The 144,179-nt window shown below is 36.5% G+C and overlaps 1 protein-coding gene across 1 annotated transcript; it reads left to right on the top strand.

The window, feature by feature from the left end:
• Positions 1 to 2,022: 2,022 nt before the first annotated feature.
• On the top strand, positions 2,023 to 48,242 carry LOC149557264 (chloroplastic import inner membrane translocase subunit TIM22-2-like). The gene is made up of 5 exons (XM_089831968.1): positions 2,023 to 2,267; positions 47,051 to 47,115; positions 47,345 to 47,417; positions 47,692 to 47,745; positions 47,850 to 48,242. Exons 1-5 carry the CDS (start codon positions 2,093 to 2,095, stop codon positions 48,095 to 48,097), a joined length of 615 nt encoding a protein of 204 aa, XP_089688094.1. The 5' UTR covers positions 2,023 to 2,092; the 3' UTR covers positions 48,098 to 48,242.
• Positions 48,243 to 144,179: the final 95,937 nt, after the last annotated feature.

The raw sequence follows: 144,179 nt of genomic DNA on the forward strand, positions 1-144,179 counted from the left end.
AGGGGTACATAGACTTGTATCTCTTCGTATGAGTTTTGCTATGCAACTTAAGTGGTGCATGCGAAAGGAATGCCAACTTTTTACTATCACCATTAGTGATAGAGAGGAAGATACAAAGAGAGAGCCATCCCTTGATGATTTTCCTATCTTGTAGGAGTTTGCAGATGTATTTCTCTCAGAGCTTCCTAGTATGCCAACACCTAGAGTAGTTGATTTTCACATAGACTTTGTGAGGAGTTGAACCAATATCTAGAGCACTATATAGGATGAGTACTCATGAGCTTAGTGAGCTCAATATTCAGTTGGAGGAACTCTTGGAGAAATGCCATATTTGATCTAATGTGTCACCTTGAGGTGCATTGGTGATCTTTGTGAAGAAGAAGGACAGATCACTTAGGTTGTGTATTGATTATCAATAGTTGAATAAAGTAACCATTAAGAACCGATACCCACTTCCTAGGATCAATGATCTCTTTGATCAGTTACAGGGTGCCCGAGTATTCTTGAAGATAGATATGAAGTTAGGTTATTATCAGTTGAGGATTGTGGAGAGTGATATCCACAAAATTACATTTCATGTGAGGTATGATCACTCTAGGCATGACACAAACAACCTTTGAAATGTCAACTTGGAGTGACAAACCAACCTTATGGATTTTTGTTGTTGTATATTTGAGAAGGAAGTGTCAATATTAAATAGGTTACAAGTTTGAAGAAAAACTTTCCCAGCCTTATCCTTTTGAATAAGCTTTGATATAGATAGGGCAACCAAAGGAGAGTCAAAGATGATGCCTTCTCTAATTATCAAGCATGAGAAGTAAAGTAGAAGAGTTTTAAATAACCCATTTCGAAAAAATTCCCCCAATATTAGCATTTTTAAATCAACCTTAGATTCTACAAGAGCTTTGTTTGACAATTAAAGAGTGCAAATAGATGGCTGTAGACACTTCTAAGCTAGGAAGTGCACTAATCCTCTATCATTTGTAATATCCATGACATTAGATAGAAAAGAGGCCATGCCAAATAACAATAAAAAATTAAAATGGATTACCAACAAGTTCTTTCCTACTTGTCAAACAACTTCTTCTATTAACACAATGAAATGAATATGGTGTTTAGTTTATATTTGTCAACATAGTGAGAATATTTTCCCAATAGTGTTTAGATAAAAAAAAACTCTGATGCTCAAATCCATTTCCGTAAGATGAGAGAAGAAAACCCAATATCGAAGGCGATCAAGAACAACCTTTCCCAAGACCTTTATATTGAGGATAATCATTGTACATCCTCCATTGTATCCAATTGAGAAGGATATGTAACATGTTCACACATGAGAAGATACTATAAATTTAATATGTTGTCATCACAATGGTTGTGGAAATACTAACCGAATCTATGCTAAAATCTCAAAGAGAAATGACCATTCAAATGGGATGTTAATTACAAATTGTCATATCATAAGAGTTATCCTTCATTTTAAAGAGCAAAAATGATCTCACCTCAATCCTTCAAATACTAAAATGAAAGTTACATTATTCCACATTGTAACATTAAATTTTTTAAAGTAATCAAGACCCCTTTCAATAGCCAATTGACTTACCCATCCACCTTAAGAATTTAACATTTAAAGTTGTCAGTCTGACCTAATATATTCTATGCCAATTGCATCATATTTGAATTAGATCACCTTCAACAATAATGCTCATTATTATTATTATTAGCTTCTCCTAAAACAATTATTCTCACCATGTGAAAGACCTTTCTTTCTTTAAGATAGAAAATAAAAATAGGTGTACCACAAAATTCACAACTATTTTGATGTTGGGATTTAGTTTTATAAATAGTTAATAGTTGGATTTTTAAGGTCCCTTTGGTGTGATAATATCATGCTCCTCCGAGAACCGCCCTTTCCTAATTAAGATTTAGGAAAGAAGAAAAGATCAGATAAAAGCTAAAAGGTTTTTAACGTCCACAAGGGCATAGATCACATTCTTATGCCTCCTACGCCCTTTTATCTTTTCTAAGCAACGGCAGAGAACATATTTCTGGCGATATAAAATTAAAAATCTGCATTGTGAAAGCCTCGGCGAAGATGGCTATGGTGGCTTCAGACCCTGAGACTAAACCCACCGAAACCCCGGAAGAACCCTCACAGCAAGGAGGCGGAGGAGGAGGAGGAGAAGAGGTGGGAGGATACAATATGTGTTTTCAGAAGCTTGCAGTGGATGCAGCTGGCGGTGCTGTTTTGGGCTCCATTTTTGGCATTGGTCAGTTTTCTTTTCCGTTCTATTAATATCTGTTTGTAATCTCATCTCTTCCTTTCATCCCCTTCTATTAATAAGTTCTGTGAAGCCATAGTTATTTACATCCAATGAATTCTTATTTGATAACTTTCTTTTCTTCTGAAACTCTTGACTTTCTAGCCATGCCTCCCGACAAATTTACCATAACTTTTATATTATCTCGTCGTTGGTTGCTTGAGTTGAATCCAATGCTCTGCGTAATTTCAGTACCTTGTCATGTCTTCTTAGTAAGGAAAATTTTGAAGAATGAATTGTTCTAGGAATATTGAATGGGTCGATCTGTTAGCTCAAAGTAATAGAATATGTCCTAGGGAAAATATAAAATTTAATATTTATTTTGAATCCAGGACTCTGGTCTCTGATATGAAAAGTGTGGATTCTTCTGTTATTTTAAGCTAGGACTGTTTAAAGGGAAAGGCTCCGTGCAGCTGCTTAGTTTGTTTTGGCTAGCAATTGCGGTTTTATTGTTTTTGAGTAACTTGTGGAGCTGGTGGCCTATGAAGCTGTTAATTTTGCAGCTTATTCTTATTTTTAATTTTTTAAAAAAGCGGTCAAAGTTTATTCAATGAAAGCAGAGATACAAAGCACACGCTGGAGGCCAAACAAAAGGAATAAAAAGTCACACCCTACCAGCCAATTACACAAATCTATCTTCTAGCAGAAGCCTATTTAAGACTTCAAGGTTTAGGAGGTAGTCCATCCCTTCCTTCAATAGCCCAAACTCCCCCATATTAGAGGCCCACTTCACCAAGCAGTCAGCAACATTATTCCGTTCTCTGGGAATATGACAGAATGAGACAAATTCCAGGGAACTACACTGATGATGAATCTTCCTCACCACAGAAGCTAACATCTCCCAAGTTTTTAATTTTCAACATATCCCCTACAATTTGAGAATCAAATTAACAGACGATTCTTCTCCATCCTAGGGAATAACCCCACTCAGTAGCAACCTTAATAGCAAGAGCCTCCATCAGATTGTTGGAGTGTTGACCCCTATAGATAGAGAAGAAAAATAAGAGCACAACCGTCATTTCCTCTACCTATACCACCAATGCCTACATGTCCAGGATTCCCACAAGAAGAACCATCAGTGTTAATTTTTAACAACCCCAAAGGAGGCATCCACCTACCAGCTCTGTTAATCTGATACTTAGCTTGTCGGGGTCTACTATGAACACTACTCCCAACTTTATTATTCTCTAGCTGCAAATTCCAAACCAAAACATGTTCACCAGGAACAACATTGTAAGACATCACATTTTGCAAAGATAGTTTCCTGGAGTCTACTAACTATCTTCCACCACAACTGAAGGCTTCCAAGTTGAGAATTGTAAAAGACCCTGTGATTCCTTTCCAGCCATAGGTTCCAGACAATAAGGAAGGCCCAATATTCCAAGCCATCTGGAGAATTCTTCACTGGAGGTCTACCCAAGCTCTCCCAGAATTCAATTAAGGAAGTAGCATGAATACAAGTTTCTCGCCAAGCCTCCCACCACCTGTGCCAGAGCTCCCTAGAGAAAGGTCAAAGAAAGAATAGGTGAGAGCAACATTCCTCACTATACAGACAACAAAAGCAGGTAGAGTGTCCTTGGAAACCTCTCTTGCGAAGATTCTCCCAGGTGAGGCACGCCTCTGTACCACTGACAACAAGAAAAAGTTACACTTAAGCCAGGAGGAGCTATTCCATACATTTTGATTTAGCTGCTGCTTATTTTTAAGCAGTCATTTTAATATTATTTTTGACATAAAATTTGGAGGGAAAATTTAGGGATAAATGAAAGAGAAAATTCAGTGGCAAATGAAAGAGGAAAATAAATTTATGAAGATGCTTGGCATAATTTTCAATAGGTAGCTGCTGCTGATTTTAAGCCTCCCTTTTTCACAGCTTAGAGTGTGGTTGCATTAGGGGGCTTCTAGATCTATTTTAATGGAGTGGAAGGTCCCATCAACTAAATGAAATATTGCTACAAGATTAAATTGATCTTTTTGTCAAAAGTAGCAGCTTCTACTTTTTAGAGCTGCATATTTGAGTGGGTTGAAAAGGTGGGGTGGGTCTAAAATTTGCCCCACCAGCTTAGGCTTTTGCTTAGTACTTCTTAATCATATGATAATTATAAATTCTTGGAATTAGATTTAAAAAAAAATTGTTTAGTTACATGAATAGAATATGCTAAATAAAAAATTGATGAGATCACCGACTTCCATAAATTGTGGAGCTTAAATATTTAAGCATGAACTCCACTAGAAAATTCATGGGACCTCCTAGTGTAAAATGATCCTAAAAAATCTCAGCAACATCCACTAATATTTTTTAGGAAGCTCTCTTCCATGGGACGATACCCTTATTTCCATTTCCCAAACAATAGCTGCTTTGCAAAAATAGGAAAAGATTCTACATATCCGTTATTTTTAATTTGATTTTTTCATGTGAAAACTGGATCTGCTTAAGTATAAGTAGAAAATATGCTTAAGCTACCACACAAAAATATGATGTAAGTAACATTTGAATTGAGGGGATAAGGCAATAGGTGGGTATGTTTAAAAATAGAATGAAATTGAATCTTTTTGGCATAGTAGCCCTTTGTGATAATAACTTATGTATTATAGGTTTTGGGCATCAGACAAGTAAATGTTTACTTTTTGCATAAGAATTTCATGGAAAGAACTAGAGACTTAGGGACTTTTAGATTATAAACATCAACAGGTAACAATTGAAGGCTAGAGAAGGTATTCTTGATGCATTGCACACCACCGGTAATCTTAGTACAATAGAAAAAGATATCTGTAAACACATTAGTCAGAAGTCTTGTACCTTGTAGCTTGCATTACCATAACACCATTGGCTCTCTAAGCATTGGAAACATCTCTACCACTTAGAAGAGTTTTGTGAAGCAAAAACACATTTGGGAAGCTTGTCTAGCAGAGTTAGAGTTCAAATTTTTAAAATAGTAAGAGATGCCTTGCTCACTAGGGTAGGATATATATTAGCCATACAAAGCACCTAGGAGTCAGGGTGACTTGCAAGAGTGGTCCACTGGTCGTAGGAGATGTCTCATGATGCTTCAATTCATTTTTTTTTCTTGAAAGCATATTTGGGAAACTTGGTCTCTGTTGTGACCTTTTCACACCATCACCTCATGCAAATGGGGATCCCCTCTTTTGCTTGTATTTGTTAGGTTAGGTAGATTTTTGCATTTCATTTGGCGATTTAGAGCTTAAATTGGCTAAGGGGTAGCAGAGAAATTATGGAGCCAAATTAGTTATAATATTCTACTTTGATTTAGATTTCAATTTTAATTAATTTCATTTAGACATAACATGAATTTCCCTTCATATTTTGATCAAAATCCGGACTTACCATGAATTTACCTTCATATTTTGATCAAAATCCAGACTCACTATGATTTTCCCTCCATATTTTGATAAAAATTTAGACTTACCATGAATCTCCCCACTTTAATTCACCTTTCTCTAAAAATTCCTAAGTACTGAGAACGAAATCCAAGCATACTATATGAATTTCCACCACTTTAGATGATATTTGCTTGAAATTTTTTGAAGTTTTTGAAAAATCCAGACTAGGGTCAATTGTCCCCTAAGGGTTAGTATGAAAATTAAGTTTGGAAGTTGTCCAGATAGGGATTGTTTTTCCCTTTAGACTGAGCTTAGAACTTGAAATTTTTTCTAAGACTGCATTTTGTCTAGACTAGGGTCATTTTTTCCCAAGCAGGCAAGTATGGACTCAAATTATTTTCTAAATACCAAATTTGTCTAGCTAGGGTCAATTTTCCCCTTGAACTGAGTCTGTAATGTTGAAAGTTTTTCCAAGTCTGGAAGTTTTCCAGACCAAGGTCCCTTTTCCCTTGGAGGAAGTTGGGAACTTGAAATATTTTCCCAAGTTTGGATTTTGTCTAGGCTAGGGTCATTTTGCCCTAGGAAGGCAAGTATGGATTACAGTCTAAGGTTGATTTTCCCTTGGAGTCAATTATGGAATGCAAAATTTTTCTAGAATTTTTTTCTAAGACTGCATTTTGTCTATACTAGGGTCATTTTTTCCCAAGCAGGCAAGTACGGACTCGAATTTTTTTCTAAATACCAAATTTGTCTACACTAGGGTCAATTTTCCCCTTGAACTGAGTCTGTAATGCTGAAATTTTTTCCAAGTCTGGAAGTTTTCCAGACCAAGGTCCCTTTTCCCTTGGAGGAAATTGGGAACTTGAAATATTTTCCCAAGTTTGGATTTTGTCTAGGCTAGGGTCATTTTGCCCTAGGAAGGCAAGTATGGATTACAGTCTAGGGTTGATTTTCCCCTGGAGTCAATTATGGAATGCGAAATTTTTCTAAGTGTTGGAGATTTTTATGCTAAGGTTTTTTTTTCCTTGAGGATAATAAGGAATGATATAATTGTCTTTTAAATGTAAAAAATGTCCGCAAATGGCATGTTTTTCCCTCAACAAGAGTATTGAAAGTATAAGAACTATAGTAACTAGGGTTGAATTTCCCCTTTGGAGCTAAATCACAAAATTCTTTCTAAGGATGTCTTTGCTAGGGACGACTCCTCCCCTTGTGATGGCAAAGCAAGGTCAAATTTTTTCTAAGGTGAATGCTTTCCAAGCCTAGATTGATTTTCCCCACCTTGCATGGATAGATTTGGAGTTTGGACAAGAATTTAAGTTTATACAAGTTATTGACGTAGTCAAATTTAAGAGTCCTAACGTGGATTGAATTCTCCATTATGACAATATTTTATCAATTAATTAAAATTAATGTGGGAAATTAATAAAGTCAAATTAAAACCTTCCAGAAGTTGGTAATTATTTTATCCCACATTGCTTATGGGAAGCAAATAAGAGGCAAAAACACATTTAAAAGGGGATTGCTGTTGTAGCAAGCCATGAATATCTTTGAAGAACAAATAATAGGATTGCCAAAATTGAAGCAAGGGGTAAAGTTTAAGCACGATCCAACCTTGGTTATTGGAGTCTAGGTGAAGAAGGAAGATATCTGCCATTAAAGAAGGATTGAAGGTGACTCAAAAAGTCATTAAAGAGCTGTAAACAAGGTATTTTCAGACTTAAATCTGAACCCCTTCTATGGTGCAACTTGTTTTTGAGAAATTATAGAAAAACATTTGTATGAAACTTTATTCATGAGTCATGGCAGGTTGTTTTTGAAGACATTTTTCTCAGAATTTTGGAAGACATTGACCATAGAGAAGGGAATATCAGTCAAAATCGGCAGACTTCCTAGGTCTGGCAATTTTGTTTGAAATGTCATAGAAATTAATTGAATGTCCAAATTGCCAAGTATTTGTTCCTAACCAGTCCTCCATCCTTGGGCATCAAATTGGAAGCCATTAAAGGGCCAAATTGAGGTATATGCAGGCCCAGATCAGAAAATTACTCAGATTGGGCGATTCTCTTTGGAACTTCTTTGAAAATTATTGAAGTACCAAATCCTCCCAAATTTACTGCTCAAGTAATTGGTAAATTATTTGATGTATTGACAATGAGCAAAGACGCTCAATAAGTAAGTTACAACTTAAAATATTTACAAAATAAGCAAGTTTCTAAAAAGAAACTGTAGATAAGATCAGAGACCATCTTATCACCTAAAATTACAATAAAGTACATTACCAAGCATTAAATAAATAATAAAATATTATTTTAATACCCTCCCTTAATGCTCAATCTATTAACAACACCAATAGAGCCCCTGAATTTTACAAACTTATCTGACTGAGGAACTTGGTGAGGATATCTGCTGTCTGATCTGTTGTTGGAACATACAGCAACTAAATGGATCTGTCTTCCACAAGCTGCCGAATGAAATGACTTTGAGTTTCCACATGCTTAGTTCTTTCATGGAAGACTGGATTCTTGGCCAGTTTGAGAACTCCTTGATTATCACCAAACAAAGGAGTCAGACCTGCTTGAGATATCTGCATATCTGCAAGCATCCATCAAAGTTAAACTACCTCACATCCTGCTTTAACAGCTCCACGGTGCTATGCTTCTGTCAAGGAGAGAGCTACAACCTGCTGCTTCTTACTAGTCCATGTGATTGCACCAGAGCCCAAACTGAACTCATACCCAGATGATAATTTTCTATCATCAACTGAACCTGTCCAATCTGAATCGAGAAGTCTAGTATCTTGACTCTGAGTGTACAAGAGTCCAAAATTAGAAGTGCCTTTCACATAACGTAGCACACGCTTCACAGCTACCCCATGATCAACTTTGGGGGCTTTCACGAAGTGTGAAATGTAGCTCATTGGAAAATTGAGGTCTCGTCTAGTGGCAGTGATATAGATGAGACTACCCACTAATTGCCTGAGCAATAATTCATCTACTACAGGTGAATTGGACTTAGCTAGCAACTTAAGCCCTTTTTCCATGGGTATGGAGACAGGTTTGTAAACCTACATTTGGGACTTATGCATAAGACTTTGAGCATACTTGGATTGGGAGATGAAGCTACCACCCTTTGTCTGCCAAACCTCAACACCTAAATTAATGGAGAAGTCCCAAATTTGTCATGTCAAATAAGCTGCACAAACTCTGTTTGAGCTCACCAATCAGTTGTTTTGAGCTGCCAGTAATGATTAGATCATCAACATAGACAACAACTAACAAAATCTCATTACCAACTTGTTTGACATACATATTAGGATTAGCTGGACATCTTTAATAGCCACGATTTGTGAGGTACTTATCAATCTCAATGTACCAAGCCCGAGGAGCCTATTTTAGGCCATAGAGTGCTTTTACCACTCTACATGCCTTGTGATCTTGACCGACAACTTTGAACCCTAGAGGCTGAGTCATATAGACTTCTTCCTTAAAGTCATTGTTGAGAAAAGCACTCTTAACATCCATTTGATGAACTTTCCAATGAAACTGGGCTGTTAAGGCAAAGAGAAGCCGAATGGTACCCATCTTGGTTGTAGGGGCAAAAGTCTCCTCATAGTCAATGCCTTCCTTCAATGAGAACTCCCTAGTAACTAGACGGGCCTTGTACTTGTCAAGGGTTCTGTCAGCTTTATATTTGACCTTATACACCCATTTACATCTAATGGGCTTCTTCCCTAAAGGAAGATCAGAAAGGACCCAAGTGTAATTCTTTTGAAGACTGTGATATTCGACTTCCATAGCCTTTTCCTGCTTGGGAATCTCTTTAGCCTCTGAATATGTTTGAGGCTTATGAACACTCTGAATGTTGGCCATGTGAGCAAAATTAACTGTATGTTGCTGTTTGCTCTTGTTTTTGGATGATTTACCCTCAATGAGCTCATCATGATGTGGATTACCAATAGTCTTAGCCTAACATTTAGAGGAAACTTAGGTTATGCATCGTCAAACTCAGGATCTGCATCATCCCTCTGATTCCCTCCCATCAGGTAGACCTAGAAGAAGATGGACACCCAAACCAGAAGCCTTCAAAGATTGATCCTTAGACTTCTGCATAGATGAGGATGGGTGGAAAGGTCCACATGCTTCATCAAAGACAACATTCCTATCGAAGACAAGATGATTAGTGTCTACATCTATCAATCGACAAGCCTTATGGTTGTCATTGTGCCTTGTGAACATAAGCATTTGACTCTTGGAATCCAATTTGGAGCACTTGGCATCTGGAATTTGTACATAGGCTAAAGAGCCAAAGATTTTGAGATGACTAATCCTAGGTTTGCGACCAATCCAAACTTCTTCAGGAGTCTTTCCCTTAACAACTTGTGTAGGGGATAAACCGTAGTGAAAATTGCTTTTGCCCAAAACTTATTAGGAACACTCCCCTGTTGTAACATGGAACGAGCCATATCAACAATAATACGATTCAGCCGGTCTACAACACTGTTTTGCCAAGGAGTGTGGGGTGTGGTTAATTGATGTTTTACACCATGTGTATCACAAAAGTTGGAGAATGCAGTAGAACAACCCCCCCGGTTTTCTGGCATAAGAGTGATTATACAATAACCAAGGCCTTAAACTTCTGAAACACAATAGAAGCATCCTATTTCTATCTATAAGAAAGTACACCTACATTTTATGACTGAAATCACCAACAAAAAGAAAGAAACACCTGCAACTAGTAAGAAAAGGTGTATTCATTGGCACACAAAGATCAACATGAACCAACTAAAGTACCTTAGAGGCTTGCCATGAGTCACCATCTGTGAACAGTGTTCTGTGTTGCTTCCCAGCCTGAGTTTGGATCGTAGAGAGATAGTGCACATTTAAGTTCCTCCTGAGCCAATTGAGAGAGATAGTGCACATTTAAGTGCCCAATCCGCGAATACCAAAGGCTGGTGATGGAAGAACTTCTGGTTGCCATGGCTATCTTCAGAGAATCACCAATATCCACAAGTTGGAAAAGACCATGATCCTCAATGCCAACAAATACAATACGACGATTCTCTCGATCAATAATTGAGCACTTCTGTGAGTTGAATACAATGTTTAACTGAGGAGAATGGTGCACGATCTGACTCACTGCGAGAAGATTTAGTTCCATGCCAAGAACATAGTATACATTGAGGAATATGAGATCCCTCCTACCAAAATATACTTAAACAGAGTGCCTTTATCGACAAATGTGTATTCTTCTTCTCCTCCAAAAATAACCGAGTTAGTGAATGGAGAGAAGTTTGTGAACCAATCACGCCGATTAGTAAAGTGATGCGAATCACTTGAGTCAATGTACCAGGTAGAAGACTTTACATGATCTGCAGGTCTTTTAGCCACGAAAGCATTAAAGGCAGATTCCTTCTGCTTATTGTGCTCGAGAACATGCACTTTCTACTGAGACTCTCTCTGCTTCTTCTATTTATAAGCTAATCGTTGACAACAATCCTTCTTCATGTGACCGTATTTATGATAGTAATTATGCTGGATGTTCTTTTTTTTAGAACTTTCCTGAGGTTGACATGAGCCTTTCTACTATGAAGGCTGACCTTTCACTTTGTTTTTCGGCTGAAAGTGTGCTGCAAAAGCTTGCTTTGTAGAAGATGATGAAGAACCAGTACTAAACAATCAAATGTTTCCAACAATCTTGTTGCAGAAGCTTGGTACATATGTTTGGAAACTTTAATTCAACATTTGTAGAGGTAATGTTGAGAGTTTCAATAAAATGTTAATAAGACCTCGAAAGACTTTTCAAGGTGATAACCACCATGTCTTCTTCCTCCATCTTTCGACCAATTGTCTCCAACTGATCATGGATGTCCTTAATCTTCTTCAGATGCTTCCATAAGGACGTTCTCTCACCCATCATGATGGAGAAAAGCTGATTCTTTAAAAAGAATGCACAACTTTTATTGGAGGTTTCATGCAAGGCTTTTAGGTGCTCTCAAATCTCAGCAGCTGATTTTCCAAGGGAAACTTGTGGAAACTGATCATCTATAACATAAAGTTTAATGAGCATGACAACTTCATGATTGTGCTCGTTAAACTTTGCCTGATCTGGATACGTTGTAGCTGGACATTGAAGGGTACCCAAGATGATCTTGTTAAGGCAAAGATATTAAAAAATGGTCAGCATCCGCTGCTTCCCAGTGTTGTAGTTTTTGCCATTGAAGTGTTTCGCCTTCCAACATCATGTTGGTCAATGAAGCCATCTTCACGTTTTTCAAGACACAAAAACAAGGTACTATAAAGATGCCGATTGCTCAAAATTCTATGCACCAATTGAATGCATTGAGACAAGTGCAGATTTCAGTATTGTTGGCACAAAAATCAAGCACAGATTTTGAGACAAAATTGTCTGAAGCCTAGAAAAATCCCATGAAGACCTAGAAAAGATCTCAAAAATCCCAAAAAGGATCTAGGATTAGAATGAAAATTTATCAACATAGAAATAGAGGCACAGAAAATGAGCTTTCCAAAATTATGAGGTCAACCCAGTTGAGCTCTTGGAACACATATTAAGAGACTGCAATTAGTTTTTCAAATTGACAAAGCACCTGAGAGTTTCAAAAGAAATCCTAGCTGTTTTTGAAAAAATAAAAAAATTGCAAACGTGAACTGTAAAAAAGGCAGATCTTGGTGCAGTTCAAATATAAAAGGGTTTTAGAAACCCTAGATGGTGCTGAAAAACAATAGGAAGCTTTAGACAATGGTTTGAAAATGCCCAAAAATACCAGCCACAATTTGTAGAAAAAAGGAGGCTAAACTAGATGTATCAAATGCAGGAAATGTCGACTCAAGACTAGTTGTTTTTGCAGAGAAACAGATGCGAGGGCAGCAGGAAAAGACAATCAAAAGAGCCATGAAAATGACACCAAAAAATGATGTGCGCATAGGACGTTGTCTGCAGAGAAAAATCTGCTGAAATACCAAAAAACGACTAAAACTGTGATTTGCAGAGATAAAAATGCTGCTAATAAACCCTACTCGGGTTTTAAAAAACCACTGCCCAAAGACATTTTACAGAAAAAAATGTTTTTTTCAAAAGACAAGAATTATTTCATTTGAAAATTTTCAAAAAAATGGCTTTCAGAAGGCTTTGATACCATATTACACAAGTGATTGGTAAATCATTCGATGTATTAACAATGAGCAAAGATGCTCAATAAATAAGGTTACAATATTTACAAAATAAGCAAGTTTGTGAAAAGAAATTGCAGATAAGATCCGAGATGATATTATCACCTAAAATTACAATAAAGTACATTATTGAGCATTAAATAAATAATGAAACATTATTTTAATAAATTTCACTTGCAGATTAATCCCCATTAACATACAAACATTTGGCAACCAATCCAAGTCGGTGGGGTGTTGAGGTGAGGGTGCCATGAGCAAAAATCTGAGACTCATAAATCTAATAAATATTCTTTCAGTTCTGGGTTTGATCTGACAATGGCAATCTGATTCAAGGTAATTACAGACCTAGTAGCAGCACCTAGATGCCCATTCCAAGCCAAACTAAGGACTGAAACTTGCTAAATTACCATAAGGACTGTTGCTGGGTGTTTGGGGATCATTCATCCTTGTGGAAAGAAAACCAGGTCTGAATACCAATATCATCCAAAGAAGGTGAGTTTCAGATGTCTGATTTTCATCATAGGCAAGTTTGTTGTCATGATGGGTTTGCAGTATGATTCCTCGTTCATTGTAATGTCCCCTTTTCTAGCCATTTACCTCTAATGCATCATTAGCCTTTTCCATCATGGTCTTGTGGGCTAACCAGGTCTTTGTCGAGGGTTATTGTGAGTTTCGATATAGGCATCTTCAGGCAGATCAGAGTTGAGATAGCAAGGGTTCCTGATATTTGCTCTTTATAGTAAGTCAGCCAAGGTCTGTATTTCCGGTTTTGCACTAGTGGACTTCTAGTGTCTTGCCGAGAGGTTTCCAGCAAGAGCTATTATATATGGCTTTCTAAGTTCAGCAAGATATTTATTTTAATGTCTGAAGGCTAAATTGTTTTAATAAAGTGACTTATAAATTAAAAAGGGGAGTTAATAAGTCACTTTATCTTATAAAGTTGTATTATTCTCATAGGTGGGCAAAAAGACAATTAAAAGGGGAAAGAGAATAAAAAATGAAGAGACAAGCAAGGGAATAGGAAGAGTCAACTTGTTGTGCTTAAAAGGGAAGAGGGATCTCATTTTCGGCATGCTTGGTTATTAGTTTTGGATCTCCTCTCTTGGATAGCTTTTGGAAAGCTACAACTTTTAGCAGGTGAGAGGACAGAAACCCTCAAGCTTGGATGGTGGACAGAAACCCATTGTAGGTTGGAGACATTGCGCAGGTGTTTCACATTGTATTCCGGGTTCTTATTTTCTATATCCAAGCTTGTTATTGCTACAGTATCTACAATCAGATTTGATTCTGATTTTGCTGAAGATAATAGTGTAATATTCATTGTGGAAGACTATATTTTCTGCTGTCAATTTGTATTACTGTTGGTTAATTGAAAGAGAATTGGATGCAAATTTGTGTTTCAATTTTGGTGTTTAATTTAAGATAAATTGGGGAAATTATCCGATCTGGGATATTATAGTGGTATCAAAGCAGTGTATGTTGCTAGCCTGTAGGGTTAAGATTTGAAGACAATATATATTTACTGGTTTCAACAACAACGCGATTCTGGAATATCTCTCTACAGTGGGCTGTTACTAGTTTCAACATTTTGAAGTCTCAAAATCTAACATTGCCAGGTGGAGATAAATTGTCTCCATTCCAAACAGATAATATTCTATTTGAATATTTTTTCATGTGCAAAGTTGGGGAGAATAATTATTTTGGTAGGCTACCAATGTTTAAGGTTTGGAGGGTTAAGGTTTAATCTGCCAATTTTATTGAAAATATTACAGGCTGCTTTGATGGGATTCTTACAGTGCTCAATAAGATTATTAAGGAATATAAGAGTTGGGCATTCTTCACATTGCTGGTGGTGTTAATTCTTGGGTGATTAGTTCTTGTTGAAGCTTTGGGGTTGGGCCATAGATTAATTTATATTGCCTTTGTTATTTACAGTGATTTGAAGCATTGTCATGAGTCGAGATTACTAAAAATAATGCGTGGAAAATTATTATTTGTGGCATACATTAATGAACATCTGATTCTAAATCAAAGACTGGAAAATATTGTTGTGCTGTGAATTTATTGAAGGCGATATTTTTTTTAGACTATTAGAAGGGGCAAAATATTATTGAAGTGATAAACATTATCGGGCTTTTCACATATATCAAATATCTGGAGCCACGAGACATGAGAAGCAATTTTGGGTACCGAAATTTTATATATATATATATGTTCTTCAGTTAATATACTTAGTGGCTGTAAGGAGCTCAAAATAATTCGAAGGAAAATTCTCATTGTCGTGTCTTCCTCTATTCCAAATCTTGAAGGAGACGTTATCCTGCATTGTTTTTTCTTGAACGTTGGCAAAAAAGAATAGTCATTGTTGTCTTGAAATTTTCAGCTTCATGTTTAAATTGCTACCTTTGAATACATTGGTTGAAGTTGAAATTTCTACTCTACCTTGGGACTTTCTGTGTTTGCTCTCATCAGTGACAAGCTAACTCTCTCCAATAAGTGGGGCATTGAAGGTCTGGAGACGGCTCATGGTTTTTTCCCCCCACGTAATATTAGAAGGCTGTATATTGATGGGAAGGAATAAATTAACCTACGAGATTATGTTCATGAGTACACTGCAAACTGGAATGTTGTGCATTTAATAAATAGTGCCGTGGAATTTAATATTACCATTTGCCAATATTTGATTATATGCAAAAGTTTTTAGAGTTCAACTATTAAGTGGGGCTTGATTTATTTTGATGGAAATAAATTCTCTATAGTTTTTGGGAGAGACAATTATAGCCCAATTTTAATATTATCAGGTTATTAAAGATGAAGCTGGGCACATATAAGTAACGGAATCCACTATGCTGCGTTAAACTTACTGGAGTGTCAGGTAGGAGTTATCAGGTGGTGACTTTTTTTTATTGTTCCTAATGTATGTGGAAATTGAAGATGCTTGAATGATCGAGGGACACAGAATGGCTAAGTCAGCAAGGTCATGCAAATTGGGGCTGTGTGGAATTCTCGAGGATTCAGAGATGTAGTACAAATCTAAGGGAAGTAATTGGGTTCATTTCAGCAGTAACATTTCATGTTTTTGACTTTAGAAGTTTCTTGTAGATGATAATTGTCACAGGGCATGGGGAATAAGACAGGCTAATGCAGTACCAGATTGAGGTATTAAGCCAAACTGTTGTTCAAATGGCTGGGCATTGGATTGGGGTATCTGGTTGATTTACTATTTATTGGCAGTAACCCTCCTCCACGAACTCAAGGTTAAGAAGTCATTATTGCATCTGTTGGAAAGGGAATTTGAGTTCTGCAATGTTACTACAGGGTTGATACCATAAGCGTATGAGGTTGATGGAAAAAAGAGTCATACAATTGCAAAGCAATACAAGATTGAAAGCATTCTGTGTAGCAAGCCAAGCACATTCTAGGCCAGTGAGACCTTGTGGTTGTTTAAGTTCCAGTCTTCTGCAGTTAATGTAGCAGGTCAGAAAAAAAAAAAAAATACAATATCCCTGTTGTTCATCATTATTTTGAGCATATTAAGGATAACTTGTACATGTACCTTCAACAGTAAGAGGCTAAATAATTGCTTCTTGTTCATGAATTCTATGTTGACATGACAATGCAAATTCATACCTGCTGCTCATTCAAACTTTCCAGTAGAATAATATTGTGATCATGTTTTGTATTGTTGAATGAAGAAGGAATCAATGTTGCCGTATATTATTTGTATCTTGAAAACTGTTGAACGAAGCAAAACAAACCAAAACTTAAAACTCATATAGGGGTGCATTCCAGCAGCTCGAAAAATTTCTTTAGAAAGATTAAAAATTCAAAACAGGGGTATTCAGTGAGGGAGAAATTGGCAAACAGTATTTCAGAAGATTGAACAAACATGTCCAGGTAGCTACCGAAATTGATTGCCAAAGACAAGGAACATGTCCTTGAAGGAAAACTCTACAACATAGAAAAGAAAATTGCAGATTTGTTTCAATCAAAACATAGATTACTTTGTGATTTGGATGCAACTGAGAACTGTTTACATACGATATAACAACTAGTTTCCAAAAGTAAGCACGAGAACATCCTTTTTGCTGTGATCCCCTTAGTTAAGCCATATTGTTGAGACATGCTGATAGAGAGGTGAGACTTGCAATTACTCATTGTATTGTTCATGTTATGAGGATAATAGCACCACATGATCCTTACAACAAGGAAGCTATGAAGGAGGTATTTCAATTGATCATAGAAAGTTTTCAAGGATTGAGTAATAATCCATCCTTTGATAAGAAAAAGAGTTTTGTAAACAGTTGCAAAACTTAGAGCTGGTGTGATTATGATAGATCTTGGTTGTGAAGGTTTAATATTTGATATGTTCCATGAGTTTTTGATTGCCATTAAAAGGGACCACAAGTGAAATGTTTTGTCTTTTATACAATCTATTTTGTCTTTGATCATTGAGGAGAGTGATGATGATTCACAACACTTCTTATGTATCATATTGGCTGATTTGAAACAAATACATTACTTCTTCTGATGCTTGTAGTTTGGTTAACAATGTGAGCGAAAATTGAAGCCCTTCTTAACAAGGGGCAAGATTGAGGGAGGAAGGGAAGAAAATTTGTTGCAGCCTATAAGGAGGGATTAAAAGAAAGACAAAACTCAGTCATATGGCAGCTTAGCAGGGATGAAGCTGACGGCATTACTAGGGACCACAAGATTGGAAAAGACACCATTATATAGCTACCTGAGAATTTGAAGGAGTCTTGTTGTGTTTTGGCATTAGGTCTGTTGGTTGATGACTTCAGGATTGATAACACCTGTTGGGGCAGCTAATTGTGTGCAACAACTGAGAGTAGACATGAGGATATTCATCTTTATGACAGTAATACTTTTGAGTCATCATAATGTTGATTGGATGAAGCATAGTAACTTACTTTTTGAGATGGATGCTGATTGGATATTTGAAAATTCACTATTTGAGTTGGATGATAGAACATCTCTTGAAATTGATCAAGACTCCCATATTGATATTGATTGCAGCTAGGAGGTGATTGCCTTGTTACATTTATAACAGAGATACATAATGTTGATTACAATTCAGCCATGGATGGAGACTTAGCTAACAGCATGGCCAATGGGCATAGAAGGAGAAAGGACAGTGCAGATGAGTATTTATTGATTAGCCCTTCTCCTCATACAGTGAGGACTCAACCGCATTGATCCAATGCCTTTGTTTACTCTACCACCACAAATGTTGAGCATGATGATAGCACTTGGGTTGAGTCTACTCAGTATGGGATGGTTGAGTTTGGTATACTTGATGGTGTGATTTTTTCACACAAGGAGGTGCATTGTAATGATTCCTTGTATAGGGAGACCACATGTTGGTTCGGGATTCGCAGAGGAGTTGGTTAGTGCATCACATTATAATCACATCGTATGGGATGCATATGGTTCTCCATTCAGCCCACTTGCAGAGGATATTCTTTTCTGATTATTGCATAGGTGTGGGATGGGTGGTAGTTTTGTTACACTTCCCTTCACAAAGGAGGAAGCCATGTCTAGTTTGCTTCTTCAGTATAGTTACTATTTCGAGATACATGTTAGAGGGTAGTGTTGTTCTAGACAGTTGGCAAGGTAGATTATCTTTTTGTTTAAGGGACATAGGAGGAATCAGTCACACGGTTGGTATTGTTTCAGGGAGCTAGTTGGCATAATGTTGAGCTCCCACTGACAGTTGACTCTAGTGGTGCTTGTGATCTTTGTTGGGGTGAGGTTCTGAGCTGGATTGAGAATATTTCTGTTGTCGGTAGAAACTGTGTTAGTTGACGGAGTGATTGTCATCGGTGTTTTTGTAGCTGACGGGGTGATTGTTGTCGGTGTTTCTGTATTCTGTAGCCGACGGGTAAATAGTTTGTAGCGGACATAATGTTTGTGGCCGACGGACTCCTTCGGGAAGGTTCAGCAGATAGTATTTATATCCCGTCTGAGATCATTGTAAATCATCTTCTATCATCTATCATTCATCTTATCAAGCATAATGTAATGTTCTGGCATATGCGAATAATAATCTAAAGAGTTCTGCTGTTCCTGTTTTCATTATCTATATGCATTGATTTATTTTACCCATACGGTAAACATTTGGCGCCATTGCCTTATGAATTTGGAAGGTGGGAGGAATGAAGATTAATGCCAAATTAGCTTAACAAGGATCGAAATAAGGTCAAGGGAAAAGATGGAATCCGTACTGCGCAAGAAAATTTAATTCTGGCACAGCAGGCAGAGTGTCGACGGAGATTCCAGAAGATTGTCGATGGAAACAGGAGCGCGGAGGAATTGTTGGAGGAGACTCGATGACGGGTAGAGTTGGTGGAAGAAGCATTGGAGGAGTTCTTGAATTAGTGTTTGCCGAGGGAAGAAAATTTAGACGGAAGAGCATCAACTCGCACGGCTCGCAGTGTCGAGGGAGCACGAGAGTGGAGTGACCTCTTCGTCCGGGATAGACTTCCCCAGGAAACAACTTCAGAAGATCCTTCTTCTTCACCAAGGTTCGCAGCTGTCGAGATCGACGGTGTCAAAGAGCAGATCGCCGGAGTCGCAGAGTAGACCGCCGGTGTGGGAGTGCAGACCTTCGGTGTGGGAGTTCAGACTGTCGGTGTGGGAGTGCAAACCGTCGGTGTAGGAGTGCAGACCTCCGATGTGGGAGTTCAGACTGTTGGTGTGGGAGTGCAGACCGTTGGTGTGGCAGTGCAAACCTCCGGTGTGGGAGTTCAAACCGCCGGTGTTGGAGTAAATAATGCCAGTGTTGCAGATGCCTGTTTAACAAATTCAGTTGTGATGGCGGGACCCAAAGAAAAGCTGCCGAAGTTTGAGGGCGATGGTATAGATGACCCCATCCGACATTGTAAGACATGTGAGACGATCTGGAGGGCAAATGGAATCACAGATACCAATGAATGGGTGAGGCAATTTCCGGCAACCCTACGAGGGGTAGCGATTGATTGGTTTACGGATGTGGATCCACAAAAGCTAAATAGCTGGGATAAAATTAAAAAGGAGTTCCTGGCATAATTTAAACTGTTGTGGGATGATAATGAAATCGTAGTAGAGATTTTCAATACCAAAGGGAAGAATGAGACTGTCCGCGTCTATGCCAGGAGATTAAAAGACTTAATAAACAAAATGGAAAGCAAGCCGGCAGACGGACTTTAGAAAAGATGGTTCGTGGAAGGCCTTCGCTCGAAGTTGCGGAGGAAAATGAAAATTGTGCCACCGTCGTCATACGCGGATGCTTATAACAGAGCACTGGACCTCGAAAGTGAGCAGAAGACAAAGAAGAAGAAGACTGGCTCCTCTGATTCTGATGACGACGAGCCTGCCAGAGATGATAACAGTTACGATGAAGGCAACAGCAAGAAGGTTCGTGCCCTACAAAAGGATATGATCCGCATGATGAAGGAGTTTAAAAACATGCAAAAGGAGCCAAAAGGTAGTGAGCTATGGTGCACGGAGTGTAAGACTGACGATCATACTAAAGGATTGTGTCCAAAGAACCAATTTTGTGACATTTGTTAGATCATGGGCCATTCGACAAAAGAGTGCCCCTTTAACATGAAGACAAGAGGATCTTCGCAGGTGTTTCTTACACAGGAGGCTTCCTCGTTGGGCAGTAGCGGAAGTACAAATAGCGCAGGTGCCACATCCGGAGGATACAAGAATAATAGCAGAGGGCAAAATAACAACAATGCAAACAATAACAATAATGGGAGCCGAGGTCGAACACAATATGATGCAAACAGACGGCCAATCGTTCAATGCTGAGCATGTAATTTGTGGGGTCATTTTGCGCGGGATTGTACAGCGGCAAACACATCGAAATTATTGTGTAGATGGTGCGGACCCGGCGATCACGCAGATTTCAAGTGTCCAAAGTTTGGAGTAAACTTGATCACTGTCGGCACGGATGAAGAGGAGGTTCTGGCAATTACGCGGAGGCAAGAAAAACTCCTGGCGGAGGAAAAGAGAAAATTGGGGGAAGCGCAGGCGAAAATTGGAAAGACATCTCAGTTGAAGGACATCACTGGCACCTTGGCAAGGAACTTCGTAGAACAAAACATTGTACGACAGATCTTACAAATGGAGATACCGGTCAAGATAAGTGACCTGCTCACAATGCCCCAGTTACGGATGACCATTCTGAATCATACACCATTCCTGAAAGCAACGGAGGACATAGGAAGCGACAGTAGTCCAACGACGACAATAGACCCAATGCTACTGGCACTCACATCCAGATGACATCCGGCCGTTGTCGAGATGGGGATTTTAGGAAATGTTTTGACAGACACAATTGTTGACGGAGAATGTTGCCGGAGGATATTTGGAAGTTGGGAAAGTCAACGTTGTGGCCACCTGCATTCCAATTGCTCACAGCAGACCAACATGGAATCAAACCGTTGGGAATCTTGAAGGCACAGCCTGTAACAATTGGCACTTAGCCATTCTTGTTAAATTTCGTAGTCATTCCATTAAAAAGAAAAGGATATGATGCTATTCTGGGATGGGATTGGTTGGTGCAAGCAAAAGTAAAACATGATTGGAAACGAAATACCCTATCAATGGAGCATGGAGGCAAACGATTCACAATAGACCTACGCACACAAATGGTCAGCGAGGAGGTAGCATCGTTAGATTCAAAAAGTGACGACGAAAGTGATGATGAAGGAAAGAGGAGAATGGAACCAGACGAAGGAGGAGTATTGAGACTTGACGGAGGATTGAATGACGACGACCTGGACAAGGTGAATGGCCTTTTCCACTGGCAGCTAGAAGACTACGAACTGTTTTTGAGTTGCAATATGTTAAGGGTCGACTAAGGTGAGAAAATAGAGGAAAAAGAATGTCCGAAGGAATATAGAGAAGTGGAAGAAGGAAAGGCCGTTACAGCTGAAGCTGAGGGGACAAACATCCAATCAAAGCCCAGAAAAAAGCAAGATCCCATTGTCGAGTACACGGCAAACGGACCGCGCGGAAAGAAAAGGTTACACCGCAACACAAAATTAGTTGAAGGGCGCCGACAGCAAGGAAATAATCTAGATGCGCCATGACCGCAGGCACAGTGGGCGACGGAGGTGACACAGAACAAACGTAAGGTGTGGCATGACAAACCTCTCAGACTCAACAGGTTTCCGCCGGGGCAGTTGGTACTCAAGTACGACGGACAAAATAAAGTCAAACCACAAAGGTTTAAGGCCAGATGGGTTGGACTATATTAGATCCGGGAGGTCGGCGATAATGGAGCGATCAAATTGTCAACCTCGCACGGCGAAGAGATACCTCACGTAGTGAATGGATCCAAATTGAAAATATATGGTGCTAGGAAGACTTCGTCGTTGTGTAGAAGGGCCAGCTGACTCCCTTGTTGTTGCAGAATGGCGACGGCCGGAGGCAAAATTGAGGTGCTCTGTATTTTAAAAAAGAAGAAGAAAAAAATAGAAAAAAAGAATTAAAGAAAAAAAAGAAAAAAAGAAAAAGTCCCGTGGGCAGAGTTTGTTCGCGGGCAAGTAAAGTCTCGCGGGTAGAGTCTGTCCGCGGGCATAAAAGTAAAGTCCCGCGGGCAGAGTCTGTCCGCGAGCAAGTAAAGTATCGCGGGCAAAGTCTGGCCGCGGGCATAAAAGTGAAGTTTTGCGGGCAGAAAAGAAATCCCGCGGACACGGTCTGTCCGCGGAAGCAACCTCGGGGATGTTTAAAAACATTTTAGAATTTGCTTTTGTGCGGATTGAAACGACAGAGAGCTCTGGCTGCGTTCTGAGGAAGGATTTGGCGGGGTGCAATCTCGGGTAAAGAAGAAAGAGGACACGGATTTTTAACAGAACACATCGGAAATCGGCGGATCAGTTGATAGAACAGCCCCCGTGGATGTCAAACAGTCTTCCCGCGGAGCCCTTTAAATAACCGCACATAAGTGATCTCTATTGTTTGAAGAAGGATGAAAAAAAAGAAAAAAAAATGATGACAGATTCAAATTGTTCAGAATGAGTAATGGATAAGGCCAAAGAGAAGACGAGGTCTCAGTGATTGCCAAAAAGAGTCTGGAATCGGTAGAAAATGGCAAAAACAGTGTGTTCCGTGCATTTTTGTGTGGGTTCCGGAGTGCTGATTTGGTCTTGGCGGCCCCGTTGGGGGCGTTGCCCCCTGGACCCCCAGTCGATGCGAATATTAGTCATGAAGTGTGACCATTTGAGAAGACTTGAAGCTGCTGCAGGCATTGACTGTCTGTGTACCAGAGGCATTGGGAGTAGGTGTTGGCCGAGAGGCTGTCTTGGTGGATGCATAGAGAGCTCGGGAGGAGTGGGTCATGCAGAAGGCAATACAGTGACACTTAGCTCAGTGGACCCAGTGTTGGAAGCAGAGAAAGCAGCACGAGTGGCTAGCAAGGTCAGCTTGAGGAGACAGTATTGTGTTAGCAGAGGCTACAGATGTAACGGGATGAATGTGGAAGTGATGTGACAGAAGCAGATTTTTTGTTGTAGTCACTCTGTTACTGTATTTTGGTTGTTAATTCATCTCAGATATTTTGTAATTGTCGTCTGGAGACGACTTTTTCTTTTGGGGGAATGATGTCGTCGGTAGAAACTGTGTTAGCCGACCGAGTGATTTTCGTCGGTGTTTCTGTAGCCGATGGGATGATTGTCGTCTATGTTTTTGTAGCTGACGGGGTGATTGTCGTCGGTGTTTCTGTATTTTGTAGCCGACGGGTAAATAGTTTGTAGTGGACATAATGTTTGTGGCCGACGGACTTCTTCGGGAAGGTTCAGTGGATAGTATTTATATCCCGTCTGGGATCATTGTAAATCATCTTCTATCATCTATCATTCATCTTCTATTTCATTTGATGAAGCATAATGTAATGTTCTGGCATATGCGAAGAATAATCGAAAGAGTTCTGCTATTCATGTTCTATGGTCTGTATGCGTTCATTTATTTTACCCGTACGGTAAACAATTTCCTCATATGATAACAACACATGGTAGGTTGATTCGATAGATTATGCACATGGAGTGATCCAGGATCCTGGTATTAGTATGATTGGTGCATTGTTGTTGTAGGGAACTGATGTGCAACTTCACAATTCTAGACATGTTATTTGTATCGGAATAGTGCAACAACTTGGTGGAGTAATTTCCTTGAAATTGATATGGGATCCAAGCATTCTGGTTGCAACATACATATACCAATTGCTTGAGGGCAAGCGATCTTTGGGAAGGGAGGACTGTAATGTCCCCTTTTCTAGCCATTAACCTCTGATGCATTGTTAGCCTTTTCCCATCATGGTCTTGTGGGCTAACTAGGTCTCTACTAAGGGCCAGTGTGAGTTTCAACATGTGCATCTTCACTTTCAGGCAAGTTGGAGTCAAGATAGCAAGGGTTCTTGTTACTTGCTCTTTATAATAAGTCAATTGGGGTCCGTATTTCTGATTTTGCAGTAGCACACTTCAAGCATCTTGCTGAGAGTTTTTTGGCAAGCAATTAGACATGGCTTTCTAAGATTGGCAGGGTATTTATTTTAATGTCTGAAGACTAAATTTTTTAAATAGTGACTTTAAAAGTTAAAAAGGGAATCAATAAGTCATTTTATCTTATAAAGTTATATTATTCTCTTAAGTGGACAAAAAGACAATTAAAAAGGGAAAAGAGAATAAAAAATGAAGAGATAGGAAAAGGAATAGGAAGAGTCATCTTGTTGTGCTTAGAAGGGGAAGAGGGAGCTCATTTTCGGCATGCTTGGTTATTGATTTTGGATCCCTTTTCTCTCTTGGAGAGCTTTTGGAAAGCTACAACTTTCAGCAGGTGAGGACAGAAACGCTCAAGATTGGATAGTTGGTGGAAACCCATTCTAGGTTGGAGACATCACGCAATTTTTTCACATTGTATTCCAGGTTCTTCGTTTCAGTATTTAATCTTGTTGTAGTTAGCGTATCTACAATTGGATTTGATTCTGATTTTGCTGAAGATTATAGTGTAATATTCATTGTGGAAGACTATATTTTCTGCTGTTAATATGTATTACTGTTGGTTAATTGAAAGAGAATTATATATGTGTTTCAATTTTGGTGTTCCATTTTGAGATATATTGGGGAAAATATCCGATCCAGGATATTACATTCATATGGGGGGATCTTAATCATGATCTGGAGTAAATTTGATAAGATGTTAGGACTGTTTTGACATGTCTTCAGACTTACTGTACCCTGTCCTCAGAAGAATTTCAGAATAATGATGACAAGCTTGCTGTTATGTTTGACCTCCAACTTGATTCTTTCTCCATAGTGAGACTTTTTGAGTCATGATCTAAGAGTTATTAGGTCTGATTTGGTCTGTTTTCAGACGTATCCACTCATAGTTTTCAGAAAACAGAATATGACAGAGGTCTGATTTTGTGATTTTGGGTGACGAGATGTGACTTCGATGCATGGTTGTATCATGAATTTTGATTCCAAGCCCACACACCAGTCCTTGAAAGCAAAGAGCTTACGAGTTATTTGATTTATCACAGGACATTTTCAGGCTTCATTTTTAGAATGCACTAACTTCTAGGGTCTGATTTCTTGGACATGTTTATGGCATTTAGAGGGTTCCTATGATCTTATCAAGTCCATATTCTATTTGCAACCTGAATCCACGGCTTGAATCGCAGTGTAATGAGATGCTAGGACCGATTTGATTTGTCTTCAGACTCAGTCATGCATCGTCTTCAGAAAAGCAGAACGTTGCCAAGCTCTGATTCTATTATTCTAATCAATGGATCGTTGTTCTAACACAAGGATTAGTGCAAACTAAGGTTCCAAACCTTCATTACAATTATTATGCATGGATTTTGAACATGGTTTGGATCAATTACAACTCATTTTCAGACTTGTCCTCAGAATGTTTTTGGTTAGTTTTGATCATGAACTTGATATTAATGCATGATCGTTTGGTTCATTGCTCACCATTGAATCTATGGACATAGAATTTTCTTAATTTGGAAAGCTGGAATCATCTTAAGAGGAATTAAAATGAAATGGCAGATTTTCCTTCAGAATTTTAAGCTTTGCAAGTAACTAGTTCACTGCCATGATTGGATTGTTGTTTGTTTCCAGGGTCTTTTGGGAGTCCTAGGTCATGATTTGGAGTTAATTTGACAAGTAAATGGGACTGATTTGAGGATGTTATCATGACTAGTTTGAAAATCAGAATTTATAAGCTTGTTTAAGTATTAAGGATCTTTGGTGTCTTGATATTCTTGCATGCATTTTGATTGTTTCTTTTCTTGGATTAGTTTATTAAAATAAAGTATAAATTTTATTAGCTAATTCAAGGATACATGCAAGTACTGTCATGATCTAAACCTTATTATTTTCTTAAGTCTTTATTCTATACCGACTTCAAGCTTTGTATCAGGAATCATGTCCAAATCAAATGCAAGGATTGTTGCAAGGAATTAAATAAAGGAAGGTGGAAGAAAAGTTCAAGCTCAAAACCCAAGATAGCAATGAAAGAGGACTAGCCTAAGAATGATTGAGTTCAAGGGACAACACTTCTGGATAATGCGCTTCAAAGTTGGGATGACGGAATGAGGGGACAAGTTTCCAGTACGAGGGGATAGATGGGCCTTAATTTGGGGACGGTGGCGGGCGAGGTGGGGGCGTTGTATATACTATACATATGGTACTTAAAATGCTAGTCATGAAAACATGTATTGCAATATAAGATATAAAGATGTAAAAGAGTAAATACTTGAACAATTGCATTGAATTGGAACATCGAACATAAATAGTTGAATCGACAAATAGTCAACATCGAGGTGTCCTCCCATCCTCAATGGAGGTGGGGGAATTTGATGACACCGTTGGGGATAGGGGTACAAAGTCCCCAAGTCCCCAGTGCATCCCTGTCTCCAAGGTAGGGGGCAAAAAGGGGGGACAGGTCTCTGTGTTACTATGTTTGTAATGGATTAATTTGGGCCATTGATTTCAAATCAATCTTGGTAGTTCTTTGTAATTGGGGCTCCTATATAAACCCCACCCCCTCTCATTTGTAATGGAGGTTTTTAAAGAATTTTTGCTAATATAATGCCAAATTTTCTCTGCTTTTCGTTATTGTCTTGCATGGTGAATTGATGTGATCAAGTTTGCATTATTGCATGGTTATCTACATCCTTCATTTAGAATAGATTTTCATTCCAAGTTGCTAGATTAGATTTCACTTCAAGGTGTTAGAATATATTTTTCTTTAAGTAATTTAGTTTCTGTAATAAAAGGAATCATGGATGTTCGCTTGTTAGACTCAAACAAATCGGGACTGCTAGCTTCTTACGAATTGTAAGAATTATCTTATGCGGTAAGTCGATGATTGAAACACATAACTTTAATTGATATTGAATCTTTAGTTTGCATTTATTTGATGAGATTAAAGGTGAGATATTGATTTGAAAACCTTTAATATCTACGATGGAAGCTTGCACTAGGTGGGTGGAGTTGCTCGTGAGATTACACCTAGTAGAGGCCAAGTACATCAATACTTCCTTGCATTCATAAGTAGGTAGGTAGAGATAGGAGTCACAAGAGTTAGAAGTTAAAGTCCAAAGTTGAAAACCAAAATCATATTTTCATCGCACATTATGGAGCCAAATCATTAGACTCAAGTTGACAAGTCTTGAATGAACTAGCATAAGCCCCCTTGGTCATCCAACAAATCACATCATTTCCACTGAGTGAGTATCCAAAGTAAAAGAACTTTGAGGTCACCTTGTGATCTTACTTTGTAGGCTTAGCATAAGAAGTGATCTTGTATCAAGAGAGAGTTGAATATTTGGTGTTTCACTTTGAAACATTGAGTGTTTGATTCTCCATGTTTTAGTGAATTAAAACTCACATCAACAGGCCCCCACTTTTTTTGATAGGTAATAATTTAAGTACTTTATTAGTATAAAGTGGAAAATACATGAAAAATTACCTAATTTGCAGATTTTCTGCTGAATCAAATAGATCTAATTCTAACTACCCTTTCCAAAAGTGCCACTTGGGCTTACAGTTTGTAGAAAAACCAATAAAGAAACTACCCCTTGCCTGATTGAAACTGAACCAATATTATTCATAGCTATAATATTATTTAACTTTTGGGACCACTTAATTAATTAATTTAATTAAGTTGCTGTACTAAAATTTTGGGAACATTACAAATCCTTGCCGCCCAAAGATTACTTGCCCTAAAGCAATTTATTATCAAACAACTTGCCCCCTGCGATGCTCCAGTGTCCCAAACCAAGCACAAACATCCATTGAAATCTCCGAGCTGCAACATGACCACGTGTATGCATGCACCTGGAAGCAAGGAAGTAGAGTAAATCTCCATCAAGCTTCTGCTGCTCCACTTTGATATAAACGCTGCCATGCCCGGAGTTCGCAAGAGCCCAGTGAAGCCAATCATCAAACACAATGATGCCCAGATTCCAAGCTGTTATGTCATCATGCTAATCAATCACTGCCAAAAAATGCTGGTCTGGAGTCTCAAAACTCATCTACAACCCGTTCTTCCCATATAGATGTTACTTTTTTTGAAAAATGATGATCATGTCTACCACATGTTCAACAAAAGGAAGAATTCCATACTCAACAAACTATAGACCTTGCCTATGAAAATGGTCACTAGTAGTGTCTGCATCTCCATGTGATCAATGTTGGCTTGGCAGGCTCCATGAAAGTACTCTCTTCAACATTATTGTTTTTATGTATGCTTAGGCTTTCTCCACTTGTATGTGTAGTAGTAGATCCTTTCATATCCTCGTGGTTCTTCATCTTCCTCATCACTCTTATTGTTGTCACCAACTTCATTAGTCTCGTGCAATTAAGACTTCAGTTTTTCTTCACAATGCTTGAATAAATTATTGACCAATGTACATGCCGCAATAAGAAGGGATGCATTCTTATGATAGGTTTGAACTTTGAATATTACATCCATCACCTCAATATGTGAAATCATAATACTCTCCATGGCAGTGAAATCATAATACTTGAATATCACAGTATTGTAAATCTCCTATCAAATGGATCACTACTAATGTCATCAAGGTTCTGAAAGTTGTCAATTATCAAGTGTAATATCTTTGTCATGGTGTCATCATCATACAATACTCAAGGAGTTGAGATTCAGAAAATCTTGCTTAGATATGTTTTAGTTGTTAGCTTGATTGCCTTGTCATGGTTTCTCAACAAACAGGGTTGTCTTAAGGGGATCTCAATCAGAGCAATGATCCTTTGTATAAATCTTGAAGGTGACTGGTTCACCTTACTCAAGCATGCTTCAAATACATGTAATGGAATATCAACACCATTACTAAGTTCTTTGCCAACCTTTTGCAGTGCATTCAACCACCACTGCCCATCATTGGCTGCCATACTAAGATCCAAACCCCCAAACTCCCAATCTGGGTTAGACATGTTGACAAGATCACTAGTTTTATTACCATTGTAGTGTTCCATTTCCGATTTAGTGCTTTACAAGCATGACTTCCATTGTACAACACCTTCACCCTGTAAAAATTTCAGCCTACAACCTTTCACTTCCACTGCATGATACATCACCTATACGACTAGTACTGATGCATTGCTCCTGCATCAAGTACAATAACTCCACTGTACAAAACTACAACCACATGGTCTATAACCACATGGTCAACTTCTACTCATACGATGCCACTCCATATGTATGACTCACACCATATGCCACTTGGCACTTGGGAGTCAACACTTGACGCTTGGCATTTGAAAGTTGACAATTGGCACCTTTTGACACACTTGAATGTGATAGACTTCGCTATGTGGCCATTTGATCTTCGTCAAAGTAGTAACACAAAATAGTATAGTGACTAATATTATGTGGAGCAATGGATTAACTCAGGAAGAAATGAGTCGTTGCCACCTAACTAATTCTATTCAAATAAAATCTTTGATTTCATCAAGCTGACAATGAAGTACAAAGTGAAATATCAGAAGTGATATCTTCAACAACAGACTAAAGTGGTTGCTAACCACCGAAACTGCGATTACAGAATAGGGAGGATCTTGCACCTCCGAAACTGCAACAGTACAGAACTCCAACCGAATTAGCAGATACAAAGAAAACATCAAATTCACCATGACTCCCTATAATGCCAAACATAGATTTATAAAGAGCTCAAGGAAGTTTCTTGAATGGCTGCAAAATAGCCAAGATGCTTTCTTTATTATTTTATTACTTGGACTACCCTTTATTAATTAATTAAAGATCCTTCATAATATTATATAAATTTTGGGACCAGTTAATTTAATTAAGTTGCTTCACCAAAAATTTGGGAACATGAGGATTCAATCTCATGATTGCTCTAGATTCTATAGGAAGGGAATGAGAGTTACAAAATTAAAGAGGAAAAAATAATAAAACAATTTAATATTAGGCTTGCTGAAGCATTAATTAAAAAAATGCCCTGCAGCGGTAAAGGAGCGAACTGCAGAGATGGATAAAGATTTGAAATCTTATTTCCAGATTATTGTAGATCTGAATTACTTGCAGTAAATGACTTTAGCGGAGAGATTTAAGCAAGGGCCGGATTATCTTTTCTTTAACCAGAGATTTTAAGCAGTGAATTACTTTTACTGAATTTTGAAGGAATAGTCAAAACATTAGTGCGACATCCAAATCATCAAATAATTCGAAAGAGTAGCGACTTCCTTCGAAAGGCAGATCCACCAACTTCATCTCTGACTCTAACAGCAATTGGAGTAATTAGGCATCGATTTTTGGGAGCCTAGAAGAGAAAATTATCACTGATTTTCTCTATAAACAAAATCAGAGATAAAGTGCAGAAAAGGTTTAAAGAAAACACATATTGAATTGCAGAAAAACGAATGTTTAAAGCTGCTCTGAGAAAAATTGTTCCTATACAAAGTGGCAATAATCAAGCGAATAGTAAGATCTTATTAGCCGGCATATATTTCATTGCAGAATGGTGTGAATCAACCGTGAGCAAAGTGCTCAAATATAATTCTTTGACAAGAGGAGTGGAAAAAAATCCGAAGGCGCCAAAAAGTTGAGCCAGAAACCGTCCTTTCCTCTAATGTGCGAGAATAAATTAGTGGTTTAGAGTTAGGATATTTTGTGGGCTGCATAAATTGTTAACTCTGATCCTACTTATTGTTGCTCATGCACTTCTCCAGGTTTACCTGCTTGACAATGTAGAAATCTTCAAGATTTCAAACTCGTTCAGATTATTATTTTTACTTATTTATTCATTGTGTAGTTTACATTCCATCTTCATTAGAGGCCTTAAAAAATACCCTTATTTTTGTGGTTATTGAAATCACTACACCCCTTCTTGTCAGTAATCATGATAATCAATATCTATTGGGAGTGATTTTTCTGCATCAGGGCAACAATTTCTCCTCAATTGGACAGCGATTTGTGTTCAAGAGTGCTGGATTGAATTAAAGTTTGCTAGATCAACTTTTGGAAGCGGCACTTAGCTGGCGAATTTGATAGCGAACCTAATTGAAATGAGCAGTGAATCTGACAGCGAACTTTGTATTATCTGACAATGAATTTTCTTACTCATTTAGCGATCGGATTTTGTCACAGCCTATAGTGAGTCTTTATGTTGAGGGATTTTCTTTGAATCTCCTTGCATGTGCGCACTGAAACAATCTCCCCATAGCAGCAGCAGATCGAATTAAGGATATTCGTTGGGATTGCTTTGTTAGACTTCCAAACGTCAGTAGTTGGGTGATATAAACTCAACTCTTCTTCTCAGTGTAGATTATTTTCATTTTCTTGAAATCAAATATCTGCTAAGCGCTCTATTTTGGGAAGCAAAAAGGAATGCTACAAACTCTGTGTTTTGCTCAATCTATGAGAACTAGGTGGCCAGGACAAAATTTGTCATACAATGTATTATCTTTTGGCGCACAAAATATGCCCTCCCCTTTTACTACAAATTGATTACAGACTCGGTTCTCTGAAATCTCTCTGATCCAGCAAAGAATGAATCTAAGGATGAAGGTTAGATTATTGTAAAATCTAAATAATCCAGGCCACAAGAAGCAACATTTAATTTTCAAAAAACTTGAATTCCTTCCCACCCTTATCCTCAGAGCTCACATAGGTCAAAGCTGCCCTCTACAAGAAGATCGGGATCGACTTTGTGCAGACATCGTTTGGATTCTAATCCTTTTACTCCTTTGAGAGATCCAGTTCTGAGATCGACCTTGCCTAAATTCAAATCAGATCCCATAACCGAACCGGTTGGAAGCCACAACAAGTCAATAGTAATTGATCATACCTAGTCAAGTGGTGACTGACAAGGAGGAAATCCTCACTCTCAATCTTAAAGGCTATGAAGTGCAATACACCTAGCAACAATGCTAGAAGTACAAACTCTATGCGAGACGGACAGGAGCAGGTACAAAGGTAGAATCTATTGTGAGATGGTTGAAAGAATCTTATGGTAAGAAATTAGAAGTAACTTTCTTAGAAAATTATTTTCTTTATATTGATTTCTGTAAATCCAGTTAAAAAAAAAAAGAATTTTTATTGAAAAATGCCCTAGTTTTCAAAGGTAAATCTTTTAGAGTCCTTCATTGGCAGCCTTTCTTTAACCCAAACAACCTACGCTCCATAATAGATCTTGATGTTAGTTTGCCTAATCTCCCTATTGAACTACTAACAAAAGAGATTCTTAAATTGATAGGCAACAAGTTAGAGAAATATGTAGGTTTTGTAGAAACTGAATTAAGGTTCTCGAACCCAATTATCATAGTTAGTATGGATGCCAACATTTGTAAACCTAAACCTTTAAAGATATGAAATAAGGGAAGGTCACTCATAATAGAACTGAGATTTGCTAAAGAATCTTTCATAGAAGACCTTGCATTAGCTTTTCCAATCCTGAATCAGAGCCCTTGTTTTCCTTATTGTCTTTCAAACACACAGATTATCCTTAATAAGGAAAACGGAGGCTTTGACATTGTGGAATCCCCTATATGGGATGATTTGTAAGAGGGGGAAATAATAGAAGTTGTGCCTCACTCCCCTCGGTTATATTGGGAACTATTATCTCTGCAGATCAGGGAGGAGAGGCTTCAAAATTCATCATGAATGCCCTCGTTTCAGCCCAGCTGTAGTTAGAGATAGCTGTAGACAAAACAAGGGGTGAAGAAAGTTACAAGCAAGATCTTAGCAAAAACATAGGGGCAATGGGTAGGTACTCCAAAAGGGATAACCTTTGGAAAGACAACAATAATTCTTAATGAGGAAGAAGTAGGCTTAATAAGTGAAACAAGTCAAAGGAGAGAGGAAATGGATTACGGAGGAGGGGATTGCCTAGATAATGACATAGATATCCAAGAGGAAACATTATGTGCATCAAGCGCTTCAAATGAGCAACCTGATAGCCAAGCTAAAGTGGAGCAAGAGGTTATGATCATTTTTGAGCATTTATGCAAAGTTTGTAGTTAATGAACTAATGAATAAATTTGTGGATGAAATTTGTGACGAAGAAGAACTATTGAGACAAAAGGAATTGCTGATCAAGAAAATTCTGAAAGGTGATGATCTGATGGAGAAAGTGGAAGTGGAACATCTGCTAGCAAAACTAGAAGATTGAGAACTAAACAATCAGGAACATATGAGGATAGCCATGACTTAGCCAAGTAAGAATAACCTTGATTGTGCTAAAATAAATAAAAAGAGGGGAAGAAAATCCCTATAGGAACTGAGAATGAGGGATGGATGTGCTCATGGTCAATCCAAATTAATCGATATCTTTGAAGCAAGGAAGGGAAAGATCCTTCCCAAGTAGCCATGAATGTCTTAACTTGGAATGTTTAAGGGTTGAAACGCTCTTAACAAGCAGAAGGTCTTAAAACAATGCATATAAAAACAAAAGCATAACTCATTTATTACAAGAAACGAAGCTAGATAGGAATGATCTAGAGGGTTGGGTTTAAAAAAGAAGCTAGGATTTAGGGAGTCTTAGGAGGTTTGGCTTTCATATGGAACTCGAGGTTTCTGACTATAACATCTTTAAAAGATCATGGAAATTGGAGTTGTGGCTTAGAAAGAAGCTTCAAGATTTTTGATGTGTATGAGAAGATTAGAGTTTGGAAAGAGTTTAAAGTCTTAGACTTTACCAAGTGGTTAAAAAACTAAAAATTATTAAGCGAAGGCTTAGGGTATGGAATTTTGAACACTTTGGGAATATCTTTAAAAACATGGAAGAGTTGGAGAATCTAAACAAGGAAGTTATAGAGAAAGGGATGAACTTAGCCTTATAAGAAAGAGAGAAGTGCCTAATGAAGGATTATGAAGACATCTTAACCAAAGGAACTGTTTTGGAGACAAAATCAAGAGAAACATGGCTAGATGCAGGGGATAGAAGCACAAAATTCTTTCACAACAGTACAAAACAACGTAGAATAGCTAATAGAATAACTTCCATTCAAAATAAGGAGGGCAAAATCTGGAGGACCAAGATGATATTGCAAAAGAGGCAGTAAAGTACTTTGAAGATACCTTAAATAATAATGGTAACCAGAACCTAGGGGCACGAGAAAGCATCACTAAGAATATCCCAAAGCTTATATCCAAAGAGCAAAGTAAAGCACTGTTGGAAAAATCTACTTTTGAGGAAGTAAGTGCAGCTCTCTAGTAAATGAATCTAGATAAATCTCCATGACAGGATAGGTTTCCGACATGTTTTTTCCAAATATGTTGGGACTTCATAGGGATGGAGGTAATTGAGGCTTTTGTAGGAGTACGAAATTCGAGAAAACTCCTCAGAGAGGTGATTAACACCTTTATTGCCCTTATTTTGAAAAAGAAGAAATCATAAACCTTTAATGATTGTAGTTCCATAGCTCTTTGCAATACTCTCAATAATTTATTTTCAAAGACTATGGTAATGAGAACCAGAAACTTCTCCCAAACTTGATTAGTGAGGAACAAACAAGGTTTGTATAGAGCAAATCTATCTTCAATGGAGTATTTATTACCCAAGAGGCCATACATATTGTTCAAAACAACAAAGAACCTAGCATGTTAATTAAGCAAGATATTAAAAAGGCATATGATAGAGTGGATTGGAGCTTTTTGAGGAAATGCCTCAAAGCCTTTGGGTTTGCAAGACAGTGGGAGATTTTGATCTTTGAATGCATATCCTCCCCTATGTTATGAGCATTGGTAAATGGATCTCCCAAAGGCATTTTTGGAATTAGTAGGGGACTTAGATAGGGGGATCCGATATCCCCTTTTCTTTTCATAAACAATGTCAGGTATGAGCAGACTATTAAAGGAATAAGGATAACTAGTGACTAGGATTTGACAACCCACCAACAGTTTGTTGATGACATTGTGCTTTATGGACAAAGTACCATAGAGGAGGTAAAAACAAACAAAACAATATTGAGTCAATACACCAACACATTAGGTCAAGAGATTAACATGAGAAGTCAGAATCTTCTTCTTTAATACCCATCCTAATTTGGAGCAACAAATTTGCCAATTTTTGAATTTTAAAAGAGGAAGTTTATCTTGTAAATACATGGGTCTCCCTTTGGACAAAGGGGCATGTTCGACAAAATTATGGGATCAAATAACAAAAAATATCATAAAGAAAATGGATTCCTGGAAAGGAAAATGTCTCTCTTTTGCGAGTAGAGCAATGATGATACAATTTGTCATTTCAGCACAACCTATTTATCAATTATCTTTTATTGATCTCCCCATAAAAATTAGGGGTGAAATCAATAAACTCCTTAGGACTTTCATTTGGTAGGGAATAGGGTAAATGAAAAAAGTTTCCCTTATAGCTTGGCAAAAGGTGTGCAGACCAAAAGACGAGGGAGGTGTAGGGACCTTAGACATCAATATCCAAGGTTAACCTTTAGGAGTTACACTAGTATGTAGAATGTACATGAATCCACACCTCAAGTGGGCATAAAGAAATATCTGAGCAATACTGATCTGATCAGCATATTCAGGAAGAAATCCTTGCCTAGAAGATCAAGAATTTGGAATTTAATTATGGATTGTAGATCCTCCATCTAGGATAGACTAACATGGAACCTAGGGATGTGGGAAGAAGCTCTCTTCTGGCAAGACTTTTTGGGAGGATATGGTACTTTGGATTGACATTTGAAGTTAGATGGGGAAAAAGAGTTATAGATTATGTGACCTTTGAGGGTGGAGGAGAATGTTAGAAATGGAATGATTTTAAAGATATGAACCTCCCACCTAAGGAAGCAGAATATCTAAAAAGAACCTTATCAAAGAAGAAAATAACTCTCAATTTTGGCAAGGACAAATTGATGTGGGATGGAAGAAAAAGTGGGGAATACAACTCGAAGGAGGGGTATAAATTCCTCAGGTCTTTGTAGACGAGCACAAAAAACTCCCTCCCTACAACATTACGTTGGAATAAAGCTTGTTTGCCTAAGGCAAGATTTTTCACCTGGTTAGTTTTAAATAGGAAGGTCCTTACGTCAGAAAGATCTAAGAAAATGGGATGCCAAAGCCCAAGTAGATGTCCTTTATGTGAAAATGAGGAAGAATCCATTGACCAGCCTTTTTTACACTATCCTTATTCGAGTCAATGCTGGAAATAGTTGTGTTCACAATTGGGGTGGGTATCAACATTTCCAAGAACTATAACGGATATGCTACATGGTTTGGCCCCTCCTTAAAAGGATAGTATTTATAGCTCTTTATGGATATCTACACCTTCAATAGTCCTATGGGAATAATGGAGGTACACAACCAAAGAATTTTTTAGGATAAGAAGATGAATGTAGAACTTATTAAAGTTGAGACTTCTGTCATTAAACTAACCAATAGTTGGGTTTTGAATAAACAAAATGAGGCATTAATGTCTCACTGGGATGAGAAAATGAGAGGCAAGTGGATAGGTCTAAAATTACCCCCCTTTATAGGAGCCGGGGGGGGGGGGGGGGGACTTCAGAAGTAAACGAGAGATGTGCCAATGACAACCACCCAAAGAGGGATATTTTAAACTCAATTTTGACAGAGCTTCTAGAGGGAATCTAGGCATAGCAGTGATTGGTTGTAGTCTCTATAACTCATAAAGCATGGAGATAACAAAGTTAGCAATATATATAGGAATAGAAACTAATAATTGAGTGGAATTAGCGGCTTTAGTTGAAGGGCTAGAACTGTGTAAAACTCTTGGTTGCAAGAATGTAGAGATTGAAGGAGATTTTGTAATTATAATAAATGCTGTAAGGAAAGGATCCCTCATTAATTGGACACTGTACAAAATTTTATCTAGAGCCCTCTCACTATATCAGACCTTTATCAATCATATATATCGAGAGGGCAATCAATGAGCAAACAAATTAGCTAATATAGGTATGGAAGAAGGTCAGACATAAGAAGTCAAAATTTCAGTTTAGGGACTCCATTTGAATTAGAGATGGTTTAGACTTTTCAGAATTTCAACCATAGTGTTCATCTCTTTATCTTGGGGAAGATTTAGGGGTCTTCCTTTAGCTTTTACCCACTACCTTCATCTCGCATCCCAAGACAATATGATTGCATAGGCAAATTCGTTGTGGAAGATGGTGTTGTAGCCTAGGAAAAAATGAGTTTGAGGTGAATTTTTGGAGGTTCTAGAATCATCCAGTTTGGACTCAATGGACATTTAGAATGACGGGGAGCCCCTTTCCCCCCCATTTTATGCCAGTAGAGTAACAATAGAGTAACATGGGTATTTATTAGGTAACTAAGACGAGAGAACACTTTTCGGTGTAACAAACTGATAATCACGTTGCTTAACATATGTTATCTCAGCAGAGGAATGACTACTTCACTCTATTAGATGTATTTTTTGATGATTTAGATTTATATTTTATTTTTGTTTAAGAGACTGCTTTTATCACATTGCATTTCGTTTCTATGCCCTTTCTGTGTTCATGTTTCGCGACTTTTTTAGAGCTTATCCAGAACATAAGTGCAAAATGTAGTGCTCAGATTATATACAGATTCTGATCAAAAGCAAAAGAAGAAGAGGGAAGGATGAGGAATGACCATTTGGTTCCCAAAACCACAGATGGAAATCCGAGAGCTTTGACAATTCTTTAAGGATCACTCAATTAGTTTTGGCCAATGAACGAGAATAATATCTTGATTCACTTCCTCTGTACTTTAGACTTTGCTAAACATAGGCGGGTAAATCTTCACCTTAAACCTTTATCATTTGGTTCAAAGCTTTTTATAACGAATTTAAACTTTGTGAGTTCTTAAGTTGGCAAAATTCTAAATCTCGATCAAAATGAAGCTAATGCTTTGATATGTTTACTTGCGAAATGAATATTATTTAATTGAAAGCAATAGTGTTTGTGAGTTATGGATATGACAAAATATTGAACTTCAAGACCTTAAACATCAATCCACTTTCACAAAATAAATTCCAGACCAGTCCCTTATCCAACCTTGGGTAAATAGAATCAAACTTTCTCCAGATTCTTATATACAACCCTAAGAGACAATGCTATACCATCCACTACGTAATAGATTGAAGCTTTAATTGGCAAAAAAAATCCTAGTCTAATTGAGTCTAATTTCTTTGGGGAAACCAATAAGACAAAAATATACACAGACAACATCTCATATGCAAATTGTCATAATCCAAGATTTGTATTGAAATCAACTTCTTCATTGTTAGTAGCAATTGATTTTAAAATCAATAATTACAGGGGATAAATCTGAACAAAATATGCGAACTTCAACTTTCAAGATGAACAAGGAATAACATGGCTCTTGCATTAACTTTGAAAATGAGTACAGTAGGTCATTGCCTCAGTGACAGTGTCCTATCTACCCAAAACTGCAAAAAACATTTATTCCCCTTCGTTGTTTCTTCTCAAATTTTTATTATCTATTTGCCTTTTCCACTGCTAACATTGTTTTAAATATTCTAATCCCTTCACACACATATTTCAAAAATGAGATGCGACTTCAAGAATGAACATGTCTTTATATTAATACCTAAGGTATTAAGCACATCCTTTACATTTTAGTTAATCAAATTCTTTAGTCTTATCGCAAGACAATATTACCCTCATTTAACCCTAGATTCTCTTTTCTTTCCATATAAAGAGTTAGAGCTTTAATCTTTAGGGACTTTTTGGTTTAGGTCATCCTAAGATAAGCTATATTATGTGGAAGGGTATTGTTTGTCATATAAAGCCTTTAGAAGTTTAGAGCTTTAATTTTTTGGGATAAGACTGTGTTTAAGTCATTTTCATGAGCAATCATTAGCATCAAGTATATTTTTTCTCAATATATTTTTGTGGCAATTACAATGCAAAGGGACACAGTTATCATACATATGCTTTTTATTTGCTAGATCAAGAACAAGAAATGTAATTCACCTTTTTAAATCCTTTTCCACTCTTTAGCAGTGGATTATATTTAATTTGTCTACTTTCGTTCTTAGTTGTTGATTCATGTTCGGGTTCAAGAATTCGATTCATGAATTTTTCTCCCCATTATGATTCATAAGGTTTGTGAGTGGGTGTATATATATATATATATATGCATATGCATTATAAATAAAAATAAAAATAAAAATCTATGTGCATTATATATATGGATTTGTGTGTACTTATTCCAAATTTGGCCTGTGGGTCCTTGGGGATTTGTGATGGATTTGTGCCGTACTCTCCTGGGCCCGCGTGGATTTGTGATGGGTTTGGATTTGACCCTGTGGATTCATCTAGATTTGTGGTCCATGAATATGGACAATTCCATGGGGTCAAATCTAGACCTTGGACAATTTAGGATCCGATACATACTTGGATCCGACTCGGGGCCTAGATGCGCAAACTTGAAACTTAGCTTTCATTTACAAATGCTTAGAGGTGCTTTGTACTAAATGGGTTCTTGTGCCTTGTAATTACTATCCACATAAATAAGGTGTTATTTCTTTAAAGGTCATTACACATTTATACCAAAAACTAATAATAGAATTTCTGACTAAAAATTCCTGTGAAAGGCATCCGTATTCGAGATAACTGTCATAATCCATATATGTTGCATTTTACATCATGTTTTTACCTAGAGAGACTTGATTGCTAAGTTTCCCATCCCTGTTAGAGCTTTTTTATACATATACACACTAAGAAGGATTTGTGTTGCTTTGTTGCCAGAGTTGTATGTGACCAACTTGTGCCCATTACTGAATGTATGATGAATGATTAGCCTTTATATAGACATTTCCTCCAAATAAAGGCCAGGAAAATGCAGTTTTTTCAAGTTTATAAATTAATTAGTCCCATCAAATCGATGTAAAAGAAAGATTTTGGAGAGAGAAAAGGTCTTTGACTGAAAATGGAGAGAAGGCCTGGAATGGATCAAGGTAGTCGGTAATGTTTGATGAGGATGCTGATCTTAAATTGACAAATTATAGGTTGAAAGGGTTTTACATAAGTTTATTAAAATAGAGAAATTTTACAGTTGAAAACATATAAAAAAGAAAACAGAGAAGGAAGAAACCTGCAGCTTGATTTTATTGAACAGTAGAAGCTAATGTATACAATAGATTGACCCATCAACATTCCTGAATGACTGGAAAATAGATTGACTACAAACTACTTCATGATTGACAACACACATGAAAATAGATAAGTGGACTACTCGTGACAGCTAATTGGATCTAAGAGCCAGTTCTATAGTTAGTCATTTGTTCTAACTGGAACTCTATGACACCACTACAGTCAAACTGAACTCTTGCTGCCAACAACTCAAACTTGAGTTGCCACATGTGCAGCATTGTTATTTATTCCTCTAACTCTCCCTCTTAATGAATAGCCAAATTTTGTTTGACCCCTAACATCTCTCTAAATATTCCAAACTTTATTTTTCCCAATGACTTGGGAATATATCAGCTATATTGTCATTGGTATTACAATAGTTCAACTCTATCTCTTGAGACTGAATTTTCTCTTTTACAAAATGATGTTGAGTTTCTATACGCTTTGATCTTGCATGAAAAATAGGATTCTTTGCAAGTTTGATTATACTTTGATCATCACACTTGATTCTTGCTTTTGTCCCATATCTTCAAGAATTTTCCTTAGCCAAATCGCTTCATAGGTAGCACTGCATAATGCTTTATACTCAGGTCTAGTAGAAAGAGAAACAGTTGGTTGCTTCTTGCTGCTCTAAGAAACAACACCTGATCCTATGTTATATGCATAACCAATTGTTGATTTACGATCATCTGGTCTCCTGCCCGATCAAAATCAGAGTATCGTGTCAACTCAACATTCAAATGGTTAGTATATTCAATGCCAAAAGATATGGTGCCTTGTAGGTATCGAAGAACTCTTTTCGCTGCATTCCAATGGACGTCGAGAGAATTAGCCATGAATTGGCTAAGTATGTTGACAGAATATGAAATATCAGGTCTTGTAGTGGTCAAGTAGTTTAAACTTCCCACCATCTACCTATACAATGTCCCATTGACTTCTGAAGTGTCACTTGTTGAGAAATTTAGCCTCGTAGTAAATTGAAGCAAATTATATATATAATATATGCTAATATATATGTGTTGATGAAAATCTAATATATGAAAGTCTGATCTAATATGTACATATATATATATATATATATATATATATGTATATGTAGATATATAGATATGTGTATATATATAGATATGTATATGTATACACACACACACACATATCATCAACTTATATATTTACATATATTATATACCAAAATATATTTTTGAAAACATAATAAGTATCGGTTGTTATCAAAGACCGAATGTCGAGCAAGTATCGACTATCACTCATAATCAAAATGCATTGAATCAGCAATGATATGAAACGTGACCAGGTAGGGTCATACCCTTACACGAGCATGTTACAATATTTATTAATATGCCTGTTGAGACTGTAGAAGATCATCAATAACAATGGTAATGTGAATCTTAGTCATAAACAAATTCAGTCTACTATACATCTCAAGTTCGGTCTGCTATATACTTTCAGTACAATCTGAAATAGATCTGCATTTATTAAAGTCATAGTTATTGTTCATCAGCATAGTTGATCTGTAAAAGAAAATCAATCAAACATATATTAGAATTCATAAAGGTAATTGAATAATGCTTTGATCATTACATTATTTCTGCAAATACAATTTAGTTCAGTCTTCACCAACATCGATCTATATATTTAACATGGTATTAGAGCCTAATTGGTAGAGAGATTGCTTAATTGCTTAAAACAAATTTTCAAAATCCCAAAATAAAAGTGACATAATGGCAAGCAATGTTAGAGTCGAGGACAGGCTTGAAGGAGCAACAAATTTCTTCTCATGGAAAATTCGAATTACAACAGTCCTCAAAGAACTGGAATTAGAATCATTTATTGAAGAAGACACTTCAATACTTGAAAACGGGGTAGAAAAATCCACTTGGAAAAGGCGAAATAATAAAGTTAGAAAAATCATTGTTGATTTAGTAAAAGATCACATCCTTCCTTCCATATCAAATCTCAAGAAAGCATTTGAAGTATTTAAACTATTAAGGATACATATGAGATCAATAACTCAAGTCGATTGCTCACATTAAAAAATCAACTTATAAATATAAAAGTGAATAAAGGAGAGTCAATCTCATCTTACTTTGGAAGAATTTCTGAAATAAAGAATCAACTATCTTCTATTGGAAATAATGTTGAAGATCAAGAATTATCCATAATAGCCCTTAGAGGGCTACCTATATCTTGGGAAGCATTTATCCAAGTTGTCAGCAGCCAGCTTTTGATCAACTTAAACATGATTGCACCTCAGAAGAATGAAGACTAATTTCTAGAGGGATTGTAAAACCAAGAGGGAGAAAATCAAGCCCTTTTCTCAATCTCTAATAACAAAGGGAATAAGAGGAAATTTAAACATAGAAAAATGACCAAAGAAAACGAAACAATAATCACAATAGGAAAGACTTCTCCAAAGTTCAATGTTACAAGTGTGAGAAATTTGGACATACTTACAATTTCTATCCAAAAAGAGAAAAAATTCTAGCCACCATAGCCGAAGCTAAAAAGGAAGAGAATCTATTATTCTACTTAGCTCTATCTAGTGAGATGAATTCAAACGAAAATGTGTGGATAATCGACAATGGTACATCTCATCACATAATAGGATTTAGAGATAAGTTTATAACTTTTGAAAATTATCTCACTGAAGGAGTCACCATTGGAGACGACAACACCTATCTAGTTAAAGGAATTGGGACTTGTTCTATACAACTAAGAATTGTGATCACTCTAAAATTGAAAGACGTTCTCTTTGTACTTGGCATAAAAAGGAATCTAGTATCCATCTCAGGACTTGCAGATGAAGGGTATCATGTTACCTTTAATGAAGACAAAGTATTGCACTAGACTAAAAATTCTAACTTTAAGAATGCCATCATAGGGTCTAGAGATGGAACGAAACTCTATATAAACTATGTAACATTCAAAAGAAAGCCCTAAATCATGAAGTATCAAACCCTAATGAATTATGGCATAGAAGGCTTGGACATCTTGGGTTCAGTGCCTTGTAGATCTTCTTACTGCTTCATTATTGGATGGAGTGGCCTCACCTTGACTTTTCTCATGCCTACTTTGATCACGAGTTTGTTGATCTACAATATTTGGACTTTCATTGTCTTCTTCAAATAGTTTTAATGAAATAGTTTTGTCCACCTTTTCTTCATCTTGAACATCATCTGCAAGTTCATGAAATATAACATCTCTACTAGCAAATACCTTATGAGTAGTAGGAGTATACATCTTGTAGGCCTTGTGATCAATACAATAACCAACAAATATACATTTGAATGACTTTGCATCAAGTTTCCATCTATTCTCTTTTGGAATATGACAATATGCCTTACTTTCAAAAATAATCAAATTACTAACAATTGACTTAATTCCAAGAAGAGCTTCATAAGGAGTTTTGTTTGCAAGATATTTAGTAGGTCTTCTATTTAACAAATAGACAGCTGTATTAACTGCTTCAGCCCACACATTATTAGAGAGTTTTTTTTTTTCAGCATACTCCTAGCACATTCAACAATTGTTCTATTTTTTCTTTCAGCTACACCATTTTGTTCAGGACTATGGGCAACGCAACTGCATATTGCTTAACAATGCCATTATCTTTGCAATATTTCACAAAATATATTCCCCCTTGATCTGATCTAAGAATCTTAACATTACGAGTTTGTTTTTCTACCATTGTATTCTTTGAAACATTCAAAAACTTCACTCTTATTCCTTAATAAATACACCCAAGTGTATCTAGTGCAATTATCAACAAATATAAGAAAGTAAGATGCTCCCCAAGTGATTGAGTTTGCATAGGACCCCACACATTTGAATGCACTAATTCAAGAATAGTTCTTTCCTTTACATTAGTTTTTATCATAAATTCATTTTTATGTTGTTTGCCTAATGCACATCCATCACAACTGATCTGTTCATCTTTGAATATTGGAAGACCTTGCACCATCTCTTTTCTTTGTTGAGAAATCAAATCTTTTAAATTTAAATGACCATACCTCTTATGCCATAGTAGCCCTTCAGTAGATACACATGTAGCAGTCATTGCATGATGACTTTATTTTGACATCAAGTTCATACAAACCTCTCATCCCGATTCCTTCAGCAATCACATTATTGTGATTTTTGTCTTCAAGAATTCAACTTTTAGACCTTGATCAGCAATTGCTGAATCTGAAATCAAATTCTTCTCAATCCTTGGGACATACATATCATTAGAAAGTTTCTTTACATGACCATTAAGTAGTTGTACACTTATATCACCACATCCTTTTATATCATGCAACCTATTATCTCCTAAATAGATCTTTCTACCATCATCATTCTCTTGAAAATTTTTGAACCAATTTTTATGATGTGACATGTGGATTGATGCCCCTGAAACTATAAACCAATCATTACAATCATTTGATTCAGCTGAAAGAGCATAGTTAGAAACAAACAACTTTAAATCATGAAGGTTATCACTTATTGTATCCTCATCATTCTCAAAATTATCCTCATATTTGTTGTTTTTGGACTACTTATTTTTCTTTTTGTAACGTTCATATGCATAATGACCAAGTTTGCCGCAATAATTACAATTTCTATGTTTCTGAACATTTGATTTTGATGCTGCCAGGTTATGACATTTTTTCTTCTTTGTTCCTTTGGTTGTCAAATTTACCCCATCCTTGATTCTTTGACCTTTGCTTTCCTTTATATGGCATCTTGTTTTTCACCATAAAAACTAACTACACACATTGAGATCTGTTATCCACATGCTTCTTTCTCTTATCTTACCTGCCAAATTGTCAAAAGGTGTATTTTCACTTGCAGCCAAATCAGTAATGAAAACTTGATAATCACTAACCATACCATTCAAACTAACTGTTGCTAGATCATTATTAGATACTTGTTCACCAACATCAGCCAACATATCCCTCAATTCCTTAACTCTTGATAGAAATTCACTAACACTTCCATTTTGATAGACAATAATTTGTTCTTTAAAAACAAAATTTTATTTGAGTTTGTAATCTCATACAAACCTTTCAAAGCTGACCATGTACCACTAGAAGTAGTAATGTCTCTTATGTGAGGGATAACTGAATCTTTTACCGACGTGCGCAAGAGAATCTTAGCTTTTAATTCTCTTTACTCCCAATCTTGGACAGCAGTGGTGGTGTTGTAGGTGATGTAGGCTTGGCCTTTTTGCCATTTACAATGGCCCAAACATTATGCCCCTCCATTAGAGTCCGGTTCTTGAACTTCCAATTAACATAATTGGTACCATCTAACTTATTTGATTCAGTTAGATAAGAATCTATAAGATTGGCCATCACAAAACAAGAGAAAACTAACAAGAATTTTTTATCAAAAATGTTACCAAAAAATTTCTTACACTTTAGAGTGCTGTCACAATGACTACTCTTCCGAATAACACCAATTAGATCAGCACGCTAGCTGATATTACTGGCAGCAGCTCCTTCTTTTGCAAACATATTGCATCTTCAGCACTCCAAAGAATTTTGAAAAAACACCACTAAATGAATCTGACCTGGCTCTGATACCAAATAGAGAAATTATACAGCTGAAAACATATTAAAAAGAAAACAGAGAAGGAAGAACATAGAGAAAGAAGAAACTTGCAGCTTAATTTTATTGGACAAGTAGAAGCCTATTTATACAATAGATTGACCCATCAACATTCCTAAAATAGATTGATAACAAACTACTTCATGATTGACAACGCACACATGAAAATGGATAAGTGGGCTACTCTTGACAGCTAACTGAATCTAACAGCCAGATCTACAGTTAGTCATTTGTTCTAACTGGATTTCTATGACACCACTACAATCAAACTAAACGCTTGTTGCCAACAACTCAAACTTGAGTTGCCATATGTGCAAAACATTGTTATTTATTACTCCAACACTCCACCTTACTGAATAACCAAATTTTGTTTGACTCCTAACATCTCTCTAAATGTTCCAAAATTTATTTTTCCCAATTACTTGGCAAATATATCAGCTATATTGTCATTGGTATTACAATAGTTCAACTCCATCTCTTGAGACTGAATTTTCTCTTGTACAAAATGATGTTGAGTTTCTATATGCTTTGATCTTGCATGAAAAATAGGATTGTTTGCAAGCTTGAGTTGCCAGATGTGCAGCATTGTTATTCAGTATTCTAATGATGTTAACAATGAATGCACCTAAAGACCTAGTTGTTGCTCTGGTTTGCAGCACCTAGTCGTTTAGCTGGTTTCCAAACCCTTTGTTCCATTTTTGTTTGAATAGTCATGCTCTTGCACTTGGCTTTTTGTTCTGGGTATTTATGACATGATATTTTAGAGTTAATACTATGAGACATTTGAACATGAACACATTATTTTCTCTGTTTTATGTATTATTTATGATGTTACCCCCAGTTGTATTGAGTATATTGCTCGTAGTAATATTCTTTTGAGGAGAAATTTGGTTGTACTTCATAGTTGATATACGCTATCTGTCTCTATGTTAGACAAATTAAATATAATCTTATTTTCAACCTTCCGTTAATCCAGGTTCAGGGCTTGTAAAAAGGAAAGGTTTTAAAGAATCGCTTGTAGAGGGAGGATCATCTGCAAAGGTGAGATCTTAGGTTAGATTAATTTTCATTCTTGTTCTTTAAACTTCTGTTATCGTGGACTGGTTACACTTGTTGCTGTCTCTACATATTTGCTATCAAGAATTTAAGTTGATAAATAGCTTCATGTATAATGAGCTCTGTAGATCTTTCGTAAATTTGCACATTTTTTATTATTCATTTTCTTATGTATTTCTTAATGAAATGGAACTATCTTGTCTTACGAGTGTAGAGCTTTGCCATTCTATCTGGAGTTCATAGTTTTGTTTTGTGCTTGCTGAGGAAATTACGCGGCAAAAATGATGGTATGGTTATCATTTTATTCTCTCATTTCACCTTTGTACTCTGCTTTTTCTTTGACGTGAAATATTTGACATCACTATGGGAAAGCACAGCACTAGGCATTCACTTCTGATCAAAATTGTTTTAAGTGCCCCCTCCAATTTTTTTCTACTGATCAGTGGTATCATTGCATCATCTCTTTAATTTTTCTCTATCATGAATCCCGTCACTTGCTCCCTTCAAAGTTTCTTTGGTGCAGGTTTGTCTTCTAAACTAAGAGATTCGTTCGGTTTGTAGCCATAAATGCAGGTATTGCAGGTTGTGTCACAGGCCTTGCCATCAGTGTACCAGGTTTGTCTACGAAATCTGTTGGTTTTAATGAAATATCAGATAATTTACTGTGTCATATAAGTCTATGGGCCACTTGTCATGAAATGGGTTTTGTTATGCTGCAGGGACACCACAAACCCTTCTGCAGGGTTGTGTAGGTTTTGGTGCATTTTCTTATATCCTTGAAGAATTTAACAAACGGCAGGTTGCTGTTGCCCTTCCACTTTCAACTTCTCTGGAACAAGCACAGAACAGTTTTCCACAGATTCCATTTCCTGTTCTTCCTCCTTTCACTTTACCTCCATTTTTCAAAGGCATTTCAGCCTTATCTCTATCAGAGCTACACACTTCAAGTAGGAACCGTAAGTTATAATCATTTCAATTGTATATATTTTTGGTTTACATTCAGTAAACACTTGAGCAATTGAGTGCGGGTTATGCAAAGGGCGATATGTTGTATTTCATTTGATATTTTGTAATGTTACTTGATCTTTAATTGAACATTACAGGTTTGCAAATTAATTGTATTCATTTTAAGGATTTTGGTTTTATGTTTTGTAGATTGTGTAATTGTGTTAGCATGTAGCAAACTTCATCTGAGAATGAAAACGTTGAATGGTCATAATTGTAATATATTTTTCCCCCTAATGGAAGAATTGTCTTTTTGGTTCACTATAATGTTTCATTCTCATTTGTAACCTAAGCCTTACTAAATATGAGATTACCATAAATATATATTAGATTCGCCTCAAATATGTTTAATGTAACCGTGGGATTTTCATGAATTGATAGGGATTTACAATCCCTTATAAATGCCAAACATATATTGGCAAGCTTAGCCCCTGTGTGCAATGACTAGAGGGAATTTTGAAACCACATTCTAATAAAGAGATTATGATTTGGTTCTATCATTTTTTTTTCTTTTATGATTGTTTTAATACAAGTTCATATTATGTCATAGAATATCAGATGTGATGCACGTGACTGTATCTTTTTAATTCATTGAACGATGCATTAGACTTTGCACCCTTAATCTTGTTAATTCATTGAATGATGGATTAGACTTTGCACCCTTAAATCTTTTTGATTAAAGCAATAATGTGCAACCTTGAGCAAAGATATTTGTGCCCACTTCTGTAAAGTCGGAAGATAGAACAAAAGTACTTGGATGTTGAGAAGGTGAGGGTGAGGGTGAGGGTGGGGTAACTATGCATGTACCATTTTTTTTTAATCAATTACAAATTAGTTTTTAAATTAAAAGCAGCCAAAAACTAGGGGGCTGGCCCATTAAACAGTCAAATTGGTGAGCCACCAGCAGATAACCACCATCCAATATTGCGCCCTACCACTTAAAACACAAAAACATAGTTCGAGAACATAACTAAAAGAGTTTCCACATGCATATCATAACTGCTGCCTGTACTAGAACTAAAAAAGCTAAGGAAACATAAAAACAAAGGCACTAATGCCTTAAACTCAGTCAAGTTCAACAACCAACAGAAAAACATCATAAAAAACCATAAGGAGAGAGCCCTAAAGCTTCTTAGCCTCCTTCCTACCTAGGAGGATATTAGCGCAGTCTTCTGCAAGGAAGTCAAACAACATCTTGGAGTCCTCCTTTGGTAAGCCCCTCTTTTGGTCTTTAAGCAGGTGTAGCGCGGTTGTAGCTGCATGTGTCACCTTGACAATAAATTTTGTTAAGAGACACATTCTTTCCTCCAGAGCATGGATTCTTTCCCACATATCATTGCCAGCTGTCTTCATGATCTCCATGGTGACCTCTTGCTTGTTGCAAAGGTAGTTGTCCACCTGCTCCTTAGTGACATCTTGCACAATCGGGGGGTTAGCATTATCTTTGGAAGACGTGAGAGGATATCGTTATAGGGGAGGGCACTCTATCCATAGTTATAGGGAATTGGTCCCGAGTTAAGTCCACACACCCCAACCCAATGGTGGCTGTAACATGCATCATATCCTTCTCCTTAATCCCACCTCTTGAGCCAAACCGCGAGGAATTAGAAACCTCCACTTCCTCCTCCATGTTCCCCTCACCAAAATTCGAAGCCTTCTCTTTCATCCTTTGTTTAGGCCGACACATGTCTTTTGAATCTAATTCCTCCTGTGAGGCCCTAGATCTCAGTTTCCTTTTAGCATTGGACTTTGCAATCCTCCTTGACCTCCTCCTACCGCCTCTCCCCTCGTCCTCTGACTCCTCCAGTTCCTTCTCTTTCCCTTTATCCAACTTCTTTTTTTACTCAGGGGGGTGGGCTTCAACTCAATAGGGGACCCACTAAGCGAAGGCTACGGGTTAGGGGCTTTGGGACTCATGATCCTAAGGGGGACCTGTTGGGGCCGGGGGTTGGGGTGAGTAAGAATATCAATCTCAATGATCCTAGAGGGGACCAAAGCAAGGTGAAATTGATACAACCAAAACATCAACCCTTGATGTAGAATGGATTAACACCCTCATTTTTTCTTTAACATCAGTAACCGTATCCACTAAATCATGCAACATATAGCTTAGAATGGAAATAAAGTCATGGTGGCGAAAATGGTTTAGGAGGGGGAAGTGATAGTAATAATGGACACTATACCTTCCTTTTAGAGTTAGGTACTTCATCAACATTAGACAGACTTCATTCCATGGCTCGAGGAGCTTCTCCAACAAAAATCCTCCTCTGTGTCGAATAGGTTCCTCCCCTTCCAAGAAGCGCTGTAGACTCGCTTCGTCAGCCACCCTTGTCACATTTTTCCATTTCCTTCCCCTCATAGCAAGACCCATCGCCAGAGAGATGACTTCTTCAGAGATATAAAACAAGATGACATTAATCGTGACTCTTTGGTCCTCCTAGGAATTGACAAACTGCAGGGAATAATTTTCATCGTACCCATTCAATGCCTCCATAAACATGGTGAAACCACCTTCCTTTAGCATGTACCACACCAACAGCTTCCTGGCACTCTCCTCTATTATGGAAGGCTCAATTTGCAAAAGATCTCCCATCTCCGCAATTTTCTTTAAAACTCTTTTCTCCCAAACCCAGAGGCAATTACTAAGAATGAAGTCACGCTTGGGCATAAAAATAATGGCCCTTAAACAGACATAAAGGCCTTTATTGTTACTAATAGCAGCGTCCCTTCTATACATATATGTCTCGCGTCGATTGCCTCTATCTCTTCTCCAATCTTTTCCATCATTCCCAATACTCTCAAACCATTTAAAGTTTGAACTTTTACTTATCCCAGTGTACGAGGACACACAAAAAAATCATTAAAAAACCTTTCATCTCAAACTTCAAAATTCTTTCTTTTTTGGGCCATGCGAATTTATTATCACAAGTACCTTTTCCACCACTCCTTGCCATTTGTCCATCATGACTCTGTCCTCTCCGCCTACTTAGCAACAGGTCACTAAAATTTAAAATGATCCTCCAACTAGATTTCATCATGCGTAATCTCTTTATTCACTAAATGTCTTACCAAATTTGACAAGGCATTAAATTCCCTCCGACATCTTAGTCCCTTCACATTTAGGCCTAAAGCCGCCATTCCATCAGCCACCCCATTTCCCTCTTGAAAAATATGATTCAATTCAAATTTGTTTAAAATAACTAATAAGTGTTTGATGTCTTCTACAACACGTTTAATAGTCCACCCTTCCTTCATAATGCCTTTAACAGTCTCTATAATGATTTTTGAGTCACCTTCAATCACCACGCTTCCCCATCCCACACTAATCACCAAATTTAGACCCCAATAAAGAGCCATTGCTTACGCTATATTGTTGGACACTTTCCCCAACTGTCTAGTATAAGCCAAAAGCATCCTGCCCTCGCTATCTCTAACTATACCTCCTCTCGCTGAACCCTTCTTTCTGGTTGCACCATCAAATTTGAGCTTAACCCAATTCTCTGGGGAGGGTTTCCATCGTGTCCTTTTCCTTGCCAAGAGATTGGAATTATCAGTCTCCATTATCCCCTCCTCCAAACTCAAGCCCTTAGCAATTCTAACATCTAGTTGATTAGGGGGGAACACTAACTTTCTCCACCTGCTGCATTTCATATTCTTGACCAAAAGTTTGCAAACCTTGTCCACAACAACCTCCTCACTTCTTTCTTCATTCGTGAATGCCCTATTATTTCTTTCCTTCCAAATACCCCAATAGACAGGGGGGTTGGGGGGGGGATAACCTTCCACATACTAACAAGGAGGGGGTGGGCAAAAGGACCTTGCCAACTCTCCACAAATTGCTCGAATCTCTTATTAAACTCCTAGGTCACCTCTAGCTTTTGTAATATCCCCCCCCCCCCCAAACATTAGAAGCATAACTACAATGAAGGAACAAATGGGTAATATTCTCCTCTACTTTCTTACACAAATAGCATTTATTAGAGAATTGAAAATCGTTTTTCATAAGGTTATCAATAGTGAGTATTTTCCCATGAATGGTACTCCATTAGAAAATATTAATCTTTAGGATTAAATTTTTAAACCATATATTCCCCCTAGTAATTAGGCTCCAAGGTTTTATCAAACATTAATAAGTAGGCAGATTTAACAGAGAACTCCCCGTCGAAGTGGCCTTCCAAATGAACGTATCATTTTGGTTCGCTCCTGTGCTTTTGTACCCTTAAAGCAAACCATTTAGCTCTTCAATCAGCTCCCCACCATCTAATGCATTCGGTTGGAACTCAACCTTTTTCCACTTCCTCCCTGGGCCAATAAAATCAGCAACCTTATTCCCCATCTGCTCCTGGAGGTGATCCCGAAGGGACCCATACTTTGTTCTTGTTAAAGGTTTATCAGTAAGCCACAGATCCTCCTTGAAATTAATCTGATTACCATTACCTACCTTCCACCTTACACCTCCTTTCAAGAGAGTTCTGTTTTTTAACAATATTTCCCCAAATCTTAGAGCCCATAGGAAGATCATTTCTCTAAGTGTAGTGAGAGAATTTCAAATTTCCCAGGTACTTGGCTTTCAAAATTTTACACCAATTGGCCGCCTCCTTCATCAGGTTCCACCACACCTTAGTGAGAAGCACATTATTCAAATAAGATATCCTTCTAACTCCCAAGCCTCCTTTATTCTTGTCACTTCCTCCCGACCAAAGGAAGTTACGTTGTATTTTCTCCAATTTATCCACCATACACTGAGTAATTTTGAACAACGATAGGAAATACATAGGTAATCCTTGAAGGGATGAAATCAGAAGTTGAAGCTTACCCGCACTACTCAAAGTTTTACCTTTCCATCCAATCAACTTCTTTTCCATTTTTTCTAGGATGGTATTCCAAAAGTTGTTACTTACATCTTTCACTGTCAAAGGGAGGCCTAGATACGTGTCAGGTAACACAATTGTATTACACCCCAAAATATTTACGATCCTCAACTGGATATTAGGAGGAGTGTTGAAGAACACTTTACTTTTATCCAAATTATTTTTTTGTCTTGCATAGACCGCATAAACGTCCAAGACAAACCTCCATGCTCTAGCTTCGCCCACAGAAGATTCCACACTTAGGAAGGTGTCATCAACAAACTGCTGAATCACCTCTAGCGGAAATGTGGATGTAGCCTTAATTCCTTTAATCACCCGCCCTTCCATCTTTCTCAGGAATACCCTTCCCAACACTTCAGCTACCATGATAAACAAGTAGGGAGAGATAGGGTCACCCTATCTTAGTTCACTCTCCCCAGCAAAGTTCCCCCAAGGCAAACCATTCACTATCACTGAGTAATTACAAATTAGTTATCTAATCATAACTAACAGAATTTGGATGAGAAGTTGAAAGTGTCATTAATATTGGAACATTGAGATTTTTCTATGGAAAATCTAATGGGGTAAAACTACAGAGTGTGAGAAAGCTCACAATATTAAAACAAATGTTTCAATTTTTGTTTTAATGCTTGTTGCATAAGGAACTCATTCGTGGGAAGGACATGTTTAGTCAACAATAGTAGGATATATAAAAGAAAGGTGTAGTATTACATAGGCCAGTCTTAAATTATCAATACCATGACAAATAGAATATAAATTATGGTGGATTAGAATGGCTAATGCTTTAATTATTTCAATTGCAAATTTGAAGTTAAATTATAACAAAATAAAGTCCTTGGAAGAAAAGCATTCATTACATTATTCAATTGGAAATGAGAAGATTTTTTATGTGAAAAATCTATCGAGGTAAATCCATAACCAGAGTTAATGAACTATTTGAAATAAATGTTACATTTTTTTAAAGACTCACTCCGTAAGGAAGCTCATTGCTTTTGGGAAGGACCATTTGAGTAAGATAAATGATATAAAAACTTGTTAAGGAGTTTCAAAATGTATAAGATATATATTTTTCACAACACTCGGAAATACAAATTAGGTTACAAAAGAATGTAATATCATATAGGTTGGTTTGAAATTAGTTGAAACATGACAAATGCAAGACAAGCAACCATGTAAGGATTTTACTTGTCTCAAAATATTCTCATTATGTGAGCAAACTTGATATAAAATCTAAGAAGTCATTTGCAACACCTTAACAAACCTAATTTGATTGGTCTAATCATACATTAGTGGGCTCTAATGCAAGCATCAAGAAATATGTGAGTATTAGTATATCCAATTCTCATCCTCCAAAACAAATGAGATAAGTTAGGTTTTGCTGGAAATTAAGGGATTTGTACTCAACTTGATTTTTAGTTTCATAGAAAAATTGTTACGCCATCAAAGAGAAATTGAAAATGTTATGTAGACTAGGATGAAAGCAATGTGAACTATCAACATCATCCTTGTAATTGTTTCTTGAAGTGTAAGATCATGAATTGCTAGCACAAGAGGAGAAACCTAATGAATTGATAAAAACATAACAATCCACATAGACTGTGACTATTTAGAACTAGTAAATTGCTGTTGGTTACTTCAAAACATTTGGGATTGTAATGGAAGATTCCTTTATCACTCCCATAATGTTCCCAAATCCACACAAGAATATTTGTAGATGGAGAGAAATGTATATCAATATAGCAAGTCATTTGATACATATTGCATTGTTAGGTTGTATTTTAGAGGGTAGACAGAAGTATATATTTTTTTTTTGGCGAAAGTGTGTATGATTTATTATCTAAAAAGTAGGGATGTTATTGTGAGGTTACTGTAGAATCGTGCAACCAAAGCACATAACGCGGTAAAATGAGAAACAAAATGCCAACTCACACACTAATGAAAATACATTGCGATAACACAAACATATTTCCTTAATCAACAAAAGTATGAGACCAATCTTTAATGCCAATCGATTCCAACATATATCCATTAGATGTATTTCCTTAGCAAAAGCATGAGACCAATATTGCCAACCATCTGACTCTTGGAGCATATATCCATTGACTTGAGTAATTGAATCTATTAACCAAAGAATAAAGTATATGTAACAATGTGCTATCTTAGGCTTACCAATCATCCAATATCATGAGAGTATCTGCTCTCATGTAGAGTACCATGCATTTCTTCAATGCTGTTGCCAAAGTACATATAGTGGAGCCATTGTGCAATGAGCTCATTGTATGATAGGTGTGTACAGTGTGTCCATCATACATTAAGATACTGTTACCATTTTCCACGCCCTCGCCAAATTTCAAATTTTGAATTTTTGCCCGCCAATGGCTAGCGTGCAGAGTTAATATTATTTTAACGCTTGATCAAACTTCTGAAATGTTTTCACTGGCTTGCATGTTCCTCATCGTCGGATCAATATAGATCTACAACCCTCACTGCATCGCCAAGAAAAGCTGCTTGTTGTTTATGTATGGCGACTTAGCGATCATTCGCCACGTGTCTCGGCGGGCCCAATCAGGCAGTCTGTTTTATTCCTCCGGCGCCAAGTTTGAATATCATCATCAGCCTCGCTACCTCGCTACTGGAAAACTCAGGAATCTTGCCATTGGCGAGGTAGCGAGTCGCCGTAAAATAAGTGCTGGTGGGACCTTTGCGACGTGGAAAGGGTAAGGTGCTCAGGATAGATTCTGACCATTGGATCAAATGAGATCGACGGTCCTCGCTGACTCGCCAAGGGAAATTGCATGTTGTTTAGTCTATGCAAGTTAGCGAGAACGGGCCCACCAATCTTCAGGATGCAGGATGCAACTTCCCCACCCTTGGATGGATCTGAGATCAACGATCCTCGCTGACTCGCTATGGAAGTTGCAAGTCATTTACCTCATAGCGAGTTAGTGAGTGTGGTCCCACTAGATGTTCAAAATGTCGAATGCAGTTCTCTACCATTGGATCAAAATAGATCTGTGGCTCTCGTTGACTCGCTATGAGAAGATGCTTGAGAGGTATGTATGGCGAGTTGGCAATTCGCCGCCACGTGTCCTTGTGGGGCTAGGTCTGTTCCATGAGCCATATGGTGGACCCCAAGCCGATGATGCGTCAGGAACGGATGTACAAATGAGCGACACGCTAGCAGTTGGTGAATTTTTCATTGGCTAGGCGATGATAGTGCAAGGTGGGCCAGTTTCTTCAGTGCGTCCTTCAGGATTGTCATATCAATGCAAATCGAACGGTCGTCGTTAACTCGCCAAGGGAAGATGCACGCTATTTAGCTATAGCGAGTTAACGAGAAGGTGACGCGTGTCCTGGTGGGTCCTGCTTTTTGAGCCACAAAACACAAGATTAGTGACAGATTTTATGGACTGTCGGATGATGGTGGATCTACGGTTCTCGTTTGCTCGCTATGGAAAGGAGCTCAATGGTTAAGTATGGTGAGTTGGCAATTCAGCGACACGTGTCCAGGAAGATAGCGCAGTTAGCATTGACAGTTTGCGGCCGACAGTTATTGTGACCGTCGCGGTCAGGGTTTGCAAGGATGACACAGTTAGTAAAGGAAAGACATGGTCAACTCGGGGAGACTTCAGCAAGGTGGCAAAATAAAAGGAGGTTATTGGTCGACGTGGCTCGTTCTAGATGCAGAATTAGGTTGACTTGCTGATTCTGCTATTTCATGCACCAAAAATGATAACAGATCAGGTTTTGCCGCACGATTTGATCTCTGCAATCGTCTCCAACCACCATAAATGAATGTTAAACGCAGGAAAGCACCCCACCGCCTCCCAGTTGATCCATCTACTTGATCAAAGTAGTAATGGCGCCGTTTCTGTCTTCTCGAGGCATTATTTGATACAAAGGATCAGATTTCATGGTACCTAAAGACAGGCAAAGATCGGATTTTCCTCAGATTTGTTCCATGATTGTTCTCTATAGGACTTGATGGCGGTGGTTGTAGGACATTTTGGAGGGAAAATATCTCATTTATGCCTGCACTATAAAGGAAATTTTTGTGCATTTTGTTAAGGTCGATCCATCTCTGACTTTTCTCTGTTGCTTGCTCTGCAACTCTAGTGTAAAATTCCCCTGCCTCTAAACCATATGACATTCTGCTGTTTCTCCTTCAGCCATTGGTGTGAAAGTGCAAAGCTCTCTGCCTCTTACTGGTGTTTTGTGGAAATCTGTAATCTACATGATTGTATCTTTTTTAGGCCTTTGAATGATATATAAGTGAATCTTCTTCCTTGTGTCATTCATACAACTTTTCTGATCTGCATGTGGTTATTTGATTGAAATAAGTTTGAATGTGTAATATCCTTAGTTTCATTCTGGTTCAATAGTGCATATATGGGCAGAGTTTTGGTCTGAACACTCTATTTTTGTGCATCACCTCTTTAGATTAGACTAGGTAGATTTTCTTTCATGCTCCCCTTCTCCCTTTTCCTCTCCAAGAGTAGTTAGGTGCATCCTGATAGTAAGAGGAAGCCGGCCTTCTTCGGAGACTCAACCTCACAGTTCAAGTCCCACAGCTTGGAGGTTGTTTCCATGTTTCACTAGGTTGTCTTCATGCATAGGCTCTGGACAAGGGTGCAAACCTAAGTGACAACAGTTTTTGGCATGCCCGATGGGACTACAATCAAAGCAGAAAACTCCAAGCCTACTGGTGTCAAAAGAGAAGATTTCAAGATCAATACTGAAGAGATAGTACTGGCTTCAGTGTTCAAGCCTTTAAGAGGCTCATTCTTCAAGTACTTGGCGACTCTGAGCTTCAAATACGTATCTGGTTTCAGACCAAAGTTGCAGTGATTTATGCCCAGAGCTGAAACAAAGGCATCTTCTAGAGGTAAGTTTCATTATCAAGAACTCTCACTTTCAAATCCTAGAAGAAGGAAGACTAGAATATCTTTATCACCAGTTAGGAGTGCAGTAGTAACAAATACCCCTACAAGATCTATCTCTACTTCTCCTGCTGTTAGATCTCAGCCTAGATTGCCATCAATACATATCAATAGATCACTTGTCTATATGGCGTTGCCTAGAGCTCATACCTTTTCCACCTTTAATGGTGGGAGGCCTCTCTTATTAGCCCAAAGGCATGATATACCAGTAGCTGCTCTCAAAAGTATACCTGAGTTTACTGGCAAAACTTCTATCTCTCCCTTAGAACATATTCAAGAGGTTGCAAATATCTGCTATATTCATGGTGTTACAGAGGATGATGTTGCAGTTAGACTCTTAGCCTCATCCTTGAAAGGAAAAGCACTACAATGGTATAGAGGTTTAGCTCATGGTTCTATAACAGATTGGGATGGATTAGGAGCAGGATTGTGCAAATATTTTGAGGATAAAATTGACTACTTGTCGCTTTTAGAGCAGTTGACTACCATAAAAAGAGTCCCCCATGAATGTATGATTGATTTTAATTATAGATTTTAAAAGACAAGGGATAGAATACCTACTTTAGTGAAGCCTACCCCTGGTAATGCCTTCTTGCATTATCTTAGAGCTTTTAACAGTGATATTGCCACCACAATCCAAATTATGGGAGGAGATACCTTACCTAATGCTTATGAAATAGCAATAAAATCAGAGAACATCCTAATACAAGGAGGTAAGTTAGCTCCAAGGCCTCCTATGCCCTTCTTTCCTAATGTTCCAAATCATCAACCAGCAGTGGCTTCCCTTCCCACAACTTCTACATCTCAATCCCTTGTCCCAATCCCTCAAGCTTCCACATCCTCAAATGGGATAGATGAAATTAAAGAGATGATGCAATCTCTAATGCAGAACATGGATAGAAAAGAAAAGAACCTAGAGAAAAAATTGCAAGATCATGGGAAGGAGTTAAAAGATCAGGGAAAGAGGCTAGAGGATAATTTCTCTATGGTGCAAAAAATGAGCAACATGGTGGTAACTTTAGAAAGGCAAGGTGGCCATGCTTCAACCTCAAATGCAAACCAAAGTAGGGCCATGGTCCCCCAAAACAGTATGACTCAAGATTAGGATTTTTGTGCATCTTGCAACTACTCCTATGCCTATTGCATGTGTTAGAAGGCTGAATCTTTTATGGCCTTGACAGTCCAAGAACCTGCAGCAAGACAATAATTCAAGGAGGATCAATGTAAGAATTCCTCAACTTTGCAAAGACAAGGTGATTGCTCTTTTATGAATCATCAGATGGAGGAGCATTGTAATGTAAACCAAGATTCCATTGCTCATAACACTAGAAGCAAAAGAAGAGCTATGGAAGAGATTGTCCTTCCTCCTCCTAATCAGGCCTCAACTTCAAGTGTAATACCTCATGAGCAAGCAACAAATAACCAATCAAGTACCTTTCAATAGCAAAGGAAAAATCAGGGCAAAAAAGATACAAGTGATCCTCAGGTTATTCCATCTCAACCTCATATAATTGTAGCTCCTAAAGCTTCTACCAAGGCACCTGCTATGCCATTCAGTGTGGTAGAGCAGATGAAGAAGACAAATGTGAATATCTTTATGTGGGATGCTGTTGCTACAATACCCAAGCAAAAGAGGTTGCTGCAGCAAGAGTTGGAAAGGATTGAACCAAAGGATCAGACACCTAGTATGGAAAATGCCACAAGCCTAGTACAACCATCAAAGGGGGTAGAAACAAGTAAAAAGGTTAGACCTTCTCCATTCTATGTTTCTCTAATTATAGGAGGAAAACTAGTCCATAATTGCATGATTGATTTGGGGGCTAGCAATTCAGTAATGCCTAGGTGTGTTGCTGATGCTTTAGGAATGAAATATGAACCCATTGTTAGGGATGTATTACAGTTGGATGGTAGTACTGTCAAGACTCTAGGGATCCTTAGGAATGTGGAGATGGCCTTACATGTATGCCCTGGTTGTACTGTAACCCAAGATATCTCTGTTGCTGAGGTCAAGCCATATTTTGCCATCTGTCTGTCAAGAGATTTTACTGCCCAAATAGGTGGTTTCATATCTTCTGATTGGTCCTATATGTATTTTAAGACGAGATATGGAACAAATGCTTCAATTAGAGCAGAGCCTCAAGCCCTCCATCATACTGAATCTTACACCCCCAACCCCATCAATATGAATTGCCCTATCCTAGAGATGGATGAGAGTGATATAGTGAATGAGCCCGCTACTTCCCTAACAAAGATACCTGATTTTTTCTTGGATGAGTGGGCTAATGCATATCAATTTGATCCTATGTCAGAAACCCTTGAGATAGGCCTCAGTACATATTGTATAGTGGAAAAAGATGCTCTAGTTCCCAATCTTGTGGAGACTAAAGAAGATGTGAGTGGGATATGGAGTATGTACTTTTATGGATCAAGAAATAAGAATGGATTAGGAGCCGATGCGATGTTGATTTCTCCTGCACAAATAAGGTACTACTTCTCCTTTAGACTCCAATTCAGTTGCACTAATAATGTGGTTGAGTATGAATCCTTGATTCAAGGTCTCCTACTTGCTCAAAAAAGAGGAATCCAAACCTTAAGGGTGTATGGATACAGTGAATTGGTGGTCAACCAAGTGAGATATTAAAATATCACCAAGAATGGTTTGCTCAAGTCTTATAAAAATAGAGTGTGGGATTTGCTTGAAGGTTTCAATGCATTTAATATTCAAAGCATCCCTAGAAAATAAAATAGACATGCTGATAGACTTGCAGCAATAGGTGCATCTTATGATGTGCCAGGGAATCTTGAGGAGGAGAAGAAGCAACAAATCAGAGTGGTAGTAAGGCCTGCCATCCCTGATAATAACACCCATTGGCAAGTGTTTGAATCTGATGAGCAAATTGTGAGCTTCTTGCAGAATGAGACAGAATTTTCAGGCAGAAATCAGTCAAGGCTGCAAGATCAGTATGGTGATCAGATCATTCATCTCAGCTCTAACAAGTTGCCTAAGGGTCTCATTACCTTAGAAAGTGTTTTCAATCCTGATGATCAAGCAAGAAACAGAAGCATGAACCTAGTTGCTGATGAGGATGATCATACTCCAGTCATGGTTGCTGATGGAAAGTCCTTAAACATGGGTAAGGTATGCTCTGAAGTTGAACAAGAAAATTTTGTTCATCTATGTCAAGAATTTAATGATGTATTTTCTTGGACATACGATGACTTAAAGGGTTTTGACCCAAGGTTATTTCAGCATACCATAGATCTAGTTGATAATCTAAAACCAGTAGGACAAAAGCAGAGGCCAGTGAATCCTAAAATTGAACCCTTAATGAGAAAGGAGCTATCCAAATTGATTGAGGCCAATATAATTTTCCCTATCAAACACTCATCATGGGTAGCAAACCTTGTCCCTGTTAGGAAGAAGAACAAAGAAATTAGATTGTGTGTGGACTTTAGGGACCTTAACCAAGCTTCCCTCAAAGATCACCTTCCTCTCCCTTCTATGGAGCAAATTTTGTCCAAGGTGAGTGGTTCAAAGAGGTTTTCTTTTCTTGATGGATTCTCTGGTCTCAATCAAGTGCTGGTTAAGGAGTCTGATAGATACAAGACTGCATTTACCACTAAATGGGGGTACCTATGCTTATTGTAAGATGCCATTTGGGCTAACCAATGTAGGTGCTACATTTCAGAAAGCAATGGAGATGGCCTTCAAGAATTTAATTGACAAGTTTGTCCTGGTTTACCTTGGTGATATCACTGTATATTCAAAGAATGTAGAAGATCATTTTGATCATCTAAGATAGGTATTCCTAATATGTAGAGAGTTTGGGGTGTCTCTTAACCCAAGTAAGTGTGTCTTTGCTACTAGCCAAGGAAAATTATTAGGACACATTGTATCTAAGGATGGCTTAACCATTGATCCAAAGAGAACAAAAGCAATACTTCCCCTCCCTCTTCCTAAACATAAGAAAGGGCTGTAAAGTTTCTTGGGTAGGATAAATTTTGTGAGAAGATTTATCCCTAATCTTGCTACCATGGTGAAACCTCTTATAGCTATGCTCATGAAAGGTATGGTCTTTGCATGGACCTAGGAAGGGAAGGAAAGTTTTGAGGAGATCAAGGCAGCCATAGCCTCAACCCCTACTTTGATAAATCCAAATTTTGAGAAGGATTTCATCCTTTATACTCTAGGTGGTGAGTCAAGCATCTCTGCTATCCTGACTCAAACAAATGATAAAGATGAAGAGTAGCCATAGCCTTCTTTAGTGAAGGGCTTAAGGAATATGAAGATAAGTACAACTATGTAGAGAAGCAAGCCCTTGCAGTCGTCAGAGCTTTGAAGAAATTCAGACACCTCCTATTCCATAACAAGATTCATTTGTTAGTACCCCATGCCAGTGTGAAGGATTTCCTTTTGAACAAAGATATTAGTGAGAAAAGAGCTGGCTGGATTACTAAGGTAATGGAATATGATGTGACATTCAGATTACCAAGCTAGTAAGAGGGAGGGGGTTGTGTAAATAGATGCTATCATCTCAGGAACCTGATGAGGAGGTTGCCATGATATTAACAAAGCAACAAGAGGTAAGAAATGTTGACCCAAAGAGTTGGATGGATGACATGAAGAATTTCTTATTAGAGAATGGATACCCTCAGGGATTAGATAGAACTAAAAGGAGATAGTATAGATTACAATCAATTCCTTATGTCATATTTGATGGTATCTTGTTCAAAAGAGATTACAATGGAGCCCTATTAAGATGCCTTGATACAAACCAGGTTGAAAGAATGATCAAAGAACTTCACGATGGTCCTGATGGTGGTCATTTCTTAGCTAGAACAACTGCAATGAAGATCATGAGGGCTGGTTACTTTTGGCCATCCTTGCTCCATGACTATCATAAGTATGTGAGGAAGTGTGAAAAATGTGCCTTCTTCTCTGGCAAACAAAGACTTGCAGCTCTTCCCCTTCATCCTATCCAGATGAATCAACCTTTTGCTCAGTGGGGATTGGATTTCATAGGTCCTATCAATCCTCCTTCCAGTTCTGGCCACAAATGGATTTTGGCTGCTACAGATTACTTCACCAGATGGACAGAGGTAGTTGCATTGAAAGATGCCACTGAATCTTCAATTGTTGAGTTCCTTGATGGAATTGTGACCAGGTTTGGTGCCCCTTCAACCATCATTTCAGATAATGCAAAATCTTTTGTTGGAGCTCATATTTGTGCATGGGCAGTGGATCATAATATCTATTTGAGCACATCCTCAAATTACTATCCTAAAGGTAATGGTTTGGCCGAATCATCTAACAAGAACCTAATCAGAATTATTAAAAGGACAATAGAGGATAACCAGAGGTGTTGGCATAAAAAAATAAGGACAGCTTTGTGGGCTGACAGAATAATGCCTAAAAGATCAATAGGGAATTCTCCATTCATGTTGGTATATGGTAGAGAAGCAAGGCTTCCAATTTCATTGGAGTTCCCAGCCCTAGAGTTAGCTCATCAGTTGGAATTGATTGAAGATGATGCCATGACAGTGAGAATGGCAGAACTGATGGAGCTGGAAGAGAAAAGAAATCAGGCCATGCAGACCCTAGAGACACATAAGCAACAGATGAAGAGGAGCTTTGACAAAAAGGCTAAGGTCAGAATTTTCAGGGAGGGAGATTTGGTTCTAAAATGCGATGTAGATAGGGCAAAACCAGGAAGACATTCAAAATTTGATACACTGTGGAGTGGCCCCTACCTGATTGAAAGTTGTAAACAGGCCAATGCTTTCCAGTTAAGCAGGCCTGCTGGTGAAATCCTGCCCATCCCAATCAATGGGATTTATCTTAAGCCATGTTTTTGACAGGGTTTGAGATTTCATGTACATAATTATTTTAGTTTAGTTTTCTTTGTTGTTTCCTATTTTTCCAAGAAGTGCACGAGCACAGTTGTCTCCGTAAGACAACAGGTTTTGAAAATTTGAAGGTTACAGATGGAGTTTTGGTCTCTGGTTCCAGTTGCAGAGACAAGGGTTTCAAGATTTTTCCTCTCAGACAGAGGGTTAGGGTTTTTTTACAGTGCTCAGAATCTGCTCATTTTACGACTCTGTAGTCCAATGGATGCTTTAGGCCAATGATCTTATGCGTAGCAGGCTCGCATCCCCTATGAATCGCCATAAATGTTACCATTTTCCATGCCCCCGCCAAATTTCAAATTTCAAATTTCTGCCCGCCAATGGCTAGTGTGCAGAGTTAATATTATTTTAACGCCTAATCAAACTTATGAAATGTTTTCGCCGGCTTGCATGTTCCTCATCGTCAGATCAATATAGATCTACGACCCTCGCTGTGTCACCAAGAAAAGCTTCTTGTTGTTTATGTATGACGACTTAGCGATCATTCGCCACGTGTCTCGACGAGCCTAGTCAGGCGATCTGTTTTATTCCTCCAGCGTCAAGTTTGAATATCATCACTGGCCTCGCTACCTCGCTACCGAAAAACTTAGGAATCCCGCCGTTGGTGAGGTAGCGAGTCACCATAAAATAAGTGCTGGTGGGACCTCTAGGATGTGGAAAGGGTAAGGTGCTGAGGATAGATTCTGACCGTTGGATCAAACGAGATCGACGGTCCTCACTGACTTGCCAAGGGAAATTGCATGTTGTTTAGTCTATGCAAGTTAGCGAGAACGGGCCCACTAATCTTCAGGATGCAAGATGCAGCTTCCCCACCCTTGGATGGATCTCAGATCAACGATCCTCGCTGACTTGCTATGGAAGTTGCAAGTCATTTACCTCATAGCGAGTTAGCTAGTGTGGTCCCACCAGATGTTCAGAATGTTGAATGTAGTTCTCTACCATCAGATCAAAATAGATCTATGGCTCTTGTTGACTCGCTATGAGAAGATGCTCGAGAGATATGTATGGCAAGTTGGTGATTCGTTGCCATGTGTCCTTGTGGGGCCAGGTCTGTTCCATGAGCCATATGGTGGACCCCGAGCCAATGACGCATCAGGAACGAATGTATAGATGAGTGACATGCTGACAGTTGGTGAATTTTTCACTGGCTAGGCGATGACAGTGCAAGGTGGGCCAGTTTCTTCAGTGCATCCTTTAGGATCGTCAGATCAATGCAAATCGAACGGCCATCGTTAACTCACCAAGGGAAGATGCATGCTTTTTAGCTATAGCGCGTTAACAAGAAGGTGATGCGTGTCCTGGTGGGTCCTGCTTTCTGAGCCACAAAACGTAGGACTGCTGACAGATTTTATGGATTGTCGGATGATGGCGGATCTACGGTTCTCGTTTGCTCACTATGGAAAGGAGCTCGATGGTTAAGTATGGCGAGTTGGTGATTTAGCGACACGTGTCCAGGAAGATAGCGCGGTTAGCATTGACAGTTTGCGGTTGGCAGTTATTGTGATCGTTGTGGTCAGGGTTTGCAAGGATGGCGCAGTTAGTAAAGGAAAGACATGGCAACTCGGGGAGACTTCAACAAGGTGGAAAAATAAAAGGAGGTTATTGGTCCATGTGGCCCATTCTAGATGTAGAATTCGGTTGACTTGCTGATTTTGCTTTTTCATGCGCCAAAAATGATAAGAGATTAGGTTTTATCGCACGATTTGATCTCTGCAATCGTCTCCAACCACCATAAATGAATGTTAAACGCTGGAAAGCACCCCACTGCCTCCCAGTTGATCCATCTACCTGATCAAAGCAGTAATGGCACCGTTTCTATCTTCTCGAGGCATTATTTGATACAAAGGATCAGATTTCATGGTACCTAAAGACAGACAAAGATCAGATTTTCCTTAGATTTGTTCCATGATTGTTCTTTGTAGGACTTGATGGCGGTGGTTGTAGGACATTTTGGAGGGAAAATATCTTAGTTATGCCTGCACTATAAAGGCAATTTTTATGCATTTTGTTAAGGTCGATCCTTCTCTGAATTTTCTCTGTTGCTCTGCAACTCTAGTGTAAAATTCCCCTGCCTCTGAACCATATGACATTCTGCTGTTTCTCCTTTAGCCATTGGTGTGAAAGTGAAGAGCTCTCTACCTCTTACTAGTGTTTTGTGGAAATCTATAATCTACATGACTGTATCTTGTTTAGCCCTTTGAATGATATATAAGTGAATCTTCTTCCTTGTGTCATTCATACAGTTTTCTGATCTGCATGTGGTTATTTGATTGAAATAAGTCTGAATGTGTAATATCCTTAGTTTCATTCTGGTTCAATAGTGCATATATGGGTAGAGTTTTGGTCTGAACACTCTATTTTTGTGCATCACCTCTTTAGATTAGACTAGGTAGATTTTCTTTCATGCTCTCCTTCTCCCTTTTCCTCTCCAAGAGTAGTTAGGTGCATCTTGATAGTAAGAGGAAGCCGACCTTCTGCGAAGACTCAACCTCACAGTTCAAGTCCCACAGCTTGGAGGTTGTTTCCATGTTTCACTAGGTTGTCCTCACGCATAGGCTCTGGACAAGGGTGCAAACCTAAGTGACAACAGATACCATATGAATGCCTTAGGCAAGGTGATGTACAAATGCCTTAGGTGAGGTGTGGTATGATGGTCCCTTGTGTATAGTAAAAGTATGGTGTACACTATAGTGAAGGAGGTATGCAAAGTGCCAAGACGTTAAAATGGTATGGAAAGGATGGTATAGTGCGAGTGCCAAGTATGTTGCCATGTAGATGGCAATTTCTAGTAAGTGTGCCAGTTCAGGTACGTTCCAGTACAATGGGAGTTCTAGTACAATGTCAAGCATGTGCCTTCAGTATGATGCCAATTTAACATGATGACGCATGTTGATGCCCGTGGAGTAATTTTTGTGGTGGCACACAGTTTTGTTGTGATCGACAGTTGGTTCAATGGAAGTCGGTAGACCATTTTGTAAAGGGATAGTTGATGTATCAAATTCTATAACAAATTTTAGAGTGTATAAATGCCTACAAGATTCATCAGGAATGTAAGGGCAAAGTGTCAAAAGTGGTGTAAAGTCAGGTTGATTGTAATGTAATCAAAGCTTATGCAAAAACACATTATTATTTGTATATAATATTGGTTAGTGTAATGCAAAGAAGACACTTAGGCTTTTCGATGGTGGGTTTTTCCCCAAAGGGTTTCCCACGTAATATGGTTTCCTATATTTATTTTGTGTGCTTTTTATTTTTTTATGTTCTTGTTTCTTCTGCTTATCTCAATATGTTGATGTATATTCAAACTCGTTATTGTTTCCCTTGTAAATTTGCATTCGAAAGGTGTTTTCGTATTTAACTTTCCTTACAAGTGGTATTGGAGCTAGTCCAATTTTTTGTTATCCTTGTTGGGTAGGGTTGATCGTTTGTATCAATTTGGTTCTAGTGGAGTTTTACAAAGTGTTCACTTGAAAATTGAGATGACGAGAATATCAAGGAGAATAGAAATTGAAAGTTCAATGACACAAACTTTGAGTTGTGGAAAGTTTAAGATATGCTAGTTGATTGAGATCTATGGATCACTATGTCTGGTAACAAGTCTTTAGGCATGAAACTGGAAGATTGGGATTTGACTGATCTATAGGCCAAAGGTCGATTGATAAGGTTGACCCTTGAAAATTCTATTATGTTTAATGTCCATGAAGAGAAACTGCATGTTCTTTGTGGAAGAAGTTGGGAGTTATTTATTAGAGAAAATCCTTGGTAAACAAGCTCTTCCTGAGAAAGAATACTCTCTAAAAATGGATGGATGAACGATTGTGGCAGATCATCTAAACATATTCAATAAGGTGATTGCACACTTAGCATTTGTTGGTGTGTCTATTAGCGAAGAAGAGCATTGCTTGATTGATGGGATCACCTTGTGATGGCCATCATAAGTAATACCACCCACTTAGATGCAGAGGAAATCTTCTGAGATGGCTTAAGAGGATATTATCGTTTGAGATAGAGTAAAGGACAAAAAAAATGGACATGAAATTTGAATATTCTGGAAAGAAGTCCGAAGTGAAGTGTTGGAATTGTGGGCAGACAGTCATATTTGAAAGGATTGCAAAGAGAAGAAGAAGAAGAAAATGAAAAGTTCTAGTGATTCACACTCTTCTCAAAGTGACAATGAAGATGCTAGTAGTGTTGCTTCAACTAATTTGTCATTTGATGATGATTGGTTAGATTAATTCAATCTTCATGCGGAAGATGTTTGTCACGATGCCATGTGTGCCTTGAAATCACACTAAAGTGGGAGTTGTTGGCAGTGATGTAGATGCCATGTGTGACTCGACACCACAGTTTAGTTGGAGTTGTTGAGAATGATGTAGATTCATTTATTAGAAAATGATTTTCATTAGTATTACAGATGTTGGAAGGTGTCTTAAATCCTGATAAAGATCTTTTTACATTTGTTGAATTTACTGTTTGGAGATGTTTATCTTTGCGTGACTGAAGATGTTGACATCTTGAGGGCCCAACTAGGTCTTTGATAAAGGTATGGATTATGTGTTTATTTGACATGTTTTGGTATGTTCATATAGAGCATGCCATCTCTTTGGTTGAGATGACCTAGATCACGTTGTCATGTTTATGTTCTTGAGGCTATGGTTGGAACTTCAACATTGATCTTGTAATGGCTTGTTTGTATTGAGTATATTGATCACCTTCTAGATGCTTCGAGATATTGCTATGTTGCAATTGTAGTTGGCATGGATTGATGAATTATAGGTGCTCATGGATACTTAGAGATGGTGGTGATGTTTTTTCCTCTTGTGATTAGAGATGTGTTTGTTGAAATGGTTGTCTTATTGACATTGTTGGCATTTATCAGGTGTACATAGGACATAACACATGGTTGATTTGAAGTGTTCATCTCTTTGGCCCTTGATTAGTTTTGGGTGTTCAATTTTACCTACATTGGTATGGGATTGGCTATAATTTTGTGATCATGCACATCATGTGGAGATGGCATGATGATTTCTTTATCTCATTCCTCTATTGGTAGTCTAGAACATGGGAGAATTGTAGAGACTTGATGGAGAATACTCGTGCTTGCAAGCCATAGATGTATGGTTGATTTTCTTGATGCTAGAACTTTGTTGTTGTACTTCCTATGTGATGCTTTTGAATGGATTCATATCAGACATGCATTACCTATTATGTGGGAGCTTGAATGTATTCATATCAGACAAACATTAGCTATGCAGTGGGAGATTCTTAGTGTGTGTGGCAGATATTGCTTTGAGGTGTGAGACTGTATGTTACAGGTTGTATATGTGGTAGTATACCTTTGAGGTATACAAAATGAACATGGATAATTTCAAATGGCAAACATGGTCATGTTAACTCTATGGATGTGAGTATGTACTTTGTCGAGAGGAAGATTGTTGGAGCATGCCAAAATATGTACGATGGAGCTCCTGTATGGTGAACACACTATACCGTGTGTATGTATGATGTGTTCACCGTACACTAAGGTACCATACAAATGCCTTAAGTGAGGTGTGGTACAATGGTCTCTTCTGTGAGGTAAAAGTGTGGTGTACAATACAATGAAGGAGGTGTGCCAAGTGTCAGTATGTTAAAATGCTATGACAAGGAAGGTACTGTGCTAGTGCCAAGTACATGGCAATATCCAGTATGGGTGCCAATTTAGGTGCGCTCAAGTACAATAGGAGTTCTAGTATGATGTCAAGCACATGCCTTTAGTACAGTGCCAATGCTAACATGATGACGAATGATGATGCCTATGGACTCTTGTTTGTAGTGGCATACAATCCTATTGTGACTGACAGTTTGCCTAATGGAATTTGGTAGATCATTCTATAAAGTGACAGTTGATATCAAATTCCATAATGAATTGTAGAGTATAAATGTCTGCAAGATTCACCATGAATATAAGGGCAAAGTGTCAAAGTGGTGTAAAGTTAGGTTGATTGTAATGTAATTAGAGCTTATGCTAAACACATTGTTGTTTGTATGTAACATTGGTTATTGTAATATTGGTCTGCTGGCTATTCTAGAATTTGAAGAAATCAAGGAGGTTGTTTTCACTCTACTAGTTGAAAAAGCTTCAGGCCCAAATGGTTTCCCTACTTTTTTCTTCTATATGTATTGGGAAGTTATAAAAGATGACCTTCTTAAAGCGGTTAAGGAATTTTGTGGAGCTAGAAGCTTGCTTAAAGAGATCAATGATACTTTTTTGGTTTTGATTCCTAAAGTCATTGGTGCAAATTCTTTTGAAAATTTCAGGCCTATTAGTCTTTGCAACTCTTTTTATAAGATTTTTTCAAAGGTTTTAAGTAATATAATTATCAAAATACTACTAGAGATTGTTGCACCTCAGCAATCGAGATTTGTCCCTGGAAGACAAATACTTGATTCTATCATTGCCGTGCATGAGGTGATCCATTCCTTAGATGAAGGTAAAAAGGAAGGCTTTCTGCTCAAACTTGGTCTATTTAAGGCTAATGGCAGGGTGGACTGGATGTTCCTAGATAAAGTTCTGGAAGCTTTTGGTTTCAATGATAAAACTAGAAAGATTATATCTCAACTAATCTCCAACCCCACTTTTGCGGTGATGGTTAATGGTACTCCCTCTGATTTCTTTAAATCTTCTAGTGGTCTTAGGCAAGGAGACCCTCTTTCATCCATCCTCTTCATCATTTTGGCAGAATGCCTGGGAAGACTTATTCATAACAAAAGGAGAAGAGGAGAATTTGCTAGGTTAAAACCTTCTTCTGGATCCCTGATCTTCTCTCATCAACAATTTGTGGATGACACAATTTTAGTGGGTGAGGCTTTAGTGAAAGAAGCTAGAAATGTGAAGAAAATTCTCAATACCTATTCCAATGCCACTGGTCAATTCATTAACTGGAAAAAAAGTTTGCTCTTCTTTATTAACACCCCTGCGGGCAGACAGAGGAGAATCGCCAACATTTTGGGTTGTGATATTGGCTCTCTCCCTTCTATGTATTTGGGGCTTCCTCTGGGGACCAAACCTCCTAACCTCTTTTGGAACAATCTCATTGATAGATTCAATAGAAAGCTGGTGGGCTAGAAAGACATTACCCTGAGTCAAGCTGGTAAAGTGCTTTTGATCAAATCTACTTTGCAGAATTTGATAACTTATGCATTAAACCTTTTCTTTATACCTACTAAAGTGGGTGATACTTTTGAGTCCATTCAGAGGAATTTTCTATGGGCTAGTGTTGAAGGAAATAAGAAGTACTTGCTAGTGGCTTGGGAGATTATTTGTAGAACCAAAAAGCAGGGGGGCTGGGGATTGGGAATCTGAAGCAGTTCAATAGGGCTTTGCAAGCTAAACAAATATGGAGGAATTTCAAATTCACAAGGGAATGGAGTGATATTTTGAAGGACAAATATGTTGCTAATATTAATTTCAAATAGTTCATCAATAGGGACTATGACCCAAGGGGATCCTACATTTGGAATGCATTCTGAGGACTAAGGGCATAGTCAGTGATAAAGTAAAATGAAAACTTGGTAATGGTGAAGATATAAATTTTTGGCATGATGACTGGCTAAGACAAGGGCACTTATGGAACAATGAGCCATATAATAGATGGGCAAACTTATGCATGGAAATAATTTGCTATAGAGTGAGCGACTACATGGTCAATAATGAATGGGTGATTCTGATTGAGTTGTCCCATGAGCTACAACTGCTGATGGATATGATTATGCATATCCCTCTGTTGCTCAACAAGGATGCCATTATTTGGGGGGAGACGAATGATGACAACTACACTGTTGCCTCGGGCTATGAAACCATGCAAAACATCGAAACAATCCCTATTTGGGCCAAAGCCTAGTATCTTGGCCTTATCCCTAAAATTAACATTTCTTCTTCTTCTGGATTATGCTCCAAAATTGTATCTTGAAGGTGGACAACCTTACCAAGAGGGGGCATCTGATATCTAATAGATGCATTCTATGCAAAAACCATAGTGAGAGTGTGGACCATATCATTTTTCATTGCCACTTCACTAGAGACATATGGTCTTATTTCCTATCTTTCTTCAAGGTGATCTAGTGTTTTCCCAATAACACTACAAATCTCTTTGAACAATGATACAATGGTGGTTGTATTGAGGATGCGAATAAGGGCTTGTGCGAATGGAATTTGCCTTGCATCTATTGGGGAGTGTGGAAGGAGTGAAATACCATAATTTTTAGGGAGAAAGAAACTAATGCCAAAGTTGTCTTCCACAAAAGCCTTAATGCTTTGTTAGAAAACTATACTATTTATAAAAGATTATAACCCTCTGCTCAACATAAAGGAAATTGATAGAAATAGGAGGGAGGACTCCAGATGGACTCTCTCGCCTGAGGGTTGGTGTAAAGAAAACTTTGATGGGGTTGCTAAAGGCAACCCTGGTAAGGCTGGGTTGGGGGGAATCATCAGAAATTCCCATGGCAAAGGAATTGTGACTATTTCTGCACCTTTGGGGTTGCAAACTAATCACTATGTGGAGGCGATTGTGGGACATCAAACCATCAAACTTGCTCTGGACATGGGAATCAGAAATCTATGGTTGGAAGGAGATTCTAATAATAGAATAGACTATCTTAATGAGAAGAATGAGCCTACGTGGATGATTGTGAATATCATTGAAGAGTGCATTTAGATCCTTAAGTCCTTTTATAATATATATGTGGCTTATGAGTATAGGGAAGCTAATCAAGTGGTTGATAGGCTGGCCAACTAGGCAGTTAAGAATGATGAAATGAAAAGATGAATGAATGGACAAAATATTCCATTGGAAATCTTAGATTTGATAGAAAGGGAGAGGATCCTGGACAGATTGGGAAACATTAACAATCAATTATGAAAGGGTATGTGCTATGGGAAATGTGCCAAAAAATGATGTGTAAGTATGATAGCCAAAGTATGAAACACATTATTAATATTCATCAACACACTTTGAGGCCTGATTTTGGGTATAATTTACATGAGGCTAAAAGAATTTTCACAAAAAAAATAGATAGCAATTGGAATCAGGCTTTAAAAGATATCACTACCAGAAGAAAAGATTGCAAAGAGGACGAAAGTATGGTGGGGGAAAGTCATAATAGAGAACCTGAGGATGTAGCAGATAAGTGGCATCGATGCTCTAAGGTGTGGAACATTTTGAAAAAAGGTGAAGTTACCACGTTCATCAAACAACTTTATGGGTGGAAAGCCTCTGTTACACGTATCATGGTTAAGAGTTGGAATGAGGGGATTGTCAAAATTGATGGCATGGATTTGACAGTGACAGAGGAGGTTATCTCTGTGGTGACAGGCATACCCATTATTGGGAAGAAATTCTATAGAGATAGACAAATTTTTGGGTAGGTTGTGATCGAATTTACCAAGGATGTGGAGGAAAAGAAGGCTTTAGTGAAGAAAAGTACCTGCTACCTGCTGAGCTCTATCAAGCCACTGTGGAGGTTTGTGTTGAGGGCTATTATCAAGTACATCTCCCTCAACACGAGATTCGATCGCCTTTGCACTCACCACTTCGTGCTACTTAACCATTTCAGGTATGGGGTGAAGATTTCAATCCCTTTTTTTCTATATTTGTTAATTAATGAGAACATCAATGACTATAGGGAGAAGTCCATTGCTAATCCCACTTTCCATGAGGGGATTTTTCTATTACTTTATGAATTTTTCAAGGCTAGGACAATGGGGAAAGAAATTAAGAATAGGAAGGTAGGAAAGGAGGGTAAAGACGAGTCCAATGAGTTAGGAGAAGGCTATATCCCATCCAAGACTGAGGATAGTTAAGAGATGGATTTAGATACAGATGAGGATGCTACCTCACAATGCAAAAAGGGGAAAAAGAAAATCAAAATAGAGAGAAAGGAGACTCTCGACCCTAAATAGAGCATTGAGATCTCTTATGACAAAGACTAAAATGTGAGGGTAGAGGGCATGGATAGTGAGGGTGATAGTGCTGATGGGGAGGAAGATACAAATTTTAGAGAAGAGGAAAATAATGAGAGGATGGGAGGAAAGAGAAACATTACTATTAAGATGCTTGCCAACAGAGAGGAGTCTACTGGCAAGCCTTTTAGGAAGCTGAAAAGAGGGAAAGATATCGAAAAAGAATCCAAGGAAAAAATGAAGGAGGAGGGGAAGGATAGGGATGAGGAAGAGGAAAATTAGGGGAGTGGGAAAGAGAATGAATAGGTTTTTGAGGAATGTGGGTTTGACCGTTACACTTGCAAGATTTCAAGCAAATACAGGGGTTGGTTTGGAGGAATTTTGATAATGTTTCTGCAAGGATGGGGCTTAATAGAGAGATGATGAAAAATTTGGTTAAGAAGAATACAGAGGAAAAAATTCAAGTGGAGGAGCTTATTGATCCAACACTTTTTATTTTGATTGACATCACAAAGGGGAACCCTCAGATAGATGTGCTTAATAATGAAAGAACAACACAATTGACAACTATAGAACCAAAAAATGGATTTACCATGAAATTGAGGAGATTATATATAGAGTGAGAATATTGGAGAGGGGCAATTGCAACAATAAGAACAGGAAAACCGATGAGGAAAAGGATATGGAAATCATAGTGGAGGAAGTGAAGAGGATAGTTCAGAGCATGGAGGGCATCTTGCAAAAAATCGCTGAACAAAGCTATAACATTCTTAAAGCTTCTAATGACAACATAAAGGTGTTGATAAAAAGGAGGAAGACCATTCTCCCAACAGTGGTAAGGATAAGTCTCTTGAGGATGGATTGAGGAAGAGGATAAGATCCAACATAAAGGAAAAGGACACCCAAGAACTTGATAAAGATCTTTTGACCTTAAGGAGGTGGTTTTAAGAGTGTTTGAGCTGGAGATTCGTGCTACAAAAATTCTTAGAGAGATTGCCTAAGTTGTTCTCCTGGCTTTGGGCCTTTCCTTTTTTTTTTTTTTTTTCTGCTTCCTTGTCTTCTTTTTTTGGTTTTATCTGGCTATCTTGAGGGAGGCTGTTGTTTTTAGCCTATGGCTATAATGTTGTTGATACTTTATGCGCTTTATTATGTTAAAATTTTAATTATATAGGGTTTCAAGGCCCCATCAAAACCTATTTTCCTTAATAAAAAACATTGGTTATTGTAACGCAAAGAAGACACTTAGGCTTTTTAGTGGTGAGTTTTTCCCCAGAGAGTTTCCTACGTAAATCTGGTATCTTGTCTTTATTTTGTGTGCTTGTGATTTTCTATGTTTTTGTTTCTTATATTTATCTCAATATGTTGAAGTAGATTCAAACTCTTTATTATTCCCTAGTAAATTGGCATTAGGAAGACATTTCCACATGTAGCTTTTGTTACAATCTCATAAGATTCGATAACTCCTCAAGTATTATGGATCAAACTATCTCTTTCCACTATGCTAGCTAAACACATTGTTTCTCAACGTCTTCAACTATATTGATTTATTGGTTGTTATGTGGTCGTTAAAATGTACTTACGATAATATTAATGACTGATCAACAACAACACCATACTGCAAATATTATTCCAACAAATTTGTCACATTTTGGTTACCAAGATACAATAAGCTAAGGGGTGACATTTGTTGGTGTAAATAAATATTTACTATTTACACTTTACTTAAGTTTACTTAGGTTAATGCATTTTCATATTAGTTGTCATGTAGACACCTAGGAGTTTGCATATGCATATGAGTTGTCATGTAGACAACACAATAGTTTGCACTCCAATTGAGCACATGTTGTCTACTAGATCTCTTTATGAGATACACTTTTACATTCTTATCCTCTCATTATTGCATATACATTCATGCACAATGGAGGATAATCCACTGTTGGTGGACATGTGCTTAGTTGGTATGCTTATCTCTTTGTTGACTCCTAGTTATATCAGTTGCCTTTATATACAAGGCACTTCTATGATTTATCCATCCAATTATCTGATAAATCCATTCTCATTTGATCATATCTTGTCTCTCTTGTGCTATCTCTTAAGCTTCTAGATCTTGACATTTCATTCTTGCCTTGGGAAAATTCTTTCATGGTATCATAGCTATACCAAATTCTTACATGGTATCAGAGCCATAGGAGTTTCATTGCATAGTCATTGGAGAGATTTTTTTTGCAAGTCAGGATTGGAGCTTTCTTGTGTAAATTAGATGTTGGCATCACATTCAGAAGGTCAAAAAACCCCTAAATTGACTTTTGTTTCATCAAAATTGGACATCTGAGGTGAAATCTAGACTCATTTGATTTTTGGAGGTGCGACAATGATGATTTAGGGAAAATAATTACAAAGGTGATTTTCAAACAATGATATCTCCCTTACACGAACTCCCTTTTCCGAGCAATTTTTTTTGTTTTGTTTTGGGGTAAATTTTTGTGATCTACACATGTTGCAGGTTGTTTGGAATCTATGTTCCTACATTTTTCTGAAAATCACAAATCCCAATTTTTGCAACTTCAAAGGCTTAGTTCGGGCTCATTTGGACACATATTCAGGTGCTTTTTTTTTGAAAGTGCATAATTTTTTGTCTACTTTCCAGCTCTAGTATTAGTTCAGAGTAATTATGAGTAGACATAGTGTTGGATACAATTATTCAATTGTGTGTTGTCTTTGATGTTACACAAATGTCATATCAGTAATCAGTCAGAGTCTACCGAGCTCAGATGTTTAGCAAAGAAAATTACAAAGTCTACCGAGTGTTTATGGATGTTACACTATGAAGTCAGTCTCTATCGAGCTCATTTAGGTACTGAAGGCTTTTGTGGCAAAAATTAATTTCTACCAAGCTCACAAAGTTAGCAAAGGAAAATCAGTTCTCACCGAGTTCACTCGGTCTCCAAAGGATTTTGTAGAGTTCGCAGTGTTTACCAAGATTCACTTGGTTAACACTGGAAATCATTTTTGGAGCAGTGTTTACCAAGCTGGGTCGACCAATGAAGGATTTGACTATTTTAGGAAATAAAGTTTGTTTGTTTAATGGAGTGTTTGTAGCTGATTGATGTATGGTTTATTGGTAAATGTAACTTGTAATTGAGCCGACTTGACAATCTATAATGTATAAATAAAAGGTCAAGTTGTGTTTTCAAATGTATGAATGGATGTATGAATGAGCAAGTATGCAAGTGAGTTGATTGTATGAATGAATTTTGAAGAAGGATCAGATGTCCTTGAGGAGCAGCAGAGTTGTATTCGATCAATCAGGATCTATTGAAGCAGAGAAGAAATATGTATCAACGAAGTTCAGTTGCATCTCATTCAGGTCACTTATTGTTACTTTCTCACCTTTGTAGCAGTAATTCCTAAATCTCTTAACATAGTTGGTCTAACAACCATTTTGTAAATCCTCTAACAAGGTGGACAATTTGGCTAAGTTTTTCTAAATTCCTCTAGCAAGGCCACTCCTAATAGGGTGATTAAATCCTCTAACTAGGTTACACCTAATAGTGTGTTTTGTAAACTTTAGCAGGGTTGGCTCCTAACAGGGCTCACTTTAGAAGAGTGAAAATTGGTAGCTAGTTACTTGGTGGTTTTTCCCATATTGGGTTTCCAAGTTAAATCTAGTGTCTTTTGTCTTCATGTTATTTTCTTTTGCATGCATGTTAATAATTGTGAATGCTTAAAGATCAATAACCAGTTAATCTACCGAGTTACAACATTTTTCTGTGTGGCTATTGAGTCATAACAGTAATTAAGTTTTAAGACATCTACGAGATTTATGAATTATTTTGTGGTAACTGATTCACCCCCCTCTCAATTACTCCATCTATAATTCCAACACATAGTACTTTCATCATTTGGTAATTTTTGGCCTATTTTGGCACTTGTAATTAATTAGATCCTTAAGAAGTCTTGTGTCTTATCTTGTTAAGTCTGATATAGATTCATATTTTTTGTTGTAACCATCAAAATTAGAAGTCCACTTTGGTTCATTTTGACAAGTGACAATTGTATATGCACTAAGTATAAAGTGTCAAAATCATCTATTCTGGGGGGTTCTTTGATTGAGTGATTTGGGAGGAGGGTGTCTTCAGTGTTTGCACTTCTCTTTCTCTTGTGTTATTTTATTTTGCATGATGGGTTTTCCTAGGTTTCCACTTTTAACTCCACATAATTATGCTACATGGAAAATTAGAGCATGGAGTAAAATAATGGAAAAAGGTTTAATTGATTATATTGATGGAACCATGGTTGCACCATCTGATCCTGATAAACTTAATGAATGGAATCATAACAATAAGGTTGCTATTGGTACTTTGAGGAAGCATGTACATGAAGATCTTATCTTCCATATTGATAATTGTAAAATAGTAAAGGCAACATGAGATAAGTTTGCTAGCTTGTATAGAAAAGTAGAGAAAGCTAGGGGTTTTGAACTTGATGAAAATCTCATGTCATTAGATCTGAAGGAGTTTGACATAATTCAAGACTATACCACTAAGGCACATGAGCTAAGGTCAATGGTTAAGGATTGTGGAATTACCATAGAGGATGAAAAATTAATCTATAATTTGATAAGAAAACTTCATCCAGAGTATGCATCATTTTTTTCAAGCTTCAACACTCATAAGTTGACCTTAGGTTCTTCCTACACCATGCCTTCATTTGATTCCTTACAGAGATGTTGATGGTAGAACAATCAAATTTGATGAGCATGGAGATTCTCAAGTCTTCAAAGTCCAAAGCATTGTTGGCTAGTAAAGGGAACCGAGGAAAAAGGTCTAACAAGAAGCATAAATAATGGCAACAAAATTCACAAGAGAAAGAAAAATCAACCTCCTTACCACAAGACAATTCCAACAATAAGGGCAAATCATCCAAGAAGGAGTTTTTTACTTGTGCATATTGCAAAAAGAATGGACATGAATAACATCATTTTTATAAGAAGGAGATAGATGAACTCAAGAATCTTCTTAAGAAGAATCCAATTGGTCTACCATCAAGAATGACTACTTCGTCATTTTTTTCATATTCATATTTTGATAAAGGAAAGGATCACATGGGAAAAAGTCAACCTTAGTAGCTACTTCAAGTCAAGATTTAGGGAGATGGTCTCTAGATTTAGGGGGCTTCTCATCATATGGCATCTTCACAATCTATGTTTCATCATTTGATCCTTGTCATACTCCACCTATGTTGATGGGAAATCATACTTACATGAATGTGATTGGGAAAGAAACTATTGATAAGGGGGAGGGATACTTCAAAGATGTGTTGTTTGTACCTCACCTAAGTCATAATCTTACTTTCCATCTATCAACTCACTCATGGAGATAGAAGGACTATGGAATTCACACTTGATTTAGTTTTGATCAGAGACTTGGAGACTAGACAGATCATTGATACAGGGGTGGTTGATCATTGCTACTCGGCTATACTATTGCTCAAACTTTGGTCATGATGATGATAATGATTTTTGAGCAGATTCTTCAACACATTTTGATCACACTTCTAGTGTTGATTTAGACTTTGAGGAGGACTTTGGCTACTTGAAGTTGGGTATTCTCACACGTGATCAAGTTCTTGAGCCATCCATTGCTTCTCCTCGTTCTGATATTCCATCTACTATTGTTCCTAATGATAGTTGTATTCACATAGCCATGGATTCAAGTGATTCAATGCAACAAGATATTCATTCTCTTCTAGACTCAGTTCCATGGGATGACTACTTGACAAACATTTCTAGTTTGTTTGTGGAGTCCTACATTGTAGATTTGGGAGACACTATTGATGAAATTCATCTTCTCTTTTGTGAAGATGATCCTTCTTCAGTTCTTGCAAGGGAGCATGTTGACTCTCATCTTCATTCTCTACTTGATCAGTCTTTCTAGGTTGACATGATGGTAGATCCTTTGATACAACAATTGGAGGAGGTCACTTTATTTTCAAAGGAGATACTTGAGTCTTTGATACATGCTCTACATTCATCCTTAGTTGAGCCTAATTTGTCATTTTCAGTAGAGTGACATAGTACACATGATTTGGAGGAGACACCTTTCAGTATTGACATGGGGACACTTGAGCAGTTTTTAGAGATTTCATACATTTTGAGGTTTCTTCCTATAGATGGGAGAGGCTTCATTGGTACACCTTTGGTTATGTTTCTTCCTAAGGGGAGGAATTTTGTTCTACACTCATGGAGGAGTTTCTATATTGAATCTTGTGCATCTACCATAGGTGTACATTCTACATTGAGGAGGGGTTACTTGGTCTATCTTCCTCTTCTTCTCTCTTATGGGAGGGACCTTTTCCTCACATGAGGTCCTCTCTCTCATTTTATTTTATTTTACTTATTTCTCTTTTTGAGGGAGGGTTTTTCCCATGTGGTTTTCTCTCTTTCTCTACTTTATGAGATATTGCATTGCATATCATTTGCACTTGCAAATTGTACATAGGTACCTAACATGGTCTAGTAGTTGAGACCCATCTTGCATTATTATCTAGTTTTTGTGGGCTTAAGTACATTTTCCTGAGTTGCACTTAAGAGAGGGTGTTGGTGTAAATAAGTATTTACTATTTACATTTTACTTAAGTTTACTTAGGTTAATGCATTTTCATATTAGTTGTCATGTAGACACCTAGGAGTTTGCATATGAGTTGCCATGTAGACAACACATTAGTTTGCACTCCAATTGAGCACACACTATCTACTACATCTCTTTATGAGATACACCTTTACATTCTTATTCTCTCATTGTTGCACATACATTCATGCACAATGGAGGATAATCCACTCTTGGTGGACATGTGTTTAGTTGGTATGCTTATCTCTTTGCTGACTCCTAGTCATGTCAGTTGCCCTTATATACAAGGCACTTCTATGATGTATTCATCTAATTATCTAATCAGTCCATTCTCATTTGATCATGTTTTATCTCTCTTGTGCTATCTCTTGAGCTTTTAGAACTTGGCCTTTCATTCTTGCCTTAGGAAAACTCTTTCATGGTATCATAGCTATACCAAATTCTTACAATATCAATGACAATAATTTCGAATAACATGTGAAATCAAATAAACATAAATGAATTATTCAAAGAAATTGGTTAGTATTATAAGGGATTCATATATGGTAAAAAAATATTGAAAGTGAATAATTTTGAATAATAGAAATTTTAATAGAATAATGAAATCTACCTAAAAAAATAGGGTAGTAAATTTTTTTTAATAAAATAATTGCTTTTTTATGATGACAATGATGATGAATTTAATTCTCTTTTTTCTTTTTTTCTATGATGACAATCATGATCAATTTCATAATTTTAAACCCATTAATATTTAAGTTATCTTTAGATTTAGTGATTGCACCATTGTAGCTAATGACAACGACAATGTAGTTATTAACATTGTCATTGTGAATCTCTACCTTGATCATCAGGTCACTCATATAATTGAGGATATTCTGTGTGCTTTATTTTCCCTCAGAAGGCAACACTATCTAATGAGGGCATTATATTATGACTCTATATTGTGATATATTATGGGAGTTTGATAGTCATTGAGTTGTCTCTAGATCTTTGTCAGTGATACTTTTGTGAGACGCTTTCTCTATACAAGTGGACTGAAATTTGTTGTTGATTTATGAGTTATACATTGCATGTCTTTTGGAGTGTGAGAGCTTTTTTCCTAAAAGGGGTTTCTCCCTGCAAATTATTGTTGGGGTATGCTTGTTATTTATTCTCACTTTCATTAAGTTTCTATAATTGATGTAAAGATGAAGTTTTGCTTAATCCTCTTCTCAAGATTAATGTGGGAATTTGTTCTTCTATCTTCTAAAAGCAGAAAAATAGAAAAATATTTTTAGTGATTTGTTAAGAGAGACCGTCAATGTTAGATTCATGCACATCTTATTCATGTGTTAATTTAGGCTCTTCGACCAACTATATTGTTATGCACCTTCTCCTAATGGGAATTCAACCTTGTAGGAAATATGTACTCCATTGGCACAAATATACATCATCATCACTGATGACTATTTCATGCCATACCTCTTACTTACATTCCTAACAAACAAATTCTTAAGTTCATCCTTAACTATATCATATGCTAGTACAAAGTACGCCTTCCCATTGTCATAGAAAATGATTATTCATTCAAAAATCAAGATGTCCATGAGTTTAATGTTATATTGCACATCCAACATTGTTTTTCACTCCCTACTACCATAAATTAACAATTTGATATAAGGAATTAAAGACATAGGTGCAATTGAAATTTCCAATTGAACCTATCTTTATGAAGTTATTTCAATAAGTTTGACACTTGCAAGTACCACAACTTATTCCATACCTTTCAACTTCAAATCTATCCATTCTATTAAGGGCAAGTTATCATCATTGAGGGCTTTTATGTAACATTTTATTGATGAAGAAGAATACAAAAAATCCTAATTACATGGGTTAGAACTGATATATACGAGATGACATGCCATCTTAAACCACTTGCGAGCTTATCGAAACCATCTCCATCATATTTATGAAAAGAGATTCCAAGTTTTAAGTTTTGGGATTGACAACTTAGTTTTGAAGGAGAATCAAAATAATTAGTTCAAAGAGAAGTTCATAAAATTTGAGTGTAATGGGTTGTGTCCTTATATTATTACATTAGCATATTAGCTTCCCACTACCAATGGTGAAACACTTGAAGAGTTATCAATAACATTCACCATAAGTTCTACATACGACTCTTGGAACATCCCATCCCCCAAAAAATATATTATAAAAAATCAATACCTTGATGGAACTCCTAAAAACACACATCTTGTGTTTCACCTAGCAAAAACCCCTTTGGGAGCATCTTGAATTGAGTATCATGGTTCTTTTATTGGGTGCAATGTGCAGCAATTCATGTTCTTCGAGATATTATCATTATTTTTGGATTTTTACCACATATAATTAAATGAAACACACATCCTCACAAAGTAAAATTTTATTTACATCTTTCCATAATATTGATGTCTTTTAGTCTTGTATGTAGTAAGTCTTTCTCTTAGATTATAAACAAACACGTTGCTTACTTTTGCATAGGGATAATGTAGGAGTATTTACACTTTTGGTGGTGTTATCTCATTATCACTTTTCCACCTTAAGTAGGACTTACACCTTTGGTGGAGTTACCACTTTATTTCTTTTTTACATTTGGAAGGTGATACACTTGTAGTGGACTTATTGCCTAATTTCCTTTCTAGGGTGATACACCTTTAGTGGACATGTGGTACTTTGACCTTTTCATCTTGGTGGGTGATCAATTCAATTTATGTATCATAATCATATTATTATGCACTCCTATGTTCTAACTATTGGTCTGAGAATGGTTTTGACATTTGAGTGTCAACACACTTAATCACTTTCTACATTGAAGTCGAGTACACTATGTATGCCGAGCTATAGTATGTGCCGAGAAAGAATTCCAACAAGTGCTGAGTGACTTCAGGTATTGAGCATTATAGAGGTGCCAAGTGATATAATAGGTATTAAGAAAACCAGGATCAAACATGTGCCGAGCATCAGTAATCCAATATGTTTCGAGTAACACAGAATCAACATATGAGTTTGTGCCTTCACAAACTCAGAGGTAAACCATTTTTTTGAGTTGACACAGAAAGATTTTGAAGGATCATAAGGATAAGAACAAATCTTTTATATTTTCTATGCAATCAACATGCAACCAATCATAAAAATGGAGAAGGAATGCAACCAATGGAAAAATGCAAGGAATGAGCGAAAATTAAACATTTAATATTGTTGGTGTAAATAAGTATTTACTTATTACACTTACTTAAGTTTTACTTAGGTTAATGCATTATTTAATTATTTTGTATTATTTTATTATTATTTTAGGTGAGACACTTAGGAGTTTGTGAACTCTCATTGAGTTACGCAACTCTAATTATGCACATGGTGTCTACAACACAAGAGTATGCATCATTCATTGAGTTGTCATGATGACAACACAGTTTTTCGCACTCCTCATTTAGCACATGTTGTCTACTCCACTAATTTGTGTGCTACACCATTGTAGTCTTATCCTCACATCATCACACTTAATCCTGTGCTTAATGGAAGGTAATCCATATTTGGTGGACATGTGCTTGGTTGTATGACATATCATGGTGCTGACTTCTATGCATTCTAGAAGCTCTATTGAGGCCTTTATAATCAGGCACTCCTAGTGTACTTTTGCATCCAATTATTGAATGAATATTGTCATTCTGATCATACTCTGCCTAATTTGGTCTACTGTGTGCTTGTGTTGAGTTCTTTAGTTCTTGGGTGAATTCTGGCCTAAGCCAAATTCTTACATGCTATCAAAGCTGAGGAGGATTCTCATCACCTAGCCGTTCGAGACCGTTCATGCTTCAACACCTTGATTTCGGAGGATCCGTAGAAATTGAGTGTCTAGAGCCAGATCTGACCTCTTCATTGCGTCCAGAGCATCAATTCGGTGAAGATTGACTATAAATTTTCCTATTTTAGGTGAAAGTTGATCGGGAGGAAATTTTTTTTTGCAAACCGGCACCCGAAGGCATTGATTTGCAAATTGGGTATGATCTAATTCATTGATCTGATTTTATTTTTTGAATTTGAACTATTTATTTCTCTATAATTATTGGCCTTTTTAGAATTATTTTTTGGATTAGTAGCAGAGAAATTTTTTTGACCCGAATCGGGCAGTGACACCCCAGCTTGGATCTCTATTTGGCAAACATTATGTTTTATTGCAGAGTTTATTTATTATCTGCAGGCTTCATTATATAAATCTGGATTTGTCAATTTTGAATCGGACCAACCACAGTTCGTATTGCATAGTAGACTTCACAAATTTTGGCTATTGTTCACACAACAACCAGCGACATAGTTACCGGCACAAACCCCATTGGCCCAGCTGAAATCCAACAACTGGCGGTGAGTCCAAATCCGGCGACGCTCGCTGTTACCTTCATACTCTGCGACATTTGTTTTTAAACACATCGATGCCCACATAGCCCATGAATGTGGGATAATAAGACCATACTCTAGCCGGCGGTTTGAGAAGATCTGGTAATCGACGTCCACTTTCGGCATTTGCAGATCGCGCACGGACAACGCCACGCAGACCAATCTGCAGTCGCCATGCAGTCCCCAATCATTCGCTCGCCCTACCCAGTCATTACACAGTTAGCGTACAGTCTACTCGCTCAGTCAGCCTTGCATTAGGCACCAAGTCAGAAACACATGGTAGGACACATCACATATCCATACAGTCCGTATATGTGACATCATCATGACGTCTTACTGATGTCATCAGATGCTGAAGATTGCATTTACGTCATCATTTCACTAGCCTAAAATTGATGGCCGTATGACCATCATTCTAGGGCTTTATTGAACTACTATGACGATCGTATGACCGTCAAATTTAATCCCATCTTTTGCTGGTGCAACCCCTCACCAAATTGATTTTGGTTTTTGCAGTCCGACTTCAAGAGGCGATAACTTGCACATCTGGACTCCAAATCAGGTGCAATTTTTTTTGAAATTGGGTAAAATTTCCTAAATTTTTCAATGGTTAGCTATTTTCTGGTTTTGGTGCATGGATTGTTCAAAAATTGCATTTTTTGGTGACTATACCTGAACAATCTTGTATTTTACAACTTTAAATGCTCCGTACGGGCACATCTGGAGTCAAAAACAGGTTCTATTTTTTTTTGAAAGTACATATTTTTTCATCTACTTTCCAAATTTGGCATCAGATTATAGTGTTGTGTCGAAAAAATTGTCACTTTCAGCAATAGGGCCTTTCTTTGCTTTGTAATGCTTCAGTATTGTAGCACATTGTAAAGTTTTAGATTTGAACTCTATTAAGAGGTTGTAACAAGAAAAATTAGAAGTCCATGAAGGCCAAAATTGGCAAGTGGCCCATTGCAATCACACTACTGATAAAGTGCCCAAAGCATCTATTTTGTGGGGGTTTCTTGATTTAGTGAAAGTGGGGGGTATTCTTGGTGTTGTGTTCTCTATTTTTTGCATATTTCTTTCATTTTCTGCATTATGGGCAACTTTAAGTTTCCTAAATTAACTCCTCATAACTATGCCTTGTGGTCAATCAAAATGTTGTATCACTTAATGCATAATGGAGTTTCACAATATGTAGATGGTATTCTTCCTAGACCAACAGGTGATAATGTATTTACAAGTGAAATTTAAAATTGGGTAGCCATGGATAGAAAAGCCCTAGGTGATATATGTTTGGGGGTAGATGATAAGATCATGTATCAAATCAAGAAATGTACTACATCCAAGGAAGCTTGGGATACCCTCGAAAGTTTTTATGGTAAAGTGTCTGAAGAAGATGTGTTCAAAATAGAAGATGAGCTAGTTTCCTTAGTTCCTAAGTCATATGACTCAATACAAGAATTCATCATTAAGGTGAATGAATTAAGGACAAAGCTTACTGATTGTGGGAGTTCTATCAAAGATGATAGACTGATCTATCTCATCCATACCAAGCTGCCATCTGAATATTCCACATTTGTATCTTCTTTTAACACTTCGAAGACTACCTTAGGGTTTGCCTACAAGAAATTCACTTTTGATGAATATGCTAAACTGTTGGATGATGAAGAAAAGATGTTGAAAAAAATGGGGATTCTCAAATCACTTTGTCAAAAGCATTGGTGGCCAATGAGGGTTCTTAACATTCAGCTAGACAGTCTTCGAATAAAGGAAAGGGTAAGAAGAAATGTAAGAGTAAATCTAAGGATGCAAAAAAGACAACACCTTAATCAAATCAACAAGGCAAGTCCTCGAATTCCAACAAGAAAGGGGACAACAATAATAAGGAGAAGAAGTGTGCTTATTGCAAGAAATTGGGTCATGAAGAGCATGAGTGTTATATCAAACAGATTGATGAATTAACCAACATCATGAAGAAACACAATGTTCCATTGCCTAATGCTTACAGGGAGAAGGTATCTTCTTTAGATTCAAAGGGCAAAGGGAAAGCACTCATGGCTAATGCAAACTCTTCGAAAGAATGGATATTTGACTTTGGTGCTTCATATCATATGGGTTCTTCAAAGGAGGATTTTTCTTCAATGAATAACTCAAAGGTACCACACATCTTCATGGGGAATGATAGCAAAATGGAAGTTGAAGGAAAAGGAAACATGGAAATGGAAAATGGAGAGTTTCAAGAGGTTTTCTATGTTCCAAATCTAAGTTCAAATCTCCTTTCAATCTACCAAGTCACTCACTTTGGAGATGGACATAGAGTTGCGTTCCTTCTAGACTCAGTTCAAGTGCACAGTCTTAGAGATGATTCCTTGGTTGTAGTAGGGAAAGTGAATGATCACAAGAGGTTGTACTCTTTATCGCATTTTGTACCCAAGTCTCCTTCAAAGGCCTTGTTAACTCAATCACATTCAAACATGCAATTATGGCATGAGCGATATGGTCATCTTGATTACTGCTATCTTCAGCAACTTTGCACATACCAAATGGTCAAAGGTCTACCTCAAATCAACTTTTCCAAGGGTAAATGTTCATCAGATTCAGTGGATATGCATCCAAAGGGGAAGTTACAAAGAGGGAAGTCTTCTCGAGAAATAGGTGTTCTTCAAATGGTTCACATGGTATTAGCAGGTCCTTTTGCATTCAGCCAGGGTCGTTACATACTTACCTTAGTTGATGACTTTTCAAGGTTCACTTGGGTCTACTTTCTGCATAGTAAGGGTCAAGTTTTGGACACATTTCTAGACTTCAAGGCTCATGTAGAACAAAAATCCAAAAGGGCCATCAAAGTACTCCACATGGACAATGGAAACATGGATGTGAATAGAAGACTTAAGGATTTTTGTAAACATGAGGGCATTGATCTTCAGACTCCTTCAGCATTCAGTCCATGTAAGACAGATGTTGCAGCTTTGAGGATTAGAACTCTTAAGTCTATGGCGAGTTGCATGATTCATGCCAACTCTCTAGATCCATCATTAAAAGTTGAAGCAATCTCCAGTGCCACTCACATTCTCAATCATTCTCCTCATCCAACCTTAGATGGAAAAACACCTTTTGAGGCATGGTGCAGTAGAAAACCCATTGTGACACATTTCAGAGTCTTCGGTTGTCCTGCATGGGCAAACAGATCTTCCAGGGGTCGCACGGCATAGTCATCACAACCTTGTACCTTCATTGGTTATGAAGACAGTGTGAAGGCATATAGACTTCTAGATCCTGAGACACATCACATATTTGTGGAGAAGGATGTACATTTTGAGGAAAGGTCTCCCAGCTTGTCCTCTAATCCTCTTCGCACATCATATCGTGTGTATACTGATAGTGACACCAGTGATAGTGCTTCAACAGATTTAGACACATGGGGTACTATCGGCAGATACAGTGAGAGGTCACTTCATCAGTTTAGTCCACATGCATATATCGCCACAGTGATAGGTCCAAAACAGCAGGGTACATCCAGTCTTCCAGATACAGGTTCAATGACAAATTTGGGAGATAGTATTGATGATATGCCTCTTCTTCTTGATGCAGAATTACCTTCTTTAGTTGTCACAAGGGTTTCAGACTCTCTTGTTCATTCTCTACATGATCAATCATCACAGGTTGAACTGATTGTTGATACTTATGATCAGCAGTTGCAGCAGGGTTCTTCATTAGTTGTAGAGACAATTAGTTCTTTGGGACAGGTTCTTCAACTAGTTGAGCAAGTTTCAGAGATATCACTTATCCATGGGATTCTTTCCACACACAGTGGAAGCATCTCAGTTGTACCCTTGGCATTGTTTCTTCCTAAGGGAAGGAACACCATTCTGCATTCTTGGATCAGCTTCTTCATCGGAGGAGTCACTGTTCGACATTCTTCTTTGGGGGGGGGGAGCCCATCCTGTCTCTCTACCTCTTCTCATCATTCTCTTATGTATATATTGGATGTCATAATGGGGGGGTCCTGATTACTCCATCAATCAATGCATCCTATCTATCTCTCTTTTTGGGGGAGGTTTTTTCCCATGAGGTTTTCCCTCTTTCCCTGCGTTATGGGAGATTTTCATATCATTATGTACATGGGCACCTAACATGGCCTAGTAGCCGGGACCCATATTGCATTTCATCCTAGATTGTGTAAGCTTAAGGGTATTCACCTAACTTGCACTTAAGGGGGGGTGTTGGTGTAAATAAGTATTTACTTATTACACTTACTTAAGTTTTACTTAGGTTAATGCATTATTTAATTATTTTGCATTATTTTATTATTATTTTAGGTGAGACACTTAGGAGTTTGTGAACTCTCATTGAGTTATGCAACTCTAATTATGCACATGGTGTCTACAACACATGAGTATGCATCATTCACTGAGTTGTCATGATGTCAACACAATTTTCCGCACTCCTCATTTAGCACATGTTGTCTACTCCACTGATTTGCATCCTACACCATTGTAGTCTTATCCTCACATCATCACACTTAATACCGTGCTTAATGGAGGATAATCCATATGTAGTGGACATGTTACTAGTTGTATGACATATCATGGTGCTGACTTCTATGCATTCTAGAAGCTCTCTTGATGCCTTTATAATCAAGCACTCTTAGTGTACTCTTGCATCCAATTATTGAATGAATATCGTCATTCTGATCATACTCTGCCTAATTTGGTCTACTGTGTGCTTGTGTTGAGTTCTTTAGTTCTTTGGTGAATTTTGGCCTAAGCCAAATTCTTACAAATATGGATCATAAATCTAATACCTAACCATAAGTCTACAAAGTCTTTATAAGAAGGTTTAGACCCCATGATTTTATGTTGCTGAATAGAAGTGAAGGAAGTTGCTAAGTAGATATCAAAATTGCAGAACAGGGCAAATAGTAGGGGCATCACAAACTTAGTGAATTGAGCAATAATTACACATCCAGTTAATCGAAAAAGTACAAGGGATACGATTAGATATTAGATCTTAGAGGATCAAGATCAGAATGAGCAAAACCAGTGCCTAAAATAAAAAATTGAAGATTTTAAGCAATTAGAAGTACTTTTCGCATTTGAATATTTCAACAATTGGTATCAGAGCGAGGTTCTCACAGGGAGAAGCCTAACAGCTTACATAAAAGATTTGAAGATGGAAGTCTTCAAACTTGGGAAGATCATAAATAGTTAAGTGATTGATGTGCATCTCGCTCTACACAAATTGGAAGAAGCCAGAGAAGAATTGAGAAAGTCCTTGAAAAGAAGGGAGGATATAGCCGTAGCTGAAAATGACATACACTACAAGGAGATTGATACCATACAAGTGTTTTCCAATGGAGATTCCAAGGAATTTGATGTAGCAATTGCAGAATTGATGGAGAAGAATAGAGCTCAAGCAGAAGAAATCATAATACTCAAGCTTGAACAAGAATCACAAGCGATAATTCTTTGTGAAGTGACTGAACAAAAGAAGAGAGCAATTGAAGACAAGGCTATGAGAGAAGATGACAAGAGAAATCTTATCAATAGACTGGAGGAGAAGAAAATTGAGTTTGAAAGAATCTCAAACATACAGCTTGACACCTTAAGCCAGATGATGAATGCTCATCATGAGCTAAACATGAAGGACATTGAGATCTCTACCTTGAAGATACAAAATGATCAATTGGAATTTGATCTAAAAAGAGAAAAGGAGATTGTAGAAAGCTTCAACAAACCCAATGAGGCTATCAAGTACTTTAAGCAGCTACTAAAATCACCAAGGGCTAGTAATGATACTTTAGGACTTGGTTACACCAGCACTAAACAAGGAGAATCATCCAAGATTGCAGAGAAAATGAGTAACAAACGTAAGAATACTAAACCCACTTGTCATTTATGTGGTAAAAAGGGACATAACTCTAATGTATGTAGGAGCAAGAATGGCCATTAGCATGATAAGCCTAAAAATGTAAGCTTTTGTCACAAGTGCAAGAAGCAAGGACATCAGGCAAATGAATGCAGGACTAGGACTATTAGAACACCAAGATTTGATGGTTACTGCTACAACTACAAGAAGTATGGACATAGAGCTTTTGAGTGCAGATCAAAGCCTATGTGGACACCTAATCAGGCAACAAGGAGAAACAACCATGCACACCACTACAATTGGGACTGCACTACTAGGTATAACTACCACTACTATTAGGAAAATGGACAGATTCCTAAAAATTGCATAAGGAAAAACTTCAGAGGGAACTACAATAGGTGCTTAAGCCAAACCACATATTTTAGTTGCTTAAAGATTGGTCACATCAATAGGAATTTCCCAACGAAGTCAAAGGCACCCAAGTCAGAAGTCAACAAAGGAAAAGAGAAGGTAGATGTTGAACACATCAGAGGGCAATTAAACAAGACTTGGAAGAAGAAAGATGAATGCAACACATCAAATGAGGGGATCACTTCACCCAAGGGGTCAAGTGATCACACCTCATCCAATTAAGCATGAATAGGTGTATGAGACTTATATACATAGTTATATCATACATCAGTCCCAAGACAAAGCTCTCCATTGGCATGTTATGTATAGAATCTAGAATCTAGTCTAGCCCTATAGTTCCCACCCTTCTGAGCCAGATTCCCTATAACCACTAAAATATAGGGTGGGGTAACATTCCCTTAGAATAGTAGGGTGCCATCCCCATAGAATTGTAGGACCTGGAAAGGCACCCACGGTCCGAGAAAGGTAAAGGCAAAGGCATTTTCTTTCTTTCCCCCAGCCCGGATGGCCATAAAATAAATGGGCCCCCCCTTTCTAATATAGGTTCTATGGCTCCCTGATGCCGAGGCTATAACTCGCGCCCCCCCCTTTCTAATATAGGAATGTAATGGTTAGTTGAGGGCATGGTGATCAGTTCTAGCTAGAGCTACATCTAATGCTATTACCATCGACTAGCCCATAGAATAGTAGGGCTCCCATCCTAGCCTACAGGGGATTAAAAGAACTACCTCCCATCCTCACACCCGGTTCAGGATAGCCCACCATTCTATAGCTGCCCGAAAAAAGAAATTCTATGGCTATCCTTTACCCTTTAGAAAGGGGTAGGGGCCCCCCTTCTATATTATTACCTCCGCAACTAGATCAAGCTCTAGATGGATGTCCCCAGGAAATATCTATAAGTTGGGTGGGCCCCTACTATTATAACCCTAGCCTACGGGTTCTCCTACTTTTGAAAGGAAAGGCCTAACCTGTCCACCTGATGGGTGAGATGGAAAGTCCACAATTTATAAAGGGGCCTGCTAACAGCGTTATAGCCGGTTGTAAGTTTGGCTGGATAGGTCGAGCCGGGGAAGCTAGTTGACCGGTTTGATGTTTTATTGCCATATATAGATAGGGGGCTCCGGGTAACTCACTATAGTTAAGCATGAACTATAGGCATTCATTTCTTGAATTGATTGTGGGATGGGTGGGATGGCCTATATATTCGATGGGCAGTAGCTATAGTTGGAGCTACCTGGTGAGAAGTCAGGAAGTCCCATTATTCTATAGGCTCGCCCTTCCGATATGCTAGTTGATCAAATTGATACTAGGATAGGCCCAACGCTCGGGAGGGTGGCCCTACAATAATCTCCCTATCGTACCCTATATTTTAAGGGAAGGCCCCCCCTATTAATAGCTCGATCCTATTTTTAACTTAGTTTCCCCTACTATTCTAAAGGAAGGCCCATCCTGCTCGGACATCTATTCTCTATTGAAGTACTGCAAAGAAGAAATCAACATGAGCAAAGATGCCAAGACAAAATTTGAAGATGCTGAGTAAAGCTCCGGTGGATGCCAAGTTGCTAATAGCGATCGAGTTAATAGTTAGTGCCGAGTTGAGAAATTTTAATGGAAGCTGAGTGAAGTGGAAATATAGTGGAAGCTGAGTGAATGAAATCCAATGGAAGCCGAGTCATGTTGAAACCTTCAAGTGCCGAGTTTATAGTTATATGCACTAAGCATTTAATGCTAGGTTTTGAAAGGTATAAGGTCAAATTTTGATCATTTTTTATGCCATTCGAACACAGAGAAAATACGAGAAGAGTGTAGAAGTGATGAAACAACATCCTTGAAGCCATTTGCATCGATTTCAACAATGATTCAACATAAAATTTCATCGATCTAAGGTATTTATCAAGTGTTGAGCTACGTAGTGTTGAAGTTTTTAATATATTAAAACCCTAGTTCAGTATAATGGCTTCTAGTTCTAAGAATCCCAAAGGAAAGGAAAGTTATGAAGTCCAGCTAGTGAGTAATGAGGTCAAACAACCTGAGTTTAAGCCAATCCCTAAAGTTGCCTACAAAAATGACCGTTCTAGTGTGTTATCCATATTTCCACCAAAAGTTGTCATGGTATAAGATGTAAGAAAGTGTTACAACTAAAAAATAGGAGCAATAGGTGATCTTGAGATATTTCAAGCTTATGATAAACTATGTGAGAACAAAATTTTGAAAGACGAGTTTCAGATAGTTGAGAAGAAGGGTTTGACCCATGCCCTAGTTTACCCTACATGTTTCAAAATAGAATGGATATTAATTGTCTTGAGTAGAATTTACAATGGATGTTTATGGTTGGAAACATGACCAGTGAAGATTACCAAGAGGATAGTACATAGGGTTATGTGTTTCCCAACCCTAGATCAACGTAAGACCTTGCACAATGATTCTAAGGAAGTTATTGAAAGGAATATAGGGGCTAAGTGGAACAAGAGGGGTATGACCATTGATACTGTAACATATCCCCTTCTAGAATTTGTAGTGAGAGTGATTTCTCACAAATTCTACCAATCTAGTAGATTGAATAGTGTACCATGCATTGTTGTTGATGTAACATATAAGCTTGTAAAAGATCATACATATGATCTAGCATAACTAATGCTTCAGTAGAGAAATGAGAACCTAAGAGCAATAAGGAGGTCAAAAGGTGCTCAATGCAAGTTTGGTTCAGTCCTTGTCTGTATATTTTTCTATGTCATGGAAGAGTTTCCTTCTATAGGAAAGGTGAACTGGAATTCAAAGAAAAATACAATCACACAAATCAATGAGTGCATTGATTAGATGGATGGCAACTTTGAAGCCCAAATGACAAGCTATTTTGAGGATTTTAAGAAATCCATTAAGTAAAGGGTTAGAATATGAGTTTCCTTAGTGGAAAAAAATATCAATGATATATGCTTTTTGGTTGACATTGACTATACCTATATCTAGGTGGCAATCCCAAGGGTGAGATTGCTAAGGCCATTAGGTTATGAACTTGATGTGGATGAAGCCTCAAGAACAATCACAACATTACTTGTAGAAGAGATTGACAAAGAGGCTCCTCATTTTGGCACATATGATGTTGTGAGATCTAAAGTTGAAAAAGAATTGAAGACAACATCTATAATCAAGAAGAAAGACGAACTAGTGAAGAAAATAAAAAAGAAATTTGGTGCATAAATCAAAGGAGAAATAGGTTTCTAAGAGAAAGAAGAAGAAGAAGAGCAAGGGAAAGATCCTATGGAGTTAAACCAAGGCTTAGGAGAAGATAAAGAAGAAGGTGCTGAGGAAGAAGAAGCCAAGGAAGCACCTACACAAGCTGAGAAAAAGAAGAGAAATGCTAGAACTCAGCCTCTAAGTCAACCCAAACCCAAGAAGGTAACTAAGCCTACACAAGCCAAACCAAAGGCACTAGTAACAAGTGCTACCACAAGGGCATATTCACAAAAGGCCAAAGAGGAAAAAAAGAGAAGAAAAAGGCCACTGAACAAACTAATGAAATGCCAAAGAAAAGAAGAAAGTATGTGGTACAGCTAGACACTGATGATGAGGAGATAATAGAATCAGAGGATATCAACCAATTCAGAGTGGTAAGCTCACATATCTACCATGGATAAGATTTGTGAAAATATTAAGAATGTAGATTTGAATGATTTGAAAAATCTTGATTTCAATAAGCTAAGTAGAAAGGAACAAAACAAAATAGAAGAATTTGTATATGCCATGATGATAGAGTTTAAGAATACACCTCTAGAGTTAGACAATACCATGCCTAGGGAATTATATGAGATAATTGAAAACAAATGGCATTATTGTCTAAAAATGGAAAAGGAGATCAAAGAATCTACCTTAGCACAAGTGATGCCTGACCTAACAAGAGGTCAAATAACAAAGGCTAATAAGAAACATGGTGGAAAATTTGCACCTAAATATAGAGCCTTCAGTATCCTACAAAACAAGATTGAAGATGTAGTGAATAAGTCCACACAATTGTGGAAGACAATCTACAAGATAACTGATGACAAGGATGAAGAAGCAAATAAGGCAAAGGCTAGTGCCAAGGAGAAGATAGAGGAAAAAAATGTGGAAGAGAAGTAAGAAGAAGAGAAGGAGGAGGAAGCAATAACAAAAGGAGATGAAGAAAAGAAAGGAGAAGAAGAAAAGAAAGATGAAGAAGATAAGGAAAAAGGTGAGGAGAAAGAGACACAAAAGGGAGAAGAAATGGCAATAGCTAAGCAACAGCAAGAGGAACAGAGTGTGCAAGACACATAAATGCCACCCCCTAGCCCTCCTCATGTAACCATCACACTTGCATACACAATAATTATTAAGGATGTTCCTGACACTTCTTCTTAGAACATCAATCCCCTAACTGTAGAAGATCTCTCGAAGATCCTTCACCAATCCACTCTACAGGCACAATTACGCACAAATCCTATATTGTTAAGTGTAGATGAGTTACAAAAGGTAGTAGCAGAACCAAAAAGAGACAAGGTGAAACCACAAGAACCATGTTTCACCTATACAACTACTAACACTCAAATTCTAATGCTTCCACCACCATCTTCGACAATTGCAATAGTAGCAGGTGACATCATTCAGCAGCCGAGTGCAGAAAAAGGGAAGTCTGATGAGAAGGAGGCTACATCAAAGGAAAATGAGCAAAATGCTATTCAAACATTAGTAGAGCTACCAAAAATAGGCACTCCTACAAAAACCCTTCAAAAGCCGAGCACTGAAGCCATACCTTTACAAATATCAACACCAAGCTCGAGCTCAACCAGGGTGACCACGATACTTCACTATGGAGACCCTGAGTTAGATGAAGACATAGTTATACCTGCTTATGACTCAAAGGCTATCACAATGGAGTAGATTATAGAGATGCAAGATGCATTAAATAGAAGGAGAAGACAAGAAATACTCAAAAAAGCATATAAACATAAGCAAGCACTACATGCGATTAAGGACATCTTTATGGATGCCTTTAGCTTGTAGTCACAAGATGAGTCAAAGCCCATAATGGAATGATTATCAGATATAGTTGACCAGGTGACAAGTGAAGACCAAGATACAGATGTCAAACTTATGGAGTGGTCTGAAAGGAAGTTTCAAGGAAAGGTAAATGAGAAAATATCTAGTGGCATAGCACTCCAACAAGTTGAATTGGCCAAGAAAATTGAAAAGGTCAAAATTGTACTTGAGAAAATCTTCTCACTGTACAAAAAGCTGTGTGATTTTTCCAATTTCACACAAGAGACAGGCCAAAGGATAATAAGCTTGGAGAGAAATCTAAAGATTTCTAGCATGCAATTACCGAAAGATCTAGCTCAAAGTGAGAAGCATTTTTCCCAATCACTTCACACTCAAAGAGAGTTAGCTGCACTTACAATAGAAGAAGCCAATATAAAGGCTAAATTAATGCAGATTCAGTCCTCCATTACTCCACATTTGGAGGTCCTCCACAAAGAACAAGTCTATGCCGAAACTGTCTTAAAGAAAGATCCTAATCTTTCTACACTTGATGGACTTGTACATCTTGCTGCAGAGACTGCCATCCAGCATAAGTCACTAGACATTGCTTTGGAGAATTGGGATACAACTCTCAAGATGATAATGGAGGTAAATAGTAATTTTTTTGGCTAAATATGGTATTACTCTTTAAAACCCTTTGACATAAGTGTCAAAAAGGGGGAGCAGTAACAATAAGGGAGATAGATATAATGTTTTGGGGAAGAAATAATAAGGAAGATATAACTAAGGGGGAGAATACTAAGCATTTTGATTACATTATTTCATTCATTCTTTTGAAAAATAAAAGAAAAAGATTGTAGATAGCCAAAAAGGGGAGATACACAATTTTTGGGAATTGTATGGAAGATAGCTCTAATACAAAATATAGGAATATAAAGCATAGGCACAGATTACAGAAATAGGGAAAAGGGAAAAGAGTATTAGTTACATTCAACACAAAATTTTGGTTGCAATAATAGATAAGGCACAATTAGCTCAGGGGGAGTTATAAGCTTTTAAAGATATATTATTCTTTACAAAATTTTGAACAAGTTTTAGGAATTTTTAACATATGCAGAGTAGACTGGATAGGATACTCATAAGCATAGATGAATAATGTCCAGTTAAGTATTTTTGACACTCATATCAAAGGGGGAGATTGTTGGTCTCAAAATAGTTTTGACATTTGAGTGTCAACATGCTTAATCACTTTCTACATTGAAGCCAAGTACACTATGTATGCCGAGCTACAGTATGTGCCGACCCAAAATTCCAATAGGTTATGAGTGACTTTAGATGCCGAGCATTATGTAGGTGCCAAGTGATATAATAGGTGTCGAGCAAACTGGGATCAAACATGTGCCGAGCATCAATAATCTAGTATGTGCCAAGTAACACAGACTCAACATATGAATTTGTGCCTTCACAAACTTAGAGGTAAACCATTTTTTTGAGTTGACACAGAAGGATTTCGAAGGATAATACGGATAAGAATGAATCTTTTATATTTCCTATGCAATCAACATCCATCCAATCAAAAAAATGGAGAAGGCATGCAACCAATGGAAAAATGCAAGGAATGAGTGGGAATTAAAGATTCAATATGGATTGTAGATCCATACCTAACACTAAGTCTACACAGTCTTTATAAGAAGGCTTAGACCCCATGATTTTATGTTCCTGAGTAGAAGTGAAGGAAGTTGCTAAGTAGATAGCAAAATTGCAGAATAGGGCAAACAATAGGGGCATCACAGACTTAGTGAATTGAGCAGCAATTACACATCCAGTTGATCAGAATGGTAGAAGGGATATGATTAGATATTAGATCTCAGAGGATCAAGATCAGAATGAGCAAAACCAGTGCCTAAAATCAGCAATTCAAGATTGTAAGCAATCAGAAGTACTCTTCCCATTTGAATATTCCAACACTCACCTTGGTCTATTTAACCAAGGCACCTTTGTTGCAATATTATTCTAGTTGATCTAATTTGAATAATTTTGTTAATCCAACCAATCTATTCTATTTCATTATTGATAAAAATATAGTTTATTATGATCATATTATTTCTCTTTTGATATTTTGTTTCCTATTAGGCCTCTAGATCTTGGGTGGCTACCTTCATGGCCAAATCTTACACATGATAAAAGTTCTCTACACCTATAATGGATTAAGATTTGTTGATGTTTATTGTTGATATTTAAGAGACATCTAAATAAGAGTAGTCAAATAGTTCTATATATGGGGGACCTAGGGTGCTATACATGACAACATCAACAATTTTGAAGTTGTTTCTTCATTTCTTAAACTTAGAAAAGGTAGAAAAAACAAGACAAAAGAAACCTATGGTACAAGGTGATGTGCCAAAGATTTCTTAAAATTTTCAAATTTTCTTATGAAACCTCAACAAAACTTTGGAATCTATTGTCCCAATGCCCATTCCTTTAGGAGTGGACATTGTGGGAGAACAAGTTTGAATAAAGACATAAGGGTCCATGTAGGTGTGAAACTTGCACAAGTGAGACATAATGTGAGAAGTGGATCTATCTCATACAAAACCACTCCTAGAGATCAAATACAAGTATCCACACTTGATTACTCTACTACTCACAAATGAAAGCTTTGGAGGGCACAAACCGATACACAATTCAAAATCTAATAGAAGAGTTAAACATGCACATGATCTATTAGTATTTGAGAGTAGTGGAATGCAAAAAGTCCAACATAAATAAACTGGGCTAGAGATAATGAGAATCAACTCAATACATTTCCAGTTAACTAGAAGAGAAAGGTGATAAGGGCACAACCTCCATACTTTATTAAGAGTAAACATTCCAAGGCTAAAACTTAAGACATACTATGAATGCTTGATTTATATTTAGAAATTAGAAATAACGAAAAAATATTCCTCTACAATGCACAAATTTACAACTTGTGAACTTGCTTAATCTATGTAGATATAAATATACATATGTTGTCTCTTTTAATTTTGTAAAGACTGGGGTGTATATGGACTTTCACCCCTTTGGTTTGAATAGAAAGAGGACCTTTTAAAGTTTAATGTGATATGAAAAAATTGATAGTAGATGCATACTCACTACCTTGTCTTTGATCCTTTTACCATTTCAAGTGGGTAGTGATTTCTCTTTGCATGGTTGGCATTTTTTCTTGGTCAAAAAAGAATTCAAAGATTTTCTTCCTTAGAAGTATTCTCGTGAGAATGAGTGCAAGAAGCAATGGGTTTCACACTTTATTTTTAAATCAATGCAACCAAGAAGAAAATACGTTGGCTTGGCAGGTGTTTCCAGTGCTTTTTTGAAATAATTTCACTAGGTTTGCATTGTGATGCCATGTGTCAAAGAAGATGAAAACTTTTTTTTTTCTTCACTTTAGCCTATGATAGTTAGTTGAGAAGCATTGGTGGTAACTATGATCTTGTTGGAATTTATTGGGTCATGAATTGACCATTATAGAAATAGTTTGTAGCTTAGTGACTTTGGGGGGATCACACTCTTGTGGTTGAACCTTGAAATCTCAAGGTGAGAAGGTTGGTGCCTTATCCATTAGGTTGTGGAGTCTTATTGACTCACATGGGTGTCTTTGATTGGTTATCATTGCATGCTCAATGAGTGTCCATTCACTATTGCAGGGAAATATTTCCTACCAGGAAAAGAAACTAACATAAGAAAATCTATGGTGGAAAACATGGCACAAGGAGAAAACCTATTTATCATACAAAAGTGATAATATGCAACAGGAGAAACATACAAATAAAAGAGGAAAGAAGACAATAAGAAGCACTTGCAACCAAAAATATATATCCTCTACATACAACCAACATGATTAGTAGGCACAAATACAAAAAGATAAATTAAGATATAACCATGTAATTTCAATAAGAAGGAAATGCACAAAATTTAAAACTTTAACGAATAAGATTAGGGTAAGACATAGAGATTTTAAAATATTTTTCCCAAGATAATAAAATAACTAAGTTTATCAAGTAAGTGAAGCCATAAATTCTCTTGATTATGTGCATGCATTTCCTTCATCTATGATAACCCAAGAAAAGGAGTTAGTTCTCACATTAGGCTATGTCGATTGGCAAACTACCAAGGCCAGTTGAATAGAAGCCTTTTTTCAAGTCAAGCTTCTATAGCCTTGACAAGGTTATTTCCTTCACTTACATTAGTGTTTCTTTATTGTCAGTCAACTGTCCATAGCCTCAATAGAGATACTAACATTACCAAAGTTTTGAGTTTTATGATTTTCCTTTACTTTTCTCTTTTATCACTTTCTTTTGTTTTCCTTTTCTTCCATATAAAGTGAAAGTGATGACACAACTTTTAGGTTGGAAACCAAGGTGGTAGCAAGAGCTGTATTTAGATTTTTCACTTAATGTGGTTCTCGGTTCCCCTTCATACCAACTTGTAGAAGTGATTAATAAATTTTGGTAGCTAATAAGGTATTTGTTCATTTGCTACGATTTAGTAAATAATTATTATTTTTGACCAATTTGTTGGGAATGAGATAATTATTTATATATTGAATTGATTTACTTAGAGACACCTAGTAATCACTTTGGTTAGGATTTGCTAAGGTGTTATTTGTCTTAATTGCTATTATAATTAAATCTTGGCCATTGGTTTTGCAATGAAAGTGGTATAAATGAGGGTCATTGAGAATTTGGAGAATGCACAATTGGGAAGTATTTGTAGTGTTAGTGGATAAGTATGCAGTAATATCAAGGGCACAATGATAGTGTTGGGAATAGTAGTAGGGTGGAATTTCAGCAGAAGAAAATTGGGAGAATAATTTTTTAAGGAGAATATTGTTAGCAAAGCTCTACTGATAAGAGGCAAGAAATCTATGTATCTCTAATGTGTTGAAGTTAATATAATTCATCATCAACAGTACTGGTTTTCCCTTAGGGGTCTTTTCAAAGATTTTTTTTCTTTTCCAAAAATAGTGTTCATTGCATTGTGTATTTCTTTTCATGTTTTTATTAATATGGTTGCAGTTGTGCTATTTTTGTAATGTATGCTATGAATTAATTGTCGACAGTTAAACAATATATAAGATAAGAGATAAGTAATCAGTAACTGTAATAGATTTTTTATAGGGATTAAACAAAAATGATTTTACTTGTCCCTAATAAGACATAATCTACTCCACTCTTACTTTTTGAATTATTATAAAATTGAGTGAGGTGACCTATATAACAAGAGGATTAGCCTTATCAAACAATACAAAGACCAAACAAAAGTGCCTTATACAATTCTAAACTTATTCCAAAGTTAGAAAGTTTTTTTGAAGTTGTTCTTGATAGAACTAGGATTTCTGATCACCACACCCCTACTGAAAAGAGATATCTTTAGGGATCACAACAGAAGCCAAATGAACAATATTATTTATCACAATTTCATCCATGTTCCCCATACATTGATGACTATGCTCACCACTATTATTAGTTGAATCTAGATGGCATTTTCCCTTGAGAATGCTAAGATCTTCTATCTCTGTTTGGGTAAGAAAGTTTTGATATTTCATAATGTATTGGGCAGCCTTCTCTTCATCTTTATATATCTTCAAAGCTCCATCGTGTATAAGCTTCATTAATCTGGATTTTGGAATCTCCAACAAGAAAGATACCTAAGACATTATGTAAAAATGGATGAGTTTAAGATCAAACTTAGTAGGACACCTTCTATCATTTTGAAAAACTTCCTTGTTCTTGTCTTTCCAAAGAAGCCATAAGATTTCACCAATTAGAGTAAACCAAAATATGTTAAGATACAAATCAAAATATTTAACATGACCATCCAGAATATCACTCCAAGAAGCTAGGTTTAGTATTCCAATTAATAGGAGACCCAAAGAATATAGACCAAATATTTTTTCCATAAATACAATGAAAGAAAACATTTTCAAATTTTTTAGGCTTGTTACAAAAAGCACAGACCATAGGTTCAACATTAATGGAGGATAAAACATAACGAATTGCAAGATTTTTAATCAATAACATCCATCCAAAGTGAGTGATTTTAGGTTCACAAGGCCCACTCCAAAAGTAATCAAAGAAAATGTGCTAGTTTGAGAAAGGACAATCAAAACCCCAACATTTGGACACACACATAAGCACAGAGTGATCACTCTTGAGCATTCCATATATTTGTTTAGTAGAAGCATTGACAATATAGGTACTATCTTTCCATGTTGCATTTCTAACATATGTATCACATATTATGATTTTTCCAACCTTCTCCTTACTAATCACTTTGGACTTGGACAAAAGGGTATATGTCTTCTTTTGAGATTTGGGAATACCATATTTGTTGGACATCTCATCCCACAACCCTAGCTTATTATTTACCAGCATATCACTAATAACAAAAACACCTTTTTCATTCCATTTTTTAACATACAAATTTGAGTTAGAGGAAGAGGTCTGTTATTCAGATAAAATCCCCACCAAATTGACCTGTCAGCAACATCATATTTGGGAGGGCCCACAATAGCACCCTTAGAGGAGATGAAATCTCTCACTTGAGACCAAGCTATCCAGAAAGAATTGAACACTTTAGACCCAAAAATTTTCATCTTAAAATCTTCCATGATGATATCCCAGAAAAGAATGTTAGGCAAATGTTTTCCTTTTTTAATCACAGATTTCTCAATGTTATTTCTCACTAGAATCTTCCATGGCTCATTACACCAAAAAGCTTTATAAATCCACTTAGTTGGAAGGGAAATCCCTTGGGCCCTGATATATTTTAGCCCAAGGCCCCCAAGCTTTTTTGGGAGGCAACACCATCCCATTTTACACAATGTCTTTTTTTTGAATTCAGAGCATTACACCACAAAAAATATCTTAGAAGATTTTCAAGCATATTATACTGAAATTTAGCAAACAACTAGGTGGATGCAAAGTACAGGTCATGGGAAGAGAGTACCTATTGGACAACTTGCACTCTCCTAACAAGAGATAGGGAATGTGTTTTCTATTAGATATGCTTCCTACTACTCTTATTATAAATCCACTCCCACATATTAGAGAAGGAAGGCTCTAAAGAAAAAGGAATACCCAAGTACCTGACAATTGTTTACCAGATCATTTCCAACTCATATTGATCAATCGACTAGGTGAAAATTCCAACCACCCAATGAAAGAAGATTTATGTAGGGCAACTTTTTTTGCAGATGTTATGCAAAAAAACTTAGGTTTGTTGATGCTCATAGATAATTTCACTTTAGACAATTCTTGATAAAGAGAGATATCATCAGCAAATTGAGCAATAATCGGTTCTTTTGATTTAGGAAGAGTAATGCCTTTGATAGGCTGTCCTAGAGAAGTATCTCTGAGAATGTAAAATAAATCATCCACAACAATCACAAAGAGGGAAGGGGCAATATGGCACCCTTTACTTATAGATCTCTATAGGACAATAGGGTCAGACAACTCCCTATTCACATCAATAATAGTAGAAGAGTCCTAAAACAAGATTTCAATTCATTTACTAAAGTATAAAGGAAACACAAAAGCTTTGAGCATACCACTATTAAAGGGCCACTCAACTCTATTGTAAGCTTTACCAAAGTCTTGTAGAATCATAGCCATATTTTTCCTTTCAATCTTGGCCCAGTTCACAGCTTCTCAGCTAGTGATGAGATTCTCCAAAATATATCTTCCCTTTATGAAACCATTTTGGGTAATTGAAACAAAATTCTTAGTAATATCTACAATTCTTCTAGACATTTTTTTGCTATAATTTTATATGTTGAATTAAGTAGTCATAGTCCTCCATTTCTTAACAAGGGATTTATCCTCGCTTTTGGAGAGCAATTTGATGACGCCTTTATTCACATTGCTACCAAGATAACCATATTTAAAAGAATCATTATAGAAAATCAAAAGTGCTTCATCAATAAAATCTAAATTATCTTTATGGAATTCAGCTGGGAATGCATCAAGTCCCAAAGACTTATCATTAGCCATACTTTTATGGCTTCATGAATCTCATGTCATGCCTGAAACTAGGGCAAAAAAACACCAATTTTTTAAAAGGTAATACAAACTATGTTAAAACACATACTAACATTATAGTTATGGGAGGGTGATGACAAAGAAGTGATTAGTACAAGTCTCAAAGTAACTCTGATTAGTTTACTAGAATTTTTGGGTTACAATTTAAACTTTGGTTAGGGTAAGAGTGGTGAGATATGATTGAATCACATAAATGGGCCTAACCCCTCATCAACAATTTACTCAAGTATAATCAACTATATTAAACCATGTATCATATGATAACATAATAAATATGAATGCATTAGGTTCAATATGATGTCATATACTTTGTTGCAAAACTTATCAGATAGATCCCCTAGAGAGAACAATCTGCACTTAAGGTTCATACTATTGGTTTAATAATATTTAATCTTAATTATCAACATAACCTAATAGAAACCAAAATCATAATTATTTAATTATCATTAAATCCATTTTGACATTTAAATTTATCCTTTTTCATAACCCTAAAGGAACTATCGAGGATATCTATGCAACCCTTCCTATAACACTTTCGATCCTTAACATTAGAAACATGGAACTAATTAAAGCCCATAGTTAGAACCATAATATTATTATGAAACATTACTAAAGTAAAACCCTTAAATGAAAATAATAATATATATTTCGGATAACATTCTACCATAGTATAAAAATCTAAAACATATCATTGATCTCCTAACTATATATTCTTAATCCCTAAACTTAATCACTAAAGCCAAAATCAACTAAAGTAATTTTATATTAAAAAAAACTTAAATTTTTTAATACAAAATTGTATTATATACACAAAGAAAACATCAATTACTAAACAATCAAGGATTCAACATAAAATACTACTCATTATTTCCTGACCTAAAACTATCTACTAACCTCAATCCTATCTACTAACTAACTCTTAACTCTACAACTCTAACACTTATGGCGTACCCATTGACTATAATAATTTAGAATTCTAAAATATAAAAATTCTATTTTTAAACTTATGTCATAATTCTGCTTAGTAAAACTTACAATACATAATTACCTCTAAACTACCCCTAAACCATCTACCTAACCCACACCACTTGGCAAGTGGTTCCTCCACCTAACTCCCCCCCAAACTTCCCAAAGTAGTTACACATGACTGAAGTGGACTTGGGCATTTCCCCAAGCCGTAGGCCTATCCTAGGGATTAGGGCAATGTAATTCCACCTTGGGGTACATTTGAATGCATAGGGGATGGTGATGGGTGATGTGGAAAGCTCACCCAATCACCAAATTAAAGTTAAAGACATAAGGGGGTGGCTGAAATCACAAACCAAATTAATTGCAAGTTAATCCAAGGTTAGCATGAGGCTTCCCTAGGCATGTATGCATGATAGATGGAGTGAAGTGTGGTGGGGACAAGGAGGTGGGTAGAAGTTTAAGGTGTTGTATGCATATATTCTTGAAAAAGAAAAGCTATTTAATACCATGGAGATCTGTGTCCAAACTTGGATGAGAATGATGTGAGCTAGGGCGCACGAGGTGTCCCATACTCCTCCATCATGGTTTCTCTTTTTTAAAATTATTGTATTGACTTATATTTGTTAAAGTCTCCCCAAATGAAAATGGTTTAATGAGGAGATATTTAATATAATTTTATAGGCGAGTTTGTGAGGGAAAGGTAAGTGCAAGGAAAGAAAGGATTTTTGTGTTGATTTTATTATTATACATATTTATTATTTGAAATTTTTTTTTATAAATGAATTTATGGGGAATATCACATAGAATATATTCTCTGTTACCATATTCAAAATTTAAAGGTTTCCCATGGATTAGACAACATCCTGTAGGTGCTCTTTTTTACCCTTTTTTTTCAATGCATTTTTTTGAGAACTTTAGAAAAGGGTTTAATGGGTATTTGTCCCAAATTCCAATAGTGATAGTAGAGGTATTTTCAATATTTTTAGGATCGTATTAGTGGGGCAATAATCATGTGTCCATTTAAATTTGAATATATATTGATTATTCCATTATGTCTATTTAACAAATTTGAGATGTAACTATAGAACTATATCAATTGAAAATCAAATTTAATTTTTTATTAACATAAGTAAATCTACCAATAATAAATTTGAATTCTTAGTGAAACAACACATATATAAAATAATCAATCATCTTTTATTAAAAATTTAAATCTAGGGTTATAAGAGGTTGAACTATGATACAACTAGATTTCTGCATTTATTCTTTTCCAAGCAATGACAAGTGTTTTGCAATGAAATCTATTTTACATCTTCTCATTCTACAAGCAAATTTATGCATAAGGATCATAATTATTCTTATTGAAATACCATCTACATCATGAAATACAATCCAAAAGGTCTCAATAGAGATACAAGTTCCCTTTTTATAACAAGATTACAAGATACAATAAAAGGTCATCACAAGGAGAAGTCTCCAAAAAATGACCCAAGGAACGCTACCAAGGCTGCAAATTTGGGTTGATCCATCATAAGAATATATCCAAGAAATCTACAAAAATACATTGTGATGGGACTCAAAATTGCGTTCCCATTTTGAGTACCATTCCAAAATTTTGAGTTTATTTTGAGCCCTATAAGCACATTTTCTTGCTTATGCCCTTAACTATCATTTTAAGGTCTAAGAGGAGTTTAATATTTCTAACACCTTGCATTAAACATATCCATGCATCCTATAATGATATATTTTCATTTTGAATCATTCCGTGAAGTTTTATTTTGAGCAATGTTCAATTCTGCATTTTTGCCAAGTGTCAAACAGTGACAGGAAGCCTGGTTTGCATTTGAATATCTCACACCCTATTATGTTTCATGAATTTACACTTTTTAAGTGTTTAGTATGCATATCAAAGATAATACATTTCAATTTTAATCTCATTTTGATATGTTTTGAATCCCTCGAAGTTGGTTACTTATCTCTGTCATGCTGATGCAAATTGCCCTGAATTTTGGGAGGCCTTGTTTGACCGATTATAACTTTGACCTAGTTGACCATACTGAGAAATTTCCTTTTGAATTATTTTCTATAGGTCACACACTTTCTATTTTTTAGATTTGAGTCTATGACAAATCCATTTGGTTAGTTTTTGAACATGATTCCAAATGCAACTTGTGAATTTTTACTGGTGTCATAAAATGTAGACTAATCACTACCCCTTTTTGGGATGTCATAACATTGAATCTGTGAATGATGAGATCAAATGTTTTGTACCACTATGTTCCGCTCTGAAAATACTTCAAGTGATGCAGGGAAGGGGTGAATAAATAGGGCCAAAGGCTCACCCAACTATCCAATCCACCTTGCAAGAGTTACACAACAGAAGCAAACACAAAGAACAACAACCAAAGGAGGAAGAAGAGTAAAACACTTTTATCGATTCTTCAAATATTCAACATACATGCCTAGTTGTAAGGCCTTCTGGGTTACAACCAAACACAAATACATTCACATTCAAATATCCAACAACAAATTCACACTTTCTAGTTTTGCTTTGCAACCCTCTTCCAAAAAAACTACTTAACTCTAAGCTTAAACACTCTATATATACTTGCCAAAACAACTTATAGATCATTCTAGAACATTATATAAGAGGAAGGCCAACTAAACAATAGTCTGGACACATCCTAAGAAAAGATCTTAAAATAAATATCATGATTGAAATAAATCCTACAAGTCAGCTTGCAAAAATCATGTCCAAATGCTGACACAAAATCAACACATGAAGGGTCACTCGGCATATATTGGGTAACTCAACACATGAAGAGTCACTAGGCATACATTGGGTAACTTAGCACCAAATAAGTGCTACAATAACTTAGCACCAACTAAGTGCTATAATAACTCGACACCAACTAAGTGCTATAGTAACTCGACACCAACATGCAAAATGAACAAAATGAGTAGGATAACAAGGCAACCTAGATTCTCTTGCATTAAATAGCCAGGGTTGAAAGAAATGATTCTTCTAAATCATTGATATGTCACAATCTAAGTTGAATCCAACTCAGATTGAGAAATCCATGAAGCATCTTCAATAGGCCTGTTCTTTCACTTCACCAAATATTCATAGTAATCTTTTCCTCTTGTGCTCTTGCCAACTCTCTGATCCAATATCTATTCAACTTCTTCAATATACTTCTTAGGATAATCTTATGATACAACAACTTCATCATCTGACTCATGATACTTATACAAATCAACAATATTGAATATAAGAGATATATCCATGTCATCAGGTAACTCAACTTCATAAGCATTACCTTTGTCAAACTTTTTCAAGATCTTGCAAGGTCCAAATTTTTTCATCTTTAGCTTACTGTATGCTCTAACATAAAATCTTCCTTTCTTTAAATGAACCATCACCTCATCACCAACTTCAAAATCATGATGTCTTCTAGAATTATCATCATTCTCCTTGTACTTCTGATTACTTTGTTCCAACCTCAACTTCACTTCCTTATGCAAAGACTTCATGAAATCAACAAATTCTTCTCCTGTAGCACTTCTCTTTTCTTCACCAACAACATCTCTCAAATCTGATATACCTCTAATCCGCATTTTAGTAACAATCTCAAAAGGTGTTTTCCTTGTAATCCAATTCACATAATTGTTATATACAAACTCAACTTGTGCCAACACTACTTCCCAATTACTTGGCTTATCTCCAACTAAACATCTCAAAAAATTACCCAAGCTTCTATTCAAAACCTTTATCTGCCCATCTGTTTATGGATAGAATGCAGAACTAAACTTCAACTCAGTACCCATCTTCTTCCACAAAGCCTTCCAAAAATAACCAACAAACTTACTATCTCTATCAAAAATAATACTTCTTGGTAATCCATGCAATCTCACAATCTCTTTAAAGAAAAGTTCAACAACATGCTCAGCATCTGATGTCTTCTTACATGGTATGAAATGAGCCATCTTAAAAAATCTGTCCACTACAACAAATATGGAATCATACCCCTTCACTGTCTTCGGTAATCCAAGAAAAAAATCCATACTAATGTCACTCCAAGGTTTCTCAAGAATAGTAATAGGTGTAGACAAACTAATATTTTGACTTACTCCTTTTACAATTTGACAAACTCCACCACTCTTTACAAATTTCTAAACATCCTTATACATTTGTAGGCAATAACACTTCTCTTTTAGAAAACTCCATGTATTATCAATTCTAAAATGTCCAACCAATCCACCACTATGCTTTTCCTTATCAGGTTCAACCTCATAGAACTTTTAAGAATACACAACTAAATACCTTTGAACAACATACCTTCTTGAATGAAATACTCATCATACTTATGTGATCTGTCAGATTTGGTGCTTTGCACTCTCTCCATACCTCAAAAAAATTAGGATCAACATCATACAACTTTTTCATTTAATCAAAACCAAGAACTTCAACCTTCATTTTAGTCAAAAAAGAACGTCTTCTACTCAATGAATCAACAACTCTGTTAGTAACTCCACTCTTATGCTCAATAAAAAATGTGAAACTCTACAAGTACTCAACCCACTTCATATGTCTCTGATTTAATTTATGTTGACTTCCCAAGTATTGTAAAGCTTTAAGATCAATATACAACACAAACTCCTTAGGAATCAAACAATATCTTCACTTCTTCAATGCTTGAATAATAGCACAAAATTCTTGATCATACATAGAAGAATTCCTTTTGGCATCATTCAACTTTTCACTAAAGAAAGCAATGGGTTTACCTTCTTACTTAATACAGCTCCTATTGCATTACCACTTGAATCACATTCAACTTGAAATACTTTGTTGAAATTAGGCAAAGCCTATACAGGTAATTCAACAATATTTTGTTTCAAAGTCCCAAAACTCTTATTAGCTCCATGTGTCCACTTGAATTCCTTTTTATCTTCCCTCATTGTTTCAGTCATAGCATTAAAAACAACACTGAAATTCTTTATAATCTTTATATAAAAACTAGCCAAACAATGAAATGATCTTACCTCAGCCACATTCTTAGGTTTAGGCCATTCCAAAATTTCTTTAACCTTCTTAGGGACCATCTTCAATCCATTAGCTGAAATCACAAATCCCAAATACACAATCTCCTCTTGCATAAAAGAACACTTTTTTAGATTAATCAACAAATTTTCCTCTTTCAACCTCTGCAATACTTGTCTAATATGCTCAAGATGTTTTTCCTTAGTCTTACTAAATATCAGAATATCATCCAAATAAACAATCACAAACTTACCCAAAAATATTTTTAGAACTTCATTCATCAACCCCATGAAAGTACTAGATGCATTAGTCAAACCAAAAGGCATAACCAACCATTCATACAAACTATGTTTTGTCTTAAAAGTAGTCTTCCATTCTTCACCTTCTCTAATTTTGATTTGATGATAGCCACTCTTAAAATAAATCTTGGTAAAATACTTTGTTCCACTCAAACAATCCATAATGTCATCCATCCTCGGCATAGGAAACTTATATTTCACTGGTATCTTGTTAATAGCTCTGGAATTAATACACATTCTCCATTCTTTTTAAGTGCTAATATAGCAGGTACAACACATGGACTCAAGCTTTCTTTGATCAAACCTTTCTACAACAACTCATGCACTTGTCTATTAAGTTCTTCATTCTCTATAGGTGTCAATCTATATGGTGCTTTGTTCAGCAAAGTAGCTCCAGGAATCAAATCTGTACAATGACTTATGCTTCTTACTGGAGGTAAACCATCAAGAATATCATCAGCAACAATATCTTTACATTCATTTAGCAATTCTACAATTTTTTCTGTCATACCAACATTTGCTTCTTGATCATTACTACCGACACTCAGTCCTCTAGGAACTATGGAAAAACAAACTTGATTCTTCTTTACTTCTTTTTCAAATTGCTTTCCATTAACCATGCAAACTTTTATTGTAGTACAACTGACGTCATTTGGACTTTCAATCAAAGGAAACAATATTTGTTTCTTCCCATTTACCCAAAAAGTATATTGATTCAATCTTCCATCATGTACAACATATCTATCATATTGCCAAAGTCTACCTAGCAAAATATGACAACATTCCATGGGCATAACATCATACAAAATTTCATCAAAGTAATGTCCAATTTTGAACTTCATAAGGAATTGATCATGTACTAATATCTTATTTTCCTCTTTGATCCATGAAACATGATAGGGTTTAGGACGCTTCAGCCTCTGCAATTGCAATTTTGTAACTAGCTCTTTTGATGTCAAATTTGTAGAACTTCCACTGTTAATGATCACTTTGTAGCATTTTCTATCCATCTTACATCTTGTCTTGAAAAGACTTCTCATTAAAATAGGTTCCTCATCACTTTCCTTATTACATAAGCTTCTTCTCACCATTAGATTTTCTCTAGCCTTAGGTCCACTTGGTGAACCCTCATCATCTCCTTGAATCACAACATTTTTTTAACCTTGCCCACTTTTAGAGGATCTACATTCAAAAGATCTATGTCCTTCTTTACCACATCTGAAACAATTACCATGAAATCCACCTCTAGAATAAAAATTACCTCTTCCTCGGTAAGAATTAGTACCTCCTCGACAAGAATTACCATGTTTCCATTTGGTCTTGCCTTTGTCATTATTCTTCCATTTAGATTTGCCTTTATCCTATACAAAACTTTTAGATCTGCCACCTTCACCATAAGATCTGCCTTTGTCTCTCTGGAATCTACCACCTCTACCTCTTTGTCTTTGTTCATGCTTCTTTGCTAAGATCTCCTTAACTTTCAAGGCATATTGATATGCTTCTTCAACACTTTCCAACTTCATGAAACTTATTTCATCTTGAATTCCATATCTCAATCCATTTATGTACCAACATCATCATCCACATATCCAAATCTAATATCCAATCTATAGAGTTCTTTTGTGTACTCTTTCACAATCATGTCCTTTTGTCTCAAAATTTGCATTTTTCTCAACAAGCTAACTTGGTAATGAACAGGAAGAAATTTATTCTTTACCTTGTTCATCATCTTTGATCTTCTCTTTTTCTCTCCTTTTTCTATCAGTTTGCAAATGCTCCCACCATAGAAAAGCATGACCTTTCAATGTAGTGACTACAATCTTCACTTTTCTATTATCAGGAGTGTTTTCATACTCAAAGAGCTTCTCCATATTTGAGATCCAATCCAACAAAACATTGTTATCAAATTTTCCATCGTACAAAATAACTTCTACAATAGGCTTTGAATTTTCCCTAGACAACACTCGCAATAATCTTTCCTCATCTCAATCTTCTTCAAGTTCTGGATTATGGTTTGGTGCTGCTACTTCATCATCACTTACATCATCAAGATGTGTTCCTCTCCTCTGGGCTGTCTCCGTAGCATCTAATCTCGTTGAAATTTGTCTCAATTGATTCAATATAGCATTATCAACATTATTTCCTCTACCACGAACCATCTTTACAAATCAGGTTCCTACAAGATCATAACCCTTTGCAAGTTATAGGTCATTTCTACAGATCTACCACCCTACAACCAAATCCAGATCAGGGTTCTACACTATCCAATCTCCACCACGAAAAACCTCTAGCTCTAACACCAATTAATGTAGGGAAGGGGTGAATAAATAGGATCAAAGGCTCACCTAGCTATATAATCCACCCTGCAAGAGTACACGTGGATTGCAGAGGCATTTGCTAACAACAAAAGTAATGGATGGATAGACAGATCCCACAAAATTCAAATGTATTTAGTATCTTATTGAATTGAAAAGACATGAATACACTTTAATTGACTGTGAGTCGATTCCAAAACATGATGCTTTAAAAATTCCCAAGATCATTGGAAATGGCCCTCCATCTGAGAATGGTAGATGTGGCTTCCTCTGAAGGGACTTCAAAATCATAAGGCATTAATGGAAAATTTCAAGATATAGTTGGGGAGGAGCCTTGAAACATTTCAAATACTGTGTCATTTCAATCTTTAAATACATTTTTGGAATGTTCAAGAGCAAGTAATGATGATGGTGGTGCTAATAATGTGTGGATACAAGACATGCCCATTTGCTTGACCTCCATCCATAGATGAGACACCTATAATGAACAAGCACATACAGAGGCTCACATCATACGTAGTAGGGAGCAAATGTAGGGAGCAAATTTCAAAGTTTTATCCACAACTCCATTTGAGAGACACCAACCATATGAGTGCTATACTAAGTCTCATGATAGCCCTGAAATTGGTGAGAAAGGGAATAGAGGACCATTGGTTATCCTATTTCTCAACAGATTTTTAATGAAGCAATTTGAAAGCACTTATGGGGAGCCATTGAATAATGTTCAAAGTGGGTGACTCCCACTATTAGAGGAAGAATGGATGCCCAAGACAGAGTTTGTTTGGGCATGTCAAACACTTTGTAGGGGAGCTATATATATATATAGGTGAAAATTTTCATTTCAAAAAAGGGAGAAGTATCCATGGACACTTGAAATAATGAAACACATGTTTCATTGGGGGTAGTTATTAAATTAAGAAAATCTGTGGCAGTAGACATTTTGTAGGTGACTCCTTGAGAGAGTACATGTGACTCCTACTTACAAATAGTTTTTAACTCCCTCCACCTATGAGAAATGGATTGATCTCTTTCCCAATGGCTTACCACTCTAGAGGCAGCCTCTTATGTGTAGAGGGCCACATTAGACCAAGCCATCAACTCCTTGCTTCACTTGGTGACTGTTATCTAGGTAGAGATTTGATCTTTTAATCCCACATGCACCCAAAGATTTTTTTTTTGATTTAAAAAAATATAGGACTCAATGTTATTGTGTCTTCAAAGACACATGTCTTTTCAAAAGACAAGCAGAGCTTATGCATGCAGGGACCTGCCATGTGGGGCCAACTGGAGGGCATTGTCAACTACTTTTTTACCAAGGTTAACCATGCAGTTGACAATGGGGAGGCAACTTTATGTGAGAGTGAAAGCTTGAAGAAATTGAGTTATGATCTTAGGCCTGGTGTAGGATCGGAAGGCTCAAAATGGAAACTCATGATGCTATCGTGGAGGCCCATCCGAGTGAGATTGTAAGATCAAAAGGTGAAGGCTATGATCCTACGGTCTTAGGAGATCAGGGAGAATTTGAAAGCTAAGATGTCATGAGGATTTTGTAAGATTTTAAAGAGAAGTATTTAGCCTTAAGATCCTATGAGATTGTCATAACATTGCAAAATTGTATAATCGAGAGATAAATCAAAATTTCAAATGTTTCAAATAAATGCATAAGGAGATGTGGGTCATGCCTGGATAGTGTGACAAATGGGAAAATGACAAGTTGTGCAGGAGGAAAGGATAAAGCATAAAAATAAATTCAATATTAAGATTCAATTATTTGTTTCTGAGCATTGAGATTTTTGAAGTTGAAAGATTTAAATTATTTTTGAGATATTATATAGTTATGGTATATAGTTATAATTCTTTTTCAATTTAATTGCTTAAGTCATGCACAGGCTTGGATTTTTCAAATTAGCACTAGGGACACAATTTCTACCCAAAAGATGCAGTATGATATACCGTTGGAATTAGGAGATGTACTTTTCATTTCTAGAGCCATATTTTGCATAGGTATTAATTAGAAGGAGCTACATGTAGATTTATGATTTTTGAGCCATCCTTAGTTTAAGTGTAGATTTTCTATTTTAGAAGGAGTAATATCAAATTTGGGTGATCTTTAGATAATATTTGATGCACTGAGAAACCATAAAGAGAGAATTGAATGTTTTAAATGGGTAGTTGCAGAAGATAAAGTTTTTTTTGGTAGGATACAATTGAAGATTCACGGTTGAGGGTAGAACAGGACAAACGAAGATCAGATTGAAATTTTTGCACATCTTATCAGATATTTGACATTCCTTCAATAAAGAGATTTTTCTAATTTCTTTAAGGAGATATTTTAAAACATTATGCAACAACAATTAATGAAATTTTAATTGCTAGTAGATGGAGAAGATTAGTTTCAACAACAACAGAAAGAATAGTTTCAACATGACACATGTTAGAATCAAATTTTAGATCTGGGAGCTTTCTTCTTCTCTATATATTCATTCTCTTTTCTCTTTGTAAGAGTTCTATTGTTGGAGAATTTTTTGACTACTGTGATACCATAGTTGGTTCCAGTTTTAGACATTTTTCATTGCTATGTGACCACTCCCTTGGTTCTAGTTTGATTGAAGTTTCTTCCATAATTTTAATTCCACATTTCTCTATTATTTGAAGCAATATTATATTTTCTTGAAGCATTTAACTTATACAATCATCCTTTGTGTATTTTCTAAGTTTTGCATATACATGATGTATTGATTTCAAGGAATTGAATACAAAGTTTCATTGATAGTTTATCTCCTTTTTGTGGGTTTGTAGTTTTTTGTTGATATATGCCCAAAGTACATATCATCCAGTTGTAGCTTGTTTTGAAGTTGGATGCCACTGCATGTCTTGCTGTTGGGTCAAGAACCTAAGTATCTTGATTGATATTGTATTGACAAAATTGTAGGGATCATAGGAAGATCTGATAAGTACAAATTTTTTTTGAAGATAGATGCCTATTTGCAAGGTAGATAAATAGATAAGATATTTGGATAAATGAGTATATTTTGGTTATCCATGTGTATGTTTTGACTTAGTTTATGCACAATGGATAAGGGACTGATAAACTTGGAGATTACATGTTTTTGCTATTCCATACCTAGGTTATGTTGATTCAATCTTTAGTCAAATATCCATTTCCCTTTAAGAGTTGAAAAGAGTTACCCTCACTTAGTTAATCAGGTTCACGTGTCTTGTTATTAGCTATTTCATGTCCATGAATGTCTGCATAAACATAGAAGATTTAGGGTTTTTTATCTATTATATAGATTCAGTTATGTGCCTTTACATTGGTACCATATAAAGAATATGAGGTCCACATGCCTAGGTCTTATAGAGCCTGAAGAGAAGAAGGAGATTAAATAGCCTTATAGATGGCCTTGGTTCCTGGTGTTTGAATAGGTGCATTGACCATGGGAATTAGCTACCCGAGGTGTATATGTTCTTATTTTTGGGTTATTCAAAATTTGTTAATTCAGAAGCCAACACATAGAACAACCATGGAGATCTCACCTCCCATCCTAGGCTTCAAAAGGCCACCCACCGAGCTGGGAGAAACTATAACCAACCAGGTGACATCCAAAATCCAAACACTAGGACATAACTCAACATACAATTCCCATCCAAGGTATGCACAACAAGATTAATATTGAACCTATGACAAGGGTGAAGGTGGATCTTTCATGCAAGAGAGGTCAATACCAAAAACATACAAAAACATGCCTCTTCCAAGGCTAGTACCTCACATGGATTCCCATTTTTTCATACTCTTTTTCTCTCCAAAAAAATCAATGAGAAGTGGCATGCAAGGGCCATACACCTTGAATTTCATCCCTCTTCTCATCATGAGAAGAGACTTTGCACTAACATGAAGTCCAACTAACCCCTTCCCCTTACATGACCACTTTTGCCCTATTTGAGGGTGAGTAATGCCAACACTCCCTTCATAATTTTCCTAACAAAACAAGGAAAATAACATGAAAAGAAAAGCAAGTAAAAACTAACTATTCCCATCTCTCACATGATTAAAAAAAATACAACTCCAAACATGCAAGAGATTTACACACACACTTAAGCAATGAACAAAATGAACATATCCATTGAAATGGAAAAACCTACCTTCACAAAGGTTATGCAAAGAATGAGTTTTGAGATGGGCTTAATCCTTTCCTCCTTCCAATTCCAAAGCTTGACTTCTCTATAAAATAAGGAGTGGGTGAACACCCTCCAACTCTTTAATGGGACTCTAAATAGCTTCTAAACTCATCCATCCAAAATTACCAATAACTCCAAACTTGACTCTAAGCCTCCTTTGGTCTCTCCACTTGCCCCTACCATAAAGGAAACCTCTTAGTAAGGGTGTAAACATGGGTAACCTAATGGAGATGATCCATTTTTGCAACAAAGGAAATTGAGATATTTTAAGGGTCATAAATGTTGCTAGGAAGTTATAGAAGGTTGGAGACAGTTCCTAGCCCATACCCCTACCACTTGGGCACTTGGATTACATTAAATTTGGCTTCTAGGATCAATTCATGACCTATACAAGTGGCTTGAAATATTTGATCTCCAAAATCATAAGGATGTAACCTTTCCTCTAAACCCTAATTAAGGAGAATTAATTTAGGTTACTAACTAAATCAGTCTTAGGTTAACGAGTTACATTGCCAAACTTAATTAACATGTCAATACACATATGCATATAAAAAGTGTCAAGAGACACCATAAGATTTACTTTTACATAACATTAGACATATCACAAAATATAGAATGATGCACATACATTCAGATTACAATATAAATTAAACAATTAACAATCAGGTTCAAATCACTTTATTGGATTCAACCTTGGTCTTACAGTTTGCACATAGGGTGAGGTACTATTTCTCTAATTAGTTCCATGGTTAAATTTTTTGCACACTCAATGTGAATATTAGCAGTTCAATAAAATCACATTTATATATAGTCAAATTGCATAATCAATTGACTGAACATTCAACATTCTCATTTTACTAAAATTTTCTAGTTCTACATCTGATAACACATAATTTATTACATACTTGAATACCATATCATATTCATCAATTCAAATTAAAATACTAAAACAATCACCATACTACATGCGTATACCTAACATATCATAAACGTCATCAATAGAGCATACTAAACTATCTGAATGCATCTAAGGCCTAATCATAAAAGTACCATAATTAACATCATCATCATAAGTTTAAACACCTCATAGCATCATTAGTACAAATCAATGTTTAAACAATCAAACAATGTAGTAAGTCTCAAATCACAGGGTATCAAAAACATGAACATATCAACTAATCTCAATTTTCATTGGGACACCTAAACCATAAAACTTTAAGTCATATCCATCATCATAATCATTATACATAAGGTAGCCATAATTATCAAAGGTTCTTTACATGGTTTCTAGTACAAACAACAAAATTTTCCCTTACCATTTCCTTGACGTGATCATATATCCATTAAAATCTCTTCTAAAGAATTTAATAAGGAAATTTGTATTTAAAAAGTACATATAAGGAAGGGTCTTATATCTCATCTATTGAAATGCTTCTACTAAGTTTCTCACTCTCCACTTTTGATATCTTTTTAGGAATCATTTTCAAATATTTATTCAAAGCTTGTTGTTGATTCTGACCAAATTCTAAAGAAAAAAGTTAGAGAACTTAAAAAAAAGGATTCTCTAATTACAATAGGACCAGAAATTCTTCCTTCCTCCCCTTAGATATCTTCCATCACTTTTGTCTTATGTTTCTCCCCGATGATATTAAAGAAATATTCAAAACCTATATCCCCTTATTTTATCTAGTTCATTCTAGCTTAGATCCTTTTTCCTTGGATCTTATATCTTTGCAAATACCTCAGTTGGTGCCTAGTAGAGATCAAATCATGTTCTAAAGTGGGATCACCCCCTTATTTTGGAGTTCAAATTCCATTTCATTGAGTCTAATTTGTAGATCACTTTCTTCCTTATTCCTATCCATGGAGGTCTTTTTCCCTACGATTTGATACTTTTTTCTCCATGCCTCCACGAATTGATTCTATTGATTGATCGACCTCTATGAATGATTGCACATTTTGGACAAGAGTGTCATCATTCTAATAAAATCCTTAGTATTAGAGTTTTTTAGAAAAGAAGTATTCAATTTGAACACTTTATCCCTAGAGATAAAACTATTGTCAAGCCCATTGTGGTTGATAAGAATCTTACTATGAATGGGAGAGTGATCCGAGATAGAAGTAGGTTAAAATTCCACAAGAGAGTGACCCATATTAGACTAAAAGGAGAAAAAAGAAGAATCAAAATACATCCTATCTAGTTTGAAAAATATTCTATTATTGCCTCCTTGTTTATTACACCACGTGAACCATATATCCTTGAAGTAATCCCTCTTTTTCTCAAGAGGATCTAGTAGGTTAAAACATCTTTTGAATTTTAGCCAAAGATATTTCTCATTGAATTTCTAGGAGTGATTTAATCCTCTATGTTTATCACAAAAATATTCTGCCATATTAAAATCACCCACAAACATCCAATAGGCATTAAGCAGCTCAGAGGAACACCATTCCCACAGTTTAGCTCTCTCCCTATAATTATTAGGAGCATTAATATTGTATAACTAAATTAACTCATTATGTTTGAGAATCACCCAAATTTCTCTTTGAAATGGTGAGCATCCATGATGTAAGATATATTCAACCCAATTAGGAACAATCAAAATGGAAATACCACCTTTCACTCTATCATGATTTGAATAAAATCCTAAGGCTATGTCCCAAATAAATTTAAGTATACAAGATTCTCAAAAACCAACCACCTTAATCTCTTTCAGAAAAATAATGTCTTTGTGTTGAAGTTTATTGCACCAACTTCTAATAATGTATTTTCTATTTGCCATTTCTAGTCCTCTAACATTCCAGTTGTGAAGGTTTATCATCATGGGGGGATTATTTGGATGGAGGCTTCTAATTCTTATATAATCTATTAAAGTAGTTAGGAATAACATTCTTGTTACTGTCACTATTAGGGAGAGACCTTGTCTCATAAGTTTTTCTCTTTTTCCTAACAACTTCATTAAATTGATTCCTTGAGTCTTTGCTCAAATCCTTTTGAGCCACAAGTGAGGAATCAATTCTCTCCTTGGGGTCAATAATAGTATTCCTAAGAGTACTAGACCTCTCATTGATTTAGCTAATAGAAAGTTGCTGAGCATTCAATTGAGTGGGGTTCTTATCAATATTAGACTCACTAGGATCTACTAGATCCACCATAGTGTTAGTTTGTGGTGATTGATCAGGGAAGTACTATACATACTTCATAATTCTTTAGGCCCTATTTTATCAAGAATTTTTGGCTGAAATGCTATAATTAATTATAACACTAAAGCGACAAAAATCTTGTATAAAAAGGCTTGAGGGTTAGGGATTTTCATAAGGTGTGATGCAAAAATTGCTTCTTGCGATGATATTGAGTTTTAAAGAATTACAAATTGTAATTATGTTATAATCATTAGATCATAATAATATTGGACTTGTTTGGTGGATGTAGCCTCGGTTTTGGGTGAACTACGTTAAATCTTAGTGTCTTGTGTTCTCTTCTATGCAATTTATAATTTTTTGATATTGGTTATATTTGCACGTAGTTGTTGTTTTTGCCATTGTTTAATCCTAACAAGTGGTATCAAAATGAGGTTATTTTTCAGTTATCCTCTACAGAAAAGTCTCATGGTTGAGTGGGAGTGCTGATAGATAAGGGTAAGCTAAAGGTTGACAAGTTTAATGAACATAACTTTCAGTTATGGAAAATGCAAATGGAGGACTATCTTTATTAGAAGGATTTATAAGGAAAATGCAAATGGAAAATGAAAATGCCAAGAAATAAGGAACAATGACAGATGAGGACTGGGAGATTTTAGATAGAAATGCACTTAGAAGCATTCGATAATGCTTGGTAGCATCACGAAAATTTGACATTACAAAAGAAAAGACGACAGAAGATTTGATGCAAACCCTGGTGACACTATATGAAAACCCTCCGCTTCAAACAATATATTTCTCATGAAGTGTTTATTTAATATGAAGATGGTAGAAGGTGGATCTATTAAAAATCATTTAAATGAGTTTAATACTATTACTAATTAGATATCTTCTATGAATATTAATTTTGATGAAAAAATTATGGCTCTCTTGATTTTGTGTTCTTTGCCTGAAAGTTGGAATGACTTGGTAATGGCTGTGAGCAATTCTATTTTTGGATCTAATACCCTAGAATATGATGATGTAATTGGTGCTATCCTAAGTGAGGAAACTCATAGGAAAATCTCAAGTGGATCTACATTAGGAAGTTCTTTGAATGCAAAAAGTAGGGGTAGAGTGACTAAGAGAGGAAATCATTTTGGAAACTATGAGAAATCAAGAGGAAAGTCAAAGGGAAAGAGGTCTCAATCCAAAGTATTGAGAGATTTTTGATATTGTAGAAAACTAGGGCATAAGAAGAAATATTATTCAACTTGAAAGAACAATGAATGAGATAAACTAGAAGGTAACAATGAGGAAAATGTGGTAAGTAACAAATCTGAAAAGGATGCTTTCCTTCTTTCTTTAGAAAGTGTTGATGATTCATGGGTTTTAGATTCTGGTGCTTTATTTCATGCTACACCCCATAGAGGTTATTTTATTGATTATGTCTAAGGGGATTTTGGGCTTGTTTATTTGGGGGATAATGAACCTTGTCAAATTCTTGGAAAGGGAAAAGTTAAGATTAATTTTTAGAATGAGAATCATTGGCTACTACATGAGGTAAGTCATGTTCCAAGGTTGGGTAGAAATTTAATTTTAGTAGGGAAACTCAATGATGAGGGTTGTGTAGTTACTTTTAATTATAAAAACTAGAAGGTTTTAAAAGGTTCCCTTTTAGTAGCAAAAGGTATGAAAGTAAGAAACTTATATCTTTGTACATATCATACTTTTCTTTCTTCTTTGATTGTTTCAGAGAAAAATGAATGTTCATGAACAATTACCATAGTTAAACATGGATAACAAACAATTGTTGTAGATTTTGATACAACGGTATGACACAACAGACTTGGGTACATGAGTGAGAAAGGTATGAAATTAATTCATTTAAAAAAAGTTTTTTTAGGTCTGAAATGTGTCAATATGGATTTCTGTGAAAGTTGTGTGCATGGAAAATAAAAGAGAGTGAGTTTTGTAAAGAATGGGAAGGAAAGAAAAGTGAGAAATTAGAGCTTGTACATACAGATGTATGGGGACCAGCTCAAGTATCTTCCCTTGGTGGCTCTCATTATTATATTAAATTTAATGATGATGCAACTATAAAAGTATGCGTTTATTTTCTTAGACAAAAATCTGATGTATTTCAAACTTTTAAGAAATGAATATGCTTAGTTGAAAATGTGACTGGTAAGAAATTAAAATGTCTTAGATTTGATAATGGTGGTGAATATTGTAGTCATAAAGTTGAATATTATTTCTCCACTAATGGTATTCGTAGATAGAAAAATTTTCAAGGACTCCACAGGAAAATGGAGTGGCTTAACACATGAACAAGACAATAATGCAACATGCAAGGAGTATGAGGTTACATGCTGGGTTTCCTTTAAACATGTGGGTGGAGGCTATCAATACTACTATATATTTAATTAATAGAGGTGTCTCTACTCCTTTGGGCTATGGTATTCCAGAGGAAGTATGGACTAGTAAGAAGGTGAGTTATTCTTTTCTCAAAACCTTTGGTTATGAAGCATTTGCTCATATAGATTCTAAAAATAGAACCAAGATGGAAGCTAAGTCAAAGAAATGTGTATTTTTTGGATATGGAATTGATGAATTTGGTTACAGGCTTTGGGATTTTAAAAATAATAAAATTATAAAAAACAAAGATGTCATATTCAATGACAAAGTGTTGTACAAAGATCTATTGCAATAGCTTGAGAAGAAATAAAATGATTATTTAGTGCTAGATGACACTGCAAAAGATGATGTTCCAATAGTTCCTCATGATCTACAACAACTATGACAACAAATACCACACATTCTAGTGAATGTTAGATGCTAAACAAGGCTAAATAAACCTCCAAAAAGATTTTCTTCCTCCTTGTACTCTATTTTACTAATAGATGCTGATGAACCTGAATGTTATGATGATTTTGTGCAAGTGGATACTAAGATTCAATGGGAATCTACATTGGCAGATGAAATGGACTCCTTGCTGAAAAATGAGATTTGGGATTCATGCAAAGTTGCTTGCAGGTAAACAAGCTTTGCAAAATAAATTAGTTTACAGGTTGAAAGAAGAGGATGAAGGTAAGAAAAGTTTTAAAGCTAGGTTAGCTGTAAAAGGATTTGCATAGAAAAAGGGCATTGATTTTAATGAGATATTATCTCTTGTTGTTAAAATAACTTCTATTTACAATGTTTTATGTATTGTGGCTACTGAAGATTTTCATTTGGAGCAGCTTGATGTCAAAACAACCTTTCTTCGCAATGATTTTGATGAAGAGATATATATGACACAACCATATGGAGTTGAGATAAAAGGTAAGGAAAACATAGTGTACAGATTGGAGAAAAGTTTATATGAATTGAAGCAAGCACCTCAATAATGGTATCTAAAATTTGATAGTTTTATACATGAGAATGGATAAAACTCATTCAGATCATTGTGTTTATTTTAAGAGGTTAGATGATGAAAACTACATTATTTTGTGTTTATTTGATGATATGCTTGTAGCTGGGTCTAACATGGATCACATTAAGGGGCTAAAATGCTAGTTAGCACATTCATTTTCTATGAAGGATTTGGGGGCAAAAAAAAAGAAGTTTTGTAGAGATAGGAAGAACATGAAATTGACATTATCTCATGGTGATTATATTGCAAAGGTGTTGCAACATTTCTCTACGGAGAATGCTAAAGTGGCCAGTACACCTTTAATTGGTCATTTTAGGTTGACTAAGGAGATGTGTCCAAAGACACAAGAAGAGGAGGATAAGATGTCCAAGGTAACCTATGATTCAACTACAAGAAGCTTGATGTATGCTATGGTATGTACTAGGCTAGATATTGCACATGTAGTGGGAGTTGTTAGCAAGTATATGAGTCATCTAGGGCTTGAGAATTGGAATATAATTAAATTGATTATCAGATATTTAAAAGGAATGTCTAGTAAGTTTTTACTTTTTGGGGAATCTACTACTAATTTATAGGGCCATGTTGACTCATATTTGGTAGAGGATATTGATACCAGGTGGAGTACTACAAATTATGTATTTACTGTTGGTGGGGCAACAATGAGCTAGGTTTCTAAGTTACAGAAAGTGAACACTTTATCCACTACAGAGGCAGAGTATGTTGCTACTATAGAGGAAGCTAGGGAGATGATATGGCTTTAGTTCTTCATGGAAGAATTGGAACACCCATAGATGAATAATTATTTGTTTACAAATAGTTAGAGTGCCATTCATCTTGTGAAAAATTCCTCTGCATTCAAAGACAAAACACATTATGTTGTGGTACCATTTCATTTGGTCAGTGTTGGATGATGGACAATTAAAGATGGAAAAGATAAATACAAATGAAAATCTTGGAGATATGTTTACCAGTGTAGTGACAAGGGAGAAGTCAAACTCCTCTTTAGCTTCAATTGGTGTTGTAGATTGAACATAATAAAAGAATAACAGAGTCTAGGGTGGCTTGATCTAGTGGGAGCCCCATGTGGTAGCGATATTTCTATAGGATCAATCTCCAAGTGGGAGATTGTTGTTTAGTGTGGAGCCTAATCAGTCCCCAAGTGGGAGATTGTTAGTTTATGGTGACTCATCAGGGAAGTACTACACATACAATATTTTTGGGCTGACATGTTGTAATTAATTATAACCCTAAAGCAGAAAAAACCTTGTTTAAAAAATACTCAGGGTTAGGGATTTTCATAAGGTGTGATGAAAAAATTCTTCTTGTGGTAGTATTGATTTGTAAGAGATTATAGATTGTAATTAGGTTATAATCACTGGATCATAATAATATTGGACTTGCTATTTGGTGGACGTAGCCCAAGGTTTGGGTGAGCCACGTTAAATATGGGTGTCTTGTGTTCTCATATGTGCAATTTATTATTTTTTGATATTGGTTATATTTGCATGTAATTGTTATTTCTATCCATGTTTAATCCTAACACATAAGTAGGGTCATGGGATGATCCTCACAAAAAATAGGGCTAGAATGACCAATCAAGATTACCTCAAACCCTCTATCATATAGAGGGTTATCCAAAGAGATAAAACTACTTTTATCAACCGTTTCCACATCTTAGGGAACCATTAATGACTAGATTGGTTTACATTTTTCAATAATATTAGCACTATACTTTTTATTCATATTATCATTAATGGCCTTCCTCTTAACTATGTTAGCAAAGGAATCATTAACACCATCGATATCAACTTTAGTCTTATCAAAATAAGCTTTAAGAAAAAGATAATCCTTTTTAATATGTCCATTACATTTCTAATGAAAGAAAGAATGTAGATTACTCAATAGAGAAACTTGCTGTGAGAAATTTTCTCCTTCTAGGTCAAGAGAGATAAGGTCTGCAAATTCAATATCAAGCATTAGGGAAACTAAAATTTGACCATTAAGATGTGGCATGTTGACCCTAGATTCTTCAATCTATAACACCGATCCTAGATGACTTAGAATATGCAAGATAAAAGGCCAAAACTTATCCTAAAGATTCTTAATTTCCACCCAATTTAGAGTGGATCTTTCCATAACTTTATCAAAGTTTCCATTTGATGACCAAGCATATGCTTAGAATAAGGAATGACCAACATTCAAAAATCATTTTTTAAAGATTCTTTCTTGCATATTGTGGGTTTTCAAGAAAACAACAAAAAGACCCTTTTGTATCATTCTGCAAAATCTTACATGTCATTTTAATTTCTTCCCCCAAACCAAATTCAACCAATCATCCAAAAATTTATGAGATGACAGAGCCTTCATATATAAAAATAAAATAAATAGCAATACTTTTTAAACAACTTTTCTCTACCCTATCTTCATTGGGAGATAGGGCTAGGGCTTTCAAACTAATAGAAGAAGTCCTACCATCTTTGTCTCCATGCTTAGCTCCATCTCCATCTCTTATACTTCATCTATCTCCATTAGCTAGGGATCTTCTGACTCCACTTGGGTCTTGTGAAACCAACTTCCTCTCAAATCTTCCATCAAAACTAGCAGAAACTAGACAAACTAGGACTAAATCTTTGGCGAGAACTACTTTATAAGAAGATTTTTTAGACTTAATTTTAGGGCTTGACTTTCTAACACACTGCTCATCAAGTCTTTCATTGCCATTATTTCCTAATCCCTTTGGTTTATCATTGCTCTATAAGGTTGGATCATAAAGTGTTTCATCATTAGACTGCGTTGCACAATCACCCAATGGATCACATGATGCAAATGTAATATACTCCATCACCTCTGGCTAACACACACAAGCCAATGAAGGGTTCAAACAATCCATCCCAAACTAGCACAATGAAACCTAAGGAAAGGAAATAAAAATACTAAATAAAGAGGGAGAAAAAAAGAAACTTGCAATCACACCCAAGTAGAAAACATAACAATAAGACACGACACACATGTCTAAAAAGGAGGACTAAACCACGCAATAACATGTAGGGCCACTGTAACTAGTCAACAATACCACATGAACTCTAATGAGTTATAGTTGTATGGGGTTGTAAACCATCCTCTCCTCAATCTTGTCTCTTGAATCATAAATATTACTTTTTGAATTATTATTACAATATAATATTCTAAATTAAAATATAAAATAAATACATTAATTTTTTTAGTAGATAGAAGTGCACAAAACCTATATTGTCCATGTGGAGGAGAAACCAAAGCATGTGAGGTCGTTGTTTATATAGGGAATGAAAAATTTGGGAGATATGCTTTGGTATGAAAATGATTTCTTATCAAAGGAAAATTCCAACCAAAATAAATGTGATGTCACGTGAACAACACTCATTTGGGAAAATGGGGACAATCACCCCTGGAGAGAATTATTCTAATTGTGAGTATTTTGGGTAGGGGTGGTGATAGTCTCAGTGTAGGTTAGTTATATATGGACACTTCTGCTAGGCTTTCTACTACCAAAGATCAACAATAGGATGAATAGGTTGATAAATTTTCATGATGAGTTAATATTATTAGTCAAGAAATGGGTCAAGGGGATGTCTTCCATAACATTAAAGATAAATATTGAGTGAATACCTATGTTGTATTGTATTTTTTATGTTCTCTACTAGACCTAAAAGAAGCCAATTTAATGATGGGGAATTTGACCAGATGCCTATTTGAGGATAATTATTGTGAGGGCATAGAAGAAGTTATGAGGGTAGTGTTGCCCATATTTTCCCTCCCACCAAAATTTGAGTTTTCTTGTCAAGCATGACCAACGGTCATATCTATTCAAATATTTATATGATCAAATGTTATAAAAGATATATTTAAACTTAGGCTTATCCCTTATTTTCCTAAGTTGAAGCCTTTTATGCTTTATTCCCTTGGAGATTCAAGTCACGATCATGAAACTATCCTTCATTATCCAATCATTGTAGTCTATGGCTTAACCATTAGGAAAGGTGTGAATGTGTGACATAGTCTTTTTAGTAGTCAACATGACTTTATGGTGCAGAAGGCTAACATCCAGTTATGAGTGGTGATGTAGCAATCTATCTTTATTGGTTGATCTTAGGGTTATGATCTTGACTCAAGGTTTAAGTTGTGATGTCACTACCCTTCCTCATTTGCATGATTGCATAGAGTTTAGTGTTAACCATGGTCAAGATGGAGATGTCATGAATCACCTTGTGCACATGGTCATTGGGGTAGGTGATGGGTTAAGGAATCAAGCTACAAAGTAACAATAACATAAAATGAGCAGACCAAATGGTCATCATAGCTTCGCTAGAGTTATGGCTTGAATTGAAGTTAGTATTGAGATCACATGGTCATAATGAGTTAAAGATAATCCTGGGGTAAGGTCACAAAGTTGTAGCATGACAACATATAAATGATTCTGATGATGTGGCAAAATTGAATTGGTTAGAAGTTTTGACATGGATGGTAACTATGGTTTTCCCTTGGCCATCCAATCTCCCAAGAATAATTCTTATCGCTATGTCATTGAGAAAAGATCTACGAAGAAAATACATAGCAAGATGGTGATAGTGAAATTCGTGTCTTAGTTGACCCAGGTGGAGAGCAAACAATGGTGGTTAAGTCCATTTTCACATGGTCATAGGCATTTCATGTCAAGTCAAGGATCAAGCCATGATGATGTGAATGGTATGTTGGTAGTTTGGATCACAGTTTCGCATGGCCGTGGGCATCTAATGCTAGCTAGATATTAAATGGAGATGATGCAAGACACCATTACTATGCTATCACCTGATCATGATAGTTAGGGGAAGATGTTAAGGACAAGCTATGAAGCAATGATACAATTTGTTTGTAGTTTCCCAAGGAATAATAGCCAATGAAGAAAGGTGGTTGTGAAGCCGTGATCACAGGAAGTCAAGGTCAAATATGAAAGATAAAAGAGTGGCTGAGTGGTGAAATGATGGAATATGACTGGTCCAAATGAAAAATCCCGAGGATTGACTCTAGCTAACCGATGACTTGGCTAACTTGGCATGTTGATAACAAAGGAAGCAACTCTTTGATGGAGGATTTGATCTTCTCAATCTTCTTCAACTAGTTTCATCATTCCCCATGCCTGATAAATGTGAAGGGACACTCCATCACTGCCTACTAATCCATCTAATTAGTCATAATGATAATGGATACTATTTATGTCTTCTCAAGGATCTATTTGGTGAATAAGTAATTTTCCTATTTCTAGATTGTTCCATGATCAAATCTTTCCTAGATTTTAGGTGACTATTCTCTATAATCTTGAATGCAATTTTTGAATTTTGCCTTAGGGTAGAAGATATCTAAGTTATGCTTGTAGCTTAAAAGTATATTTTGTAACCCTTCTCAGGATTGATCTTTTTCTTTGATTCTGTAGCATTATATATCTGTGCTCTGCTACCATAATTTTCTTTTCCTTTGAGTTAATACATTCCTTTTTTGTATCCATTTCTTCCATTAATACACTCTAAAATAGTGTCATTCCTTGTGTTAATGTATTGTTTTTATTTCTCAACTATATGATTGTATCTACTTGGCTTTTGAATGATATAAAGTGAAGCCTCTTCCGTATAACATTCTTTTGATTTCTGATCTACATATGGTTGTTGGATTAAGCAAGGATTGATTTTCTATGCTTTGAAGTTATATTGATGAACTGTGCATTCTTGGGTAGAGATAAGGTCGAACATACTATTTGGTATATCACCTCCTCTTAGATTAGATTAGCTAGTTTTCTTTCATGCATTCCTTCTCCCTTTTCCTCTCAAGAAAGAGTTAGGTGGATCCTAATAGTAAGGAAGCTGACAATCTCTATAGATTCAATCTCAAGTTACAAAGTCCTACACTTTCAAGATTGTTTTCATGTTACATGAGGCTACCTTTAGATAAGACTTTAGGAAAAGGCGCAAGCTTTTGTGTCAATAGTTTTTGGCATGCCTGGTGGGACTAATATTTGAAGCATTGTAAGTTCACTGATGTCAAAGAAGAAAAGTTCTAATATATGCTGAGAAGATAGTGTTGCTCTTAATCTAGGCTTTCAAGAGGCTCATGTTCAATACTTGGTGACTCCATCTCTACATTCTAGTTTCTAGATCAAAGTTTCTATGATTCATGCCCAATGCTCACACAAAGGCATCTTCTAGAGGTAATTTTTAATACACTGAGCTCTCATTTTCAAACCCTAGAAGAAAGAGAAATAGATTATCCCTATCACCAGTTAGGAGTGTAGCAGTAGCACATACACCTACAAGATCTCTCTCCACTCCTCTTATTGATAGATCATAGCCTAGGTTGCCATTTTTTGATATAAATAGGTCATTATCCCATATGGAACAACCTAAAGTACATGTATTTGCCTCCTTTAATAGTGAGAGTCCTCTCCTTTTGGCTCAAAGACATGATATTCCAGTGTCAACTCTCAAAAGTATACTTGATTTCACTAGTGAAACTTCCATCTCCCCTATAGAACATATTTAGGAGATTTCGAATGTTTTAAATATAAATGATATTATAGAGGATGATGTTTCTATTAGGCTTCTAGCTTCATCCTTAAATTGAAAAATATTGCAATGGTATAGAGGTTTACCTCATAACTTTATTAGTGATTGGGATGGGTTAGGAGTAGGTCTTTGTAAGAATTTTGAGGATAAAAGTGATTACCTATCACTTTTGGAGCAGCTAACAAGCATCAAGAGAGCATCCCATGAATATATGACTGATTTTAATTATAGGTTTCAAAAGACATGGGATAGAATCCCCACTACAGTAAATCCTTCCCCTAGTAATATATTCTTGTATTAGCTTAGAGCCTTTAATAGAGATATTGCTACCACTCTATAATCTATGGGAGGGGATACTTTACCAAATGCTTATGAGATATCCATAAGGGCAAAAAATATCTTGATACAAGGAGGGAAGTTAGATCCAAGGTCTCCAATGCCTTTCTTCCCTGACATGCCCAATCATCAACCTGCAATAGCCCCTATTCTTACTTCCTCTGCAAGTCAGTCCCTTGCTATGGTCCTAGTAGCTTCTACATCTTATAGTGGAGTTGATAAGATTGAGGCCATGATGCAAACATTAATGCAGAATATAGACAAGAAGTTGCAAGATCAAGAAAAGAAGATAGAGGACAATGGTGCAGTGATGAAAAAAATGAGAAATGAGTTGGTGACTATGAAGAGGAAACAAAATCAAAATAATAAGCCTCCCCAACTTCAATAGTAGGGTCCCATACATAATAGATCCCCAAACTAGGGTCACGCCCCCTACAATTAGAATAGACCCATCGATAATTCCCTTGCTATGAATACCAACCTAAATAGGGCTTTAGTCCCTTAGAATAATCTTGCTCCAGATCAAGACTTCTTCCCTTCTTGTAACTACTCCTATGGATATTGTATGTGTTAGAGGGTAGCATCTTACTTAACATTAACTACACAAGAACAAGTGGTAGAGCAACAACACAATGCTAATTAGCCTATTGATGCTTCTCCTCTACAACAACAAGGTTATTGTTCTTTCATGAACTATCATTCAGAGGAACATTTCCATACTAATCATGATTCTATAGCTCATAATACTAGAAGTAAGAGAAGAGTTGTTGAAGATGCTATGTCCCTCTCTCCTCATCAAGCTTCAACTTCAGATGATGCTCCTCTTGTACCAGTGATGAATGTACAATTTGACGTTACTCCTCAACAAAGACAAGACACAAGCAACACGAAGTCTACCAAACCTCAGACTTCTCAAATTCAACCACCTATCCATACAACTTCTAAAGCTTTAGCCAACGTAACTAATACTCCCTTCAATGTGGTAGATCAAATGAAAAAAGACTAATGTCAATATCTCCATATGGGATGCTATTGCTACTATACCATCATAAAAGAAGCTACTACAATAAGAGATAGAGTATAGAAGTGAAAGATCAACCACCTAGAGAGGAGAATGCAACAAGCCTGGTGCAACCAACCAAAGAAGGAGAAACAAGTAAGAAAATAAAGCCTCCTCCTTTCTATGTCTCTTTAATCATAGGAGATAAAGTAGTCCATAATTGTATGATAGATTTAGGGGCTAGTAGCTTTGTAATGCCTAGGTGTGTAGCCGACCTCATGGTTATCAAATATGAGCCAATGGTTAGAGATGTGCTCTAATTAGATGGTAGCTCTATCAAGATTGTAGGAGTCTTAAAAAATGTAGAGATGGCATTCTATGCTTGCCTTGGTTGTACTGTAACACAAGATATATCAGTAGCTGAGGTCAAACCACATTTTTCCATCTATCTATCCAGAGACTTTAGTGCACAAATAAGTGGCTATATTTTATCTGATTGGTCTTATATACTTTTTAGAATAAGGTATGGAACAAAAGATTCCATAAGAGCAGAGCCTCCAACCCTTAATCACATAGAGACTTATACTCCAACTCCCATAAACATGAATTGCACTATTTTTGAAGAAGAGGATGGAGACATAACACATGAGCTTGCTACTTCTTTGGCATAGGTGCCTTACTTTCTTTTGGATGAATGGGTCACTACTTATCAGTTTGATCTAGTACAAGAAGCTCTTATATCAGAGAGGGATACTCCTATTCCTAATCTCATAAAGAAGGAAGAGAATATTGATGGTTTGTGGAGCATTTTTTTGATGGCTCAAGAAATAAGAATGGTTCAAGGGTTGGTGTCATGCCCACTTCCCCTGAATTTGACAAATACTATTTTTCTTATACACTCCAATTTGGTTGCATTAATAATGTAGTAGAGTATGAAGCTTTGATCCAGGGACTTTAACTAGCCCAAAGGAGAGGAATCAAATAATTGAAGGTATATGTGGATAGTGAGTTGGTCCTTCATCAAGTAAGAAGCTAGAATATTACTAGGAACAACCTCCTCAAATCATACAAGCATAGAGTTTGGGATTTTCTTGAAGGCTTCCAAGCATTCAATGTCTAGAGTGTCCCTAGAAGAGAAAACAAACATGTTGACAAGCTTGCAATAATTTGTGCTTCTTATGATATACTAAAGCATGTTGCTGATGAAAATGAGCAATAGTTCAGAATTGTTGTAAGGTCCACTATTCTTGATAATTGCATAAATTGGTAGGTTTTTGACTCTGATGTGTAGATTGTCAATTTCTTGCAAAATGAAGTAGAGTTCTCTACTAAAAATCAGTCTAAACTCCAAAGTCAGTATGGAGATCAGATTTTGAACCTGAACTCAAAAAAATTACCTAAAGGTCTAGTCACCTTGTAGGGAACTTTCAACTCTGATGATCAAGGAAAGGGAAAAGGTTCAAATCTAACTGCAAGAAAGGATGATCATACACTTCTCATTGTTGCTATTAGAACGACCCTCAACTTGGGAAAGGTATTCACTAATATTGAACAAGAGGTATTCATTAAATTATGTCAAGAATTCAATGATATTATTGCTTGTACATATGAATAATTAAAGGGTTTTGACCCAAAATTATCTCAGCACACCATATATTTAGATGATAATTCCAAGCCTATTACTGGTAGGTAGAAGTAAAGGCAAGTTAACCCTAAGATCAAACCACTAACGATAAAAGAATTGTCAAGGCTCATAGAGGCCAATATTATTTTCTCGATCAAGCACTATTCATGGGTAGCTAAGCTTGTTCCTATTAAGAAGAAGAGCGGAGAGATTAGACTATGTGTAGACCTTAGAGACCTTAATAGTGCTTCTCTTAAAGATCACCACCCCCTTCCCTCCATGGAACAAGTCCTATCCAAGGTTAGTGGTTTGGAAAGGTTTTCTTTGTTAGATGTTTTTTTAGGTTATAATCAGGTGTTAGTACAAGAGTTTGACAAATATAAGACTTCTTTCACTATTAAGTGGGGTACTTATGCTTATTGTAAGATGCCATTTGGACTAACCAATTTAGGTACCATGTTTTAGAAGGAAATGGAGATGATCTTCAAGAGTATGTTGGAAAAATTTGTGCTAGAGTATCTGGATGATATAACAATCTTTTCAAAGCATGTAGTAGATCATTTTGATCATCTGAGATAGGTATTTGAAGATGAAAAGAGTATGTTGTGTCCTAGAACCCCAAGAAGTGTGTATTTTCTATTGGTGAAGGAAAGATCTTAGGGTATATTGTGTTAAAAATAAATCCAAAGAGGATAGAAGCAATTCTTTCTCTCCCACTTCCCACCTATAAAAAAAGATTGGATAGTTTCCTTGGTAGGATCAACTTTGTAAGGAGGTTCATCCCTAACCTTGCTTCTATGGTAAAACCTCTCACAACTATGTTAAAGAAGAACCAGGTGTTCACTTGGAACAAAGAGGGAATGACTAGTTTTGAAGAAATCAAGTAGTCAATTGCATCAACCCCTACTCTTGTCAACCCCAAATTTGACAGAGATTTCATACTCTACACCCTTGGAGGAAAGTCAAGCATTTCAAATATTCTTACATAGTTAAATGATAAAAATTTGGAACAACCTATTTCTTTCTTTAGTAAAGGGATTAATTATTATGAGGAAAGATACAATTATGTAGAGAAACATGTCCTGGCTGTGGTGAGGGCTCTCAAAAAATTTAGACATTTCTTGTCTTGCAACAAAGTCAAACTTTTAGTTCCACATGCAAGTGTAAAGGACTTCCTCTTGAACATGGATATTGTATATATGAAATTTGGGGGCCTCTAATCCTGACATACACCTCAACATAGTCCTTACTTGTAGGATCATCCTAGAATAAACATTGAATTGCTTATATGAGAGGTCCAACAAAATGACTTGTTGCCTTCTAACTAGAAGGATTTTGCCTTGCTCTTAGACTGAGAAGTGGGAAACTAGACCTTGTAGAATGAAGGATTTTATGTAGCTATATATGATAATGCATTTAATCTAAATGATCAATGCAATTTATTATAATAACAAAAAGAAATGAACACATTTTAATCTAGATGAGGTTTAAAATGCTAAACAATATAAAAGCTAGAAATCAAATGAGTATTTAGTTTGACAATAATTCAATGCAATTCAATTCCCACCTCTGTAATGAGGAATTATAAGACTCTTAAATAGAATTCTTTAAATTAATCAATGGTTGAGTTCAACTCAGATCAATGGTCAGGATTGAAGCTAAGATTTAGTCAAGATGGAAGATTCCCAATGTAGGTGGAGTTAACTCACTCAGGTCTTGAGTGTAATGAACAGTTAACTGAAATTCACCTAAGTGTGAGAATGTGTGAATTAAGTCAATTCTAATTTGAGAGATAGATAATTTGAAATTTTCATTCTTGAACTAAAGAGAAGAATTTAGAAAGTTATTTCATTTAATAAGATGAGATATGACCTCATAAATGCAATTTCATTTAATTGAATAATCCCTTTCAATTAATTAAAGTGAATATTATTAAGTTAAATAAATTTAATTCCTTAGCACATTATCCTTAGGAGATAATTTAATTTAATTAAAGTATAAGCACTTTATCTTTAATTAAAGTATAAGCACTTTATCTTAAATTAAATCTAATCAATAGGTTTAATGTAGCTAATCTGAGTCAATACTTTAGGAGTTAAATAAGTAATGTGATTAATGCAAATTAGGGTTTTTTGCATTTGACAATTCAGTTAAGTAGTGAAAATCAGAATGAGAAATGACTAATGAAATAAGACTTTAGGGTTGATCAAAATAGACCAGAATTGGTTATCATGGCAATGGGCCAATTTTGGGGTATTGCATTTTGCCCCCCTTTGAATGAATGTGCAAGCAATATGTTCAATTCAGAGAAAATAAAAAAGCATGATGTATAGATCAAGATATGAGATTGATTCTGCATTGATGACACATAGAAGAAACCTATGATGGAAAAGATCATAAAAGAGATTCAAATGATCAGAAGAAAATTTGGAATCAATTTGAAGTGATTTTGAGGTCCAAAAGACCAAGTTTGACCAAAGGTTGATATATTTGACCATAGTTGACTTGAATTGACTTTTTCCAAGAAAATTTGAAAATTTTGAGGAAAATATGATGTGAAAAGATTCCAAAATTTAGAAAGTATCAAGAAAATGGACTGCACAAGCATTCGATCGCATTGGTCCAAATGTGATTTTGAGCTATTTAAGTGTGTGAGATTTTGAATTCAATCCCTAAAATGAATTCAGAGTGGTCAAATTAGCCAAGGGGTCATTTTTGTGCAAATCAGAGCGCTTTGAAAAATTAGGTCAAAACCTATATAAAGGCCCAAAGGGTCATTTTCAAATCATTTGCACTTTTGTCTTTAGTGAAAAAGAGAGCTCTAAGGAAAAAATTGTGGTCATGTCTTCTCATTATTTTGAGCACTCTCGTCGACATAGTTGGTCGATGGACTACAGACCTCTAGTGAGTAGTAGATGACCTTGTCCTGTATTCAATTTTTCATGCTTTACAATGCATTTTTAGCATGTTTTTCAGGTTTTTAAAGTTTTGTCCCATCAATTCTCATGCAGGGATCTCATTCTTCATGCAAATTTGATATTTCCTTGCGTGAAGATCCTTTAGTTTGGTGTTTCTTCACATGGGGTAGGGAGGTTTCTCGTGAGGGAGATAACCACCTTTTTTCATGGAGTGCCCTAATTTTTGGGTGATATTCATGCATAGTCTAGTCGCTCTTCGTGCAAATAATTGAATCCTTGCACGAAGAAGTGAAATCTTGCATGAGGAAGTGAAATTTTGCGTGAGAATTTGGTGTCAAACACAAAACTAAAAGTTGAAAATTTGATGTTTCATTGCAAATTTGCATTTTTGTTTTTGTTGTTTTTGTTTGCCGAGTGGAGACTGACCATTTGTATGTTGTATTTTCTTGTGCCTATAGGTTATCTTTTATGATATTGGGTTTTTGGTCCCATTATCTACCATATGGAGCTCTGTTGTGAAGCCTTGATGCTCCCAATATGGTGCACATAGATAGATTGGGATTATCACATCTATGCTAGATTCTAGCAGTGCTAGTGAATCACGACCTATTGACTACATTGGTGGATCATTTCCATTCAGAGATAAAAACATTCCACCTACCATAGGGAGAGATGACAGTGACTCCCTAGGACATATACAGGATCCTACATATACCCTTCCATGGGCTAAGAGTGGTCTATGATATAGTCTCGAGAGTAGGCATAGAGGCATTATGGGCCATTTTTCAGTAGGACTTGATTATGGGGTAGACTATCACATGGGATGAGCTTGTACATACTTATAGTCCCACCCATAGGTTGGCCTTAATTTTGGTAATTTTCATCAGCTATTTCTTAATGCTTGATAGAGGCTAGCACAGATTAGAGTGTGGCTAGGGCCAAATGCTCTAGAGGATGCTAGATATGCTAGAGAGATTTAGATGGGGTTGCTTGTACATATGTTCCACAAGATGCACGAGATAGTATATCATGAGAAAAAGAGCATGGTCACCGAGGTGTATGTGGTTTAGATTTGGGCATGCAAGCATCTGCCAATTACACAACCCATTTTTAAGGATGAGAGGTAGCCTATAGAGCCTTATATTTGTAGGTATAGAGGCTAGCTTACCCAGGTAGCTCTGGGTAAGAATGAGCAGTGGAGGGCGCATCTTAATCACTTGGTGTCTATTGTATGGAAGCCCTGGAGAGAGACCAAGAACTAGGATGATGCACCCAATGAGTTGAACCACATGTTTACATCATGACCACTAATAGGCCAATCTACATAGATAGTAGAGAGATTCCCTATTACTCATGTGTGACATTAGTATGGATGACCACATGATATCTCATATGAGTACTTCTCTTATGCATGATTGATGAGGGATTTAGAGCATGGGTGGTCATAGAGGCTAGATCTGGGGAGGTCCATGATCGATGTCCACAACTTGGTTGCAACATAATGGGATTTCCTACTGGTAGTGACAGATATAGGGATGGTGTTGGCCTACCAAGAATATTTTGCAAGCCATCTGTTCCCTCATTTCATAGATCTAGTGGGGATGGAAGCTCTTGGGCCACAGAGACCACCATAGTAGGCAAAACCATAAGTACCCCAGTAGGCACTTTAGAAGGTACCTCAATAGGTAAGGCATATGATACAACAAGTACAGATACTAACTCAGTAGATGGGGATCGATCCAGGTGCAAGGGGCAATGAGACTAGTGAGAGGTAGTAGAGATGACAGATAGCTGAGTAGCAACTAGCTGAGCAGCCAGTTGAGAAGGGTGATGAAAATATGCCAGACTAGCCTACTATGGGAGTTGATATTCTAACATAGACACAAGAGGCTCTCAAGAGAGTGAAAGAGAGGATACGGTTGGCATAGTGACAACTGAGAGAGCTACAGATATAGGTGGCAGTGCATGATGTGTAGATAGAATAGTAAGATCTAGAGATCCGTGACTTACAGGGTTAGTTAGAGCTAGTGACCTATAGAGCTGAGTAGAAGTAGGATGAAATCTAGCTGTGGTTGATGAGAGCTACATATTACTTTGCAGCCTATGGGGAAATTGTCCCAGATGAGGTAGAACAAGTGCCTCAATTTTTGCAGTATGCACGAGAGTTGGGAGGTGGATGGCTAGTTGCGAGACTAGATATGCCTCCTCCATCGCCTCCTCCTCTACATCTGCCTCTAGAAGGTGAGGAAGTAGGAGAGAGCTAGATTTATATTTCTCTCAGTTTTGACCTGGCTATGTATCCATTAGTGTGCCAACACCATTTTGCATCATTTTTGATCAACAACAGTCAAGCAACGTTCATTTTTTTTACTGATGTATTCTTTTGATACCTATAGATACAAGATTTTGAGTAGGGTACCATGTGCATGTGTCACTTTCTACCTTTTAGTTTGATGTACATGATATGTTGATGCTATGATTATGAAATACAAATATGATGTGACGTATGAATGTAGATTTGATTTGATGTATGAATATAGTAATTATGAAATGAAATGATGAGGTTATGTATGAAATACAAATGTGAATGAATTGACATCTCATGTAGTGTTCATATTTTTGTTGATAGTGACAAGTATCCATTGGGGAGTGAGAGGACAAACCAAAGAACCAAATGCTTGTGTAGCCGTGAAGAATCATGATACTTTGAAGAGGCCAACAATCCCTCATCAAAAAGGATGTAAGTGAATTAATCATCGAACCATACACTTATGCAATGCCACCCTATACTAGATGGAACCCTAGGTCTGGTTACCAAGATTCAACAATTATCATCACTGAGCATATAGTGAAACCCTAGATGTCATACAATCCCCACTAACATTGCAATCATAGGAATATTAATAGGACATCTATTCTAGTTTTTTTAGGATTAAATGTAAGCATTCGAGGTACAAGAAGCCAAAATGACCAGAACATTTGTCCCTTTTAATGTAGCAAGTTAACATAAGCATAAGAGCATAAATGCTAGGATGACCATAATGGTTCTTACATGTAGACACACCAAAAACATGAGAGATCCTTCTTATACCAAGTATTCAGTAAGTATTCTATTCGCAATGATCCTTGCATTCATAACCTTAGATAAAAATGTGCTTAGTATACTCATAGTTACCCGTATGTTCACTTAGCAGGACAAGTATCATTATTTACTATAGCATGAAGAGTTCACTCCAACAAGCAAGGAGAAGAACCAACTTGATTGATTTATCCATATAAAAGGAGTTAGGGTACACACAGCCATCGAATGCAAGATGGAGGCTCTTATAGTGGACACCCCTCTTATATGGATGCTTCGGATTATTTGGAACTAAACCATAAATAGAAAGCAAAGAAAAGATCATGCCCCCACTCCTTGCTTCTCCAGTCAAAAAGGACATCATCAAGTTACTCAAAGAGACATGATAAAGCAAAAGTGAAACAAATAAAGAAAATCTTAGCATATCTCAAACAAATTTATCATTTATGAGTTCAGTGTTTTTGTGTTATAGGATTGATGTCAAGTGTCAATGTTTAGAACATGTTTGAAAAAAATCTCTTTATTAGGTGACACAAGTAGAAAAACATAGTTAGAACAACTGGTGACTGAAGTTAAAGAGGAATCTTTAGTAAGAAGAACCTAAATAAGACTGAGTGATAGTAGATAGACATAATTAGGACAACTGGTGACTGAAGCGTAAGTGATGTTCTGTGAGAAAGTGATAGTAGGCAAACATAGTTAGAATAACTCTTGACTATCACTAAAGAAATTCTATGAGGAGAATCTCAAAAAAGAGACACTAGGGACAGTAGGTAGATGTAGTTACAATAATTGGTGACTATCACAAAGGAGATTCTATGAGGAGAATCTTGAAAAAAAAGTGACACTAGCAATAGTAGGCAAACATAGTTAGAACAATTAGAACAACTAGTGAGTGTCACAATAGAGATTCTATGAGGAGAATCTCAAAAGAAAGTGACACTAGTTCCAATAGGAAAATGTAGTTAGAATAGCAGATGATTGTCGCAAGAGAGATTATATGAGGAGAATCTCAAAAAAGTGACACTAGTGACAATAGGCAGACATAGTTAGAACAATTGGTGACTATCGCAAAAGAGATTCTTTGACACTGTAGGGTGTTGCCCCTGAGTTATAAAAAAATTCAATCCATGGATACATGAGCAAAATAAAAAAATGAAAGTAGGAAGTGAAAGTATGAAAGTGACTATATAGGAAGCCAAAAGATGTGTTGCAAGATGTATCATTAGGAACAAGAGGTGCCTGTTTACTAGGTTTTCACCTTCTTAGCAGATATCTTATTTATTTTTTGCTACCATGATGCCTGTTTCCAAGTTTTTTCCAATGGCACTTTTCTTTTTTTCAATTTTTTTGTATTTTATTTATTTATTTATTTGGTATTACCAAGGTGCCTATTGCTAGGTTTTCACCAGGGTAATGAATTTTTTTAGGACTTTTTCACAATTTTTAATTTTTTTTCAGGATAGTTAGATATATATAGAGAGCTTCTAAAATTAAATTAGCTATAGAACTGCTTCAGGTGGAGAGTGTTGATAGGTTCTTTGAGCACCTCTCCCTCAGTTGTAGAAAGCTGATAAGCACCAGATCCATACACTATAGTGACTATGTAAGGACCAAGCTAATTGGGTTAAAACTTCCCCTTTTGGACCCCTTATTGCTAATTCTTAGGGTTTACTCTTAGAATGAGATCACCTAGCTGGAATTCACGTGGCTTAACTTTCTTATTATAACTTATAAACATACACTATTGATAAGCTCAAAGACAATTGCATGCCACTTGCCAATGTTCATCTAATAATACTAGCTCTTGAAGCTGTGATATTCTATAATCTTTATCAGTAATGAGTCCCTTTATGGATATTCTCAAAGTAGGGATCTCAACCTCAATTGGAAGCACAAAATCTACTCCATAAACCAAAGAAAAGGGCATTGTACTTCTGATACTTGTTCTATATGCCCATAAAGTAGGATTAATTTGAAGGTGCCAGTCCCTTCCAAATTTTCTAACTATGTGATACAAGATCTTAAGGATCGCCTTGCTGGATTTCTTTGCTTGGCCATTATCCTAGGGGTAATAGATAGAAGACCATGTTTCATGATTATGAAGTTTTTGCATAACTCCTTAAGGTCCTTATTTTTAAACTATCCTCCATTGTCAGTAATAATGGAGGAAGGTACACCATGCTTTAATATGATGTAATTCATGATGAATAGAGCTACCATTTTTCCATTTTCTATTGAGAGAAGGACCACCTCAACCCACTCTGTGAAGTAGTCTATAGCTGTAATAATGAACTTGTGTCCATTAGAAGATGGGTGAATCTGACCCACAAGATCAAAGGCCCATTGTTGGAATGGCCATAGTATGATAGATGGAATTAGCTCCCTAGTTGGAGGGTGAATTAGATTCCCATGGAGCTAACATTTTTTGTAGGACTTGGCATATTTAATTGCCTCTTGGTCCATATTCAGCCAATAGTAACCTGCTTTAATAAGTTTACGAGCTAGTGTCAAGCAATTTGAGTGAGATCCGCAAATACTCTCATGGACATTGATTAATGTGTATTTGGACTCTTCAGATTCTAGACACCTAAGGAGTGTTCCATTGAGACCTCTCCTAAACAAGTCATCAACAATAATGACATATCGTGAAGTATTATAGATAAGGTGACATTTTCATTCTGGGTTAGACCATCCAAAATGGTTTGGTCAGATAGATAGGAGTATATGTGGTGGTAGTAGGATGAATCTTGTCTTACAATAGAACATATCATCCTAGATTTAGGTGTATCATAGGCAGGGTAGAGTAATGTTTCCACTAGGAACTCATGTCAAAGATCATTCTTTGGCATTTATAGTAAAGAAGCTAAAGTAGCCATGGCATCAGTTGCTTTGTTATCTGCTTGAGGAATTTACTGAAAAGTGATATGAGAAAAGTATTGCTTCATGTTGTCAACCATGCATTTTTAAGGGACCAATTTTTCATGCTTTGTTTGATATACATTGTTGACCTAGTTGATTATGAGATGAGAGTCCCCAAAAATGTTCAATTGATCTACTCTTCATTCAACTGCAATTTTCATGCCATTAATTAGAGCCTCATATTCTATAATGTTGTTGGTACAAGGAAAAAAAATCTTGTCTACCTCAGGTAGTGAATATCTCTGTGGTGTAATAAATAATAATCCAACACTAGATCCCTGTTATGTGAAGGAACCATCAACGAACATCACCCAAGTTTGGTGTGTGAGCGTCATAATTGATTCATCAGGAAAATCAATGTTCAGTGGGAGAAGACTCTACATCAGTGTATCCGCTAGCTGATCAACAATCAGTTGTCCCTTGATAGCCTTTCATTCAACATACTAGATTTCAAACTCACTCACTATCATGACCCACTTAGCCAATCTCCTTGTTAGAGTTGCCTTACTGAGTAAGTACTTTAGTGGATCAATTTTAGCCACCAGTCGTGTAGTGTGAGCAAGCATGTAGTGTCTCAAATTATGGGAAGCAAAGATGACTGCCAAGCAAGCCTTTTCAATGATACTATAATTCATCTCATAGGAGATCAATGTATGAATTAGATAGTAAGTAGCCCTTTCCTTGTTATTGTCGTCTTCTTGAGATAATAAGATACCATGCAATGTCTTTGTTACTAAGCTATACAAAATTAGAGGCTTCACATAGATAGGAGGCACTAAGATCGGCAGATTAGCAAGATATTGTTTTATCTGTATCAAGCTTTGCTCACAATCCTGACTCTAGTTATATTTCACACCTTTATGTAGAGTCTTCGTAAAAGGTTGTGATCTGTCCACTAGTTGTGATATGAATCTATGAATAGATTTAATTCTTCCTTATAGGCCTCTCATTTGACTGATATTATGGGGTGGAGACATATCCATAATTGCTTAAAATTTCTCTAGATCCACTTTGGTTCCTTTTGTAGACACAATGTATCCCAATAGTTTCATTGATGTGACACCAAATGCACATTTTTTAGGATTAAGCCTTAGACTAAATTTTTCCATGTGATCTAGGATAGGTCCCAAATCTTGAAGATGAGTATTGCATTTTGCACTCTTGACCAAGGTATCATCCATGTAGTCCTCCATGGCCTTATGCATCATATCATGGAAAATTGTAGTGACTACTCTTTGATATGTAGCACTAGAATTTTTAAAACTAAATAGCATCACATTCCAATAGAAGGTTCCCATGCACAAGTAAAAGTAGTCTTTTCCTGATCTTCTGGTGTAATTTTTATCTAATTTTAACTAGAAAATCCAACCATGAGTGAGTACATCTCATATCCTACTGTCATGTTCACTACGATAGCAATGTTAGGAAGTGGAAAATCATCCTTAGGACATGCTAAGTTGAGATCATAGAAGTCAGTACAAACTCTGATAGATTTGTCATGCTTGGAGACTAGAATAATGTTTGATATCCATTCAGCATAATCAATAGCATGGATGAAACCAACTTTCAAAAGTTTCTCCAATTTAACTTTGATGAGCAATGCAACATGAGGATGCATTTTTGTAAGTTTCTATTTGACTAGTTTAGCACCTGGTGTGATGGACAAGTGATGCATAATGAGTTTAGGATCTAACCCTGGCATGTTTGAATATGTCCACATAAAGTTTATCTTTTTCTCTTTTGGAGGAAAGCAATAAACTCCTCTTTTTCCTCTGGAGATAGTGAGTGTGCAAGATGTATCATGTGAGGATGGTCTTCCATTCCTAAGCTGATCAGCTATATTGGCTCTATCAACACTGATGATCTTTCCTAAAAATGACTAGGAAGTGCATCAAATATCTTATCCGTGGGTGCCTCAAAGAGGTTTTCACCTTTGGATATGTCTTTTATTTTTACTTTTTTAGTTTTTGACACTGCCACGATGTGGTTTTCACCATCATGCCTTCCATTTTTTTCTTTTTGATTATATGACCGAGATACTTGATGTTAGCTTTACTCATATTGATGCTTTGTTTCGCTAGTGGAAGACATTATTTTTTTGACAGTGTTTAAGTAGTAGGAAAGAGCATAGTCATTTTGGAATGTAGAGACTTCACTATATATATTGGAATTCCAATTTATAAGCTTAGGATATGTGAGTGAAAGAGTAGTG

Source organism: Cupressus sempervirens, chromosome 5 (genome assembly GCF_028749045.1).
Source record: "Cupressus sempervirens isolate cs-2001-9-10 chromosome 5, ASM2874904v1, whole genome shotgun sequence".
NCBI classification, from domain to species: Eukaryota; Viridiplantae; Streptophyta; class Pinopsida; order Cupressales; family Cupressaceae; genus Cupressus; species Cupressus sempervirens.

Coding starts and splice junctions, on each gene's coding strand:
- LOC149557264 (XM_089831968.1), top strand. CDS start 2,093: ATGGCTATGGTGGCTTCAGACCCTGAGACTAAACCCACCGAAACCCCG. Junction 47,116..47,344: donor AGGGAGGATCATCTGCAAAG/GTGAGATCTTAG, acceptor TTACGAGTGTAG/AGCTTTGCCATTCTATCTGG. Junction 47,418..47,691: donor ATTACGCGGCAAAAATGATG/GTATGGTTATCA, acceptor TTCGGTTTGTAG/CCATAAATGCAGGTATTGCA.